Below are 144179 nucleotides of genomic sequence, written 5' to 3' on the forward strand. Positions count from 1 at the left end.
GGAAGAAGCTTCTGCTCCAAAACAGCCATAAAAAAGCCTGACTACGGTTTGCAACTGCACATGTGGACAAAGATTGTACTTTTTGGAGAAATGTCCTCTGGTCTGATGAAACAAAAATAGAACTGTTTGGCCATAATGACCATCGTTATGTTTGGAGGAAAAAGGGGGAGGCTTGCAAGGCGAAGAACACCATCCCAACCGTGAAGAATGGGGGTGGCAGCATCATGTTGTGGGGGTGCTTTGCTGCAGGAGGTACTGGTGCACTTCACAATATAGATGGCATCATTAGGGAGGAAAATCATGTGCATACTGTATATTGAAGCAACATCTCAAGACAACAGTCAGAAAGTTAAAGCTCGGTCGCAAATGGGTCTTCCAAATGGACAATGACCCCAAGCATACTTCCAAAGTTGTGGCAAAATGGCTTAAGGACAACAATGTCAAGGTATTGGAGTGGCCATCACAAAGCCCTGACCTCAATCCTATAGACAATGTGTGGGCAGAGCTGAAAAAGCGTGAGCGAGCAAGGAGGCCTACAAACCTGACTCACTTACACCAGCTCTGTCAGGAGGAATGGGCCAAAATTCACCCAAATTATTGTGGGAAGCTTGTGGAAGGCTACCTGAAAAGTATGACCCAATTAAAACAATTTAAAGGCAATGCTACAAAGTACTAATTGAGTGTATATAACTTCTGACCCACTGGGAATGTGATGAAAGAATAAAAGCTGAAATAAATCATCCTCTCTACTATTATTCTGACATGTCATATTCTTAAAATCCTAACTGACCAAAGACAGGGAATCTTTACTAGGATTAAATGTCAGGACTGTAAATAAACTGAATTGCAATGTATTTGGCTAAGGTGTATGTAAACTTCTGACTTCAACTGTACCTAACAAGATTCCTTGGGAAGATTATGATGTGTAAGGTGTACTTATTGAGTACTATGGGTTGTTGAAGGGCGAGGAGCTGGGATTTTATGAGGTAATTCAAACAGTCAGACAAATGTTCTGTTCTGAAATCAAATATATACTTGATGTTTTCAGGGTCCTACCATTACCTCAATGCCTTCTTTCTCCATAAACTAGTGTTTGTTTGTCAGAGTGTAACTCTTCTGTATATACTACTGTTATGGTAGGTAGGCATGAATAGTATTCACAGAACACTTCCTATTCATAGGAACACTTCCTATTCATCTATAACCTACACGTACACAGTCAATTACACATCTACTGTAAGCATGGCTTATTAGATTTTTCAGTTGGCAAACACGATGACAGTTGGAATATAACCCCTCACCCCTGAACAATTCCAATATAATGGAAGTTACCATCTCTGTGGGTATATGAAAGGTAAATGCTCTGGGTTGTTGAGTAAGTATTCAGAGTAAGATGTATTACTCTGTCCTGGTTAAAAGTATGCTAGCTCGTCCTCCACTGGCTGGCTGGAAATAGTCCCTCGTCTGTCAGGAGAGTGGAGATTAGCACCAGATAAACATCACAGTTCTACTGCGTCATTACTGTTTTCATTCATATGTATGCTTCAATTATATTTCTGATTTGTTCTTTGTGATCTTCTTTCTGGTCATAATGAGTGACTCTTTGTTTTATATGTTTTAGGACTAAAGCCATCTTTGAATGATCCTGTTACAGTAAATCCTATATTCACAGCTTTATACATGTTCACAAATCAGTCAATTTAACCTAGCGGAAATATTCTCTGAAATGGCAACATGCTGTAAATTTTCACCCAAACCAGCAGGTACATTATAGACCCAATATGAAAAATAAGAAATGTGCAAGGTGGCCTTGGCCGTCTTACAGAAGGTGTAGAGGTGGAATGCATTTAATTAAAGCTTCAAATATTCATTTGGCAAATATATCAAGGTTCCAAACACAGGCCCAGAAATGGCAAGCAGGGCTGGCAGGCGTTCACAATGGAGGATGTCAAATGACAGTAATCCATGAAAAAGAGCACACATTTATAGAATGTATTTTGAACCCTCCATTCCCCATCTCTGATGTATTTTGGTTTTATTTTTGGTAAGAGGTTCAATAGCCTTGTACATCCTCAAAAAAAATCACTCAAATGCCTTACTATGATTTTTAAACTTCACGTTCATTTCAGGTTCATTGCGCTGCTTTTTGGATAAAAATGCAAAGATTAACAAAAATATTTAAAAATACATATATTTCATATTTGCACTTTAAAGTGTTATATTAATTTATGAAATATATTTATTGTAATTAATATATATACTATTATTGCATTATACAATATGTTACTTTTGGAATAAACATGTGCACAATACTTTACTTATATACAGTGCCTTGCGAAAGTATTCGGCCCCCTTGAACTTTGCGACCTTTTGCCACATTTCAGGCTTCAAACATAAAGATATAAAACTGTATTTTTTTGTGAAGAATCAACAACAAGTGGGACACAATCATGAAGTGGAACGACATTTATTGGATATTTCAAACTTTTTTAACAAATCAAAAACTGAAAAATTGGGCGTGCAAAATTATTCAGCCCCTTTACTTTCAGTGCAGCAAACTCTCTCCAGAAGTTCAGTGAGGATCTCTGAATGATCCAATGTTGACCTAAATGACTAATGATGATAAAGACAATCCACCTGTGTGTAATCAAGTCTCCGTATAAATGCACATGCACTGTGATAGTCTCAGAGGTCCGTTAAAAGCGCAGAGAGCATCATGAAGAACAAGGAACACACCAAGCAGGTCCGAGATACTGTTGTGAAGAAGTTTAAAGCCGGATTTGGATACAAAAAGATTTCCCAAGCTTTAAACATCCCAAGGAGCACTGTGCAAGCGATAATATTGAAATGGAAGGAGTATCAGACCACTGCAAATCTACCAAGACCTGGCTGTCCCTCTAAACTTTCAGCTCATACAAGGAGAAGACTGATCAGAGATACAGCCAAGAGGCCCATGATCACTCTGGATGAACTGCAGAGATCTACAGCTGAGGTGGGAGACTCTGTCCATAGGACAACAATCAGTCGTATATTGCACAAATCTGGCCTTTATGGAAGAGTGGCAAGAAGAAAGCCATTTCTTAAAGATATCCATAAAAAGTGTTGTTTAAAGTTTGCCACAAGCCACCTGGGAGACACACCAAACATGTGGAAGAAGGTGCTCTGGTCAGATGAAACCAAAATTGAACTTTTTGGCAACAATGCAAAACGTTATGTTTGGCGTAAAAGCAACACAGCTGAACACACCATCCCCACTGTCAAACATGGTGGTGGCAGCATCATGGTTTGGGCCTGCTTTTCTTCAGCAGGGACAGGGGAGATGGTTAAAATTGATGGGAAGATGGATGGAGCCAAATACAGGACCATTCTGGAAGAAAACCTGATGGAGTCTGCAAAAGACCTGAGACTGGGACGGAGATTTGTCTTCCAACAAGACAATGATCCAAAACATAAAGCAAAATCTACAATGGAATGGTTCAAAAATAAACATATCCAGGTGTTAGAATGGCCAAGTCAAAGTCCAGACCTGAATCCAATCGAGAATCTGTGGAAAGAACTGAAAACTGCTGTTCACAAATGCTCTCCATCCAACCTCACTGAGCTCGAGCTGTTTTGCAAGGAGGAATGGCAAAAAATGTCAGTCTCTCGATGTGCAAAACTGATAGAGACATACCCCAAGCGACTTACAGCTGTAATCGCAGCAAAAGGTGGCGCTACAAAGTATTAACTTAAGGGGGCTGAATAATTTTGCACGCCCAATTTTTCAGTTTTTGATTTGTTAAAAAAGTTTGAAATATCCAATACATGTCGTTCCACTTCATGATTGTGTCCCACTTGTTGTTGATTCTTCACAACAAAATACAGTTTTATATCTTTATGTTTGAAGCCTGAAATGTGGCAAAAGGTCGCAAAGTTCAAGGGGGCCGAATACTTTCGCAAGGCACTGTATAAGAAAAGTGATTAGATATTAAGTGGAAAATCATCTATACACAACCATATGTATTTTCCGTTAGATGTTGAGGCCTCATATGACCATTCAAAAGGCAAACACGCTAGGACCCTTTTATGAAAGCTACCACATCCTGCACAAGAGCATCACAGTGATGTGCGCCTGACTAGTACTGTAGCCTACATCACTGAGCTCAGAGACAGAGACAGGTGAAGAAGGTGCACCGGTACACTTCCACTTCCTGTGACAACGAGGTGCTAAGGTGGCCTACTTTCTCTCTGTGTCACGTCTGCCAGTGCACTGTTGATGTAATCAGCAGATGGGGGGCAGAGCGCTTGTCTTGTCCCGAAACCGGGGGGGGGGGGGGGGGGGGTGTAGAAGCTCTCAGAAGACCACACCACACGGTGCCAACGCCTCCGACATGAGATTACATCAGACCTCCGCCACTCTCTCACCCACCTCACCCACTCACTCGCCCAACCGCTACCGTGTAGCTACTGCAGCCAGAGCTCAGAGCTGACAACACACACTAAACAGAGAGACAATAGGCAGGTATCAGTGCATTGGAGAAGCATGGGCGGTAATATCAAATGGAAGTAAAAACTAGGCAGAAGCAAACCATCACTATCCTATATTACGTGCACAAAAGCCACAGACGTCATTCTTCAGATTTTTATATGTATGCTAGGAAGCCTTGTGCATTTATAACAAATGTTGACATTCTGACAGTCAAATAAGTTGATTTACGTTAAAGAAAAAGGCCACAAATTTCACAGTGTGACTGACTTGAACCCGGGTCACCTGCATGACACAAGGCTGATGTAGCCCTCCGCGCTATAGCCTAGACATTCACGCGGCGAGCCAACCTCAGGTAAGGTTATTCATCACATGAGGTGTTACCTCCGTTACACATGACAGCTGTGCTGTAGTTAAATAACCCTCACGGAGAAAAGAAAATGAGGGCTTGTGCAAGGTGGCACACATTATAAACACATGCAGATTCATTCGGCATTACATTTCTCTAATCTGGCTGTCCATCATCAGTATCACCCTGGCAACCTACAGTAAGTGATCCATTATCTTCATGACACATCAGTCTGTCTTTAGGTCACAGAGACCCTTGTTTATGGAGCTGCAGCCTCCATTCTTCAGCTCTAATGATGGGGATGGGTCGTGTGTGTGGAGGTATGGGAGAGACTGGGGAGGGAAGGGGAGATTGTAGTGTGTGTGTCTGGGGGAGTGGGGGTTCTTATCATCCTGCTTGGGGAAAAGAGGGAGGGAGAGAAGGATGGAGATGGAGGAGGAGGGGAAATGGGGTGAGGGGGGCTGATAATGCCTGATCTGTGCCACGGGGCATTTATTGCTGGGAGAGAAGCCGGGATGGAGGGGGGGGACTGGTGGGAGGGGGCATTGTCTGCTGTGTCCGTGTGTTATAGGATTGAGCTCAAGTTTCTTTTGTGTTGGCATTTTGTTGAGGGATTATGTTCTTTGAGAGAGTTGTGCAAGCAGGCAGGCACACAGCGTGGAGGCGGAGAGAGCGCTGGGAGAGGGGGGAAGGACGTCTTTGTTCAGTGCAATGATCATGAACAAGACAGATAGCAGAGTGTGTGTGTGTGTGTGTGTGTGTGTGTGTGTGTGTGTGTGTGTGTGTGTGTGTGTGTGTGTGTGTGTGTGTGTGTGTGTGTGTGTGATATATATAGAGAGAGCGTGATAGAGAAAGAGAGAAAGAGAGAGAGAGAGAGAGAGAGAGGGGGAGAGAGAGAGAGAGAGACAGAGAGAGAGAGAGAGAGAGAGGGAGAGAGAGAGAGGGGGAGAGAGAGAGAGAGAGAGAGAGAGAGAGAGAGAGAGAGAGAGAGAGAGAGAGAGAGAGCAAAGCAAGATGTCAGGACATGTAACCAGCCATGTAACAATTTTAAATCAATTTGGCTCCTGAGAGGGAGTTGCTCTCCGCAAAGGAATTTCCCAAGAAGCAGTAAAGGACTTTTATTCTATCTAAATAGATATCAATTACATAATCGCTTTTTTCTCCCCTCAGTGCAGACTGCCACGGGGAAGTTAGTCACCCTGTGCAGAGTAATTGAGCTCATACATTATGTCGCAGGCCTACTATTGGTTGTGACATTTTCTTTCACATTGATCAAATATAGTATAATATTCATGGCCCCTTTATTTTCTCTAGCATGATCTCCCCTGATTGGCAATCAACAGTTTTAATGTTACTCAATGCCCAATTTAGCCCTCGAAAACAGAAAACTGTTTATATCCAACTGTTACGCTAGTTCGTCCATCTCTGAAAGTGATGTTACTTTTCTTATCGATCAGATACAATATGATACTGATGTGCACAGGTGATGTTTTAGAAGCTTCAATATAAGAGGCCTGATCTATCTCTTCAACATTCAGTTGACTGCTTTCTTGACAAGTATCTTTGGTAAATTCATCCTAAAACATACAGCACCTAGAATGTTCATTCAGAATAAAGAAATGCACTTTGGTGGAGTTACCTTTTTTGTTACTCCCTCTTGGTTTCCCTTCATATTTCCCAACTTGTTAAAGCACCACATGGTACATTTGCATAGGATAACCAACATATAGCAAATCATTTGCATGCCTGAAAGTATACTTGAGTAACCGTAATTACACGTGACACCAATTACTCTGTTACTTTGTATTAAATTATAATGGAAAATTCCACTAGAGAATTGGAGCCTAATTGCATCTTAATTTACATAATTTTGCATATTAATCACATCTCAGATGAATAATAAATTTCAGCGGATGTTTTAATTTATGCATAGATACAAAATCGAGTTGAAAAAATTATTTGTGATGGAAAAAAAAATCAGGAACTATTTCTTAGAGCATTGGCACTCACTTCGCTCATTAACCTGCACCAAAGTTAAGGAGACATCTTAGCTCAGAATCTTGATCAACAAGCTCTAAATTATTTTAAGATATATTTTGGGAAGGAAAAATAAAATAAATATATTTTTTCTTTCCCTGAATCAATGTTGTGCTTTCACTTCGAGCTTCTTCTTGCAGGTGACTGTCACTCCGAATTCAATTTTTAAACGTGGATTTTTCATTTCTCCTTGATCACCACCCCTTGGCCGAGGATTATGCAAGTGGTCACTTGCCAATAGACAGATAATACATGCCAAACCTGTAGTGTACATGGCATAAAAGTTATTGCAAGAAAGTTGTGTTAAACGGTAAAAGCAGGCTGTTCGGTTGTATAAGCAAAACCAGCGTCGGCGTGCTGCTAACAGTATAGGTTCCTCCACTGTCCCTGTCCCATGCCAGGCTCGAACTAGTGATCCTCTGCTCGCAAAAGCACATGAACACCCTCCTTGACGACGTACTAACAACAGCCACAGGTCTTGAGGAGAGGATGCACATTTAAGGGGAGAGGATGCACATTTAAGGGGAGAGGACGCACATTTAAGGGGAGAGGACGCACATTGAACACGCACTCAGAAGCCCTCATGTTTCGTTCAATCATTACAGTTAAGCCTAGGCCAGGGGTTTTCAAACCTCTCCTCGGGGACCGCAGCCATTCAATGTATTTGAACTATTCCACAGCTACAGTAGCACACCTAATTCCACTAGTCAACTAATCATTAAGCCCTTGAATGGGTGAATTCAGTGAGCTAGTTCAGGGCCACAACAAAAATGTGAAACGTCTGCAGGTCCAAGTATGCTCGGACAATTTGTAGAAGAAGTATGTTTTTCGATTGTTTATCCAAATCTTTAATAAAGACAGATAGCAGATATGTGTTTCAACAACAGTGATTTGTAGTTCACTATCAACCTATGGCACTCATCAAATCAAATCAAATCAAATGTATTTATATAGCCCTTCGTACATCAGCTGATATCTCAAAGTGCTGTACAGAAACCCAGCCTAAAACCCCAAATAGCAAGCAATGCAGGTGTAGAAGCACGGTGGTTAGGAAAAACTCCCTAGAAAGGCCAAAACCTAGGAAGAAACCTAGAGAGGAACCAGGCTATGTGGGGTGGCCAGTCCTCTTCTGGCTGTGCCGGGTGGAGATTATAACAGAACATGGCCAAGATGTTCAAATGTTCATAAATGACCAGCATGGTTGAATAATAATAAGGCAGAAGAGTTGAAACTGGAGCAGCAGCACGGTCAGGTGGAGTGGGGACAGCAAGGAGTCATGTCAGGTAGTCCTGAGGCATGGTCCTAGGGCTCAGGTCCTCTGAGAGAGAGAGAAAGAGAGAAAGAGAGAATTAGAGAGAGCATACTTAAATTCACACAGGACACCGAATAGGACAGGAGAAGTACTCCAGATATAACAAACTGACCCTAGCCTCCCGACACATAAACTACTGCAGCATAAATACTGGAGGCTGAGACAGGAGTTCATTTGTGGACAACAGTGCCTTTCAGTGGCATGACATGGAAAAGACTTGACTAACAAACAGAGTGCTGATGAGGCAGATAAGGCCTCAGCTTCTTATAACCACAATAGGATGATAATGACTGTCTTAAAGAGCAATTCTACCACTTGTCAACCTCGTTTTCATTATCTCCAGCACAATATTAGTGTCTATGAAAATAGCGCATTTCATTGTTTCAGGAGAAAAATTATAAAGTTAAAAAGTTCTACCCAATGACATCATTAAAAGTCTAAACATTTAAAAAAACAGTCATTTTCAAACACTATGAGATTCACTGTGATGTGGGGAGCAAGAAAGTACAAAACCTCATTGCAGGTTTTGAAAATCACTGTTTTTCTGACTTTGAATCCTACCCTGTGATGTCACAGACTTTTTTTGGGGGGTGGGATCTTTCTTCTTATCTTTTTAAGTACAGATCATAGAAACACGCTGATATCACATATGTAGACTGGTATGGTGCTCGAGATAATGAATATGAGGTTGAAAAGTGGCGGAATTGCCCTTTAAATTTGATCCATTGGATTTGCATCTAAAATGTGGATATTACATTGATCTTTCTTTCTTTCTTTATCTCTTTATTTATTTAATCCCCAGACGTAAAAAAAAACACATTCATTTTACATGAACATATGAAGTGTTTCAAAAACATGTTTTCATGCTATCACATGTGATTTTATGTGAAGTTAATGATAACACGTGATAACATGTAAAGCAACATGTGATAACATGAATCTGCACACTTACTAAAAAAGAGGTGCTATCTAGAACCTAAAAGGGTTCTTCCGCTGTCCCCATTGGAGAATCCTTTGTAGAACCCTTTTGGTTCCAAGTAGAAACGTGTTGGGTTACTTGTAGACCAAAAAGTACCTGGATCAAAAATGGTTATCCTATGGGGACAGTTGAAGAACACTTTTGGAACCCATTTTTCTAAGAGTGCACATGAGAAGTGTTCAAAAAACACTTTTTCACACGATTTCACGTGTGAAATTTCATGTGAAATAATGTGATTTTCCACATGTGAAATCATGTGGTTTTTCTGTAAGGGTTTATTTGAACTACCCATCTAGGCCTACAGGGAGTTCACCCGACCTCAATCACCCAACCTCAACCCAATTGAGATGGTTAAGGATGAGTTGGACTGCAGAGTGAAGGACGAGCAGCCAACAAGTGCTCAGCATACTCTTTCAAGACAGTTGGAAAAGCATTCCTCATTAAGCTTGTTGAAATAAAGCCAAGAGTGTGCAATGCCGTCATCAAGGCAAAGGGTGGCCACTTTGAAGAATCTCAAATATAAAATATATTTTGATTTGTTTAACACTTTTTTCTTACTACATGATTCCATATGTGTTATTTCATAGTTTTGATGTCTTAAATATTATTCTACAATGTAGAAAATAGTAAAAATAAAGAAAAATCTTTGAATGAGTAGGTGTGTCCAAACTTTTTAATGGTACTATATATATATATATATATATATGTACATTTTTATATAAAAAACAAGCATAACTTCTCAGGAAACTCTTGACCAAAATCCAAATACTTCTTTAAAAAAGCATGGTCAGAAAATGGCTGCTCTCACACAAATACACTGTAGACTAGTAGGGCCAACAGCAACGAAGCAGTAGCGCAATGACTACACACAGTACCTTCGGCACAAAAGCTCTCATCTGGACACTAAGAGACTAAGAGAGATTAAGACTAACTGGGCCTGATGGGACAGCTCAGAGTTTCTGCTCTTTTCTGTCCATATAGTTCTCTTGGATGGGAGAAAGACGTGAGGCAGGCAAGGATCAAGGAGGGAGGGCGAGGTTAGATCAAGGCATTTCTCTACTTTAACGTGGATTTCAATGTTTTAAATGTATTTTATTCGCTGGCCTGTTAATGGGGATGTTTTATTGACAAAGTTGCGGACAAAAGTGGCAAAAGAGATTATGGCTTTAACAAATACAATTCAATTCCAAACTGTTGCCTGCACATGAAGAGGCATCATTCTCATGTAGAAATAGTTTGGCAATTGTGTGTAATCAGAGCAGCAATAGATTTGATTATTTTTGCTCCATTCAACCCACAGATGTAAAAGCATTTTAAACTGACATGGATAATTACTATAATACTCTCAGAAAGGTTTCCATATCTGAACGCAATTTCAATAATCAAGTGCTGCGCTAGCAATTATTTATCAATAAAATGACTTGCAGAACTTAAAGGGGTGTGGACACACGCAGGCGTCGCTCCGCTTGTTTTCATGCGTGGGAATATTATCTCAAACTAGAATATATTATCCGATTAATTCGCCTGAATACTAAAAGGAAATTGAAATATCAAGCAAACACAAATGTTCGTGACCTGTAATCACCAAGAACAGCGGGAATTTAATTATGTTTTGGGTCTACTGATCAAATTTCAGCTTTTGAGACAATGATTTTGTGCACCTGTGCACAAACATCCGACTGAAAACAAAGCTATTTGAACACAGTTGTACGTTTACTCAACCGTTGCAGTGTTTTTTTCTCTCTCTCTTTCTCTCGCTCTCTCTCACACACACAATGTAGGCCTAAGCATTTGTGGGCCCCACAATTGTGCTCCTCCTGTACTCCCTGTTACCCATGACTGCGTGGCCACGCACGCCTCCAACTCAATCATCAACAGTGGTAGGCCAGATTTCCTGGTGCCAGGAAAATAACCTCTCCCTTAACATCAACAAAACGAAGGAGCTGATTGTGGACTTCAGGAGACAGCAGGGGGAGCACGCCTCCATCCACATCGATGGGGCCACAGTGGAGAAGGTGAAAAGCTTCAAGTTCCTCGGCATACATAGCACCAGTGATTTAAAATGGTCCTCCCACACAGACAGTGTGGTGAAGAAAACGCAACAGTGCATTTTCAACCTCAGGAGGCTGAAGAAATGTGGCTTGGCCCCTAAGACCCTCACAAACTTTTACAGATGCACCATTGAGAGCATCCTGTCAGGCTATGTCACAGCCTGGCATGGCAACCGCCCCGGTCAGCCTAACGCATCACCGGGAGCACACTGCCTGCCCTTCAGGATATCTACAGCACCTGGTGTCAAAGGAAGGTCAAGAAGATCAACAAGGACCTCAGCCACCTGAGCCACGGCTTGTTCACCCAGCTACCACCCAGAAGGCGAGGTCAGTACAGGTGCATCAAAGCTGGGACCGAGACACTGAAAAACAGATTCTATCTCAAGGCCATCAGACTGTTAAATAGCCATCACTAGCCGGCCTCCACCCAGTACCCTGCCCCTAACTTAGTCACTGTCACTAGCCGGCTACCACCCGGTTACTCATCCCTGAACCTTAGAGGCTGCTGCCCTATGTACATAGACATGGAACACTGGTCACTAATAATGTTTACATACTGTTTTACCCATTTCATATGTTTATACTGTATTCTAGTCAAGTCCAACCTATTCAACTATTGCTGTATATACACTATTCTATCCACATTTCCTGAATGCTCAAATTCTAATAGTTCACCTAATTTCAGTTTATGTAAAAACAAACAAGCAAGTATAATGTAGAGAAACATTGTACCACCGAAACCACTATGAAATATATTTTACATAACCAAAAATACTGTATTTTAAGATGTTTGAAGCTGGTGTACAAAACTGAAAGTAAAAGATGCAGAAACTAAACTTAACAATGGAAAGAATAAAAATAGCACATAGAACAGATCTACTGCTTCTTAGACATGCTTTCAATAAGGATGACAGATCTTTAACTCAAATGTCTATGTGCATTTGGTCGTCACCCAAAAAGTTACATATCGCAGCTTTAAAGGCATGGTTCTGGAATGCAACGTTTTAGAAATAAGACCTTACAGAACTTCTGCAATTCAAGGTTCCATGGGGAATATTTTACGCTCAGAAACTTGCATATTTTCTCCCGACAATTTTAGTTGTGAAACTATCCATGTACATGACTGAATTGTAGACATTTAGTTCCCTCTACTGGATATTGTAGGTACAGTAAATGTTGTGTATTTTCCATGGGGATTATGGGTACAGCATCGGACAGTTACATAAGTTTGCCGGAAGAACCACACAGGAGAATGCATATTGCTTTCTATCAAAATCCAGAATGAAAATTATACTATATCGTTTTGCTTTCGCAGGTGCGTTGGCATGATGCAGCGGTTTACATGTATCGCCACGTGCCGTGAGCTCCGCGGGTTAGTAAAGCGCTCATACGTGTCATCGCTGGCCTCCCCCTTGAATAGGACCTATTCCACGATGCCAAAACAGCCCCTATGCCGTTCATCGACGTCTATCTATACGTGCACCGCGGGTCCGCTTGGAGAACCGACCGCACGATGTAGCTTGCATAACTTGCGGCGACAAAGTGGGGTTTTCTCTCATGAGAAATCCAGACACTACTGCACAGAGAGCGAGAATGAACGGAAGCGCACTGGCGGCCATGGTCATCATGGCATCACAGTTGTCGGCATCCCTGATCCACTCACTTGGATTCGGAATAAAGTTCACATCTACCTGATAGAACTCTATTTTCAATTGGGCATTAACAATGTGGAATTTGACAATGGAGTCAAGCAGGTATGGTTTCTCAGGTGTTATATATAGGCTGCTCTTTGGTATATCATTGTATCCCTTATTTGATAAGGGTTATGACAGCTTTATGATAGGGTCATAACTCACTGTATTCATCATATCTCTGGTCTTTGCAATAGGCACTGGTCCATGTCTCCACCATGATGTCCAATGGCAACTTTGAGGAGCTGAGAGGGTTGGTATCAACAGAGGTAGCCTACTCATACCATCTCCAAAGTCCTATTTTATATTCATCTAAATGATTCTATTGTAAAGACAAAGTGTTGTGTCCTGTTTTAGATTCCTCTATCAGTTTTCTGACGAATCAATGGCCCCGATTATAGCCACGTCCCATAAGCTGTGTCTTATCTGGTTTCATTTCAGATGGTGGTCTATGCGCAACAGAGGTGTAGGGCTCTCTCAGAAACCCAAAGAAGACATCTAGCTATCTCATTGGACGATATTATATTTATTCTGCCAGAGGAAGTTTCCATAGTTTTTGATTCAAATGGTATTGCTGTGTGTGTATGTGTGTGTGTGTGTGTGTGTGTGTGTGTGTGTGTGTGTGTGTGTGTGTGTGTGTGCGTGTGCGTGCGTGCGTGCGTGTGTGTGTGAGTTAGTGTGATACATAGCTTTGTCCTACTTCACTGTTTCTGTATATTTGTCTTTAGTTAACTCTGTTTTCCTACTTGCTCTGTTATTCTTAGGTAGGAAGTTTTGCTTCATTGTGATGAGGTTCTGGCATATGTCCACTGCTGATGTTCCTGAGGACCCGGAGAGTACCAAGATATTCAAAATGGCCGCCACTGAAGAAGACGGCCCACAGAAGAAGATAGTGACAGCTGTCTATGAGTAAGCATGGCATCCAACTAATCAATATTAATTTCACGCATCCAAATGTTTGGATTATAATTATTAAGTCCCCCTAAATTTTACTTAAATATGTTTAAATATGAATGAAATACTTTTTAGTGCTGTGTCTCCACCAATTCTTAATCTCTTAATCTATCTTGATGGATAAACAAAGAGATTTGATATGCGAGAGTTTGTCAATATTTTCTTTACTTTCTCCATGTCTGTGAACCCACAATAAGTAATGGAAACATTTAACCAAGAGACTTAATTTTCTGCATCTCATAGAGAAAGGTTGGGGGCATACAAACCTCTACATGAGATAGTTAGTTATATTGTGTATAAAGAAAGCACATTGTAGTTGCTCTTGATTCTTTTATATTTTTTTTGTATTACGTCTCATAGTATTGTAGTGTGTTATGGCAGCCATGTTGACAGTGTAATGAATGTGTTATATCACTTCCTAAGTGCTATAAAAGTATGCCTATGGATAACCAATTGAAGAGAAATCTTCAGTGCTGCAACTTCTGATTTGGTCTGAATCACTTACGCGATTTGCTCCAAGCACAATGACAGGAATTAAATCCACCTCCGATCCACGGAGTAGGATCAAGCTTCTTCTCCCATTCCTGATCAGAAATCCCGTTAGGAATTGGACCACACGGTTTGGTTGTCATACCTAATACCCACCTATCTAGTTGGCCAGAATCTCACTCTCATTGTTTCAGGTCTTAAACTCTTTTCTAAAAGCCTGTCATACTTCCTATGTTTACCCTTTCATTGCTGAGACACAGTTTGGCAGGATAAGAGAGCTCTGTTAAGATGCTTCACCTTATGTTCAAGGTGATGGTGGGAAGATTAGTTTGGTTGTTTGTCAGCATTGGTTTCAATAGTCTTCCCTCAGCTGTTTGGAAACAACTTTTCTCATCTTCAAAAGTATACTCCATAAACAATATTTGTCGTCACACTCTCTTGCTCTCTCTCTGTCTCATTCACTCTACTTCTCTTGTCGCTTTGCAGAGGTGCTAAAACACCATAGAACAATCTAAAGCAATTCCTATTAAATCTAATTTTAATGTGTTTCTCTCCCTCTCCCCCCTTTCTCTCTCTCTCTCTCTCCCCTCAGATTCCACCGGGAGCTGACCAGGGGAGCTGAACCTGATTGGACAGTCACTAACATCTGGCACTGGCACTGGAAACAGATTGGGTGATTGGACAAGACCCATGAATACCTCTGTCACCAGGATACAGCATCAGACCAAGCATACACAGCACCGTTTACCTAATTCAGTTCCGACAACATTCAACTCAACAAAACATTATTAACCAACAGGACTTCAATCAGCAGGACCATTGTACTCAGCCAAGCGCACCCAAACTCAACTGAACCATTACAAGTCAACAGAAGAGTCACATTGAGTCCTAGCTGCTTTGTAGGGTGGACTGGATGGAACCAGAGCCATACACACTGAAATACAGATGTATTATTTCTCCCTAAGTTCTCCAATCTGAGGTTTGTTGGAAACAATAGACTTTATCTGAATCTCCTCAGCATGAACAATTAGTGCCTACAATATCCCTGCTGTTACAGTTTGTCCCAGAACCAAATAAACTGCTTCATGGTGATACTGTATGAGCTTTTGTCTCTTTGAAAGAGTGTCACAAGTTTAAACTGTTGTTCTGTATTGTCCAGAAACAACTTAGTTGTCTGATTATTCAGAATTAAAATTGATGCCACATAGCATCTATAAAGGTAGGACACAATGAATAAACACAACGATCCTCAGCAGAAGGGGGCGATAGTGTTACACAAATCACAATATGAATGAGTGTTTATTGAAAGCTGTTGGATAATAACTGGCAAGTCCCTTTATCCTCGTATAGGTGTTTATATGATACACATTTTACACGAGTGACCTCGGTTTAGTTTTGGAAAAAACATTGATAGGATAGTATACACATACCGGTCCCACTTTAAAGGAAGTACAACTTGTAAAGGCTTTATATAGCATAAATTCTTCACAAATAATCTATAAGCACATGTCATACAAAGTGTGTTATGTCACATTTGGCAATTCACCCTACAGTGGTAATGGCCATGTCACCTTTAATGCATCAGTTATAGAGTATGACAGATGCTTAGATGATTTGTGAAGCCTTTATGTAGTGCTAGGAAGCCTTTATGTAGTGCTAGGAAGCCTTTATGTAGTGCTAGGAAGCCTTTATGTAGTGCTAGGAAGCCTTTATGTATGCTATTTAAAGCCTTTTTAAGTTGTACTTTGTTTCAAGTGGGACCCAAATATCTGACATTATGATTAAATATCACAAAGGAATCACAGATGTCGGTGTACTGTAATGTATTATACCAGGGACAAAATCAAACATCCTCTATCAGGCCATCATTGTAAATAAGAATTTGTCCTTAACTGACTTGCCTAGTTAAATAAATGTTAAATAAAATACAATCTAAAAAAATAACACCGACAGGCTATTGAACGCTGTGTCATCCAATTCTGTCAACTCTTAAATCACACTATTAATGATGCATCAAATAGAGAGACAATTCCTTCATTAGCAAGCATTCATTCATGCATAATGAAATATGGGTGTGGATTATTATAATTTCCAGGCGTGGTAATATGGGCAGGTGCGTAGGGGGTTCTGGTTAGAGACGCTTCCTGGTTATTCCTAATGTGATTATGAGTGTGGATCGCTTTACTTATGTTAAAATGCTAGTGAATATGTTTATAGCATATTAGCCAATTCACCACGCCAGGGTGTCAGATTGTTAAATGGTCATTTACAGTAGTAGAATAATTCAAGTGATAAAACACAGACAAAAGCTAATGTGTTGTGTTTATTAACACATATTTCTGTGTTGTTGGGATTTGACATGGATTAGTGTATGCACACTGTACCTTTTATTCATCTGGTTATTCAAGTTGATATTGTTCTCCAAACAATTACTTCAATATGCCGTCAGTACAGTAGGTGGGTGTTTTCGCACGCCTGTGTGCATGTACGCACGCCTGTGTGTTTGTGTGTCTAAGGCTAGGATTGACAGATTGACATTATAACACTGACTAAAGTAAATGTGTGTGTAAATCTAATCAAAGAGTGCGACAGAATAAATAAGACTTCAAATGATAAGACTACGATGGCATGATGGTACTCATAATTCTCAATATTTACTTAGGTTTCAGGAGTAGATACTGTGTATTATCACATGCAGGAAGGGTAAGCATTCAGTTAGCAGTAGTTAGAAGCAGAAAAAAGGTATGACTTATTCGAGAGCTTATTGCTCTCTACATAAGAAAATACATTATAGTCCACAATCAAAAAATAATTTTAATGACAGTTAATATGACAATTAATAGTTATTCTCACAGGAAAAAAAGAAGAATAACACTTATGTAGTATATGTAATACTTGAAGTACTTTCTTTCACGGAATAGATACTGAGGTGGTAAAAGATACTATTCAGATTTAATTAGCTTGAATTTCCTTTAGAACGTCCCGGAAAATCTCCACACACACGTCCCCAGTGGGGTGTCTCATGGATGCCAGTTTCCACACCTCCTCAAATGTCTCCGCGGAAATACTCACGCCCACATTTCGGAATATGTCAGCAATCTGAAAAGGAAATTGAGGTGGAAATAAGAATCAGAAGATGTCTTTCACAAATGATTTGCTTATGCTCCGTCCTATTTCAATAACATTTTGTGTCAATCACTTCTCCAATGGCAGAATTGTTCATACCAATTATAATTTTTTAAAACAACATTTTTTTCCTACATTTTGAATGCTGTAACAAAATCCCACAAAACCTCCACATGGTACTGTGTGTCCCAGTGCTATTCTATAAAATCTACTAGACCATATCTTTCTTTCTCTCCCTTGATTCTTCAGTGGGTTCATTGGTATTCTGTACCTCCTCTTTGGTTCGGGGGCAGAAGAAGTGCTCCTTGTGGACTCCCCTTAGGGAGTGCAGCGTAGGATACAGGAGGTCAAAGGCCGTGGTCTGGTCACCGTAGTTAGTGCTGTCGCTGACGCGCTTGATCCGCGGGGCCGCCAGGTCAGTGCGCACTGTGGGAGTCCCGTACATACGATAGTCTAAGTGGAAAGATGTCATAATTAAACAGTGAGAATGTGATTCACACAATGTAGAGAAGCAGGGGGAAAAGGACTACCAGTCCATTGTAATGCAAAGATACAAATGTCAGAAATCGTGTGCTGAATCTCGGAGAAATGTCCGTCCCTCAATTTTTTTTGAGAAGTATGGGAATTACACTACCATTCAAACGTTTGGGGTCACTTAGAAATGTCCTTGTTTTTGAAAGAAAAGCAGATTTTTTTGTCCATTAAAATAACATCAAATTGATCAGAAATACAGTGTAGACATTGTTAATGTTACAAATGACTATTGTAGTTGGAAATGGCTGATTTTTATGGAATATCTACATAGGTGCACAGAGGCCAATTATCAGCAACCAACCCTCAAAACACCAGTCTCAACGTCAACAGTGAAGAGGCGACTTCGGGATGCTTGCCTTCTAGGCAGAGTTGCAAAGAAAAAGCCATATCTCAGACTGGCCAATAAAAAGAAAAGATTAAGATGGGCAAAAGAACAGACACTGGACAGAGGAACTCTGCCAAGAAGGCCAGCATCCCGGAGTCACCTCTTCACTGTTGACGTTGAGACTGGTGTTTTGCGGGTATTATTTAATGAAGCTGCCAGTTGAGGACTTGTGAGGCGTCTGTTTCTCAAACTAGACACTCTAATGTACTTGTCCTCTTGCTCAGTTGTGCACCGGGGCCTCCCACTCCTCTTTCTCTTCTGGTTAGAGCCAGTTTGCAATGTTCTGTGAAGGGAGTAGTACACAGCGTTGTACCAGATAGTCAGTTTCTTGGCATTTTCTTGCATGGAATAGCCTTCATTTCTCAGAACAAGAATAGACTAATGAGTTTCAGAAGAGAAGTCTTTGCTTCTGGCCATTTTGAGCCTGTAGTCAAATCCACAAATGCTGATGCTCCAGATACTCAACTAGTCTAAAGAAGGCCAGTTTTATTGCTTCTTTGAAATCAGCAAAACAGTTTTTGTCTGTGCTAACAATTGCAAAAGGGTTTTCTAATGATCAATTAGCGTTTTAAAATGATCAACTTGGATTAGCTAACACAACGTGCCATTGGACACTGTGTAGCTGTTTCCAGCTACACAAGTCATTTACAACATTAACAATGGCTACACTGTATTTCTGATCAATCTGATGTTATTTTCAAATGGACAAAAAAAAATGGCTTTTCTTTCAAAAACAGGAAATATCTTAGTGACACCAAACTTTTGAACGGTAGTGTATATCAAATTCTTCATGCATCTTTCACCTAAATATATATTTACTGTAGTTTGAGGTAAACCTGGACAGTGAAGTGTTACAAGACAACACAACCACAACTGACCAGTTGTAGGGAGACCACCCACGACAGCCCGGATGAGAGAGGAGGAGGTGACGAAGCGGTCCTGGATGGTCCTGGGTCTGTTGAGGGTCTTGGGGGTCTTCAGCATGCTGCCCACCTCTGCAGGCTCCAGGTCCTCCGGTCTGGCCAAAGCCTCTGAGGCTGCAGGTCTCACAGGGAGAGTCTCTCTCTGCATGTTATCTGGGGCTGTGCTGGTCTTACACTCTGAGGTAGAGTTGTCAATCAAAAGGGAATAGAATTACTGCCAGTCCACCAATCACAGAACGTTGACTTGAATGGGAATGAGCCTTCTAGTAATTATATTTCTATGCTTAGACACTGTAACTAACCACTGGTCAGAATGCGCTGCTCCACTTTACTGATGGGCATTTTGTCCTTCCAGTTGAGGAAGTTGGCAAACTCCAGAAAGTTGATGAGTCCGTCTTTGTCCACGTCACAGTACTCCATCAAGTCATCCAGCATCGGCCCACTCAGGTCCAGGTTAAACTGACGACACACGTCCCGCAGGTCCTCCTTGTCGATCACACCCTGACCCTTCTGTGGAGTCGCACACACACACACAAACGCAAGCACGTAGCACACACACAGACAGACTGAACAGAGGTTGTGTCTATCTCAAACCAACATAATATTATCAAAGACAGTACAGTATGAAGATATCTAGAAACTGATTCTCCAATAGAAATCCCAGATCATGCTTGTAGGCAATGTCATGGCGACGTTGGTTAGCTAAGCTCATGCGCAGAAACATCTCATCAGGTCTAATGGAAGTCTCACGCCAAACTGTGCATGTGCAGGCAATCAAATCAGAGGCACTCCTTCGATATTAAGTAGTTTTTTATGAAAATGCGTCAGCCACTTTCACAAAGTTGGAGTACTAACATGGTCAGCTACTTTCGACATTGGCTTGAATCTAGGTTGTTCCTTTAGATTCCAGGAAAACTAAGGAGTCAACAACTAAGGAATCATTTTTCACTTCTCCCATTGACTTGCAGACCCCAAACTTATGTCTGGTCGGTCGAGTCTGTTTCGCAAAGCTTTCCCAGAAGTATTGCGATGTTGTATTATCAAGTTGATACAGTATATACAATGCATTCAGACACCTTTGTTTTTCCCACATTGTTACGATACAGCCTTATTCTAAAATGTATTAAATAGTTTATTCCACCTCATCAATCTTCACAAAATACCCCATAATGACAAAGCAAAAACAGGTTTAGACATTTTTGCAAATGTATTAAAAAAAAAATTTAAATCTACATTTACATAAGTATTCAGACCCTTTACTCAGTCCTTTGTTGAAGCACATTTGGCAGGAATAGCAGCCTTGAGTCTTCTTGGGTATGATGCTACAAGCTTGGCACACCTGTATTTGGGGAGTTTCTGCCATTCTTCTCTGCAGATCCTCTCAAGCTCTGTCAGGTTGGGTGTGGAGCGTCTCAGCACAGCTATTTTCAGGTCTTTCCAGAGATGTTAGATCGGGTTCAAGTCTGGGCTCTGGCTGAGCAACTCAGGGACATTCAGAGACTTATCTCAAAGCCACTTCTGTGTTGTCTTGGCTGTGTGCTTAGGGTTATTGTCCTGTTGGAAGGTGAACCTTCGCCCCAGTCTGAGGTCCTCAGCGCTCTGGAGCAGGTTTTCATCAAGGATCGCTCTGTACTTTTCTCCATTCATCTTTCCCTCTATCCTGAATAGTCCCCCAGTCCCTGCCGCTGAAAAACATACCCACAGCACGATGCTGCCACCACCACCATAGGGATGATGCCAGGTGTTCTCCAGACGTGACACAACATTCAGGTCAAAGAGTTCAATCTTGGTTTCATCAGACCAAATAATCTTGTTTTTCATGGTCTGAGAGTCCTTTAGGTGCATTTTGGCAAACTCCAAGCGGGCTGTCATGTGCCTTTTACTGAAGAATGGCTTCCGCCTGGTTACTACCATAAAGGCCTGATTAGTGAAGTGCTGCAGAGATTGTTGTCCTTCTGGGAGGTTCTCCCATCTCCACAGAAGAACTCTGAAACTCTGTCAGAGTGACAATCAGGTTCTTGGTCACCTCCCTGGCTTAGACCCTTCTCCCCCAATTCCTCTGTTTGGCCAGGCGGCCAGCTCTAGGAAGAGTCTTGGCGGTACCAAACTTCTTCCATTTAAGAATGATGGAGGCCACTGTGTTCATGGGGATCTCCAATGCTGCAGACATTTTTTTGGTACCCTTCCCCAGATCTGTGCCTCGACACAATCCTGTCTTGGATCTCTACAGAAAATTCCTTCGACCTCATGGCTTGGTTTTTGCTCTGACATGCACTGTCAACTGTGGGACCTTATATAGGCAGGTGTGTGCCTTTACAAATCATGTCCAATTAATTAAATTTACCATAGGTGGACTCCAATCAAGTTGTAGACACATCTCAAGGATGATCAATGGAAACAGGATGCACCTGAGCTCAATTTCGAGTCTCATAGCAAAGGGTCTGGATACTTAAGTAAATAAGGTATTTGTTTTTTATTTGTAATAAATTTGTAAAGTTTTCTAAAAACACGTTTTTGCTTTGTCATTATGGGGTATTGTGTGTAGATTGATGAGGATTTATTTATTTATTTAATCCATTTTAGAATAAGGCTGTAACGTAACAAAATGTGGAAAAAGTCAAGGGGTACCTTCCGAATGCACTGTTTGTTACCTTGTCGTAGTGCCTGAAGGCCTGCAGCAGGGAGTTAAAGTGGTGGAAGTTGACCTTCTTGAGGTGCTGGCGTACAGCACTGACCAGGGTGCGCTGTCTGTCTGTGCCTTTCTGGTACTCTGCTGGAGGGGTTGAGTGGAGAAGGTCACCCGCACCTGTGGAGAAAGTTAAACCAAATTCTTCATCTTCAAACAATAACAAAAGGCTTACATTTTGGTCACCCCTCTAGACTACATTATAGCTTGACCCATTTTTACCAATTTCATTATGGCATTGTAATAGAAAACTCAATATGTGTCCTTTTATGAATATGTGTCCTTTTATTAATTCAAATTTGACTCACCAAAGTCATCTGGCCGCATCAAGATTCCAAATGTGTGACCTGCTGGCACTTTCAATGTGTCTGCTATGCTATAAAAGGCCGGGAACAGAGGAATTAAAGCTGCTGTAGTAGCTTGGCATGAGTTGTGCAATACACAGGTCTGGAACGTACACTGAACAGGCATTTAACTAGATCTGCATTAAAGAGTTAATGTGATAGACTTACGGGTCATGCACCTTGCCAATCTGTGGCTGTGTCCTTTCCCTGAAGTCATCACATCTCCGAGAAACAAACTTTGCACTGTTATGCCTATTGGAAAAATAGCAGTACACAAATCAACATTTGATGTCATGACTGTTGGCAATGCATTGTGTGACACTGAATGGTGATGAGCGATAAGAAGTCAAGTGTTTTGAATAAACATAAGGTAAGATAAGTGCTTACTTCTGAGTATCACACAACCAGTGGAGAGATTTGGAGACACTGCGTCCATCGTTGTGGTGGGGAGTAGGCACTCCGAACCTGCCGTCCTTTCCATAATGGCTCCACTTGTATTTCCTATCAACCTGTTCACCTGGGACACAACACAGTTATGATGGATTTACCCAGGCTAAAATCAAACAGAGAAATATCGACTTGTGTGTTTAACCACTGGCTATGGTGTTTTTTCAGAAATGTGTCTGAAAATTATGGGTGTTAAATCAATGTGTAAAACAACATATTGAATAGCATATAAATGACTTTCAAGACAAAATGAAGTCCCCATTTGAACACTGTCAGAACCAAAGAGAGACAAATGTCCACAATACTCACCGACAAAGTAGGCATTGTGGGAGCGGATATAAGACTGGTGTCCCTCCTGAGCCTCTGTCGCCACCTGCTCTGCACTTTTAGGTGGGTTGATAATCACACCTGCAGCTGCACCTGGATCAGAAGGAACACACTTGTACATGAAGGCTTGTGGATATGTCTTTCAGTCATAATATGAATGTTCATTGTGACACATTGTAGCTTCTAGGGTCTTTCTTTATTGTCTGACTCACTTTTGGGGGATTTCACACCAAATGTGGCGTTGCCAATGTCGAGACAATTTGGAAGCCCAGGGCTTTGATCATGTGACCTGCCCAGGGGGGCTTTTTGATTGGTGGAATACCCAGCTTCACTGAGCTGATGTAACCTCTGTTGATAGATGGTCTTAGGTGGTGGGTTGATCACTAATCCACCCTGTAGGAAATACAGGAACAAATGCAACCATATCAATTCCATGAATTAATGTGTGGATGATCTCTACCATGTTAAATGCATCTACAGATGTAGGATCTTCATTTTAGCCAGTTTGCTACAGCAGGAAAACAATCCTGCAACAGGAAATTTGAATTATTATGTGGACCCTAATTCATGGACATTTTCTGTAGCGTTTGATACATTTTTTGTTAGGGCAAATCAAGTCTGGAAATTAGAAACTTTAGAAGCATTTTTTAACCATGAAAACACTACAAGTTTGCATTTCCTGTCATGCAGTAAAAATTCTCAGCAACAAAATAGTGATCAAATTAAGATCCTACATCTGTAACATCTGTAAACCTGAGGCTAGTTAGCTTAAAACTCACTATACATGTCTGTTTATTTAGGCCTCTACTCACAGAAATAGAAGCTTGGCTGCTCACTCCATGAACTAGAGTACTGGCAATATCAGGGTCGTTGGCTTTCCCATGGAACACTCGGATAGCCCCTGCACCTGGGCGTGTTGTGTTGAGAAACTTCCTCACTACTGGTGGGGTTTGGGGCTTTAAAATGAAGGTGTGAGACAGTGAATATACACCCACACAAACAGACACATGCACTTGTGCACAATCCCCCCCTAAACATGCTGCTGAGGCAAAAAGGAGAATGACAAAGGACTGCACTGTATATCCCAGGCACGTCAGACCCTATTGTATATTGCCATTCAGGACAGTTTGGTAGTGATGTTAATTCAGTTAGTGTGTTGATCTAGCTATATCATATTTATGTTTATTATTTGGCAGCACGATCTCAACTTACCTTGGGTGATATTTCTTGTAAGCAAGCCTTAGCTCTGTCACCTACAGGAATAAGTTTCCCAGCCTAGGTGACATGGGGATATCATAGACATACAGTATGGTAACATGCATTTACAGTAGACCGCATCATATACGCACATCTTGCGAGATAAAATAGTTACCAGATGAATCAGTCAAACGCAAAGAAATAACTAGGCTACCAAGCCTATTTGCTTGTTACCCTTCGAATATTCGGTAAACTTTCGGTGTATTTCCAGGTGTTGGTTGCATTCCTTTCTATCATATTCATATCGTTAGCGTATCAACAAGTTGCTATAAAAAATATGTAGCCTACTCAACACGGGTTTACATGTCTAGTTGCTAGTTACAATGTTTCATTCTGAAGAGAGAAGCTTAAGATGGCTACTTTGTATCAAATTCCAGGACATTCTGATAGAATGTTTATCTCGAGTCACATGGCAACCGCCACTAGGAAACCGAGGCTTGATCTGATTGGTGCTATAATTATAGGCTTACTGTGCAAGAGTTCTAGAATAAAGACACCAAAATTATACCTTGTGATAATTACTATGGCAATATAAATAAATAAATAATAAATACAAATACATAAAAATGTTAAAAAAAAACATTTTTAAAATGTATTTTTTACTATGCGGGGAAAATATGACTCCAGCGTAAAGAGGTCAATCGAACTCGATCAAAACAATGGAATTGACATGGAAACGCGTGTGGAAAAGATCCGTGAGGGAAATATCCCAATCTTCTCATTACCTCTCAGCAAAATGTGCCTACATTTAGGCTATTGTTTGTGTATTTCACACTATGTTGAGGTAAAAATTGGAGTATAATGCTTGTATAGATGTCAACCCCAGCACATGTTCATGTCATTGTCACCAATCAACGACAGACTACCACTACTGATTTCTGCATGCTAGCTATGCTAACCAGTTTATCTGAAAGGGAGTTAGCATTTAGCAGACACTTATTCTAAACCTGAAAAGGGACAACTTCTAAAGCAAAAACAGCTAAATATATCAAAATCGGACTCAAGTAACCACATTGTAGGCCTTCTACAATGCATACATCATGACGGATTTGTTGGATGTGCGCCAACCTGGGCAATGTAAACTCTGCGTTCCATTTACCGCATCTATGCTGATTTATGTTATGGTGATTTAGAATGTATTGAATAATTAAAGTTTTTGTAAAAAAAAAAAATATATATAATGTAATGACTTGTCTTTGAAACTGATGAATGGAAACAATTTTTTCAGACCCAAACTAAGAAATGTTAAAGAAACAATGGTTAAATCCCAACCAACCCCAATTAAGAACCTGTATGATTATGAACATTTCAAATGCATGCCCATGTTTGCCTTTAGCCTACACTTTGGCAGTATGGCATGTTATGACATAAAGTTTGCTACGTCATATGTTACAAAGGTTTTTTGTGAATTAGTTAGCACACTTGTGTAACATTTCCTCTTTGCCTTATAAAACGATTAGTTTCCCTGATCCTTTCATTAAAGAGCCAATCTGCAGTTGCTACATCGATTTTTGGACTTGTAAATTAATTATATGTACCAATTATTTCTTTAAGAATATAACTTATAAATGCCTATTGAACTTAGTTCAACTGTCGGACCCCACCAGAACCCTAAATATACGTTTGTTTTACTCCAACAAAGTAAATGTAAACAAACGTTGTATAACCTCAAAACATAGTTAAAACTATAATGTTGATACCATGGATGGCCAGTCCGGTATCCATAGATCTGTCTATTAATTTGAGAGCTGTTACATTTCTCCAGTCCCATCCCTCAGATTTGACCGAAACAGTGGCGGGGTATGATGAACGCGTTGTTGTTTCAAGTGCAGATTGCCCCTTTAACACGTTCACAAATTGGAACATGTGTGTGTGATTGGTTTATTCTCAGTGCTACGTAGCCATTCGATCTATCATCATACACTGTGCCATGCAAAACAAACGGGAAGTTGGAAGAAGTGGGAAAGGGACAAGTTTTATGACATTTCTCGCCCTGTGAATATATTTGAGTGCCCGAAAATATTATTTTTTTGAAATCCATTCAGCTACCTAGCTAGTTAGTTAACTCGGATAGGGTAAGTAGATATCATTCTCGCTAGCTGATTTACCGGCAGAACTAGCTTGCTAGGCCGAAAGCTATGTTTTGTTAGCTAGCTCACATCAAATAATAAACCAACAGTTGACCCGTTCTTAATATACCGCTGTGAGTTGGTCATTGCAATGTGTATGTATATGTGTGGTTAGCTTCCTAGTTACTACGTATTTGCGTGTGTGAAGCAGGGTGAGGTGTGGTTCAACCTTATGTAGTTTACGAACAGTAAGACTGATAGCTTTCGTGTACGAGCTAGCTTAGCGAACTAGCTAAATTATTCAATATGTGTGTAGTTAGCTAGCTATAGTAAACTAGCTAGCAGCTAACAGTACACGTCATGCCACCTAATCTAAATAAAGCTAGTTATCTAGCTGTAACTGGCTGGCTATCTACCGTGAACTAGCTAGCTAGCTAACCAATTTGTCTAAAACAAGATTGAACCAATGGGTGGGACTGAGAAAGCTAATCATTATTTTTCGACGGACACAGTGCTTGTTGATAACAAGTTTGAGCCGCCATCCTAACTGACTAGCTAGCTAGTCAACACTGGTTATTAGTGGGCAAGACTTACGTAACACGAGTTCGAACCACATGTCTTCACTGCAATTATTTTTGGCTAGACATGGGCTTGTTATGTTTACTTGTTGGGTCAGTTAAGAAATAAGTGTAATATAGTCTTTGTAAACAAGTCTAACGTTACTAGCTAATAGCCAAGTGAAAGTCGTCGTCACATTTCCAAAGATTGTCTAGTTTTAAGTAGCTACATCCTGTGATTTAATGATATTACAATGATGATCAGAGACAAAGCTAATTGAATAATTTCTATCCAATTAAACGTCAAAGTTGATAATTATGTATTATTTTGTAGTTGCATTTGTTTTCCCCACACTACTTTATTCACTGTTGATCTGTTGACAATTTAAGTAATGTGACATCTCATTTTGGCAGTTCTAGGAGTGACCATACAAGCAGTACTTCTGCATCCAGAGAAAGAGACTGGGGTGTAAGGACATGGCAAGTAGGGGTGGTGCAACACGACCCAATGGGCCGAACACAGGCAACAAGATCTCCCAGTTCAAATTAGTACTCTTAGGGGAGTCCGCTGTGGGAAAGTCCAGTCTGGTACTTCGTTTTGTCAAGGGCCAGTTTCATGAATTCCAAGAGAGCACAATTGGAGGTAGGCTGATCTGACATCTTCTATTCATGTGTTAGTGGAATGGACCTAACCCAAAACCACTATATTTTTGTCCTGTGTTGATTCTCACTACATTCTGTAGGTTATGCAATCTCCCATGATATATATTAGTCCATTGTTGGAAACTGGACAGCCAGCTGTTTTTCTTATAGCCTACTGCAAACAAAATTCTAAATGCTGCAATGACTGTTATTCCCCTCCCAGCTGCCTTCCTGACTCAGACAGTATGTTTGGATGACACAACAGTCAAGTTTGAGATCTGGGACACAGCTGGTCAGGAGCGCTACCACAGCCTAGCACCTATGTACTACAGAGGTGCCCAGGCCGCCATCGTGGTCTACGACATAACTAACAAAGTGAGTCAGCAGCCAGGTTTATGCACTCTGTCACACATTATAAGAGACTTATAAATTAGGTACAGTGCATTTGGAAAGTATTCAGACCCTTTCCCTCAATCTACACACAATGTCCCATAATGACAAAGCGAAAACAGGGTTTTAGACATTAACATGTATTAAAAATAAAAAAACAGATACCATAATGACAAAGTGATTAAAAACAGAAATACCATATTTACATACGTTTGAAGTCGGGGGTTTACATACACCTTAGCCAAATACATTTAAACTCAGTTTTTCACAATTCCTGACATTTAATCCAAATAAAAATTCCCTGTCTTAGGTCAGTTAGGATCACCACTTTATTTTAAGAATGTGAAATGTCAGAATAATAGTAGAGAGAATGATTTATTTCAACTTTTATTTCTTTCATCACATTCCCATTGGGTCAGAAGTTTACATACACTCAATTAGTATTTGGTAGCATTGCCTTTAAATTGTTTAACTTGGGTCAAACGTTTCAGGTAGCCTTCCACAAGCTTCTCACAATAGTTTAGGTGAATTTTGGCCCATTCCTCCTGACATAGCTGGTGTAAATGAGTCAGGTTTGTAGGCCTCCTTGCTCACACACGCTTTTTCAGTTCTGCCCACACATTTTCTATTTGATTGAGGTCAGGGCTTTGTGATGGCCACTCCAATACCTTGACTCTGTTGTCCTTCTGCCATTTTGCCACAACTTTGGAAGTATGCTTGGGGTCATTGTCCATTTGGAAGACCCATTTGCGACCAAGCTTTAACTTCCTGACTGATGTCTTAAGATGTTGCTTCAATATATCCCCATATTTTTCCTCCCTCATGACGCCATCTATTTTGTGAATTGCACCAGTCCCTCCTGCAGCAAAGCACCCCCACAACATGATGCTGCCACCCACATGCTTCACGGTTGGGATGGTGTTGTTCGGCTTGCAAGCCTCACCCTTTTTCCTCCAAACATAATGATGGTCATTATGGCCAAACAGTTATATTTTTGTTTCATCAGACGAGAGGAAATGTATCCCAAAAGTACAATCTTTGTCCCCATGTGCAGTTGCAAACCTTAGTCTTGCTTTTCTATGGCTGTTTTGGAGCAGTGGCTTCTTCCTTGCTGAGCGGCCTTTCAGGTTATGTCGATATATGACTTGTTTTACTGTGGATATAGATACTTTTGTACCTGTTTCCTCCAGCATCTTCACAAGGTCCTTTGCTGCTGTTCTGGGATTGATTTGCACTTTTCGCACCAAAGTACATTCATCTCTAGGAGACAGAACGCGTCTCCTTCCTGAGCTGTATGACGGCTGCGTGGTCCCATGTTGATTATACTTGTGTACTATTGTTTGTACAGATGAACGTGGTACCTTCATGCGTTTGGAAATTGCTCCCAAGGATGAACCAGACTTGGAGGCCTACCATTTTGGGGTCTTGGCTGATTTCTTTTGATTTTCCCATGATGTCAAGCAAAGAGGCACTGAGTTTGAATGTAGGCCTTGAAGTGCATCCCCAATTGACTCAAATTATGTAAATTAGCATATCAGAAGCTTCTAAATCCATGACATAATTTCTGGAATTTTCCAAGCTATTTAAAGGCACAGTGGATTTGGGATACAGTGAATTATTAGTGAAATAATCTCTGTAAACAATTGTTGGAAAAATTACTTGTCATGCACAAAGTAGATGTTTTAACCGACTTGCCAACTTAACAAGACATTTGTGGAGTGGTTGAAAAACGGGTTTTAATGACTCCAACCTAATTATGTTAACTTCCGACTTCAACTGTAAGTATTTAGACCCTTTGCAATGAGACTCGAAATTGAGCTCCAATGCATCCTGTTTCCATTGATCATTGTTGAGATGTTTCTACAACTTGATTGGAGTCCACCTGTGGTAAATTAAATTGATTGAACATGATTTGGAAAGGCGCACACCTGTCTGTAAAAGGTCCCACAGTTGACAATGCATGTCAGAGAAAAAAACCAAGCCATGAGGTCGAATGAATTGTCCGTAGATATCCGAGACAGGATTGTGTCGAGGCACAGTTTTGGTCGAAAGGTACCAAAACACTTCTGTAGCATTGAAGGTGGCCTCATCAGTGGCCTCATCATTTTTAAATGGAAGAAGTTTGGAACCACCAAGACTCTTCCTAGAGCTGGCCGCCCGGCCAAACTGAGGAATCGGGGGAGAAGGGCCTAGGCCAGGGAGGTGACCAAGAACCTGATTGTCACTCTGTCAGAGCCTGAGTTCCTCTGTGGAGATGGGAGAACCTTCCAGAAGGACTAGTATCTCTGCAGCACACCACCAATTAGGCCTTGATGGTGGAGTGGCCAGATGGAAGCCCCTCTTCAGTAAACGGCACATGACAGCTCGCTAAAGGAATATCCGACCATGACAAACAAGATTCTCTGGTCTGATGAAACCAAGATTAAACTCTTTGGCCTGAAGGCCAAGTGTCACATCTTGAGGGAACCTGGCACTATCCCTATGGTTGTGGCAGCATCATGCTGTGGGGATGTTTTTCAGCTGCAGGGACTGGAAGATTAGTCATGATCGATGGAAATATGAACAGAGAAAAGTACAGTGAGATCATTGATGAAAACCTGCTCCAGGGGGCTCAGGACCTCAGACTGGGGTGAAGGTTCACCTTCCAACAGGACAATGATCCTAAGCACACATCCAAGAAAACACAGGAGTGGTTTTGGGACAAGTCTCTGGATGTCCTTGAGTGGCCCATTCAGAGCCCGGACTTGAACTCGATTGAACTTTTCTGGAGAGACCTGAAAATAGCTCCCCATCAAACCTGACAGAGCTTGACAGGGTTCAAGTCAAGTGTGCCAAGCTTGTAGCGTCATACCCAAGAACACTTGAGGCTGTAATCTTTGCCAATGGTGCTTCAACAAAGTACTGAGTAAAGGATCTGAGTACTTATGTAAATGGGATATTTTTTGTTCTTTAATAATAAAAAATAAAAAATTTGCAAAAATTTCTATGCCTGTTTTTGCTTTGTCATTATGGGGTATTGTGTGTAGATTTTATGAGGGGGAACAAACAATTGGATCCATATTAGTATAAGACTGTAACGTAACAATATGTGGAAACTGTCAAGGGCCGAATACTTTCCGAATGAACTGTATAGCATTAGGTACAGCTGAAGACATTTAGTGAAAATTTAGCTGGAGTTTGACGATTATGCCCTATATGAGAATAGTTGAGAATCTGAAGAAAAGATTGAGAAAAAGGCTAGCCTCGTTTTGCTGACATGTTTTCAAGCACTTTTCTGTAGTTCTTAGATTTGACAAGTCTAAAATATCCCTATTCATTTAATTTGGTCCTAACAAACCTGTCACATCTAGGGTACTTTTGTTTTAACAACTTAATTGAGGGGCTGTCAATGTTTTGACCCCTAGTTGCACCACACTTTCCCAAACCATCTTTCTGTTCAATGTGTAAATGTATATGTTATGTTGTAAATGTTTCTGATACCCTGTGCCGCTATTTTGGCCAGGTCTCTCTTGTAAAAGAGATTAACAAACCTGGTTAAAAAAATAAAAGAGCAACTCCAATGAGAAATTCTATTTTGATCCCCATGTCTGATTTTGCTCTATTTGCTGAGACGTTTGCTGAGAAGTTGTTAGAACATTGTATTCCATGGAAATAAGATGTCAAAAGAGCTTGGTTTTCTAACTCAAAGTTTTGTACACAAATCTTAAGCCAATGTTTGGAGCAGAGCATGACTTCAACTCAGCAATATGATACATCTCGTTGACGAACTCCCCATACATGTAAGCTGGGGAACATTATCTAATTGTCATATTTTATAGATGTTCTCCTTTAACGAGACCACGTCTTGGATATCCTGCAAAGTCAATCGCATAACCAGGGAATGAAGGGAGTGGTTGTGTTGTCATTCTTCTGCAAGGACCTTGTTATTTTCTGACTTAATCTCTCATCCTCTGCTGTTTGCCAGGAGTCCTTTGCACGAGCAAAGAACTGGGTTAAGGAGCTTCAGAGACAAGCCAGTCCAAATATTGTAATAGCGTTGGCTGGGAACAAAGCTGACCTTGCAAACAAACGAGCATTGGATTTTCAGGTTTGTGCCAGTGAATTTGCTATTGAACATTACACTGTGCTAGTTTTATTCTCATTGGAGTCATCATACAATTTGACCTATAAGGCAGTTAAACACAACCTTTGTTGCATATTGACTGATTTTGGTGGTTTTCTTCCAGGATGCCCAGTCATACGCAGATGATAACAGTTTACTGTTCATGGAAACATCAGCAAAGACCTCTATGAATGTTAATGAAATGTTCATGGCTATTGGTAAGTGTTTTATGTTCCATGTTCATTACACTTAGTTTGAAAATGTTAAAGATTCTATCAATCTGATAATAGATACATATGTCATACATTTTTTTCCCCTATTGCTTCACAGCAAAGAAATTACCCAAGAACGAGCCTCAAGCTGCCGGAGCGAACAGTGGACGGAACCGGGGAGTGGATCTTACGGAGACAGCTCAGCCAGCCAGCCGCTCCTGCTGCAGTACCTAAACCTGGCCCACTCTTCCTAACTCTGAATCACATCTGGACATGGTGTTCCCCTTCCTGACATCAGACCTTCCACCTCTCGTCCTTTCTCCTGGGAATAGCTGAAGACTCTGTATAGCTGCATTTCTAATACTTTGTTTGGTTTTACTTTTCATTTTAAAGTGTATATCAGTATAATGTATGCATGTATCACTACAAGGCCTAAAACATTTTTTTATTTTATTTTTTTACTTCAGTTGGAAGACTAGCCCCTACGAGAGAGAGTAAGCAGTGTGTGTGTGTGACTGATTCCCTGAAGAGAAAGTGTAACCTAGGTCATAGGGTTATTGGACTGGGGGTAAAAGTGAGTTGAGTGTCCTTCCAACCAGAACAAATCAAATTCCCCCATTGTGAAATGCCTGGAGGCTATGACAGTTTGTACTGGGTATAATACCATTATTGAAGCAGTGTCAGGTAAGGACTATCAAATCAAGCATTCCCCCTTGCACCTGCTGCCGAGATGATGACATCTCCGTCTGCAGAGAAGTTTGGCAAGAACATCCAACGCCATTACACCACTGGCCCACTGCAACCGGTTGAATAGGATAAAAGGGTGGTTTTGTGATTGGATGGCTGGTGACTCTGCAAGTGTGTCACATCTATGATGACTGCCTTGTGCATCATGGGAAGTCCTTCAAACCACAATATTCTCTGGTTGATACATTGATTTAAGGAAGAACACTGAGACAGTTGGACATGCTCAGACAAGTTTTGTAAAATGTCTTGCTAACATAACACCTAACATATGACTAGTCCTTTGTTTCCCCAAACTGTTATTGTTCAGTTATCAACTTGTCAGAATTAGTGGTGTTTAAAAGTAGGCCTCAAACCATGCACCAACATAAGTCTTGACTATTACCTATCATCAGTCTGTGGAATATTACTCTGTTATATAGGGTGTTGCAATGTTGTCTTCTACCAATACAGCTTGGAGGGCATAAGCTTGTCAGGAAAGTATCTAGAGATTCCGAACAATTTTACAGTACACCAATGTAGGTCTAGGTCTGCTATTGGTTTGTTACCTTGTCACAAACAAACTGGTTAAATGCTAATCAATGGTGTTCTTTTTAAATATGTAGTGTTATTAACAATTCAATTGTATCTCCTGTGTCTTGTTACTTTTCTCAATGGTCTGTTCATATTTGAGAGGACTATTGCATTGCACAATTGTTGGTTATAATTTTAATTAATGCTTGGCCATTACAATTTATAAAACTGATGCACTGTGTCGGACTTGCTAACCTATTGCCTCAAACAACCGGACGTGGTACTAACTGACTGGTAGTCTTTCTGAAGCCAGGTGGATTTAACAATGTCAAACATGACTAGTGAAGGACTGATCAGTTTGAGTGTGAGGGTACAAGTCAATAAATTAGGTATATTGTATGCCTTTATGTTTTTGATATCACAAGAAATGCAAGAGCTATTCATTCTCTGCAAAACTTGAAAAATTGGTCTGAAGTTATAATTGCGTGGTATTTGTTTGGTTTGTCAACTCCTTTGAGAGTATTTTCTCTGAGCACATCCAACCCCTGAATAAGTATGACCATGACTGAAATGTTTTCCTTTGAACCTGAGACCAACACTGTGTCCATTAGCTCTCTACAAATGTCAGCTGCAAGGCACTCGTAGTTCAAGGTGAGATTCTTCAGACTGTCAGCCATAGTTTCCTTCACATTGACCTCACTGCTGCAGGACTGAGGATTTATTGTCTCTCTGTTTCCTCTGCATTTGCATATCTCTAGCTACCCCCCATAGTCTCTGGCATGTCCAACTCTGGTGGATTGTCCTCATCCTTGACACTGGAAGGTTCTTCAGTATCAAAAGTAGATGACCCTGGACTTGACTGAATCTGAAACGGACGAATCCTCAACAGTTTGCATGAGGCACAGGGTCTTCAATATTAATTTCTGTTGAGTCAACTCAATGACAGTCAGCTCTCTCAGCCACTGCGTGATCATCCAATACTTCCCAGAGGTCACTGGACGCTAGGACCAGCAGCTGGTAGGATGGGTCCGTGGGCAGCGACACAGAGTAAGGCACAGGGATGACTGACTTCATCTTGCGATCGCCATAATGACTAAGCACTCGGGTGGCCTTGGTCAGCCCCTCCACCAGACCGTGCTGTTTGTTGATGCTGATTGTCTCTCCGGACCAGAGGATGTGTTTACGCTCCTTAGGGTTCAAATGTATTTATAAAGCCCTTCTTACATCAGCTGATATCTCAAAGTGCTGTACAGAAACCCAGCCTAAAACCCCAAACAGCAAGAAATGCAGGTGTAGAAGCACAGTGGCTAGGAAAAACTCACTAGAAAGGCCAGAACCTAGGAAGAAAACTAGAGAGGAGCCAGGCTATGAGAGGTGGCCAGTCCTCTTCGATTATAACAACATGGCCAAGATGTTCAAATGTTCATAGATGACCAGCAGGGTCAAATAAAAATAATCACAGTGGTTGTCGAGGGTGCAACAGGTCAGCACCCCAGGAGTAAATGTCAGTTGGCTTTTCATAGCCGATCATTCAGAGTATCTCTACCTCTCCTGCTGTCTCTAGTGAGTTGAAACAGCAGGTCTCGGACAGGTAGTGTGTCCGCTTAACAGGTCAGGGTTCCACAGCAGCAGGCAGAACAGTTGAAACTGGAGCAGCAGCACGGCCAGGTGGACTGGGGACAGCAGGAGTCATCAGGCCAGGTAGTCCTGAGGCATGGTCCTAGGGCTCAGGTCCTCCAAGAGAAAGAAAGAGAATTAGAGAGAGCATACTTAAATTCACACATGACACCGGATAAGACAGGATAAATACTCCAGATATAACAGACTGACCCTAGCCCCCCGACACATAAACTACTGCAACATAAATACTGGAAGCTGAGACAGGAGGGGTCAGGAGACACTGTGGCTTCATCCGACGATACCCCCGGAGAGAGTCAAACAGGCAGGATATAACCCCACCCACTTTGCCAACGCACAGCCCCCACACCACTAGAGGGATATCTTCAACCACCAACTTACCATCCTGAGACAAGGCTGAGTATAGCCCACAAAGATCTCCGCCACTGCGCCACTGGGGGGGGGAAGATCACGTCAGTGACTCAACCCACTCAAGTGACGCACCCCTCCTAGCGACGGCATGTAAGAGCACCAGTAAGCCAATGACTCAGCCCCTGTAATAGGGTTAGAGGCAGAGAATCCCAGGGGAGAGAGGGGAACCGACCAGGCAGAGACAGCAAGGGCGGTTCTTCACCTTCGCACTCCTGGAACAGACTACACTCAATCATAGGACCTACTGAAGAGATGAATCTTCAACAAATACTTGAAGGTTGAGACCGAGTCTGCGTCTCTCACATGGGTAGGCAGACCGTTCCATAAAAATGGAGCTCTATAGGAGAAAGCCCTGCCTCCAGCTGTTTGCTTAGAAATTCTAGGGACAGTTAGGAGGCCTGCGTCTTGTGACCGTAGCGTACGTGTAGGTATGTACGGCAGGACCCAATCGGAAAGATAGGTAGGAGCAAGCTCATGTAACGCTTTGTAGGTTGGCAGTAAAACCTTGAAATCAGCCCTTGCCTTAACAGGAAGCCAGTGTAGAGAGGCTAGCACTGGAGTAATATGATCAATTTTTTGGGTTCTGGTCAAGATTCTAGCAGGGCTGATTTTAGTGTTTAGCACTAACTGAAGTTTATTTAGTGCCTTAGCCGGGTAGCCGGAAAGTAGAGCAGTGCAGTAGTCTAACCTAGAAGTGAAAAAAGCAATTTTTCTGCATCATTTTTGGACAGAAAGTTTCAGATTTTTGCAATGTTACATAGATGGAAAAAAGCTGTCCTTGAAACAGTCTTGATATGCTCGTCAAAAGAGAGATCAGGGTCCAGAGTAACGCCGAGGTCCTTCACAGTTTTATTTGAGACGACTGTACAAAAAGTAAAAGTAGAAGTAAAAGTAAAGTAAAAGTAGAACATTTGCAGCCATCCACTTCCTCATGTCTAAAACACAGGCTTCCGGCGATGGCAATTTTCGGGCTTCGCCATGTTTCATCAAAATGTACAGCTGAGGGGCCTCCCAGGTGGCGCAGTGGTTAAGGGCACTGTACTGCAGCACCAGCTGTGCCATCAGAGACTCTGGGTTCGCGCCCAGGCTCTGTCGTAACCGGGTCCGTGGGGCAACGCACAATTGGCCTAGCATCATCCGGGTTAGGTAGGGCTTGGCCGGTAGGGATGTCCTTGTCTCATCACGCACCAGCGACTCCTGTGGCAGGCCGGGCGCAGTGCGCGCTAACCAAGGTTGCACTGTGTTTCCTCCGACACATTGGTGCTTCCGGGTTGGATGCGCGCTGTGTTAAGAAGCAGTGCGGCTTGGTTGGGTTGTGTATCGGAGGACGCATGACTCGTCTCTCCCGAGCCCGTACGGGAGTTGTAGCGATGAGACAAGATAGTAGCTACTAAAACAATTGGATACCACGAAATTGGGGAGAAAAAGGGGTAAAATTCAACAACAAAAAATGTACAGCTGTGTGTGTCACCCACATAGCAGTGAAAGTTAACATTATGTTTCCGGATGACATCACCAAGAAGTAAAATATATAGTGAAAACAATAGTGGTCCTAAAACGGAACCTTGAGGAACACCGAAATTTACAGTTGATTTGTCAGAGGACAAGCAGAGACAAACTGATATCTTTCCGACAGATAAGATCTAAACCAGGCCAGAACTTGTCCGTGTAGACCAATTTGGGTTTCCAATCTCTCCAAAAGAATGTGGTGACCGATGGTATCAAAAGCAGCACTAAGGTCTAGGAGCACGAGGACAGATTCAGAGCCTTGGTCTGATCCCATTAATAGGTATTTACCACCTTCACAAGTGCAGTCTCAGTGCTATGATGGGGTCTAAAACCGGACTGAAGCTTTTTGTATACATTGTTTGTCTTCAGGAAGGCAGTGAGTTGCTGTGCAACAGCTTTTTCAAAAATAATTGTGAGGAATGGGAGATTCGATATAGGCCGATAGTTTTTTATATTTTCTGGGTCTTTTTCAAGAGAGGCTTTATTACTGCCACTTTTAGTGAGTTTGGTACACATCCGGTGGATAGAGAACCTTTTATTATGTTCAACATAGTAGGGCCAAGCACAGGAAGCAGCTCTTTCAGTAGTTTAGTTGGAATAGGGTCCAGTATGCAGCTTGAAGGTTTAGAGGCCATGATTATTTCCATCATTGTGTCAAGATATATAGTACTAAAACACTTGAGTGTCTCCCTTGATCCTAGGTCCTGGCAGAGTTGTGCAGACTCGGGACAACTGAGCTTTGGAGGAATACGCAGATTTAAAGAGGAGTCTGTAATTTGCTTTGTAATGATCATGATCTTTTCCTCAAAGAAGTTCATGAATTTATCACTGGGTTGGAGGTGCTTTGTTCAGACGGAAGCCACTGCCTTGTTTGTACAGCAACGCATGGACTTTACCTGTGAAATCGGAATCAACAAGTGACGTTAATTGGAAATGTATAGTATTCAATGAATAAGACCTGTTCTGTATCATATTTGCAGTGTATTATCAGTATGCTAGTAAAATACTGACCACAGTCAGCAATGAGAATTCTTCCACCCTGTAACTCCTGTGAGGGCTTTGGTATATTACTCTCCTGTCCTGTACCCTGCTCCTTCTCGTCTGAGGAGGGCAGCCCACTGTCGATAAGGCAGAATAGCACTGTGCAGCCACTCCAGCGGATCTTGGAGGTCTCGTCCTTGCCAAGCCCCAGGAGCCGGTCCATCTTCCAGAAGGCTGTGGTGAAGGCTAGGTTCACCTGTTCCACTTTGGTCAGATTCTCCAGCTGCTTAGTGCCTAGGCCTAGTGCAATGTTCTGGGCTTGGCCTGGGTAAGGTCTGTTGTAGTATTCCTGGAACAGGGCCTCAAAGCGTGACAGTAGCTTCACCTGGTCCTTCTCCAAGGAGAGCAAGGGGTCCTGTTTGGAGAGTTGCTGCAGGACTAAAACAAGCATCTCCCTGGCTGCCGTAACTGCAGAAATTTGTCTGTGGAACCTGTCAAAGAACCTGAAAATGCTGGTCCCCTCTTTGCTTCCATACCCCTCATGGAAAACGGTCACACCCGCTGTTTTCTGTCATGCGCTGACAAAGTCCACACACTGGATCCTGACGCTGAAGCGGCTCTTACCTTTCTCCAGATTGGAAGATGGGATGCCATGTATATTGCTCCCACTGTGGTGGAGGGCATGGCGTAGGGAAGGATAGGGGCCTCCTGTGTCAGGACTGGAGTCAAAGGATTCCCCAGGGAGCTCCTCTATGGGAATACTGGAGTGAGAATTATTCAAAGAATGGGAATACAAACACAAACAAATCAGGGCTGAAATGTGTTGCCCTTTCATTTTCCATTTCACAAGTTTCATTATATTAGTAACAAAGAATTACTTATTTATCAAACTAGACTAGTGAATATTTCCAGATGTAATGTGAAGAGGTGTACCATGAGTCCATTTATGCTCGCCTCAAGTAATGGCAGTACTTTAGATTGGGTTCAGCTGTTTACTGGCCTTTCCACGGAAACAGTTTCCTTGGCAACTAAAGGCACTATGACAAAATTGTGCAGCTTGTGCAAGAGCCTTCCAAAGTTTTTTTTCCCCAGGGAATAAAATGAAGAAAGATGTTTGGTAGGCTTTTGGTCATTATGGACATTTAGAGTAAAGTAGGAGTCTTATTAATAGTGTTAAGGGGAAGGGGACAACAACAAAACAACAAAAATAGTACAGGCTTGTCAATTTACTTAAAGTACTTAAAGAGCTGGCTTTGTGCACCTGTATGCCCCTCTTTTATCCAACAGATGGCAGCAGTGGTACACTATTTCAAAGGGGACCATAAACCAATAAGAGTCAGTGTGAGCCAGCCTACCTTATAGGCTACTCTTGAAATGTTGACAAAATCTATAATTTCGTACTTGGAGTTTAATGAAATAATCCTTAAACAATTAGAATGAGAATTTCGCCTCCATACCATCGCTAAAGGCACCTTAAACACACTACATGACCAAAAGTATGTGGACACCTGCTCGTTGAACATCTTAATCCAAAATTATGGGCATTAATATAGATTTGGTCCCGCCTTAGGGGCTATCTTCCACTCTTCTGTGAAGGATTTCCACTAGATTGTGGAACATTGCGGTGGGGACTTGCTTCCATTCAGCCACAAGAGCATTAGTGAGGTCGGGCACTGATGTTGGGCAATTAGGCCTGGTTAACATTCGGCGTTCCAATTCATCCCAAAGGCGTTAGATGGGGTTGAGGTCAGGGCTCTGTGCAGGCCAGTCAAGTTCTTCCACACTGATCACGACAAACCATTTCTGTTCAGACCTCGCTTTGTGCACAGGGGGCAATGTCATGCTGAAACATGAAAGGGCCTTCCCCAAACTGTTGCCACAAAGTTGGAAGCACAGAATCATCTAGAATGTCATTGTATGCTGTAATGTTAAGATTTTCCTTCACTGGAACTAAGGGCCAGACCATTATTCCTCCTCCTCCACCAAACTTGACCGTTGACACTATGCATTGGGGCAGGTAGAGTTCTCCTAGGATCCGCCAAACCCAGATTTGTCTGTCAGACTGACAGATTGGGAAGCGTGATTCATCACTCCAGAGAATGCGTTTCCACTGCTCCAGAGTCCAATGGCGGCGAGCGTTACACCACTCCAGCCGTCGCTTGACATTGCGCATGGGGATCTTAGGTTTTTGTGGGCGTGCTCGGCCATAGAAAGCCATTTCATGAAGCTCCCGACGAGCAGTTCTTGTGCTGACGTTGCTTCCAGAGGCAGTTTGGAACTCGGTGGTCCGTCCGAGAACGGACGATTTTTACACGCTGCACGCTTCAGCACTTGGCGATCCCGTTCTGTGAGCTTGTGTGGCCAACCACTTCACGGTTGAGCCGTTGTTGCTCCTAGACATTTCCACTTCACAATAACAGCACTTACAGTTGACCTGGCGCACCTCTAGCAGGGCAGAAATGTTACAAACTGACTTGTTGGAAAGGTGGCATCCTATGACGGTGCCATGTTGAAAGTCACTTCAAAAAGGCCATTCTACTAACAATGTTTGTCTATGCAGATTGCATGGCTGTGTGCTTGATTATTAAACACCTGTCAGCAACGGGTGTGGCTGAAATAGCCGAATCCACTAATTTGAAGTGATGTCCACATACTTTTGTATTTATAGTGTACCTTACAGAACATTTGTGAAAATGTTGCTATAACACACTGCTGCAATGTACAGACATTACTGCATGACACAGACTCGATAGATCATTAGGGAAGCAGTGGGATGCAAGAATGTGTTCACTTCCTTCTTACCTTTAGGGGCTCCTGAGTGGCGCAGCGGTCTAAGGCACTGCATCTCAGTGCTAAAGGTGTCACTACAGACCCTGGTTTGATACCAGGCTGTATCACAACTGGCTGTTATTGGGAGTCCCATAGGGCAGTGCACAATTGGCCGGGATAGTCCATCATTGTAAATAACAATTTGTTCTTAACTGACTTGCCTAGTTAAATAAAATAAAACTGCAGTTGACATGAAACAAGGTGACACTTCCTGAAAGTCACAGCTGCTACCTGGCGTGATCTCCTTGTTTGGCGGCATGCATCACCTGTCCTAGATGTCATCACCATAGCCCTGAGATGTCACCTCCCTGACAGTTCTATTACCATGGTAACTCTCCTGGCCCTGCATACATTAGTGCTACATTTCTATGTCAGCGTTCAGGTGATGTGAATTTGACAGCAACACTGGAACTAACACAAATACCCAACGATCAGAATCAGGCAGTTGCCTGCAGAGATATGTCATCTATAGTAAGTTGTTTTTAAAAAAATGACTAAGCAAAATGTGTCATTGGTAAACAGTTTACATTATCTCCACTTTTAATAATAGCTTGAATATTTCCTGTCCACTAAATCTTAATAGGCACTTGACATTGATAGAGAACACTGAACACACACACACACACACACACACACACACACACACACACACACACACACACACACACACACACACACACACACACACACACACACTTATACAAGCTTTCTGCAGACCTTAAACAACCTTACACTCAGCCCAGGGGCACTTGAATTTTCTTAAGCACTCTATAAAGTGCATAACCTTGCCTTCTATATCATACCCAGCTTGGTTCTTTGGAAGTTGTGGGAACGTACATTTTTGGTTTCCCATTGGTTCTGGGAATTAAGGCATAAGTTTCCTGGCCGGTAAAACTAAACGTTTTTTAAACATTCTGAGAACAGAAGTGGGCAGCATACCACCCTGCATCCCACTGCTGGCTTGCCTCAGAAACTAACCAGGGTTGACCATGGTCAGTCCCTAGATTGGAGACCAGATGCTGCTGGAAGTGGTGTTGGAGGGCCAGTAGGAGGCACTCTTTCCTCTGGTCTGAAAAAAAGCAAATATCCCAGGGCAGTGATTGAGGATAGTCATGTATAGGGTGATGTCTTTCGGATGGGACGTTGTGGTCACTAAAGCTCCCATTGCACTTATGATAAGAGTAGGGGTGTTAATCTAAATTCAAAATCATAGACATGTAATTATCCCCAGCTTCCAATTGGCTCATTCATCCTCTCCTCTGTAACTATTCCCCAGGTTGTTGCTCTACATGAGAATTTGTTCTCAGTCAACGTAATGGTTAAAATAAAATGTTCCTGTTTACTCATAAAAAGTTTTACATTTTTGTCTATTCAAAAAGACCCCATTTCAAAGGAAACACGCACTCATTAATATCAGGTGTGGCCAATTAGTGGGCACATCTGAACACACTTAACAAGACAGAGGATAGAGAGAGTTTTGTTGACCCGGAGAACGGAATGTATATTCTTAATTCTGAGAACATGGCTTCAAATAGAACCACGAGGAAACCTGCAGAAAACGTTATGCTGAAGTACTGAAATTCCCACAGAAGAACGTTGTTTCTTAACGTTCTCAGAAAAATTTGAGTACATTATTTTGAATGGAACCATGAGGAAACCTTTAAGAAATGTTATGCTGAAGTACTGAAATTCCCTCCTAAGAAGCATATGGTTCTCAGAATATTTCGCTCTAGCTGGGTATCCTGCACCTTTCCTAGAATGTTGTATGCAAAATAATCATAAGACAACCACGCTCTCACCAAGCTCAAAGAAACATATGGTTCTCAGAACGTTATGTGCTAGCTGGGTAGTTACTGCACACCCAGTGCCCTTTTATAGGTAGGCTACTCCTCCCATATTGCCTCAGCCTTATTAATATGTTCTATTGGAACACTTATTTGGTTCCTAGAGGAGACATGGAGCAGTATAAGCATTTATAACCTCATACTGGCTGATATATCGGCCAGTCGCTGACATGGAACCCTTTTACTAGTTCTCTGTCCTTGTAATTTACAGCACCTCTCAGATCCGTTCAGTCCCGTCCAACACGTCCTCTGTGTGTTTATGTGCAGCAGGTTATTCATTAAGGTCACAGTCTCCGTCTCACTTGAGTGACATCTGTTTGAGCCAATAATGAATGGCTCAATAATTGATGTGGCCAAGGAGAGCAAGGCAAGGGCGGGTCAAATAACTGAATATACTAATTTAGTATGAGGGGTCAGCCAGTAGTAATCTGAGCTAACAGAGTAAGGGTTTCTGTATGCATGCAATGAATCCATGACAACATTAGTAATCATGTAGACTAGTATTATTTCTTTATTTGTATACTAATTGAGCCAATTTGATATTGGACACGACAAAGCCTCGGAAAGAAGGGGGATTTGGCGCCAATGGGAGACGTCAACAATAGCTATCCTGTACAATGTGGAGAGCAGAGAACTTAGGTGGACTATTCGTTTGCCTCGGTGTTGCTTGTAAATGCTTTCCTTAAATTATGTTTGGATCTCAGTTCCATTCAAACAAACTAATTCCAACACATTTGGAGAAACCTGTTTGTAATGTTGTTGTGTCTTGGTCAATCTGAACTGCATGGTAACCATAGCCGAAGCTTGTTGGCTTTGTTCTCATTTTTAAAACGTTATTGTCAAGGTCAAAGGTACTGTATAGCTCTTTAAGACAGGAAAACAAAAGGTAAACTGTACATTTTGTTCTGTGTTCTGACCTATGTTTGACATTAGGGTCGGGAGGTATACATTTGAATGGATTGCAATTGTTGTTTTGAGCACTCCAATATTTCTACCTTCTCACAAAAGTATTTGACTGGGACTTCTAATCAAATCCCTATCCTAACTTGAACCACGAAAGGCATGAAAGCAGTCTGCTGAAACATGAAGAGACTGTAAGAACCAACTGGCATGTGATGCAGGTGTTCAGTCTAAGATAACAGCAACAGGTTTCAAAACTGTATAAAACCTGATGGAAGAAATATATCAACGTTCTCATGGACGGGGAATGTTAATTGAGGCATTTATCATAATGTGGAATCCGAGGTGAACACGGACAGACACGCTGTCTGAATCTGCCCTTGTGTCCCAAGGGTATCCGACTTCAGATCCTGTTCCTACTCTGTTACTACACATCTCCCTGCCTGTACATTAGTCCTCCAGCACGGCATTGCTTTCTACAGCCTACAAGAGAGAAAGGGAAAACAACTCAATAGAAGCGATAGTGCAATGAACTTCTGTCTTTTTTTAAGATGACAGAAAACCACCAGCTATTCGTTCAGCAGTGTGTGCTACTGCATATAAACATGCCTGCGGTTATCAATCCACAGCCCACCAGATCAATTCTTCCCCTCTTTCAATCACAAAAGGAATGTTTTCTGTCGTCAGAGAAAAAGACAGGTTAACACCCCTCTAAATGAAGAGCAAAAGATATCTGAAGTTTGGTTGGCATCAAGTATGAAGCGATTCGTCAATCCAATCTGTGGTTTTCTCAGGAGATCTAGTAAAACGGGTGATAAATGTAAGGTGATAATATTTTGGAAATAAGTCCCTCTGTATGGTACTGTGTGGTACCAAGGAACCTCAATACCCATTTGTCACACACTCAATGGGCTCAGGCACATCAACTCACCTGTACCCCCTGCACACTGACTCGGTACCCGGTGCCCCCTGTATATAGCCTTCTTATTGTTATTCTTATTGTGTTACGTTTTATTTTAGTCTACTTGGTAAATACTTTCTTAACTCTTCTTGAACTGCACTGTTTGGTTAAGGGCTTGTAAGTAAGCATTTCATGGTAAAGTTTACACTTGTTGTATTCGGAGCATGTGACAAATCAAGTTTGATTTGATTTGAGTGGCGCGGCGGTCTAAGGCACTGCATCTCAGTGCAAGAAGCGACACTACAGTCTCTGGTTCGAATCCAGGCTGAATCACATCCGGCCGTGATTGGGAGTCCCATAGGGCGGGGCACAATTGACCCAGGGTCGTCCGGGTTTGACCGGGGTAGGCCGTCATTGTAAATGAGAATTTGTTCTTAACTGGCTTGCCTATTTAAATACATTTAAAAAAATGTCTCTCTGGTCATCAGGCAGCCTGCTGTATTGTTTTTGGAGCTGGATTAGGGTTGGAAGTAAGCTCTCTCTGGCTGGAGAGGGGAGTTGTGTATGTCAGGAATGTTGTCAGGAGTCATTTGGGCAGATATACTACAGACTGGGGATTGACGCACAGCCTTATGGGTTCATGGAAAGGACCACAGACAGACTGAACAACTGGCTACAATATGTACCTGATGACTTATAATGTTTTGGTGATATCAAATTGCTAGCGCCGAAACCTGTTTGACAACGATTTTAGGGGAAGCAAGCTGCAGGTTGACGTTTATTGTCATGAGTCTTGTCCTGGAAGCAGAACTGGATGATTTCCCCTTAGATAGTCCAGCCGCAATGTCCAAATTGTCTGTATTGTAAAAAAAAAAGCATGTTTTTTATTTTTATTTTTTTGTTGTTGCTTTTAGGTCTTCATTTAACGTTAGGGTTAGGTAAAACATCAGATTGTATTACTTTGTGGCTGTGCCAGCTAGTGATCACTCTGCAGAGCTGCCTCCAGAACAAGATTCATGACAAAAAACTCAGCAAGCAAGCTGAGAGCTTTCAATTGTGGTGTATGTCTCTATGACACTATGCCATGCAGGAGAGTGTGCATTTGACATTTGAGTCATTTAGCAGACGCCCTTATCCAGAGTGACTTACGGTAGTGCATACACTCTTCTACATGCATGTGCAACGGTACAGTCCCATTGGTGAATTGTAGGATCAAGAAAGTTAACAAAGTAAGACTCTTTTATTTGAAATGGTTCATCTTTTACACATTAACAGATATTATACACAAGCCTTAGTGGTCCCTTGAGCCCATGACGTGGTCATTCAGAATGGTTATTGGGTGTCAGCTGGGATGGCTTTAAGGTGGAGGGTAAGGTCACACACAAACACCCATATACACTCACACACATACGCACACACACAAAGAAACAAACACTTACACACTAACAGACACCTACACGTAATGCAAGAGGAACTACAACACATACTCTAGCCATCTAATGCACTGTAGACATCAACAGAGAGGGGACTTAAAGTGCAAACAGCAAAAGAGGAGATCCTTACCAGTCTTTTTTTACAAACATGAGTGATAGCTACCTCCACTGAAGCAATGATCTTAGTGCGCCACTATCTTTACAAATATGATATCCCTATAGCACAATTATAGCTCAAACGGTGCCTTGTATTAGACAGAAATGACACTGCATAGTTCACCGGTTTGTCTTATACATTATTGCAGTACAATATAAGTCCTGTTCTTGGGTATGATTCATGGGTAAGAGAATGGCACATGAACGTGGGTGGCTGTGTGGGTACTACTAAGTATTAGCTACTATAGGAGGGGATTGTGATGAGTCAATGACTCAGTGAAGATGGGCGAGTAGATTCGACAGGGTGGTCCTACAGTAATGATGAGACCGGCCTGTAGTCCAGTTAAACAGGAGATGCAGGGTTAATGCTGTAGAGGAGTAGTAATCCAAATGGAATAGAGTGGGCAGTAGTCCAGATGTAATGCTTCAGGTTGACTGTAGTCCACATCTTTTGGTGAAGATGGTAGTCTTCAGAGGATACACACCAGGACGAATATCAGAATATCGGCTATTATTTCCCCACGATTCTACATGTTGGATCGTTCACACCCAGCAGGTGATCGCTAACACACCGCGGCCATCTGTTTATTTTAGCCGTTATTCGTTCCGGTGTGGTTCTTCTCTGAATGTAGGGGGAACAGCAGAGGGAAGGGGGACGCTGATCAATTCTGGGCCATTGATGGGATCCTTGTGAAATCCATAACGGGAGGTCTGGCCAGCCCAGTAGGGTTTATCTGTCAGTATGGGTTAAACAATTCCTCTGTGCCTATTATCCCCATATTCTGGTGAAGGTGGCCTGTGGTCCAAATGTATAGAGGGACAAGCAGAGGGAAGGGGACTCTGGTTCATAATAACTTCCGTGGCATGTCCGTCATGGGAAGTCCATAGAGTCTATAGGGTGGGGTTGTGAGTCAGTAGGGGGCAAACAGTAACTGTGTATGGGAGGTCCTGACAGGCCCGGGGGCGGGGCGGAGCAGGGCAGCAGGGAGGGTCTGTGTCTGAAAAAGGGTGGGGCCACGGGAGGGAGCGTGGGTGGAGCGGAGGCCGGGGAAGGCCGAGCCCATAGCTGCTGCTGCTGATGCCAATGCTGCCAGGTGAGCGGGCATTATCTGGGTTATCTGAGGTTGGCACAACTCCTTCCCCACTGTCAGCTTCACCTGGAGAGTGAGAGTGAGAGAGATAGAGAAAGAGAGAGTGCGAGAGAGAGAGACAGAGAGAGAGAGGCAGAGAGAGAGAGCGAGAGCGAGAGAGACAGAGAGAGAGAGACAGAGAGTGAGTGAGAGGGAGAGCGAGAGAGAGAGAACAAAAACTAAATCAGTGTCTGAGAGTATGGGTTTGAAGGTCAGTGGAGCCCTTTGAAATCGTCTTCTGTATTAGCGATAGGGTAATGGAGCTTCCTCTGAACACCAAGATGGAAATTGTTATGTGCTGTCAATCAACTGACTCATGTATTCTAACCTACTGGGAGGAATCTTTGCTCTTTCCATATAAAAGTGTCTCCTCTGGGTTAATACAGTTGAAGATGGGATTTAGAGGAGTCATTTCCCACAGATTGTCAACCCCTGGGCCTGGTCGCAAGTTATCTCTGTCTGCCACTTTATGAGACCCATGATGGAAACTTGACTTTTCCCTCACTTTTTTCTGCCATTTGGCCCCAGATGAATCCCCAATACATTACACCTTTAGCATGCTGGTCTCAGACCTTCATTTTTACTAGGCCTGTAAAGTCACAAACCGTATCAACTTCATATCCAGGGGCTATTGAATAAACAAATCATGAAGAACACTGTTTTAGATGACAAAACAAGAGAAAGAGATACCCTCAATCGTGTCTCTCACATCTTGGTGACATAGATTTGTGTAGTAGAGACTTTCTGATTGTTTAGGTGATTCCTATGATTCTGTATTTTGTCAGTATTGAGACAAGGAGGGACTTACTGGTTGTGTGGCCTGGCCTTTCGGGAGTTTACTGTAGGGACTGTATTTGGGTTTGGCCGGTTTGCCTGCCGCTCGGTCTTTGTGACGTCTGCTGCTGATGTGCTGGAGGAGTGTTGGAGAGGACAGTAAGGTTATATAGTAAGAAAGAGAGTGACTTACAAGTGATTGTTCCTAGATTTATTTAAACCTCTACAGGATCGGTGGGTCCCCTGCTTGGACGGTTGAGCTAACGTAGGCTAATGTGATTAGCATTGGTTGTAAGTAACAAGAACATTTCACAGGACACAGACATATCTGATATTGTCACAAAGCTTAAATTATTATTAATCAAACTGCACTGTCCAATTTACAGTAGCTATTACAGTGAAAGAATACCATGCTGTTGTTTGAGGAAAGTGCACAGTTATGAACTTGAAAATGTATTAATAAACCAATTATGCCCATTTGGGCAGTCCTGATACAACATTTTGAACAGAAATGCAGACATATTCTCCTACATTAATTTAACATTTCCACAAACGTCAAAGTGTTTCCTTTCAAATGGTAGCAAGAATATGCATACCCTTGCTTCAGGTCCCGAGCTACAGGCAGGTAGATTTGGGTATGTAATTTTAGGGGAAATTTGAAAAAAAGGACCAGATCCTTAAGAGTTAAGGGGGCTCTAAACGACCAAGGAGGACAGAACACCACTAATTGATTTGGAAGGGTTGTCAGCCGTAGAGGTACAAGAAAATTGCCAGTAAATGCAATATGTCAAAATTGCGTGATCAATGCGGCACTCTAAAAGTCCAAATATATATATAAAAAAACTTGAAGACATGTTCCATTCATCCAGTTTTGAAAGCCTACCTACTAATTTGTTTCTATTCATTTAGTGTAATCATTGCTTGAAAACTGTTTTCTGTCATTTCAAGGTTATATTACGTAGGCTTTGTAATCATTTCCAATTAGACACTACTTCAACAAACTCAAGAGAGACAGATACAGCTATACCACTGATAAGAAACATGACATTTTAAATATAGTGAATTCAAACAATTTCCATGAACCAAATTCACAATGTTCACTCATGGAACTGTGGTAATATACCATGGCTAATGTTCATGTAACACCCTGGTGTATCCCACCTGTTTTAGCTGTGTCTCGGAGTTGACGTGCACATCGCAGATCTCACAGTGAAATGTTTTGTTCTGCAGGCCCGTGGCTGCCTTGGTGGGCGGAGCTAGCTTGCTCTTGACCCCTGGCCGGGGGAAGGACTTGATGGAGCCCACACCACTCCTGGCCTCTAGCATGGTCTTGTGCTTCGTACCTGGATGATAAAATAGGAAAAAGTGAGCCACAATAAGGTCTTTCAAGCATTTGCATCCACAGTCCTTTGCCAATATTATGAAACAGTATTGAGAGGCACTGACATTATTTGCCAATGAATAGACCCTACCAATCAATTGATGGACATGATTGGCTGTGTTATTCACATTTACAGAAGAGTGAACTCTATTTAAGAGCTGCTATACAGGGTTAGCGATCGAGCCCCTCAGGGACAGGAGACCCTGAGAGGTGGGCAGATCTCTCACCGCTGTTATGAGCCTCCAGTTGGGATGCCGAGTTGACGGCCATCTTGCAGAGCGAGCAGTAGAGCAGACGCCTGGCTTTCTCTTCCTCCGTCTCCGGGTCTGTCTCAGCCTCTTGCTCCTCCTCCATGTCTGGTTCTATAGGTGAGCTGGGTTTGGGCGAGGCCCGGTCGTCCCATCCTGTAGCTGAGGTAGTCTCTGTCCCTGTGGATGAGTTGGGACTCGATGCCAGCGTAGGTGCCAGGGGTGGTAACATTGATGTCATGGGTGCCAGGGATGATGCCAGGGATCCCAGGGTTGGAGCCAGTGTGAGCACAGGAGATAGTGGTAGCGGCGATGCACCTGGAAAGCCATCTGCAGAGGGCGATAGATATGCTTTTTCAGCAGGGAAGGTAAATTAACATGTTACAAGACGACTACTGCACCAAAAATAATTGTCTCATGTAGAGAGATCAAAGTCATCCATGGATCAATAAGATCTGATGAGAGAAACAACACAAGTCGTTATAAAAAAAATACAGTGAACTGGCTCCTCATTTACCAAAATGACATTTTAGTCTCGGCAGCATCCCCTGATCGATGTCAATTCCTCTCAGTTCTCTCTACTGCAATGACACAGAGTGAAGATCGGCAGCCAAGGGAGTGAATCAATAGTGAATTATGTCGTGCTATTTTAGCGAACCACTATGTATGGCTCTTATTTATCCCAGTAGACGTGTCAGAGAAGCACAATAATGATGGGAGTTACAACATCACTAGACACACATTTATCACAGTCCAAGAACAAGCAATTCATTCACTTTCTGCTATTAAGGTGATTTTGAGAGCAGCCGTTAGTTTTGGTATGTAATTACAAACACAAAAAATGCTTTCATTTATTAGTGTTGATGAACGTAAAAGAATGAATGTGATTTGTGACAATTTAATGTCGTTGAGTATTGATCAATCTTCCAGTGCATGAATTATAATTGCTTATTCCATAAGATCTCAATTGAATTATTCGAAGACTTTGCATGAAGTTTCACATGACCATTGCTGAATCTTTTAACCATACCACGTGGTTAAACTCTTAGACTATCGATACCGACAGAAGAAGAACAAGTCTTTGAGATTAATTACTAGTCTGCAGCTAGGAATTCAGTATCATTGAACACGAAGAACGACAACCGCCGAAACATTCATTCTATAACGAAACTAATGAATGTCACTCTGAACAATCCACTCTAACCACAACCGAGAGGGAGAGAGACAGACAATTCTACAAAATAAACTTTTCACCAGCGATCAAGACGACACACTGAGCGTAAATATATATATTGATTGCAATTGTTCCCGAATGAGTGAGCAAGGATTAGCATTTCAGTTGTTATAATTATCACTCTGTAGTCGACCCCCACTTCCCTTTTGTCTAACAAGCCGCAATGCCGGTTTAGCCCACTAGGGCACATTCTTCTATAATTTCTTGTAACCACATTTACCTTGTTTGTTTGTTTGTTTATGCATTTCTGTGAATTACTTAGTTAGTAATAAATAAATGATTTAAGACAATTGATGTATGGATGACTCATAGTGAAGACTGGGTTCGTGCAGATAACCACCAATTTATGACGTTTGGAATGAGACTAATGTGAGGTAAAGTAAATAATTATTGATCAGATCAAATATCTGAAAAGTTATTTTAGGAAATTATAACTTTGTAATCTGAATATTTTTCCTTGGTGCCCCGACTTCCTAGTTAATTACAGTTACATGATTAATCAGTTGATCGCGTAATACTAATTACAGAGAATCTTTGATAAAAACTAAAAGTCTTCAATTTAATGATAGTAAAGACACGACATCACCATAATTAGCATTTGGGTGAATCTTTAATTGGATAGTAATTGATGGTGGGCTTCACATTGTCACCGTTGAATACTGTTTATGCTAAGAGGAAAACAATAACAGTGCCCTCACCCCCTGCAATTATCATCCAGCTACTCCCAGACTTCTCTTGAGTGCCAGGTATCAAAACACCCCGCAGTCACACTAAGCCAATCACTCAATCAAAGCCAACTCACTAGAGACCAAGAGCTGTCGACCTACCTCCTTCTGCGGGCAGGTTTTCAGCACAAGATAATGATTTGATTTGTCCTTGAAAAGCAGGGTTAAATGTGTTTTTGTAGTTTGTCTGTCAACATACATGTATTGTGCTTGCATGCGCACATGTGTGTCTCTATACATGTGCTTTTGAGTATGTACTCTCTCTATGTACCCTGTGTTTTTGTGGTGAGTATACACAGTATGTTATATTTACAGAATGTGTGTGATTGTGTACTGTTCACACACAAGCACGGATGTGACTCTTCGTTGCTTCATCTTTTAAACAGGAAATCCCATTTCAGTGACACACCTCCATTTCAATCAAGGGCGGCCTGTTCAAAAGGCAATGTAGGCACATGCATGTGTCTGTTCTTGTATTGCAGTGCACTCATGTTCCATAGCGCCATTAAAAGCGCCATTTGCCTTTCGCGAGCAGGTGATTATAGTGTACTTGGCTGGCCTAAAACGCCCTCTACTCTGGGAAGGCTCCAGTAATCCATATCCCCACTCGCTGTGACCTAACTGGCTCTGTTAAGAACTCAATCACCTCTCATTAATGAAGGTAATGACTGTGATCAATCTAGAGAGGCGGCGGGTGGGGACTGACAGCTATGGGCTAAGAGAGGAGGGGGGGGGGGGGGGTAGTGAGGGAGAGAAAGAGAGAAAAGGGAAGATAAAGGGTAATAGAGTAAATAAGGAAAGGAGTAAGGAGACGGAACGAGAGTGTGAAGAGGGAAAGAGAGATTGGAGAGGAAGCAACAGTGAGAGAGAAGGAGGGAATGAAAAATACAGTATGTGAAAGAAAGGAAGAGGAGGGAGTGCAAGGGCCCTAGAAGGAAAGGGGGAGGAGAGGAGATCAAATCAAAAGAGGGACACAATTAAAGAGAGAGAGCGAGAGAGAGGGAAAGAGAGTGGATGCCACAAAGAAAGAGGGAATTCGATTGGGGAAAAGAGACAGCTATCATGACCCTCTTGGAGAGCTCCCCATCTTTTTCGTCATCTGTTTCTGTTTACCCCCCAATTTTGATCTTGTCTCATCGCTGCAACTCCCCAACGGGTTTGGGAGAAGCAAAGGTGGAGTCATGCGTCCTCCAAACATGACCCGCCTAACCGCGCTCCTTAACATCCGCACCAATGTGTCAGAGGAAACACCGTTCAACTGGCGACCGGGGTCAGCCTGCAGGCACTCGGCCCACCACAAGGAATCGCTAGGGCGCGATGAGCCAAGTAAGCCCCCTTGGCCAAACCCTCCCCTAACCTGGATGACGCTGTGCATCGTCCTATGTGACTCCTGGCCACGGCCAGTTGTGGAACAGCCCGGGAACTAACCAGGGTCTGTAGTAATGCCTTGCCTTAGACCAATGCGCCACTCGGGAGGCCCACGTCACCTGTTTCTATACCTCTATAGCTCTCAGTTTGCCAAGGGATTTCCTTTGGCGATAGAGCAGAAATGCTCTTCTCAAATCCTTACACTCTCGTTAGGCTTCCAGGCAATCACAGAGCGCCCCATGATATCTGATTACCTTTCTCAATGATGCTGGATTAAGCGCTTTAATTAAAATGATTGAGCCCCATTATATGCCACCATGATTTAAAGGACAGAAACCCCTCAAGGCCCTGCAGTTGTGAGGCATTCTTTCCTTTGATACAGAAGTGTATTTATAATGGTAGTGATTATCATTTGGATAACAGAGCAAAATTATCTTTGAGATATTTCACAGCAAGGGTCAAAGATCTTACGTTGACTCATTCAGCCCCTCCTTCCTCATTGGAATTCATTCTCCAGACAAAATCCTTTTGAAAAGTTTCTACAGCTTTAAACCTCCTCAGAACTTCTCATAAATGAGGGTATTTACAGTAAATCATAGTTCCACGCAAGTGAAAAGCAGGTTTCATGCACAGAGTCATCAGCTTTGCCACTTTGTGATGCATGTCTGTGTGTAAGGGCGTTTTCCAACTCAGTGCGTACAGATTTGGATCTTTGAATTCCTCGTTGGTTAGGAGACGTGCATGGGGAGCTTTAGTGGTTAACTGATGGCTGAACAAGCCTAAGCTAGCCCCCATGTCCCATGCCTTTTCTATTGTGCAGCTGCTGTCAGTGCAGGCATGGCTCCCCTGACAATCTGCTCCTTAATAGCTAATATCAGGGTACATTTCCTCAGGCACTGGACTGGAACAGAGAGATGGTGACTGCGTTATGGGCAACTCTTCTCTTTCTTAGCCACGTGCATGCACACACATGCACACATACGCAGACAGACACCCCCACACACAGCTTGACAAGCAGTGGCTAAGTCATTGGCTAATCTATACAATCTCACTGTGGTCAGCTGTCAATTCGAAGCCACACACAAGTTCACAAGTCTAAAACACACACACACACACACACACACACACACACACACACACACACATCCTCAAAATGCATACAGAAAATACATGAACTCACATGTACACAGAATGTGTGTTATAATGGCTCTTTGGCAGAAGTGTTGCATCAACACTGAGAGCCCACTATCAAGAGAGACTGCAGTTCCTCTCCCCATTCCTCATATCTGCTCTCCGTAGCCATTTCTCTTCCCTGACCTCTGCTTTTCATTAGAGGAGCTCAAGGGCACTGATATACCGCTAAATACTTCAGCCCTAAAGATAATGTGGCGTTTACCCGCCTCGCCAATTAATTTCCCTGACATCTGAGCACATTAATATTCATTACCCAACGCCACTTTTGACAAACGGATGCTCCCACGCTTTGTAGACACGACAGTGAGGTGGAGGAGAAATCTGCTTGTTTTGTTTTGGGAGGTCAGTGATGAAAATGATTTATGGCTATTTGTTCCTTTCCCGGTACAGTGTTTAATGGTCTGTCTTTGAGACCTTTCAGGGTCTTATTTTTAAACATTATTTTGTGAACAATATTTTCCACATAGTGAGATGTGGGCTTGCTCTTGAAACACACCTATGAGTGAGCTCTGGACTGCATTTCTTTAACAAATGCAAAAATATTAAAAGATATACTGGCTGAATAAACTAAAGCTTGTTTTGGAATTCACTAGGTGTGTACCAGACTGAAGGGTGATATCACTATCGCTCTCGCTAAAGGGGGTTTCAATGAAGAAAACATGAGGAGGACCAACACATACATTGACGAAATCCCCCATTGTGGAGCAAACGTTATATTAAAAAGTTACCTGGTATACTCTACCTTCACAACTCCAATCAAACTTTATTTGTCACATGCGCCGAATACAACCGGTGCAGACCTTACTGTGAAATGCTTACCTACAAGCCCTTAACCAACAATACAGTTCAAGAAAGAGTTAAGAAAATATTTACCAAATAAGCTAAAGTAAAAAATGATAAAAAGTAACACAATGAGGAATTACGTGACCCTTGAACGAGAAGGCCGCATGAACTAAGAGCTCAGCACAAATAGATTCCAATTCCTAATCTTACCTCCACTTCCTGTTTAAACTCATTTAGCTTTAGTCAAAAAGTCATGGCGGCTACAAAAGGCAACATTACAGGTAACATTTTAACCCGGACTCGAGTATTAGCGGCGGAAAAAGCCTCCAAGAAGCAGCTAGCTTCAGAAAAAGCTAGCGCCATTAGCCAGGAGCAAGAGGACCCTTTCCCCCTCGAGGCCCAACGAATGCCAACCTCGCACTCTGTCGAAGACATCCTTTCTGAGTTGGGATCCCAACGTACAGAACTCAACATTAAATTAGATGCCATTAACTCTCAGCTCAGTGCAATAGGAGGCAAGGTGACAATCCTGGAAAATGCTTTGCCTGACATCAACAACAAGATAACCATAAACGTGGGGCGCCTGGACGAGGCAGAGAGGCGAATCCTATCCATGGAAAACTTATTGACCGACGCCATGGAAACAATAGCATATGCTAAAAAGAAAATAGAGCATCTGGAAGAGAAAACAGAGGACCTGGAAAACAGGGGGCGAAGGAATAATTGTGTTCTATTAAATCTGGGCGAAAAAGAAGAGGGAAACATGCCACTGATCCGCTACCTGCAAGACAAACTTCCCGAGTGGCTCCAGCTGTCCACTGACAGGCCCATAGAACTCAAGAGAGCTCACCGAGCACTGAGGCCCCCACCAGCAACCAGACAACCACCGCGCCCAATCACCATACGTTTCCTGAGATTCACCGACAAGGAACGAGCCCTACAGGCAGCGAAAATCAACACCATTACAGTGGGAAAAGCCAAACTCACTTTACACCAGGACCTGTCAGCTGGAATACGCCGGAAGTGCTGAGAGTTTGACGAGTTGAAGAAATACTCCATTGACTGAGGCATCTTTAGGAGATTCAAATACCCAAACGAGCTCAGGATTCTTCAGCAAGGAGCCCTGCGACACCATACATGCCGAACATGCCAAACTCCGCAGAGCTTGGGTGGGACAGGTGTATTTCTCATATTTCATATCAAACAGTAGAGGTACAGCCATACTTATCCATAAGAATGTTCAATTCATAATTGACAAAACATATCTGATCCGGAGGGGAGATTTATTTTGATAACTGGGTCACTGTATGGACAACCAATTACTATCTTAAACATATACGCCCCTAACACAGATACTCCTGCTTTAATGCCAAAAAATGATAACCCTCTTCAAAGAGTATTGTGTTTCCTTTGGCGTGGTGGCCGGAGATTTTAATTGTATCCTTAACCCAACCCTAGACAAATCATCTCAAGTCCCCACCACAAATCCTAGATCTGCAAAGATGTTGAACTCTCTTACTAAAGAGATGGGACTGATAGATATCTGGAGAGAGAATAATAGCTCATCTATGGACTATACATACTACTCTAATGTCCATAACACCTACTCCCGTATAGATTACATTTTTATCCCAAACAGTATCATATATTCAGCCACGTGTACAATCGGACCCATAGCACTTTCAGATCACGCCTTAGTCCACCTCCGCTTTGACCTCTGCAAAAACATCCCGAGATCAAAGAGCTGGAAATTCAACACCTCCATGTTATCAAACGAAGCGTTCCATACATTGGTAACTACATGGATAGACGACTACACACAAGACAACAAAGATTGTCCTGTTTCTCCGGCCACAATGTGGGATGCTGCCAAAGCCACACTAAGAGGTAATCTAATAGCATATGCTTCTTCTAAGAAAAAAGCAATGGAAGCACACAGGCTAGATCTTGAGAGGGAGCTAGAATGCTGTGAAAGAGTACATAAACAATCCCCAGACAGCATCTCCTGGAGTCAACTTAAAGCAGCCAAAGCCAAACTGAATTTGGACTATACTTGGGAGATTTAAAATAAGTTTTCTTTACTAAACAGAAATACCATGAGTATAGCAATAGGCCGAGTAGATTGCTTGCTTACCGATTTAAAAAAGGGCAGTCAGAGCGTACAATCACGGCTATCCGAGGGCGAGGTCACATATGACCCAAAAAATATCAATTTAACTTTTCATGATTTTTACTGCAAACTATACACCTCTTAGAGAAAACACACAGAGGCAGAACTCCACTTCTTCCTAGAGGGACTCTCGCTACCTAAACTATCAGATACCGACCAAGAAGATCTCAACTCCCCCTTCACTCCTGAGGAGATCCTGGAGGCAATTACCTCCATGCCACCTAACAAATCCCCAGGCCCAGAGAGTTCTGCAAAGCTTTTTGGCCCCAGCTCAGCCCTATTTTCATGCCAATGCTGGATGATTTTTGCAAAAACTGAGTTCTCCCAGACTCAATGCACACAGCTCGCATTACAGTGTTGCTCAAAAAAGACAAGGACCCTCTATCCTGCTCGTCCTTCTGGCCCATAAGCGTGTTGGATTTCGACTACAAAATAATTACCAAATTGCTCGCAAAAGACTAAACACTCTTCTTAACAAAATAATAAAAGCATACCAAACTGGATTTATTAGAGACAGATACTCTTCTGATAACATTTGCCATCTTTTTGATATTACTGATCAAGTAAATGCACAGAAGACCCTGTCCTGCTGGCTTCACTGGATGCTGAGAAGGAGTTCGACAGGATGGAGTGGAGCTTTCTGTTCTCACTCTTAGAAAAGTTCAATATGGGCCCAAACTTTATTAAATGGATCAAATCACTATACTCTCATCTAAATGCCATGGTGACTAATAACGGACTGAATTCTGACAGATTCCCTTTGGAACAGGGCACAAGACAAGGGTGCTCGCTGTCCCCCCTGCTATACTTGTTGGGGGAGGAGCCGCTAGCAGAGTTGATAAGGAGCAATTCAAGTATTACGGGTGTTTCTACAGGCGGCCTGCAGCACAAGATTTCGCTTTACGCGGATGATGTCTTGCTCTACATATTCAACCCTGAGAAATCCCTCCCTCCCATTTTAGACACAATTGCTCAGTATGGCAAGTTTTCAGGTTATAAGATACATTTTAACAAATCCACTGTCTGCCCTCTCAATATTACACTCACCAGCTCTATGAAGACACTATGTCCTTTCCAATGTAAAACACAGCGGTTTCAATACCTCAGGATCTTCATAACACCAGATCTGAATAGCCGTTTCAAGGAAAACTATCTTCCACTCCTGGACCGAATCAAGAACGATCTCCAAACCTGGATCTCCCCCCCCAATTAGCTTAGTAGGAAGAATTAATGTCATCCGTATGAACATCCTCCCTAGACTGAACTATTTATTTCAGATGCTCCCATGCTATCTCCCAGTTTCCTTTTTCAAAACAACTAACCAAAGCATCACCAAATTTATATGGGGCAATAAAAAACCTAGGATCAAGTTCTCCACTCTATCGAAACCTGAATCTAAGGGTGGTCTTGCCCTGCCCTCCCTTCAATTGTACTACTGGTCTGCCCAAATCCGCAACATGCTAACATGGATCACAAACAGACAAGAGTCAGCGTGGATTCAGATAGAAGCCCAATCCTGTGGTTCATTGCCACTAAGCTCAATTATGTTCATGAATAACTTTAGTGAAGTGGGCAATATAGCCAAAACCTTTGTGATTTACAGCACCCTACTAGCGTGGAGGGACTGTAAGAAATACCTGGGCATTTCCTCCCAAATATGTTCACTCGCCCATAGTAGGCAACCCACACTTGCCAAAAAGTCCTGAAGGATGCCAACTTTAATCTTTGGCATACTCTAGGAATCCGGACCTTTTCAGACCTATTTCATCAGAAGACCACCACACTGAAATCTTTTCAAGAGCTCTGCAGTGAATTCAATGTGCCAAGATCCCATTTTGTTTTAAAATATCTTCAAATTAGACATGTCATTTCCTCATTTACTTCCAAGAGGAGGTTTAGAACTTGAATTAAGTTGAATGAAGTTGAAACCCTTCTTGTCACAGCACAATCCATTAAATGAAAAATCTCTTATATCTATAGACTCCTTTCTGAGAAAGGAGGCTCCTCCTTTACTCCTTTGAAAATAATCTGGGAAAAGGACCTTGGTCTGACTATCAGTGATGAGTTATGGGCGGAGGTTTGCGACAGGGCATACTGCTCCTCTACTAATGTAAAAATGAAAGAATCTAATTTAATGTAATGTACACATTTTTGTACAAATTTTATTACATAGAATGAAAACGGACATCTCTCCTAACTGTTAAAAATGTACCTCTGAAAGTGGAACCTATATGCATGTATTTTGGAACTGTAGAGAGATTGCCAGATTTTGGCAATCTATACATACTGCTGCACAGAAAATACTAGATGTACAGTTTGAAATGACCCCGTGTATCTATCTTAATGCCCAGCAGGACTTTGTTATTGATCCTGACAGAGAAAATTTGCTTATGACTATTACATACTTTGCTAAGAAATTTATTATTCTATTGTGGGCCTCTAATACCCCTCCTACATTTAAAATGTGGAATGACCAGATTGTTGACCAGTTTGTTGACTAACGAGGCTATATACAGGGTGTACCGGTACAGAGTCAATGTATGGGGGTACAGGTTAGTCGATGTAATTCGTACATGTAGGTAGGGGTAAAGTAACTACAATGTGTGGACAAAACATTGTCCCATTGGAATAAATATCTGATGACTTTTGAAATATGTTGATACCCTCTCTGTAAATTGTGAATGATCCTATTCTGCAGGTGTGAGCATGTGGGACCAGAGGGTTCACAATGCAGTGCCTTACAGAGTGTAAAGAGGAATCGCAGAACCTGAGCTCAATTATGGGGCGGCAGGTAGCCTAGTGGTTAGAGCGTCGGACTAGTAACCGAAAGATCGAATCCCTGAGCTAACAAGGTAAAAATCTGTCGTACTGCCCCTGAACAAGGCAGTTAACCCACTGTTCCTAGGCCATCATTGAAAATAAGATTTTGTTCTTAACTGACTTGCCTAGTTAAATAAAGGTAAAATAAAATAAAAAAATATGGATGCTTGTATGTGCTCCAGAAATGTGCTCCTGGTTTAAAATCGTTTACTCATGGAACATTGGATTGTAGGCCCTATACTGAGGCACTCAGACCTAATCCTGGAGAGCCATGGTCCAAGGTTTCATTGGTGCTGTTTTATTAGGCAATTAAAGATGGATACAGGAAGACTTCACTAGTGGACAGAGGTTACCCAGAGAGTACTCTGGTTCTCCAGGTCCAATGGGTTTAGCTGTAAGACTAATGGAATTGACAGAAGGTCACCCTCCACGGACTACATTTTAGAAAGATTAAAAGACAGTGAAGCTTATCTGGTCCTGGTGCCTGTCTCCTGTAGTAAATATACATCATCAAGATGTCTCCTGTATCTACTTCCTCCTGCTCCCAACTTCCTCTATTGTGACACCATGATCAGATATACAACATGTACAGTAATGTTATCCAGGTGAAAACAAATGGATGTGGAGAAAGAGAACTATCAGCACACTGTTTCTGTACTGTTTTCATTTGCAACCTTTACACCAAAGGGACCTGGTCAGGTATTTCGGCAGACTCGGCACCTTTTGAAATTTGTTGGATGGATGTGACAAAGGAAAGAGTGACAGACAGAGAGAGTGGATGGGGATTGGAAGGAAAGTAAAGGAAATTGACCAACCTTTCCTGTCAGTGCCGTAGCACATTGCTGGAGGGTTGATGCTCTTAGGGGTTTCATGGTTGGTGGTTTCCTTGGTGACCACTGAACCTCTGAGCTTACATTTGGTAGCGTCCAGAGATTTCAGCTTCTTGGCGTGTTTTGTTCCTTTGTAGTGGGCTAAGGCTTGGCTCTGTGAGAAGAACAAATAGCAGGCTCGATTTAAACCTGGCCAAACTGTGACCAAAAACTAACTCAAATCAGTGGCTCATGAAATATACATAACACAGTGAGCAGGTATTACAAAGCTTTGCCTTTTATAGTGCTGAGTAGACACAAACTTTAAAGGGGTTCAGCATCAAAAAAACATTAATGACATTAACAAGGACAATGCGCTGCAGAGTTTGTCCCAGTTTAATTTACAATGTTATCCATGCTCCTTTGCCTGTTATGTGATTTTTTGTCTCACATGTCAGTATAGTATCAGGGGCCATGTGATGGTGAATATGTGATAGTCTGATGTTTCATTAATGTAGCTGTTTGAGTTTAGAGTCCAGACACGATTCTTCCAAGATTCACCTTCACAACGGATTTACCCAGACGCATGGACTGGGCCACATGCAAGAACTTTCAGTCGTCCTTGTTTACCTCCATCTACTTTCTGGCTGACTTTGCCCGTGACAAGAATTCTTACTTGCTGTTTGCAATTTTTAGGAGAAAATTTCTCCATGCCATTACAGCAAATCAACAAAATGGAAATTTCCAGAATAAAAACCTTTTCTCTACACTCAACGTAAATTGATTTAGTCTGTGGAGGACATAGACAATAATTGGCATTGGAAAATGCATTAAATACTAAATCCTCTAATGCAAGGAACCAAAATAAAAGCCAAGCATGGCACTAGCTAGGTTTCCATCCAATTGGCAACAGATTTTCATGCAAATATTCTGAAATCAGAAGAAATGATGCGTTACATAGCGAATTTCTGGCCTTGGCACGTGCCTTCTAACCAACATCTCGCAGATACAGTGCGGGTAGGCTACCTACATGACAAGAGCAAGATCATTTAGATTTTTCCGAATGGCAGCCAAGCCTCGATAATCATGTCATCAGAATAAGACCCTAGATATTTTTTGGAAAGGAGTATCAAGCTCATCAACTTGCACTTTCACCACCCTGTGAAGTTCATCATAACTTATTTCATCTGTAGCTTAATATACGAGTCGTAGTGGAAGGGCCACACAATATCATCGCGTGACTTCAAATTTACTTCGATATGATGATGGTCATTCTATCAATATTTGCGCATAAAGGCATTTCCACCGCCCTTTCTTGCATCATTCATTTTACAGAGACAAAAAGATCCCACCTTGTCTAGCGTATTTTGTTTGGTTGAAATTTGGAACGTTTTCTGACAGATTTGCTGTTTCCATCAGGCCTGTCACGCCATTTTTTATCCCACATATTCTTTACACCCATAAAAAGGTTGGATGGAAACCTGGTTAATGTCTATGTTATCTTTCCTCCAATATATTGCTTCCTTATGTCATGCTCCAGTTATCCAAGCCATCAGTGGATCTTTGCCAGAAGACAAGTGATATGGATGAGTGTTTAGTGTAATCAAGACCATAATTCATCTTTCATTAGAGCAATGATGTGGAAGAATTGCCTTAACGATACTTGAGATTTGACACAGACCAGATTAAGGTGGGGAAGGAGGCAATCCGTTTTTGGATGGTCTATAAGTGAGAAAGACATCTTATCAAATAAGACTGTCAATTAGCCATTTAGTCAGTCAATCATCGCACAGAAAGATTTAAGTGGATTCCCACGTGTGATATTTCATGTTCTGTGCATTCTTTAAGTCATTCTTAAAATATACTCTAAACATATAGATCAGCCAAACCGGGGACATTTTTTGGTTGGGTTATAGTCACTATTCAGTATATGGGTGGCTGTATGGAAATATATTGCTGGCGGTGTAATTAGATCAATAAAACCACATGTCTGTTTCTTGAACTCTGTGAAGCATTTATTTGGGCTGCAATTTCTGAGGCTGGTAACTCTATTGAACTTATCCTCTGCAGCAGAGGTAACTCTGGGTCTTCCTTTCCTGTGGCGGTCCTCAGAGCCAGTTTCATCACAGCGCTTGATGGTTTTTGCGACTGCACTTCAAGAAACTTTTCAACTTTAACTTCAGGATTGACTAACGTTCATGTCTTAAAGTAATGATGGACTGTGGTTTCTCTTTGCTTATGGTAGCTGTTCTTGCCATAATATGGACTTTATCTTTTACCAAATAGGGATATCTTCTGTATACCACCCCTACCTTGTAACAATAGCTCCAACACAACCCAGGAAGCCAAATACCATGATGACTCCAATGACCAAGTGCAGGTTTAGAGCTGGGACTGCTTCATCTGCAATACTGCTTCCATCCAAATACACTTTGGTAGATGGAGACACCCATAAGGATGCATCCATCGATCCAGGGCAGCAAGTTGAAGAAAGAAGCAGATACTTCAGACCCTTTTTATAGACTGACATTGTCTGTCAACAGCCAAGCAAGAGATGGTAAGAATCAGTGTGAAGTTCTCCACAGTGTGAGACTGGTTTGGTGGTAGTGAGTGTGTTTGTGGCTTGTGTTTTACCGGTCACCAATCAGAACATCAGTAGTTCTCTCCTCAGGTTGAAATGTGAGGAGACGTCCTCCTCTACAGAATGACTCAAGGTAAAAAAAATTGTTCTACTGTTTCAGCAAGATATTTGAGAGCGGTGTCAGCTTATTGAGGCATTCTTTACTTAGCGCAGAGGAAAACTGGGTGGGAATATCCCAATTATATGGTACAATGGAAAGATCGCTTTAATTCAATCATATTATATGTATTTTAGTTGTTTTTCACCACTCAAATTTTCAGGTATTCCGTTCGTCACCAAAGTCAGCTAAGCTACACGCACCATCCACCACCCAAACAACCTCCAAGTCCCCCAGGTTTCTCCATCCAATTTAAACTCCTATATAGTCAATCTGCAAAGATGATAAAGTATTTTTGATGCCCAAGTGACATCAAACTGAAATGTATTCTCCCTATCTCGGCACCACGGAGATTTGATAGGTAAACACCATCTTTATCGGTTTGCTCAGGAGTTGTGATTGATGGCTGGGATGGATGATGATTATCCTGAGCTAGACCTCAATGCTGAAGAAATAATAACCGTCGCATTGAGTAATCACTAGCACATTGGGGCCCTGAATAGATAGCTAGCTTCCTTAGAGGAGGAAGTACAACGATGCCATTTTGTAATGCTACTGAATTAACTACCCTTGGCGCAAAAAATGTGTTTTCAATTGTAGGAAAATGCGTATTGATGGTAAGAATAAGGAAATTGTACATTCAGCTTCTATGCATTTTAGTAATGGGGGTTATACCAGAACTACTTTGTTTATTATTAAACAACTGCTGTAATGTACTGCAAGATAACAGTTGCTTACTCCAACTTTAAAGCCGTTACAAGAAAGTTGCCCTAGATTACAGAGATGGCATGTTGTGCTGGATATATTATTCAGGACACATCCTCATTTGAGATGAGTGACATCATGTGCTATTCCACAACTGACTTAAGGATGCAATGTGTCCTCTTTTATAACAAATTACATATACTTTCCAAGATTCATGAGCCCATTATGTCTTATGTTTCAAGCAAGACGTTGCTTGAAGTATGACCTCATCACCATCTTCTGCGATCCTGTAAATATGGGTCGAACATGTAGGAGTGGACCGTCGTGCTTTGTTATTCAGGTCAGTACGACTCAACACAACGCAGGATTCATCGAGGGCATTTGGTACCCCGTGTGATCTCCAGAAGCTCACTCACCTGTGAGTTGAATCTCAGTTGGCACACGCTGCACGAGACGTGTCTTCTCTTGGTCAAGGGAGGAACTCCAAACGTGTGATGCATAACAGCCTTCTGAACTGGGTCCATCTGGGGGGGGGGGGGGAGAAGAGTATAGAATCTAAGTGAGATACAGTGTTAGAGCGGACCTCTAAATCAACCCACCTTACATCCCTTGGTGTGGTGGAAAGAGAAAATGATTTGCTTTAGAGCAGGGTTCCCTAACTTGCAACAGGCGATTTATTTGTATTATTATTTATTATTCTATTGCTGGACACAAAAGACTGTAAAAACACCAGCAAATCAGCTACAAGTGATTTTACTTTTGGAAATCTGTTCCATAGTAGAGAGATATATGTGATCGTATACAAAGCAAGGTTTGAAATGATTATGTTTTAGTCAAATATTATATATGTTTGGGCTTCTTGCGGTCAATTTGCAGTCTACAAATTATTTGTAATTATGTTCCCGGCCCCCTGACCATCCGCTCAAGAAAAGATTGGCCCGCGGCTGAATATAGTTGATGAGCCCTGCTTTAGAGCTTCTTCGGGGGTTAGACGTTTAATATTAGCTACAGCAGCTGTCTTCCAACTCAGACACAGACATATTGCACATTAATCTTAGTCAGTAGACACAATAAAATGTAATTGTTCACTCTCTCTTTGGTCTTTCATTGTTCAAATCAAGTTGAATAGTCATCAGCCAACAATGCATGATCATTTCAAAACAACGTCGTGCTGTACCCCAAAACAAAAGTCTATAGATCAAATTCTATAAGTTTAGGGCAGGAAGAAGGTGTAAAAGATACTTCTGTTGAAGCATTTACTTCCTTTCTCATGTGTTGCTGCACCCTCTTTCTCTCCGTTTGATATTGTTTGCACCTCAATCTGTCTAATGACCGAGTTTAAAGGAGTGAACAGCCATCTAACAGAGAAAAGTTCCATTGTTAGAGCTGGATTAGGGGAGCTACCTGCTGTTGGCTTTCTATACCAAATACATAAAACACTTCATACATATTTTTTTTAATGTGCATTAGATCAGTAAACTCAAATTAATTGGGTAAAATTGGATTGAAACCTTGAATTTTGAATTAAAATGACAGTAATCAGGCGGGGTAGCAATGGCTTTGAATATGTCAGTGTAAAAAAAGAGGTCAGATATACACTACCGTTCACAAGTTTGGGGTCACTTAGAAATGTCCTTGTTTTTGGAAGAAAAGCAGTTTTTTTTGTCCATTAAAATAACATCAAATTGATCAAAAATACAGTGTAGACATTGTTAATGTTGGCTAATTGATCATTAGAAAACCCTTTTGCAATTATGTTAGCACAGCTGAAAACTGTTGTTCTGATTAAAGAAGCAATAAAACTGGCCTTCTTTAGACTAGTTGAGTATCTGGAGCATCAGCATTTGTGGGTTCGATTACAGGCTCAAAATGGCCAGAAACAAAGAACTTTCTTCTGAAACTCGTCAATCGAGGAATTGCCAAGAAACTAAAGATCTCGTACAACGCTGTGTACTACTCCCTTCACAGAACAGAGCAAAATGGCTCTAACCAGAATAGAAAAAGGAGTGGGAGGCCCCGGTGCACAACTGAGCAAGAGCACAAGTACATTAGAGTGTCTAGTTTGAGAAACAGACGCCTCACAAGTCCTCAACTGGCAGCTTCATTAAATAGTACCCGCAAAACACCAGTCTCAATGTCAACAGTGAAGAGGCGACTCCGGGATGCTGGCCTTCTATGCAGAGTTGCAAAGAAAAAGCCATCTCTCAGACTGGCCAATAAATAGAAAATATTAAGATGGGCAAAAGAACACAGACACTGGACAGAGGAACTAAATTTGGATTAGCTAACAGAATGTGCCATTGGATCACAGGAGTGATGATTGCTGATAATGGGCCTCTGTACGCCAATGTTGATATCGTTTCCAGCTACAATAGTCATTTACAACATTTTTTTTTTTTTTAATTTTTTTATTTATTTTTTTTTTTTACCTTTATTTAACCAGGCAAGTCAGTTAAGAACAAATTCTTATTTTCAATGACGGCCTGGGAACAGTGGGTTAACTGCCTGTTCAGGGGCAGAACGACAGATTTGTACCTTGTCAGCTCGGGGGTTTGAACTCACAACCTTCCGGTTACTAGTCCAACGCTCTAACATTAACAATGTCTACACTGTATTTCTGATCAATTTGATGCTATTTTAAATGCTTTTCTTTCAAAAACAAGCACATTTCTCAGTGACCTCAAACTTTTGAACAGTAGTGTATATAGACGGGTTAGATGACAATGTCACAAAACGATGCACGAGCGTCCACAGCAGAAGTCTGTGTGTTGTTTTGATTCCGGACCGTCAAATCGCTATAGCAACAATGACAAGAAGCTGCCATGTGGGGAATCATAGGTGGATCGTTTCAGCTTGTTGCATCTTGTTATTGATAACTTGGTTTTGAGGTGTTTTTGACTCTTGCCACGTCTATGCTAATGTGACAAACATTTGCTAGCTAGCTAACCAACTACAGTAACAATGTATTTGAGAGACAATAAGTGCTCATTGTGCTAATGTATTTATGTTTCCAATAAAGATTTGGAGAAGAAATATCGTTGACATGTCAACAATCCTTTGATTTTAAGCCAACCCTGCCTGTTGTGCTCCACAGTTACGCACGCATCGGTTCATTGCTAAATAACCCACCTGTCCATAGATCTAGATCTACAGGGCTATAACTATACTGTTAAAAGAGAACATTCTACAAGAACATAACTGGATTAACACAATCATAAAATGTCGACACAAGTTCGTGAGTAGTGCTATACTGTGGGCGAATTGACAAAACGTGTGTTACGCAACATTCTTCCGTTGTAAATCTCACCCAGGTTTTGGAGAGAAGATGACATGAATCTGGCACAGGTCCCTGGCAGGGAGAGCTTCAGTACCGATACATTAGCTACAGCCTGCTGGGAAATAGGCTAATATGGAGGGCTGGAAACATATCGAGTGTGAGAAACATCTGTGCCACGGAAAAAAGGATGACCTTCGACTTAAAACACGCACTGGGCTCGAGTGTCAGAAATACCATCACAATCAGTGTCAAATTAATGTTGGGACAGGGCTATGTAGACTTAGAATAATAAACACACGATACACCAAAGTTACTAGGGAAGCACTTCACACAAGTAACCTTGGTGTGTTTCGGTGTATATTCAGTGTGTGTTCACATAGCCTCATCACATAACGTTCACAGAACTCTCTTCTAGATCTACTGTATAAAATCTGTCCATTACACAGTCCTCCACCACTCAGCTGCGGTCTAAGGCCCCGTACACACTCCGGTTGTACAACTGATGTACAACGTATTTGACACGATGGTGATACAACCTGATAGAGCTTGTCTGCAAAACATTTTTTTTTGCGGTATCTCTACAGCACTTGTGTAATTATTTTGGAAAAGCTCTGTTGTATCACAACCGTTTAAACAAATGTGTTGTAAATCAGTTCACACTTGAGTGTGAACAGGGCCTTAGCCAGCACAGCTGCATTCCAAGCGACACATTATTCCTCCACCATACTCTCCCATCAGCCACCCACTGCGCCACATACTCCACAGAGAACCTCCTGCTGGGAGCCGGCTTCAATTGAGATATCTCCCCATCCACACTCACATCTTTATGCTAAGTCACACGCCTGTTATCAAAGCCCACGTACATGTAGTTTTCCCTATTTTATTCTCTCTGTCCGTGCGAGTGTCTCCTTTCATTCATGTGTCCTCTGTGATTCATGCTGATGTGCTGGGGAGATGTCAGGGGACCATCGCCCCTGACGATAGAGAAATAATCAGGCCGTTTAATGGATACTATCCGACAGCCGACAGCAGCCTGTCTGTCGGACAGCTCAGCACGTCTGCCGTGAGACCGGTTCACTCAGAGCAGGAGATAATGCAACAAGACTAGACAGTGATGAGACGCAGTGGCAGTGTGTGTGTGGGTGACGTTCCCTTCCTAACTGTGATAAACTGGACAAACAAAACACTGAGCACTATGTTTGTTAATTTATCAACATTATATTTTCTATATGCCCATATCTCACTGAATAAAACATTAGGTCAAATTAATCCATAGATCAGCCTTTTTGCATATTGTCATAATTATTTTCAAAGTAATAGTATTTTGTGTTCTTATACATTTAGTAAAATACTGTGGCCAGCAGCTCAAATGCTGCCCAATAACATACTTATGCTTTATGTGTCCTCGTAGTCTACTGTTTAGGATTCCACCACTGCAGTAATGTGACGGCATCAGAGAGAGAGAGAGAGAATGAGAATGAGAGAGAGAGGGAGAATGACTGGTCAACAAACTGAGCCAGCCCCAACCGTGAGGTCTGAATGTTCCATTCACGGCCGCCAGGCACGCTTACCATTAACTAAAGTGGGATGAATGACCTGTCAAAAGTAATCCTCCGTCCTATGCGTTTCCCAATTACCTCGCTGCCTAGGCCAGTCAGTTAGTTATCATCAGCCATGCCGCTATAGATTGTTGCCACACCAAAACATTTGCAAGTCAAATGCGGGGGACGCTCATAACTTATGAGAAACAACAAGCTTCCCAGGTGTTAATAAAAACGCACACCCTTATCACATGAGAGGAACTTGAGAGGGGAAGAGAGGAAGCAATGAGGTCTGGGGGGTGAAGAGAAGAGAGTCTGCTGTAAACTGAGCGCACAGACTAGTGGATTTATCCCCTGAAGATGCTGAAAGACAGAGGTAGAGAAAGATCAATCCATTTTCCCCCACTGTCTTAGTACAACTGTTAAACTTTGAGTACTTTTTCGTAATCATGTACTGTGAGAAGTTAATATGTTTGGTGTAGTATGGATTTGTTTGCAACAGGAGGAGAGATAGGGAGAATGAGGGAGAAGAGAGAGAGAGAGAGACGAGAAGGAATTTCCCCATAGTGTACTTGAGTGGGTCACGGGATAGGAACATTCACAGTGACCGTGAGTAGAATGAAACTCATAGAATCTTGATTCAATTTAATATTCTAATAGCAATATTATTCCGTTAGTGCAGATCAATTTGATCTTCTTCAAAGTGTTAACTTGGCTCAAAAAGCCCCAGGGAACAGTCTGTTTTCTTTCTATTGTTGCACTTGTTTATCTCTCCTCCTTAGGGTTGAAGCATCTCAAATTGAAAATGATTCAAGTGTGTTTCTTCATCATGTGTAGAGGAAAATAGGTCTAGTGGATCTCAGTGGAATTTGTGTGTATGTGTCTATCATTACTATGCAAAGGGGCAGTGGCACTGTTGAGCTCTTCAATTGGGCTTCTTATTCAATATGCCGCACAGAAGGCTGGGGTGGGGGTTCATTATGCATATTGCTCCTGTGCATATTACTGCTTTTTAAGGGGTTTTAAGAGGTTTTGGATTCCATAAAAGGATGTACGTTTTATGCTGTTGTTCCCCTTGATACAGGCACTTACTGTCAGTAACGCTAAATAAGAGTGTTATATGATTCAAATGTAAGTAGAGAGCGAGAGAAAGAGAGAGTGAGAGAACCTGAATGGACTACTTTTGATGAATACAGAGCAAGCATAATGATAATTCTCTCTCTCCCTCTCTATTTCTCCAATCTCTCCTTATAACCCATTCTTTCTCCCGCCCTCTCTCTCTGCTCTTTTTCTCCATTGCGCCTCTCGTTCCACGTATCTATACCTCGGCTTTCTGGTTCTTGTCTCAGATTGTATTTTCTCCAGAAGGAGCGGTACTTTAGCACTTTCCCATCGGTCTTCACCGCTGACCCCTCTCACCGCCATCAAGATCGCTCAGGATGAAATATTCAACTAGGGTGTCTCCTCTGCTCCCCAGAGTCACCTGGCTGCCTCACACTATCCCTCGACCTGCTCAGATGAAAATGTAACACCTTAACCCCTTAACCCCTGCCCCACCCACCCCTTGCCTCAGAACAAAGCACATCTGAGCTCCATCAAATTGTCTTTATCCATAGACCTGTCACGCATTACATGATATAAAAACCCTAACTAACACCTAAAAAAAGTAGCCTTGAACATTATGAAACAAAGCTTAAAAAGGGTATTTAACTGCACCCCCCCCCCCCCCCCCCCCCCCCCCCCCGCAACAAATCAACTTAATTGAATGCATCTACAGCAATACAATATCTTCCCAGGTCTTGAGCCAAACTCACCACAATAAAAAAGTGATTTCATCTTTCACATATACATCACAATTCATTGGTGTACCATAGATCAAGTTGATGTGGTTCGGTAGTGTTTTGCTAATTTCCTTCATAACCCAATTTCTATTCTATCAATCTATCAAACCTCTCTGGCAACACCCCACTGGATCGAGGGGAGTTATTCTCTCGTGACATGGCTCAATGAAATCTAAGATGAAACAATTTATCTTCTCATAATATTCTCCATGAATATCAAACAAGGCCAATATTCATGATGAAAGAAATGTAATGAAAGAAAAACCTACATTGCTATTGAATCCCTCTTTTCCAAATCAATGCCTTGAAATAGAGAAATGCATGGCTTACCTGCAAATACACTTTAATATCAATGAATTCAAGGGTTTTACACACATGCCTACACTGCTTGAACCAGGGCCAGCCCTTGGTATACTGTAAGCTACGTAGGTGGTCACCTAAGCAATTGTTTTCCAAACTTGGTCCTGGGGCCCCTCTGGATGCACGTTTTGGTTTTTGCCCTAGTAAGTTTGCTGACGACACAACAGTGGTAGGCCTGATCACCAACAATGAGGAAACGGCCTATAGGGAGGAGGTCAGAGAACTGGCCATGTGGTGCCAGGACAACAACCTCTCCCTCAATGTGAGCAAGACTAAGGAGCTGATCATGGATTACATTGACGGGGCTGTAGTGGAGCGTGTCGATAGTTTCAAGTTCCTTGGGGTCCACATCACCAACGAACTATCATGGTCCAAACATATCAAGACAGTCGGGAAAGAGAGCACAACAAAACCTTTTCCCCCTCAGGAGACTGAAAAGATTTGGCATGGGTCCCCAGATCCTCAAACGGTTCTACAGCTGCACCATCGAGAGCATCCTGATTAGTTGCATCGCCGCCTGGTATGGCAACTGCTCGGCATCTGACCGTAAGGCGCTACAGAGGGTAGTGTGTAAGGCCCAGTACATCACTGGGGCCAAGCTTCCTGCCATCCAGTGTCAGAGGAAAGCCCATAAAATTGTCAGAGACTCCAGCCACCCAAGTTATAGATTGTTTTCTCTGCTACCGCACGACAAGCGGTACCGGAGCGCCAAGTCTAGGACCAAAAGGCTCCTCAACAGCTTCTACCCCCAAGCCAAAAGTCTCCCTCTTTTGTACATTGCTGCTACTCGCTGTTGTTTGTTACCTATGCATAATCACTTCGCCCCCACCTACATGTACAGATTACCTCAACTAGCCTGTACCCCCTGCACACTGACTCGGTACTGGTGCCCCCTGTATATAGCCTTGTTATTGTTATTCTTATTGTGTGTCTTTTTATTTTAGCCTACTTGGTAAATATAGTCTTATTCTTGAACTGCACTGTTGGTTAAGGGCTTGTAAGTAAGCATTTCACGGTAAAGTCTACACTTGTTGTATTCGGCGCATGTGACAAATAAAGTTTGACTTGACTAGTACTATACATCTAATTCAAATAATCCAAGCTTGATGATGAGTTGGTTATTTTAATCAGCTGTATAGAGCTAGGACAAAAACCTAAATGTGCACCCAGAGGGGGCCCCAGGACCGATTTTGGAAAACTCTTTCCTAGGCCCCGACCAACATTTTCTAAATGTTTTTTTGTGAACTTACTGTTGAGAATAGTAGAATACACCATTTCTACATTTGGTGGTGCAGCAGCAGTTTTCCCTTTTCTTACTGACAGTCAAATCAAATGTATTGGTTACATACACATGGTTAGCAGATGTTGTAGTGAATGTAGCGAAATGCTTGTGCTTCTAGTTCTGACAGTGCAGCAATATCTAACAAGTAATATCTAACAATTCCACAACAAAAACCTAATACACACACATCTAAGTAAGGAATGGAATAAGAATGTATAAATATATGGATGAGCAATGTCAGAGCGACACAGGTTAAGATGCAATAGATAGTATAGAATACAGTATATACATATATGAGATGAGTAATGCAAGATATGTAAACATTATTAAAGTGGCATTATGAAAAGTGACTAGTGTTCCATTTATTAAAGTGGCCAATGATTTCAATTCTGTATACTGTATAAGCATCAGCCTCTCTGTGCTAGTGATGGCTGTTTAACAGTCTGATGGCCTTGAGACAGAAGCTGTTTTCAGTCTCTCGGTCCCAGCTTTGATGCACCTGTACTTGCCTTTTGGATAATAACGGGGTGAACAATCAGTGGCTCGGGTGGTTGTTGTCCTTGATGATCTTTTTGGCCTTCCTGTGACATCGGGTGCTATAGGTGTCCTGGAGGGCAGGTAGTTTGCCCCCGGTGATGCGTTATGCAGACCGCACAACCCTCTGGAGAGCCCTGTGGTTGTGGGTGGTACAGTTGCCGTACCAGGCGGTGATACAGCCCGACAGGACGGTCTCAATTCTGCATAAAAAGTTTGTGGGTTTTTAGGCGACAAGCCACATTTCTTCAGCCTTCTGAGGTTGAAGAGGCATTGTGGACCGTTTCAGTTTGTTAGTGATGTGTATGCAGAGGAACTTAAAACGTTTCACTTTCTCCACTGCTGTTGATAGGGGGTGCTCCCTCTGCTGTTTCCTGAAGTCAACGATCATCTCCTTTGTTTTGTTGACGTTGAGTGAGAGGTCATTTTCCTGACACCACACTCTCCGAGAGCCCTCATCTCCTCCCTGTAGGCTGTCTCATCGTTGTTGGTAATCAAGCCTACTACTGTTGTGTCGTCTGCAAACTTGATGATTGAGTTGTGCATGGCCACACAGTCATGGGTGAACAGGGAGTACAGGAGGGGGCTGAGCACGCACCTTTGTGGGCCATGCACAACTCAATGTAGAGTGACAGGTAGAGTGACAGGTAAGGTGGAGATACTATGTTCCTTGACTAGTCTCTCAAAGAATTTCATGTTGACAGAAGTGAGTGCTACGGGGCGATAGTCATTTAGTTCAGTTACCCCTTTGCATTCTTGGGTACAGGAATAAACATGGCCATCTTGAAGCATGTGGGGACAGCAGACTGGGATAGGGAGAGATTTAATATGTCCGTAAACACACCAGCCAGCTGGTCTGTGCATGCTCTGAGAATGTGACTAGGGATGCCGTCTGGGCCGGCAGCCTTGCGAGGGTTAACACGTTTAAATGTTTTACTCACATCAGCCACGGAGAAGGAGAGCCCACATTCCTTGGTAGCTGGCCGCATCGGTGGCACTGAGTTGTCCTCAAAGCGGGCAAAGAACGTGTTTAGCTTGTCTGGCAGCAAGACGTCGGTGTCCGCGACATGGCTGGTTTTCCTTTTGTAGTCCGTGATTGTCTGTAGACCCTGCCACTTACGTCTTGTGTCTGAGCCGTTGAATTGCGACTCCACTTTATCTCGATATTGACATTTTGCCTGTTTGATTGCCTTGCGGAGGGAACGACTACTCTGTTTGTATTCTGCGATATTCCCCTACACCTTGCCATGGTTAAATACAGTGTTTCGTGCTTTCAGTTTTATGCGAATGCTGCAATCTATCCACAGTTTCTGGTTAGGGTAGGTTTGAATAGTCACAGTGGGTACAATATCTCCTATCCACTTCTTGATAAACTCAGTGACCGTTTTGTTTGCCCATGTCAGCTAATGTTTTTTAGATTGGTAAATTAGCTGGGAAGACTATCTAAATTTATAGTAATCCTGGCCAAGTTACCAATTAATTTTTCAAACCAAGCAAAATACCATGAAGGCACCACTGATCTTGACAAGAGAAGCACGTTTTGTAGGGGGCAGAGAAATTCACAAATTCATAATTCAGAGTAATGTTAAGCAGTTTACTTCTGTTAGATAACCATTTTTCAACAATCATGCTCCGTCTAGCTAGTTGGTCATCTACTGTACATGTTGCTAGCAATACATGTAGTTAGTTATATGTCTGTCATATTGAGGTATCTAGCTATAATTAACCCGGATCAATCAAATAGATAGGTGTGAGCAATTATGATAATTCCAACTGCACTTAACTATGTGTCTTTGCTAGACAGACATATACAGTACATACAGACAGACAGACAGACAGAGGGGGGGGGGGGCATTTTAAAGAAAGGATGAAAGTGAGAGAGGGAAAGAGTGGAAGACAGAGAGAGAGAGATGGAGAGAGAAACAGAGAAAGACAGCACTGCAAATTGACTTAGACATCACTATTTCAACAACTCTTCTCTTCCAACTTGTTAGGCAATTACATGTACCTACGAGGGAAGAATGGCCAGCCACACAGGAGGGTTCTTTTTTATTAAGGAGGCTGTGCTGACCGAAAGCATTTGGCCAATTCAGAATGAAGCGCATGATTGCCAAAATAAACCTACGCTTCTTCTGGCGTGGGCTTGTCAAGGATGTGGACAGCTTGGAAAGTGAAATAACCTTTTGTTTATCAATCACATTCTATTATATCTGAAATGATTGTGATTTCAACGAATGTCATATCAGAGAGCACACGGTGTTTCAATGTGACTTTGTGCTAAAAGGTCAGTACTTGTCTAGCCTGCCAGAAGTTAAGTTTGAGAGGGTGAAGACTGTGGCGCCAGAGTTGAAGCCCATCAAAGTTGTTTCACCATGATCGGTAAGTGTAACAATACCATTTTTGCCCTGATAAGTTGTTTTGTAATGGTTGCTTTATTTATTTTAGAATGTGTCTGTGTGTGTGTATGTGTGTGTGTGTGTGTGCATGTGTGTTAGTATCCTTACAAATATGAAAATCTGCATACTGCATGACACAGATACGGGTAAGAATAAAATAATCTTCTCTCTAACACTTTAAAATGTTAGGGGTGGACTTCATCGGACCCTTCACTAAATCCAGGAATGGCAACCGCTAGTGTCTGTCACTTTACCAAGTGGGTGGAAGCAATATCCATTGAGGTCAGTAAAGGAAGAGAATGTGCTTTAAATTCTAAATTTTCTTCTGTAACCTATTAAAAAGGGAGCTTGGAACCTAAAATTGATTTTTGTTTTGTATGATGCCAATCAAGGACAAGACTGGCGAGGCCACCTCCCAAGGTGATGGACATCTTCAACACCCACAGTTCTCCTGAGGCCATCTTGAGTGAAACAAGGTACGGATGTAATTGGTTTTATTCTGTTTTTTTATTTATTTTATTTTATGGTACATAAGACATATTTCAATATTTTACATTGTCAATAGATGTCCTTTTCCTACCCCCTCCTTCAGGTTATGGATGAACGGACCAACCAGACCCTCAAGACTGCCATGGGCAAGTCCCTTGACGGGTACCAGGAACGGTGAGAGGACAACCTGAAGGTCATTCTCTTTGCACACAACAGCAGCGTCCAGGCCTCCACAGAGTACTCGCCAATCGCCTGATATGCGGACGGGAGCTGCAGCAGACTGAAGTAAACAATGCAATTGTACTGTATATCCAATAATTGCATATACTGTAGTCTTTCAAATGTGTGATTGACTTAGTGTTGTTTGTCTATTGATATGTTTGTATAACGTCCTTTCAGATCACAGAAACCCCACCTGATGTGGTGAAAGTTGTCGAACCAGTTCAGAAAGCTTTCGAGGACCACCTTCAGGCACGGGCTGAGAAGGATGTGGTGGTTTTTGACCAGGTAAAAATTATTGTCCGCTGTTCATTTATTTTCTGGCCCTCCAAAAGATATGTAAGAAATTTATTTGAAATAATATGAAACATAATTGCATTTATTTATATTATCAATCAAGGTCAGACTGTACATCGACAAAGTGCAGGAGAAACAGAAGGAGAGCAACTGGAGGAGATTCAGGAAGGGGACCAAGTGCTTCGACATCCGGGTAAATGACTTGGTTTGGTAGAAGGACGAAAGGACTGGCGAGACCTGGGAAACCTCGCTGCTCTTTCGCTCCTAGCTGGGGTCACCATCTGTTAAGGTGAATATAAACATCTCAGATAATAACTAGTTGCATTTGCACACAAAACAACCTGAAGTTGTAGTTTCCCCAACACGGATTATTTTGTCTTCGTCTTCCTAGGGTTAACTCGGCGGAAGCCAGCAATCTTCTCCAGTTGGAGTGGATGGACGGTCGACCACTGAAAGCCCTGACGCCCTACACTTCGGGCGAAGCCCATGAGACAAAATATGTTAAGCTTTGCTTGACATTTGAGAAAGCTTATAAAAATGTCACTCCTTAATTTACCTCTCCAAATGACTTTAGGGCAATCGATTATCAATACCCAGGAGGTATCTCAACCAACAGAGCCATTTAGTTTGTATCAGTCTGATTCTCTGTGCTCTGAGCAGGCGGGGAACCAGCTTGAGGTAGAACATACCTTCAAAAAGGGTTAAAGATTACATATCTTCCATTTGTAACACTACACTAATCCATCACATTAAATGTAACCTGTGTGTTTGCTTGTTTATGTCTCTGTCTCCTCTGTTCCTTTTACTCTGCTCCTGTTCTCCAGGACCTAGGGGTTCTGCCTAACGCCCAGACGTGGATCCAGCTGATGTCCTTCATTACCAACCACCCTACAACTTTTCATTACATCTACAGCTACCGTTGTCATTACCTGCTAAGAAAGTTTTCTTGCTCCATCATACTGGGCACATAATATGTGAGATACACAGATGAACTCAAAACACTAGCACTGCAAACACTCAGTGCCTGGACTTTGTAGTCTCCCTTTTCAAGTCCCCCTTCTGAGACTGGATGCCTGTTGAGAACAAGTGACAGGCAGAACCTCCCACCCACACAGCACCCACCTCCTCTCTATTCCACACACCAGAATTCACTATTTCAGTCTATGACTGCCATGTGAGTGTTCCAAAAAATGTGGTGAAAATAAATGAATGACAGCTGTACCCAAAAAATATCAGCATTTTTATATTTAAATCTTAAAAATGGCCAGGTTGGTTTTCGCAGCTGTTTCACAAGGTGTTTGTTGTTATAAATTGTAAGGTATCCCTTGATGGTATTTATTTGTTCTACATTATTCATTGTTGTATCCTAGGACCTACAATAGCTACATATATATATTCAACCACAAGGGTGTACTATTGAACTATGTGAGATAGATATATATCTATATTTTATCATAATAGAGGACTACTGAAATAATATTAATATAATGTTAACAAGGTACACAAAAGTAGCTAGAAGTAATGTTTACATCTTATTGGCTAAACAAAACAAGTTTAAACGGCGATTGTCTTGTGGAAATCAACTTTGTTTGTATAGCGTGCCGAAAATAACGCCATTTAGGCGGTAATGATCTTAAAAAAAATGAAGCATTAGGTCATCATACCATTGATATAGCAACGGACGCTCATAGTTTATCGAATCCCATTGTGATGCAGGGGACGACGACACTTTTTTGTCTGGGGGACATTGTTTAGCGTGACAGGCCCCAATTGATTTTGTTAGTCACTCTCACTCAGATATCATATCAACATGGCATAAGTCATGGTAAAATATGTAGAACTGCAGGAAATGATCTGTAAAACTGCACATTTGTCCCTCCACCTGATGGCAAAACGAGTAGAATTGCATGAAATGTGCTATAATTGCAAAATCTTCTCTCAGCTCCATGGCAAAGGCCCCCAAAAGGTTAGGGCCGGCCCTGGCCCGAAGTGATATGACACAAAAATGTGAATGCAAGGAATTATATCTTTTGAAGTTTGTAATACTACTGGGCTCTAGAAATTGTAGTTTGTGTACAAATCAGAGGATGTTTCAGGAGTCTCAGGTGGACAAGCGTGGAGGAAGACTTATATACATATCATAAACCTTTCACAAGCACAGCGGAAGGGAAGTAGAAATGTTCACAGAATCCCAGCTCAAAGTAGGGTGTGGCAAAACACCACAAAAGATCTTCTACGGTAGGAACGTTCAGCCCTCTAGCCGCTCTAGGCTAACAATCTAAACAATGATGTAGTCTTGAAAGTTTGTCAGTCTTGTAAATCCACTGAGTCAACCTTGTCTCGGTGCGAAGATCTTTCTTCCACTAAATCTTTCCCCGGGGACCGTACATGGCAAGTGTGCTTTTCATTAGGGAACAATCGGTGCTGCAGGTGCAAACTGCTAGGTTGACTCGCCAGCTGTTTCTGGTTTAGCAGTGAAACATGGAACCGTGCAGACCTGAACCTCACGCACACATCCCCACAATGGACAGATGCCTCTACCAGGGGTGTGAGAAAGAGCAGTTGAGTAATATACAGAAAACAGGCGAACGTCTTAAAATTGCCAGATGAACAGTTTAAGGTTAATACATTGTCACTTTTTCTTATTAATCTTGGCCCACTTTGAGAGCAACTAATAATGCAACAGAATCATGTTTCCTTCTTATGAAAGATTTTAAACTCAAGGGTTCATTGGTTGATCCAGTATAAATCAATCTGTATATCATAGACTTTGGGGCTACATAGACCCTTGAATGCACTGTAACATATCTAGTACAGTATGATTTATTGTCAACTTTTCACACAACATTTTACAACATATATAACTGTCCCATCTAAATCAATTTTGTAAATATTCTACTTTGGAGAGGGCTTACTGCAAATCTTGAGATGAGAGAAAGCACTACAAAATATACGTGCACAAGTATTGACAATACTTTGCCAGGCAAGCTGCTGGCACATAGCATCCCCATAAAAAAATGGCTTTAGCTCCACAGTTTATCTCTGCATTCCTACTGAGAGAGCTTTGCAGGCCGCTACCCAGGAGAGTGAAATGTTATCGTGGGAGAAACCATTAAGAGAGTGCCGGCCACGTAAAGCAACTGTTAGGGGAAGAGTTTAAAAAGTACAGAGTGCTAACTGATAGCAACCATTGCATTAATCAGATAGTCTCTATTGCGTTTTTACGTCAGGTGTAATTTGCAAGGGCGCACCACAAGGGTGGTCCATATCCCCACTGTGTTCTCCTCTTTGGTGGTTCAGCTGCTATCCTTCTGGGAAGACAATTTGTAGAATCCATTAGCTGTTACGAGACTTGCGTAAATCAAATAAAAAATCTGCAAATAGTCTCTGGCCCTTTGTTCTTTTTTTCAAATCACGCAGCGCTCCTCCGCTATCATTTATCATCCAAAGAAAAAACAGACAAAGCTGTATGCTTATACGCAAGTGCATTCGAAACCTACATTTCCATTACGGGTATTGATAGAATAACTGACTTTTAGAGGGGGGGTTGAAATGGGTTGTGATGCTTGAGGGACTCCGGGCTGAAACCCATGTGTCATTCTCAGTCCGGAACTACAAAGCAATTTTCCATCGTACAAACCGGTGAGAAGGAATCAATAACTCACATTCCTGATTACTCTACAGAGGAAATAGAGTTTGTATTGTTTCTTGAAGACAAATGTAGGCCCCTAGAAAGATAAATGGTATTTTCAGGGGAGAAGAAAGCCCCCTTAACTGAAAACGACTTTTCCCATTCACTCCTTTCATTACACCCCCAAACCAACACCTGCCTGTGCTGAGTGTTGAGCTCTCATTCTTTTTATTTGGTTTGTTTCTGTTCTTTCACTCTGGTCATCTCAATATCACTACTGCAGAGTTGCTGTAATCTAAAGTTCTACACCTATTTCACGGTTGGTTTCACCTTAGCCGCGAACGGCCTTCCTGCACTGTTGTTCCTTTGTCTACAAAAACTTTCTTTCTCATCCTGACAAATAAACCTAATGTTTTCTAAGAAATGTGAAGAGGAGATTCTACAAACCAATTCCTTCTAACATGAAATACTGCAGCATAATGCCCAGAATGTAATATGCAAAGAATTGAACGGGGGGGGGGGAGGGGGGTTGCACAGCTTTTATAGAGCAAATTAGTAAAAAAACATGTTTATTACATTATATATTATATATACACATTACATAATGACACATTTCTATTTTATAAGAAGTATCGCACCCCAGGAAGAAGGAATAGCAACCAAGGGGGAGTACAACAAAACATTGAGAAAAGTTCCCTGCTATCCTTTCTGGCAAGACATATCCAGTCACATTCTGTATTACAAAACATCATTGGCTGAGAGCTGCAAGGAGACTTGGAATCTATCTCATCAGATGCAGGTGTGGTCATGCAAGTGACTCCCCGGCTCTGGAAAGAAGGTGGGAAACGTGTCTGCTGAATATCACGCCAGAACTCTGACACTTTATTACACCGGAGTAGATTAACGGAAAACTGTAGTCATCATCGTAGTCTATATAATTATTTTGTATATTGCGAATCAGAGTGCATAAATGTTTATTGTGCCTTAGAGGCGCATTAGCAAAACTGACCTCATATCTGATAGAACAGCGACCTTTCCAATAGCTCATAATGGTAAGAAGCTTTAGCTAAACCTTGTATAGTACATTTAATAATACCTAATGCCTCTGTATCTACACTGGAAAATAACGCAGGATTACCACACATGTTATTGACCCACTTCATCAATCATTTGATGGAATTGATCCCTTCTTTCTGATGAAGGGCATTGACGGTTGAAACGTCACGATTTGAACTCAAATTAAATCAACAAGGCATTGAGTTTCCAATTGAGTTTGAGTGTTTGAATTCAAAACATTGAATTGATCCCACTCACAACAATGCTGTGAAACCTCTTCACACACAACTAACCATGGATCCTTTCAAATGGACACACACACATAAAAAAAGAGCTCCATCCCACATGCAAGAAACAGACATCACCACTTTGTTATGTCCCTGAAACCAAACCAATACAATGATACGCAAGTGTAAGCAGCATAACCAAACATGGAACAATAACTCGCGCATAAACACTTTTATAGCACTGTTGATCGTTCCAACGCTAGCTTTTACAATCACCTTATTCATTCTGCCAGTGATTAAACGTCAAGGGCACAGAGAAAGGAGAGAGAGAGAGAGAGAGAGAGAGAGAGAGAGAGAGAGAGCATGTGAGAGAGAGAGATGGAGAGAGAGAGAAAATAGCCTATGGGAGAGGTAATTACCCCATGTTAATCCAGTATCAGCTTCCCGTGATTTGGAGGCTTCCCAAATCACGGAAAGTGAACTCATTATTTGCCGAAAGGTCTGTTAAATGCAGATTAGAAGGTGAGAAGAGGAATGGAGGCAAGACTTGAACTTTCTCTTGAAATCCATTCCTGATACTATCTGGCTTTCAACTGGACTATCCAAGCCTTGTTCCGTGATGATGTCCCCACTTGTCTCCTCTGTTTTCCTGCAGCTGTGCTCCATATTTATGGTTCTGTTTGAAGCAGGCTTTAAATTGAGCTATCCCCTGTAATTCAAAGGCAAAAAGCTCAAGCCGTAGACTTTTTATCTGTCACATTTGCTGAATTCAAACCTGATGAGGCCACATACAGTATTTGCCTATCATTTATATCTGCGTACAAAGAAAACAGTGCAAGAGAATACAGTCAACTTCTACAATAAGTGCACATTGGATATGTGGGAAGTCTGTTCACATGCAACGTATTTAACTAGTCCCAATCCCAATATATTCTTTTAAATGACCCCGGTTGACTGCCTGCTCTGGTTTAGTGCACACATTTACGACTGTCCTAAATCATTGTTTACATCAGCAGCTGAAAGTATTGGAAATGTATGGTCAAATGTTTGAAAGTGGCTCACACTTCAACAGACAAATCACATGCCCTCTGACATGACTGTCATCATACTAAATCGAAACCATTACACCAACGATATCAGATACCATACTTTATGACCTTAGCCAGACCTAACCAGGATTGTAATGCCCTGAGCTGACCCTTATCACATGACCCGGGACTTACCGTGCCGAAGCCGGGGAAAAGGCTGACTGCTGAGGCCGTATCCAGGGGAAACGGGAGCTGGAACTGCTTCATGCCCAGAGACTGCTGGATGGTGGGCAGAGCAGGACGTATCAGCGTCGGCAGGAGGCCATTTTGACATGCATTACCTGTAGAGGAGAAGAAAGAGAATATGCCATGTTAGATGGTCTGTGCTGTGGTGGTTCTCGGTTAAAAAGGATTATGATATTATGAGCAAACTGTAAAACGTCTCAAAGACCAAACCACCCCAAAAATTCAGATTCAAATAAGATGAAATATGAGGGCACTTGTATCTGGGGGGCTCCCGAGTGTATTTTGGCCCAGCGGTCTAAGGCACTGCATCTTAGTGCAAGAGGCGTCACTACAGTCCCTGGTTCGAATCCAGGCTGTATCACATCTGGCCGTAATTGGGAGTCCCACAGGGTGCTGCACAGTTGTCAGGGGTTTGGCTGGGGTAAGCCGTCATTTTAAATAAGAATTTGTTCTTAACTGACTTGGCTAGTTATATAAAGGTTTAAAAAATCTGATATTGTTCTGCCTTCCCTGACTATGATGACCTCTCTGCTAATGAAAACAAGACCTCTAGACTGAGTCTGAACAAGTTGTAGATAAATTGAGACAATTGAGACATAGCCTACAGAGACAAATACAGTATGATGTTAATTGGATCATGGGAATGCCATGTCAGTGGTACCCAGTTCTATTTGACTATATAATAATCCTTCTCATAAGCACTGTTTAAAGCTGCAATCAATATGTGTAACTTTTTGGGTGACCCGACCAAATTCACATAGAAGTGTATGTTATAAATCTGTCATTCTTATTGAAACCAAGCCTAAAAAGCGGCAGATATGTTCTGTGTGCTATTTCTATGATTTCTAAGATTTGTTTTTGCATCTTCTACTTCAGTTTTGTACACCAGCTTCAAACAGATGAAAATACTATATTTTGGGGTATTGAAACTATATTTCACAGCGGTTAAGATGGTACAATACTTCTCTCCACTATAGTTCCTTGTTTGTCAGATAAACTGAAATTAGGCAAACTTTTTGAATTTTAGCAACCAGGAAATAGTGGAGAGATTTCTGCATAGTCCTAATGTCCTAATGCTGAAACCATCCTTTAAATTACAAATGTGAAATGAGTGAACCATGCCAGACAGATCCATAACTAAGAAGATTCAATAGCAAGGGGTGCAAAACTCCCTGGAAAAACCGATGTAAATAATTGTATTGTCATCTACATAAAACAAGCCAGAGCGGGCTTTATAAGCCAACAATTACAACCAGCAGAGCCTTTCTTCAACACCGGAGGATTAGATAGCAGCTTTCCAAAACATTAGGAATTAAAGAAAGCCATTCCGTACCCATTAATTAGAACCAGGGATGACTTTTAACACAGCACATTTAACAACATGACGAACTCGGAGCCAGCATGACTAAAAGCGCAGATACCATATCAAAACACCGGTTTGAGGCAAATAAAAACTATGTTTGCCACATCAAGTCCCCAGGCGATGGTAAGGCTGAATAAAAAGAAGCAGTTGTAAAAAAGAAAGAGGGAGAGAGAGAGGGAGGGAAACCAAACGTATTTTTTTCCCTCCGCTCAGAGGAGCGCTGCCATCTGTTGGAAAGCAGCAAATGCCGATGCTCATGCGGAGACGCGTCCCAGTTCTCCTTTAACAAAGCATGTCCTTCTGCAGCCATCATCCCTGCAGGATCCTCCACTGACATGTTGCCTGACGTCACCCTGGAAACACGCTGCCGACAAGCCAGATTGCCGACCAGAAATGTAACGTGCAGTCAAAACAGCCAATTCAAACAACCAGAACTGTACTCTGGTTGAGGAGTGAGCAGTGAGCTACAGTATCCATTGGGTGGTTTTTCAAATATAAACGTGTCCATAGAAAAAAAGAGGGAATGTATCTGGTTGTGATGGAATTGTTATACAGTACATGTTTGCACTTACCAGAATGCACATAGGAGTCCAGCATCTCAGCTCTACTGAATGACAAAAAGCGAACAAAATACATACAGTTGAAGTCGGAAGTTTACATACACTTAGGTTGGAGTCATTAAAACTCGTTTTTCAACCACTCCACAAATTTCTTGTTAACAAACTAGAGTTTTGGGAAGTCAGTTAGGACATCTTCTTTGTGCTTGAATCAAGTAATTTTTCCAACAATTGTTTACAGACAGATTATTTCACTTATAATTCACTGTATCACAATTCCAGTGGGTCAGAAGTTTACTGTGAAGTTGACTGTGCCTTTAAACAGCTTGGAAAATTCCAGATGTTGGGCGTTAGAAGCTTCTGGTAGGCTAATTCACATCATTTGAGTCAATTGCAGGTGTACCTGTGGATGTATTTCAAGGCCTACCTTCAAAAGAAGTTCCTCTTTGCTTGACATCATAGGAAAATAAAAATAAATCAGCCAAGAACTCAGAAAAAAACATTGTAGACCTCCACAAGTCTGGTTCATCCTTGGGAGCAATTTCCAAACGACTGAAGGTACCATGTTCATCTGTACAAACAATAGTACGCAAGTATAAACACCATGGAACCACGCAGCCATCATACCGCTCAGGAAGGAGACGCATTCTGTCTTCTAGAGTTTATCTTACTTTGGTGCGAAAAGGGCAAATCTATCTCAGGACAACAGCAAAGAACCTTGTGAAGATGCTGGAGGAAACAGGTACAAAAGTTTCTATATCCACAGTAAAACGAGTCATATATCAACATAACCTGAAAGGCCGCTCAGCAAGGAAGAAGCCACTGCTCCAAAACTGCCATAAAAAAGCCAGACTACAGTTTGCAACTGCACATGGGGACAAATGATCGTACTTTTTGGATAAATGTCCTCTGGTCTGATGAAACAAAAATAGAACTGTTTGGCCATAATGACCATCATTATGTTTGGAGGAAAAAGGGGGAGGCTTGCAAGGCGAACAACACCATCCCAACCGTGAAGCATGGGGGTGTTGTGGGGCGCTTTGCTGCAGGAGGGACTGGTGTACTTCACAAAATAGATCATGAGCGAGGAAAATTATGTGGATATATTGAAGCAACATCTCAAGACATCAGTCAGGAAGTTAAAGCTTGGTCGCAAATTGGTCTTCCAAATGGACAATGACCCCAAGCATACTTCCAAAGTTGTAGCAAAATGGCTTAAGGACAACAATGTCAAGGTATTGGAGTGGCCATCACAAAGTCTGACCTCAATCCTATAGAACATTTGTGGGTAGAACTGAAAAAGCATGTGTGAGCAAGGAGGCCTACAAACCTGACTCATTTACACCATACACCTTATTGTGGGAAGCTTATGGAAGGCTACCCAAAACGTTTGACCCAAGTTAAGCAATTTAAAGGCAATGCTACCAAATACTAATTAATTGTATGTAAACTTCTGACCAACTGGGAATGTGATGAAATAAATAAAAGCTGAAAGAAATCATTCTCTCTACTAATATTCTGAAATTTCACATTCTTAAAATAAAGTGGTGATCCTACTGACCTAAGACATGGAATTTTTACTAGGCTTAAATGTCAGGAATTGTGAAAAACTGAGTTCAAATGTATTTGGGTAAGCTGTATGTAAAACCTCAGAATTCAACTGTAGGTCAATATTTTAGCCAATCTTTTAGTCTCCGCTAACAGAGTGCAGTAACTCAAAAAACAATTTCCCCATTTCAGGATGGAGTACTGAGACAAGACTCTTTAATCTCATGCGTTCATTTTCACATTTTCCTTCGTTCCGAAGGATAACAAAGCAACACTGATCTCCCAACATGCACGAACACACAAGGAGACTTTCCATCTTTTAACATTGCCTCGTGTAAGGCTAGTGTTTCAAGTCCCTGACCTGAACGTTAAATTGGCTCATGGCTCATTGTAGTATTAAGAGTGGAGCTTGTAGACTTGAGTAAGTCCTGTCTCTAGGTATGAGACTCTCTAGCTGTGGATAGTGCACTTTTAGAAAAAAGGGTTCTACAGCTGTCATCATTGGAGAACCCTTTTTGGTTCCAGGTAGAACCCTTTTTGATTCCAGGTAGAACTCTTTCTGAAAAGGGTCCTACATTTAACCCCAAAATTATTTGCTACCTGGAACCAAAGGGTTCTCCTATGGGGAGTGTGCAAGGGTGTTCTTTGAAACACATGTAAAATAGACGTGTGCTGCTCGTAAATGCATGTAAACGTGTCCTCGTAAGTTTGTTTAATGTGTACCTGTCAATGTCTTGTGCGTCACGCGTCTTTTCATGCATGTCTGTGCGTGTGGGCGCCTTGCACATCGGCCCTCTTAAAAATGTCTTTATCTGGGACTAAAATCCTGCGGCAGTGTGTCGAGTGAGAGTTAAGATGTCTGAAGGACACAGACTAACGTGAATAATTAATCGTCTTCCACTGCTCTCTCCCACCTCCGCCTCTCCTGGTCTTGATCCCGACTGCTCTCCGATAAGATCTGTCCAATTGGCCCGAGATTCCACACAGCCATAAAACTGCTGTCATGGAATATAGAATCTACGAAGCAACAGTCTACTATTTCACGGAGCAAATATAAATCCAATTATTGGGAAATATGAGTTCAACTGCGTGTGAAAAACATTCATATCCCGTGATGTCTATTCAGATGTGTTTCACAGCATTGTGTTCTCATGGGCTGTATGACTGTATTCCATGACCCTAAAACGACACTCAGGATCAATCACTGTAATTAAGATGCAGAGGTTACAGTGGTTTCACCCCATTTACAAAAACAACAAAGCACGTAGAAACATACAAATCTCTTATTAATCAATAACATTTGAAGATTGATCAGTTAGAAAACAGATTTATGCCAATGTACCCCTAGGCTACATGTTTGTATCCATTTCACTATGCTCTCCGCATTTAGCTCCGGGCTCAGACTCGAGTAGCCTGGCTAACACCAGAACCCCACCCTCCCAGCGTAACCCACTCTGTTGTCATGACTGTCGCGGTGTAACCTCTAATAAACACAGCTGTCTCACAGAGTTTGATCCAACAATTACTTCCCCTGTGCTCTGTAATCTGAGGTTAACCAATGAGACGTTGACGTGCTCTTAAACTCCAACCGCCAGGCCAGACACACCAGATACGTCCAATTCAACACTAATCCCTCGTATGATTACAGCTCACACATTACTCCTGCTGAGTTACTGTCCTTCCTCTGGCCTTCTTCATCCATTTGGTTCATGAGGAGGGTTATTTGTGTAGGGGACAGGGGTATTTTCCCCCTTGATTTTTGTTTATTTTTTTCCCCATCGGAAATTGTAAGGGATCAAATTCATAGGAATTTGTAGAAGTACTATGTGACATGAGAATTTATATTATTCAAAATGCGTATTTAAAAAAGTTTTAAAGCAAAAACGTCTTTGAGGAAAACCACAAACTCCAAGTATTCTATCACTGACACAACAAGCTAATTTATCTTCTTTAGAGTCTAACATATTATGCAAACTATATTAATATCTTCATCCACAAATGCTTAAGAAACGCACGTTCTCCACAACCAAAACCTAACAAGATTCCTTCCTCCCATTTCCTCCATTATGCGATGACGGCATTAGACATTGGTACAAAAACAAAATAATCCCATTATTTTATTCACAATGCACTTCTCGTACATTTGACAAAAGTGACAAAATAGAGTTTCACCACCTTATCATCACTAGGGCTACCCGTCACCAGGTGGGTCTGTGTGTTGGCTAAAGCTGATGAGTCATGAGGCTGAGCCAGAACCAGGAAGGTGACTCCACAAACCAACGACACCAGACCAGTCACGTCCCCACTACATCAACACTCCTTGCCCTTCAATGTACACAGAGGGCTAATGTCAACAGTATTCATATCAGTACAGAAGAGATTGACTGCATCAATTCTTGTTTTTGTGAAATATTATTGTGTAGAAAATTCCAAATGGTCAGTATAATCAACTTACATACAGATCTGACAGAAATACTTACCCCTCCAGACATGCCACCAGGGGTCTCTTCACAGTCCCCAAATCCAGAATGAATTCAAGGCAACACACAGTATTACATAGAGCCATAAACTCCCTTCAATCAAATTATTCAAGCAAGCAAATAAAACAACACGCACAACACTTAGGCTTTTAGGCATATGTATATGTACTGATGTGTGTGTAACTGTCAGTAATGTGGGTAACTGCAAGTAATGTGGGTACCTGTCAGTAATGTGTGTACCTGTCAGTAATGTGTGTAACTGACAGTAATGTGTGTAACTGTCAGTAATGTGGGTAATTGTCAGTAATGTGTGTACCTGTCAGTAATGTGGGTACCTGTCAGTAATGTGTGTAACTGTCAGTAATGTGTGTAACTGTCAGTAATGTGGGTACCTGTCAGTAATGTGGGTAACTGTCAGTAATGTGTGTAACTGTCAGTAATGTGGGTACCTGTCAGTAATGTGGGTAACTGTCAGTAATGTGTGTAACTGTCAGTAATGTGTGTAACTGACAGTAATGTGTGTAACTGTCAGTAATGTGGGTAATTGTCAGTAATGTGTGTAACTGTCAGTAATGTGGGTACCTGTCAGTAATGTGTGTAACTGTCAGTAATGTGTGTAACTGTCAGTAATGTGGGTACCTGTCAGTAATGTGGGTAACTGTCAGTAATGTGTGTAACTGTCAGTAATGTGGGTACCTGTCAGTAATGTGGGTAACTGTCAGTAATGTGTGTAACTGTCAGTAATGTGGGTAACTGTCAGTAATGTGGGTAACTGTCAGTAATGTGTGTAACTGTCAGTAATGTGGGTACCTGTCAGTAATGTGTGTAACTGTCAGTAATGTGGGTAACTGCGAGTAATGTGGGTACCTGTCAGTAATGTGTGTAACTGTCAGTAATGTGGGTAACTGTCAGTAATGTGGGTAACTGTCAGTAATGTGTGTAACTGTCAGTAATGTGGGTACCTGTCAGTAATGTGTGTAACTGTCAGTAATGTGGGTAACTGTCAGTAATGTGGGTAACTGTCAGTAATGTGTGTAACTGTCAGTAATGTGGGTAACTGTCAGTAATGTGTGTAACTGTCAGTAATGTGGGTAACTGTCAGTAATGTGGATAACTGTCAGTAATGTGGGTAACTGTCAGTAATGTGTGTAACTGTCAGTAATGTGGGTAACTGCCAGTAATGTGGATAACTGTCAGTAATGTGGGTAACTGCCAGTAATGTGGATAACTGTCAGTAATGTGGGTAACTGTCAGTAATGTGTGTAACTGTCAGTAATGTGGGTAACTGTCAGTAATGTGTGTAACTGTCAGTAGGACCTTTCTTTGGGTCTATTCTTTTCCTTATCAAAGTGTGTAGCTCAGTTCTTGAGCTATTCTTTTCTATTGATATTCTGTTATATGTCAGGTTTCATGTTTTGTGTGGACCCCAGCAAGAGTAGCTGCTGCTTTCAGCAACAGATCTGAATAAAATACAACAACAAAAATAGTCCTGTGGATGAACATCTGCCAGGCAACCAACAGTCACAGGTCCCTGAGAGCTAATACATGAACATCTGCCAGGCAACCAACAGTCACAGGTCTCTGAGAGCTAATACATGAACACCTGCCAGGCAACCAACAGTCACAGGTCTCTGAGAGCTAATACATGAACATCTGCCAGGCAACCAACAGTCACAGGTCTCTGAGAGCTAATACATGAACACCTGCCAGGCAACCAACAGTCACAGGTCCCTGAGAGCTAATACATGAACACCTGCCAGGCAACCAACAGTCACAGGTCCCTGAGAGCTAATACATGGACACCTGCCAGGCAACCAACAGTCACAGGTCTCTGAGAGCTAATACATGGACACCTGCCAGGCAACCAACAGTCACAGGTCTCTGAGAGCTAATACATGGACACCTGCCAGGCAACCAACAGTCACAGGTCTCTGAGAGCTAATACATGGACACCTGCCAGGCAACCAACAGTCACAGGTCTCTGAGAGCTAATACATGAACACCTGCCAGGCAACCAACAGTCACAGGTCCCTGAGAGCTAATACATGAACACCTGCCAGGCAACCAACAGTCACAGGTCTCTGAGAGCTAATACATGAACATCTGCCAGGCAACCAACAGTCACAGGTCTCTGAGAGCTAATACATGAACACCTGCCAGGCAACCAACAGTCACAGGTCTCTGAGAGCTAATACATGAACACCTGCCAGGCAACCAACAGTCACAGGTCTCTGAGAGGTAATACATGAACACCTGCCAGGCAACCAACAGTCACAGGTTTTTGAGAGCTAATACATGAACACCTGCCAGGCAACCAACAGTCACAGGTCTTGAGAGCTAGTATATCACACCTGACACGCATCCTACATCATAACCTCTTTCCTAAAGGACACATTAACAGTCTACTCACAATGTCACCTGGCTCCAAAACAAAAACTCTCTGTGACACTTTACTTAAAGCCTGCAGGTGTAATGCATTATAATGCAGTTATAATGCATTACAAGTCTTGTCATGAGCATGACCTATAATGAACACCGTATAATGTCAGAATCTCACTCTATAAGGCTGCAGTGTAATTTGAGATGATTTTAATCCCACAAAAAAGACAGGGCCCTTTTCCGAAGCTTTGCTGCGGAAGAATCTGTGTAATTAACGTGAGAATGTAAGCCAGCGATGTGAAGAGCACTTGAAAGGAAAGCACTCCTGCTTTAAGTCTGTCTAAGCCTCTCATCAAACACAAATCTAATGGAACAAGTCAAAATCTTTCATTTCTCGAACTATTCTACACAGCATATCAAGTGGCTCTCAAAGCCGACAGTGAGCTAATTTTGTCCTTCTTTGAATTCCTTCGCTATAAACACATCGGAGAGACTCTATAAAACATGTGAGATGAAATCCGAACCTTGGACTTTCAACCCCACACATGGATCTAGTCTGGCAGGATGGATAATGGCTAGGGGGGATAGACATAGTGCCTAGGGCTTATGTGAACCTCACACTTTCCTTCCTTTTACGTTAACCAAACCATCCGCTCCATCTCTGACGATGATGTATGTACTGCTAATACCACACAAACACACAAACACACGCACACACATCAACTCACCGAAAAACATGCTGCTCTCCATGACTCCTTAGACATAGGGGTCTGTATGTCCTCTCGGATGCCCTGCCAGGTTGTGTGTGTGTGTGTCCATGGGCAGCAGCCTGGGCATGTCTCACACACTCTTTACGCGTGTTTGTGTGTGTGTGTGCAGCGCTGGAGTCCGTCTCTCTGTCTGCGTGTCTTGTCTGCAGCCGTTACCGTTCACAGCCGGCACCCTCCTTTAACAGTGGTCTGTGTCCCCCTCCTTCGTCTCTCACTCTCTTTCTCTCTACACACTGCTCTCTCTCTCTTTCTCTCCACACACGTCTCTCTCTCTCTCTCTCTCTCTCTGTCTCTCTCTCTCTCTCTCTCTCTCTCCCTCTCTCTACACACTTTGCTCTCTCCCACTCTCTCTTGCTCCCTCTCTCTTGACACACTGCTCTCTCTACACACTGTTCTCTCTCTCTCTTTCTCTCCACACACCACACTCTCTCTCTCCACACACTTCTCTCTCTCTCCCTCCCTCCTTGCTGGTTCTGCCGGTCTCTCCTCCCCTCTTTTCTCCTCCCCTCCTCCTGTACACTCTCCTCTCTACTCTACTTGAGTGCTGGTCCCTCTGCGTGCTTCTCTTCTCTCCAAGGTGTCAATCTACATTTTCCAGCTACAGCTTCTCTTCTGATCTTTTGCTCCTCTCTCTCTCTCTCTCTCTCTCTGGGTTTCTTCTCTGTCCGTCTCTTCTTTGTTAAATGTGTAAAACTCTCCCCGTCGCCTCACACTTTCTATATATCTTTCCCTCCCTTCCCCCTTTCCCTTTCCCTTTTTCTCTCCTTTGAATATCTTTCATTCTTTACTTCTTTCTTTAACTACCTATCTTCCTCTGTTCTCTCTTTCTCTGTCTGTTTTCTTACTCCCTTTATTCTTCCCTTGTTACTCGCTTTTAATCTGCCTCTCCTACCTCTCTCGCCATGCTCTCTCTACCTCTCTCTCCATGCTCTCTCTACCGCTCTCTCATGCTCTCTCTACCTCTCTCTCCATGCTCTCTCTACCGCTCTCTCATGCTCTCTCTACCTCTCTCGCCATGCTCTCTCTACCTCTCTCTCATGCTCTCTCTACATCTCTCTCATGCTCTCTTTACCTCTCTCTCATGCTCTCTCTAATGCTCGCTCTCATGCTCTCTCTACCTCTCTCTCATGCTCTCTCTACTTCTCTCGCCATGCTCTCTCTACCTCTCTCATGCTCTCTCTACCTCTCTCTCATGCTCTCTCTACCTCTCTCATCATGCTCTCTCTACCTCTCTCTCATGCTCTCTCTACATCTCTCTCATGCTCTCTCTACCTCTCTCGCCATGCTCTCTCTACCTCTCTCTCATGCTCTCTCTACCTCTCTCACTCAATCTCTCGCTACCTCTCTCTCCATCTCTCTCTACCTCTCTCTCCATCTCTCTCTACCTCTCTCTCCATCTCTCTCTACCTCTCTCTCCATCTCTCTCTACCTCTCTCCATCTCTCTCTACCTCTCTCTCTCTCTCTCTACCTCTCTCTCTATCTACCTCTCTCTCCATCTCTCTCTACATCTCTCTCATGCTCTCTCTCCCTCTCACTCCATCTCTCTCTCTCTCCATCTCTCTCTACCTCTCACTCCATCTCTCTCCATCTCTCTCTCTCATGCTCTCTCTCATGCTCTCACTTCATCTCTCTCCATCTCTCTCTCTCTCATGCTCTCTTTACCTCTCACTCCATCTCTCTCCATCTCTCTCTACCTCTCTCTCATGCTCTCTTTACCTCTCACTCCATCTCTCTCCATCTCTCTCCATCTCTCTCTACCTCTCTCTCCATCTTTCTCTCCATGCTCTCTCTCCCTCTCTATTTCTCTCTCTCTCACTGTCTGTAATCTGACTCCTGGAGCTGGGCTGATATCAGTGCTGTGCTGTTGGTGTGAGCGCCACTGCTCTTCTCTGTCTCTTTCTGGTGGCTCCTCAGGCACAACACACCACAACACAACACAACACAACACACCACATCACAACACACCACAACACAACACAAAACACCACAACACAACACAACACACCACAACACAACACCATGTACAAGGGACAGCCACCGGCCACACAGAGACGGCTGGTCGCTGTTACCCATAAATATCAACTATCTTTTGTGATGCACAACAATGGTTCGCCTGTATATATATATATATATATATATATATATATATATATATATATATATATATATATATATATATATATATACACATATATATATATATATATATATATATGTGTGTGTGTGTGTGTGTGTGTGTGTCAGCATCCACCCACTTAACCTCCACCGCCCTTGGCTCTGTTTTCACACAATCACTTTGATTGGTTCACTGTAATGCCTCTGAAGGTCAGACAGCAGCATTGACCACTCCAAAGCCTGGCCACAGCTATCGACTACAAATGAGACAGTCCTGATTAGAGTGATGTCTGTCCACACACACCCCGAGATAGCCAGCCCAGCAGTTAGTGACATCATAACTGTCTCCTTAAGACCCAAAAAGAAATCAATGTTCTGAAGTGTTGTGATTCCTCTCCTCCTATCCCCTCAGGCTCAGCTATGGCGGCCATCTCGCGCCGCACAGATGTTTTCAATTAATCCTGAATTCCCATTCTGTCTCGCCCAACCCCCGAGCCCACTTCCAGTAAAGACGTTTATTCCATATCTGAAACGGCAGCCTCTCCTTCTCTCCCTCCTCTCTTGGTCATTCTCTCTCTCTCTCTCTCTCTCTCTCTCTCTCTCTCTCTCTCTCTCTCTCTCTCTCTCTCTCTTTCACTGGCAGTGGCTGTGGTGGCTGGGCGAATGTGTTTTTAACCTTGACTCGCAGGTGTCAGTGGCGGGATGGTGTATTATTTGTCACCATGAATAGCGGTTAAAGCAGCGATGCAGCCCGTAGGAGCACCACTGCACCACATGCAAGTGCAGCCTGGGCTACTTCATTAATCTGGCTGTCACTTTCATGACGCTTTCCATTAGTTATATGGCTATCTGATCAACAGGCAGACTCCCCGGCTTTTCAAAGCCTGTCTGGGAAAGAGCCAGGAGAGAGAGAGAGAGAGACGCACATGAACAAATACTACAGTTTACTATAGAATACTACAGCACTTACTATAGAATTCTATAGTAAACTGTAGTAAGTATACTGTAGAATACTATACTTCACACTGTAGTATCCCTCAATCCTGTGTAGTACTTACTATAGAATGTTGTAGTACACAGTAGAAACCTACAGTAATGTCTGCAAAAACACTACAGTCCACAGAAACACTACACTTTAACCATAGTATATACTAAAGTTTTTCATTTGCATATACCCTGCCCATTCTTCTCCTACATGCCAAGTATACAACATTGTTGTGTTCCCTACAAGTTATAGACAGAGCAGAAGCTCTGAACTATCGATTCAGACCCCAGTCCTACCTACCTACAGGTTATAGAAAAGAGCATAAGCTCTGAACTATCCATTCAGACCCCAGTCCTACCTACCTACAAGTTATAGACAGAGCAGAAGCTCTGAACTATCCATTCAGACCCCAGTCCTACCTACCTACAGGTTATAGAAAATGAGCTCTCTTAGTATTTCTCCACTGGTTTCCTGAAGGAGAAAGCCTCCACTTCTATGTCAAAGATAATAAAGCAAAAACACCATAGTAAATACTACAGTAATGTCCGCAAGAACACTACAGTAAATACTACTGTAAAGTACAGTCCGCAAGAACACTACAGTAAATACTACTGTAAAGTACAGTCCGCAAAAACACTATAGTACATAAAAAAAAAAGTAATTTAGCAGACACTCTAATTCAGAGCGATTTACAGGAGTGAATACGTGCCTTGCTCAAGGGCACATCAACAGTTTTTTTCTGCAAAAACACTGCAGTGAATGCTATAGTATTTATACCATATTATAAACTGGGTGGGTTGAGCTCTGAATTGGCTGAAAGCCGTGGTATATCAGACCATATACCACGGGTATGGCAAAAACATATTTTTTACTGGTCTAATTACGTTGGTAACCAATTTATAATAGCAATAAAGTATCTTGGGTGTTTGTGATTTATGGCCAATATACCACACCTTCTCGGGGCTTATTGCTTAAGTACACTATTGTGGATGTTCTCTTGATAAGTGTGTGAATTAGACCATTTTCCTGTCCTGCTAAGCGTTCAAAATGTAATGAGTACTTTTGGGTGTCAGGGAAAATGATTTTCTTTAAGAATGTAGTGAAGTAAAAGTCATCAAAAATACAAATAGTAAAGTACAGATACCCCCCCAAAAAAATATTCAAGTAGTACTGTAAAGTATTTTTACTTAAGTACTTTACTGTCACTCTGTTTCACCTGTTCCTGTGATTGTCTCCATCCCCTCCAGGTGTCGCTTATTTCCCCCAGTGTATCTCTGTGTTTCCTGTCTTTCTGTGTCAGTTCATCTTGTATGTTGCCAAGTCAACCATTGTTTTTCCCGTTCTCCTGCTTTTTGGATTCTCCTTTATCTAGTCCTCCCGGTTTTGACCCTTGCCTGTTTCTGGACTTTGTACCCCTCTGCCTGACCATTCTGCCTGCCTTGACCATGAGCCTGTCTGCCACTCTGAACCTCCAGGACTCTGATCTGGTATTGACCTTTTTGCCTGTCCACAACCATTCTCTTGCCCACCCCTTTGGATTAATAAACATTGTAAGACTCCAACCATCTGCCTCCTGTGTCTGCATCTGGGTCTCACCTTGTGCCTTGATACTTTACGCCACTGCATTTTGATAAACAAATTGAATAAGTGAATAAACCCACCAGAGAGAAATGACCTTCAGGCATGTCATTCTGGTTCTGTCCTTTATTAGGCCATACTGTTTGGTACTCAAGCCCTAGTCTCAGCGTTAGTCAAACCCCCAAAATTCTCTGAAAACAATGTATGCAAGGCATTGTGTGAATATTCATAGATGTTGTCTATACTGACAAACTTGGTGCAATGCAAGATTTTGTAATATACTGTTGGAACTGTGTTGTGGGTACAGAGTCGAACTGTCATGACAACCGCAGAAGACGTAGAAACAGTACTAGGTCAAACTCTTTCAAGAACATGAGTCATTTAAAGACAGAAAATATCACAACCACAGCACTGGAAACTTAACATTGGCCATGTTAACTTAACCTCAAGCTCAGTAGGTAAACTGCATATTACGCTGATGATAGTTGACAGTTACAGATAATTTATGAAATGAAACATCACATGCAAACAGGACCATAAGTTGTGTGTAATCCCTCCATGTGTGAGGACGGCAATTTGGCCCACTTCCCTCCTGCAGTGCCTTCTGGGAGTAAAACTTGGGTTCCCACCATTTCCTCAGCATGTGTTTTACATCATCAGGTCAATAGTGTACAGCAGGGAGATACCATTCATATACCTAGAGGGTAGAATGCTCGCAAAGTAGCATTTCAAACCACCTACAAAAATATGCAGAAACACCTTTTACATGATAGAGATGGTTTGGGCCCTATATGCTCTATATTTTCTATTTGAGTCTCAGCCAAGCCCAACAGCAGTAGGAGGCCATTTAAACAAAACTGGCGCACAATATATTTCAACAATTTTTCTAATCATATTTTAGCAATCTGCTTCAGTTATCAATCAATGATGTTATCATCCAGTAATTTATTTTCTCAGCAGTGAAGAACAAAGAAACCACATCACGGTCCCATCATCTGCACCACGTGTGTGCACTATAGCTCTGTACCCAGTTGGGTGATTTGAAGCACATCACTTTGCTGGGATAAAGTACCCCGATGGACATAGTTAGATAGAGTTTGGGGAAAGTTCCCTCATCCACCCACTCTTCACTTTATCACTGAACATCACAGAGCCAACAGAATACAGGCAAGACAGGCTCCGGCATTCAAAACAATTCCATATTCTTTAATGTACTTGTTCTCTCTCCCTATCTCCATCCCCCTCTTTTTCTCTCTCTTTTTCCTTTCTTCTCTCCTTTATCTGCTTTTACCGCTTGTAAGAGGAGCAGTTGGAAGGAAAGGAGGGAAGTATTGATCTCCAGAGGACAGAGAATTACTGCAGTCTAACACACATTGGTGTCAAGAGCTTATCACGCCACTAAAAACAACATCCCCTCAGACAAATGTTTCCCACTACAAATAGATCTGACTGGTTTGAATCAAAGGAAAACTTGATAAATAGAGAGAGAAATGAATAGATGGTGGGGGTGATGTTGTCAAGGGAATACTCCAAGGGGAAAGGCATGATTATGTGTGCAGAAAAGAATAAGACGCAGTGCAGTTGGAAAGTATTCCCCTTTTCCAGATTTTGTTGCGTTACAGCTTTGTTATAAATGGATTAAATAAAAACATTTTCACAATCTACACACAATACCCCATAATGACAAAGTGAAAACAGGTTTTCAGAAATGTTTGCAAATTAATTCAAGTATTCAGCCCCTTTGCTATGAGCCTTGAAATTGAACTCAGGTGCATCTTGTTTCCATTGATCATCCTAGAGATGATTGGAGTCCACCTGTGGTACATTCAATTGATTGGACATGATTTGGAAATACACACACCTGTCTATATAAGGTCCTACAGTTGACAGTGCACGCCAGAGCAAAAACCAAGCCATGAGGTCAATGAAATTGTCTGTAGAGCTCCGAGACAGGATTGTGTCGAGGCTCAGAATATTTCTGCAGCATGGAAGGTCCCCAAGAACACAGTGGCCTCCATCATTCTTAAATAGAAGAAGGTTGGAACCACAAAAACTATTCTTAAAGCTGGCCGCCCGGGCCAAACCAAGCAATTGGGGGAGAAAGGCATTGGCCAGGGAGGTGACCAAGACCTGATGGTCACTTTGACAGAATTCCACTGGGGAGATGGCAGAACCTTCCAGAAGGACAACCATCTCTGCAGCACTCCACCAATCAGGCCTTTAAGGTGGAGTGGCCAGACAGAAGCCACTCCTCAGTAAAAAGCACATGACAACTTGGAGTTTGTCAAAAGGCTCCTAAAGGACTCTCAGACCATGAGAAACAAGATTCTCAACATTAAAGTCTTTAGCCTCAATGCCAAGCGTCATTTCTGGAGGAAACCTGGCACCATCTCTACGGTTTAGCATGGTGGTGGCAGCATCATTTTGTGGGAATGTTTTTCAGCGGCAGGGACTGGAAGACTAGTCAGGATTGAGGGTAAGATGAACGGAGCAAAGTACAGAGAGATCCTTGATGAAAACCTGCTCCAGAGCGTTCAGGACCTCGGACTGGGGTGAAGGTTCACCTTCTAACAGGACAAAGACCCTAAGCACACACCCAAGATAACGCAGGAGTGGCTCTGAATGTCCTTGGGTGGCCCAGCCAGAGCCCGGACCTGAACCTGACATAACATTTCTGGAGAGACCTGAAAATAGATATGCAGCGATGCTCCCCATACAACCTGACAGAGCTTGAGAGGATATGCAGAGAAGAATGGGAGAAACTCCCCAATTACAGGTGTGCCAAGCTTGTAGCGTCATTCCCAAGACGACTCGAGGCTGTAACCACTGCCAAAGGTGCTTCAACAAAGTACTGAGTAAAGGGTCTGAATACTTATGTCAATGTGATATTTCAGTTGTTTCTTTATATACATTTGAAAAAATGTCTAAAAGCCTGTTTTTACTTCATCATTATGGGGTATTGTGTGTAGACTGATGAGGGAAAAACATTTTAAAATCCATTTTAGAATAAAGGCTGTAGCGTAACTAAATGTGTGAAAAGTCAAGGGGTCTGAATACTTTCCGAATGCACTGTATGTTCAAATGGCTATGGCTAAATCTATTATACATATGTAGCCTTAGACCATTTTGTGTATTGCTCTATTCAAATACCTGCGATTGCATATACTGTACATACAGTGTCGTGAAAAAGTATTCGCCCCCTTTCTAATTTTCTCTACTTTTGCATATTTTTGATACTGAATGTTATCAGATCTTCTACCAAAACCTAATATTAGATAAAGAGAATCCGAGTGAACAAATAACACCACCACCACATACTTATTTCCTTTATTTCATAAACCAAGTTATGCAACACCCAATGCCCCACAGTGAACAAGTATTGCCCCTTACACTCAATAACTGGTTGTGCCACCTTAAGCTGCAAGGACTCCAACCAAACGCTTCCTGTAGTTGTTGATCAGTCTCTCGCGTCGCTGTAGAGGAATCGTGTCCTACTCCTGCATACAGAACTGCTGTAACTCAGCGACATTTGTGGGATTTCAAGCATGAACTGCTCGTTTGGACGACACGGTTCCATTATGCCTGGCGAAAACTAAACACTGCATTCCACAGTGAGAACCTTATGCCAACGGTCAAGCATGGTGGTGGTAGTGTGATGGTTTGGGGATGCTTTGCTGCCTCAGGACCTGGATGACTTGCCTTGATTGAAGGAACCATGAATTCTGCTCTGTATCAGAGATTTCGACAGGAGAATGTCAGGCCATCCGTCTGTGAGCTAAAGCGCAACTGGGTCATATAGCAAGACAATGATCCTCAACACACAATCAAGTCTACATGAAAATGTAGAAAAGGGAACAAATTTGAAGTTTTGGAAAGGCCTAGTTAAATTCCAGACATAATCCCAATTGAGATGTTGTGGCAGGACTAGAAATGAGCAGTTCATGTTTGAAAACCCACAAATGTCGCTGAGTTACAACTCAGCATCCTCCATAGCAAATGGAAAGCATTTGGTTGCAGTCATTGTGGCTAAAGGTGGCACAACCAGTTATTGAGTGTAAGGGGGCAATTACTTTCTCACCCAGGGGAATCGGGTGTTGCATAACTTTGTTAATCAAATAAATATAAGTTAAACAAATGGTTTGTTATTGTAAACTCATGTTCCCTTTATCTAATATTAGGTTTCGGTTGAAGATCTGATAACATTCAGTATCAAAAATATGCAAAAATGTGAAAATCAGACAGAGGGCAAATACTATTTCACAGCACTGTACAACACTATACAGAGTTATGAAGTCACTCCATAGCAGGAGAAATATGGCAAAAGAATGCATCTTACATATTATTGTTCCCTTGTAACATGGGAATTAAACATCCAGAGGTTTGGGGATGATGTGATCTCTGAAAACAGGCGTTTCAAACAAATGTAATCTCGTTTGAGCTTTGTCTGCCAACTCTTTTACTGCTGGACTAACAGGGGAATGTTCTTCTCCTCTTGACATTGGACGAGAAAAAGCAACGGCTCTGAACTTTTAGCCGAGCCAAACTCGACGGGAGAGGTTCCAAGCTTTAACAGCTTCTAATTGGATACTGATGTGGACCGGTACTGATTCCAACCGGTTGTGAGCTCTTGTTAGAAACTCACGCAAATCTAGGGCCGAGAGAACGGCCTAAAAGACAAAGTACATGCTGTGGAAGATGGCTTTGCTATTTAAACATCGACTTTATGAGGACCAGAAAATGTAAACTGGGCTAAACTGGGTGGAAGTTAGCAACGTTGGGTAGAAACAGAAACCAAACAAAAAACACACACGTTTATTATATTACTCAGGACAAGTACCGCAAATAGGATAAATTGGTTGGATGGGTCCTGTGTGTGGTTGCCCATGATGAATTATGATTGGCTAGGGATGTAGCCAATCACCTGATCATGGTTATCAGTTGCGTACTGCTGCAATGGAGAACAGTGCCACGTCATTTGTCACACACACTGATTACAGTTTTATGGCTGCTCATAGCATAAGCTATGTCATTCTCATGACAGTGTCAAATGACACAGCTTCATGAAGGACATTTCAGGGAAAGTGTCTTACAAGAAAAATCTCCCTCCTTAACTGATTGGATCTTATCTCAACATCTATTTTTCTCTATTACAGTTGGCACAGCCAGAGCTTAATTGCTGCTGACATGAGTGGGGAGTTTTAGCTGCTATGAATCACAGAGGTAGTGGGGTGACGGACAGATGGCGTCTCGGTGCTAAAGCCGATCTGAGCTGTGGGGGTTATCGATTGGCAGCCTCCTCAGCTCACCAAGCCTTCAGGACGCCGGGTCAATATGGATTTGATTTGCGCCACACAGAAATGAGTTGGATCTTAGCTGAAATGTGCAGACGTATTCTGAGGAGGTTGCTGAGTGTGCAGGCAAGTAATTAAAGAGACATTGTGGATTTGATCAGCAGAACCTAACCAAGCCTCAGTTATCTAGCTTCTCCTGCAGGGAACACTTCCTTCAACTTTTACTCCCATCAGAAACCAGAGCCAACTGTATTAGAATCAAATCGTCGATTCCAGTTTTGCTTACTCATGAAAAACTGATGTGAGTAGGACTTTGAACAATCGATCTCCATCTTGGATCCCCCACTGTTAGTATTTTTCCATAACACCGCTTGGCTGAGGGAAGTACAAAACGAAGGTATTCAGTCTCTCCAGTCAAGCACGTCATCGACGACACCCAATATTGTTAGCCCAATACAAACTTTCCAGGCAGGTCCGTAAAGGTTGCTATTGTAAAATATGTGAGACAATGGTTGTTGTGCTTATTTAATCCATTTGAATCATTCCTGGATTTGAGTACTACAAGAGGAAATTCTCCAATGTAGAACTAATGCAACCCCCCAATATTATACCCTATTTGGCTAACTTGATCACACTAGTGCAACATTCAATCATGAGGTCATTAATATCCTTACAAAGGATGAGTTCTGCAGATATCTCATTATCGCTATAGTCACATCCCATAGCTGCACGGCTCATCACTAAATGTGTTATACCGTTAATATTTTATTCATAGATAGCGTGAACATACATTAGTTATTTCGATCCAGTGTGAGTGCACATAATTTAACTCAAAACGAATTTGTTCTGACACGTCCAGGTACTGCCATGAATTGATTCATAACATTATGATACATGATGCAGGCCAAACAAGAACCACTCCTGGAAAACAGATATTTTTCTACACATCCTTATACATTCCATTGGGTATTGTAGTTGTATCGTTTTCTCTGTGGGCCTCGTCCCAATCGTAAATTCGACAATGTTTAACTCAATAAAATACATAACCTCGAGGTTATTAACTGTTTTCGAACCGCTATCATCCAACCCATAATGAACGGAAAGAATGTGTACCTTGTCATCGAGTGACACGTAAATCCTAATAAATGCCCTGGCCCGCCAAGGAGCTGCAAGATAAATGGACGCATCCTCCATCCTCCCCCTGCCTCTGTCAAGATTAGCGAGGAAAGATGCACTTTATTGGATATTCAAACCTATTTTCCATTGCCAACTCGATCACCAAGATATATGTGGAAACATCCTGTGGAAACATCCTGATGTGTCTTCCCTGGCAGGGTGAAGGAGGATAGCACCTGGCAGGAGAATCATGGAATCAGGGAGGGTGCGTGAACGGCGGTGAACCGGGACCGACAGTTGAGCAATGGCAGCGGACAGGGTGGGCTGCCCGGTCGCCCTTGAGCTGGCCAATCATGAGCGGTGGGCTGTTTGTTAGGCGGACACACAGATCACAATGCTGTACTTACCAGTCAGGGAAGTAACTGAATGGAGGAGAGCTTGTAGTCGACACTGACTCGACTGTCGTTGAGTAATGGCAAAGGGTTGGAAACAGTGCTGACACCTTGGCTTTGAGGTGAGCCCGTGTCCTAGACTGTAATACCGACATCAGGCAAGCAAATACATTCCACATCAGATGGAGAGCGGAGGAGGAAAACATTAGTCTACAGCGCTGAAGAAGAAGAAAAAGGCTAACTGCAATATCCAAGACATGTACACCAACCACACTAGAAAAAAAATGACTCTTTGGGTCAAAAAAAATAATAATGTGTCAACTGTACAAGCAAATAAGTTAGGATTTCTCCATTTAAAAAAAAAATACATTTGTTTAAACCAATGTGATTCAATGCCAACTGTTATATTTGATTAATAACAAACCTATATTTCAAATTGAAACCTACTTCTTCAACACTCAACTTACTTTTCCCTTCCCCATCCTAAAACTAAAATGGAAACTAATGTTAAAATGTCTGCACCATTTGACTCAGCACAGTAGAGAAAGCAACTAGGACTAACTGTATAGTTACAAAGATTCCTTGATGCCCTTCCAGACTCCCTCTGCCTACCCAAGGACGTCAGAGGACAAAAATCAGTTAACCACCTAACTGAGGAACTCAATTTAACCTTGCGCAATACCCTAGATGCAGTTGCACCCCTAAAAACTAGAAACATTTCTCATAAGAAACGGAAGTCTCCCGACTAGCTTGGAAAGACAGTACTGTGCAGTATCGAAGAGCACTTACTGCTGCTCGATCATCCTATTTTTCCAACTTAATTGAGGAAAATAAGAACAATCCGACATTTATTTTTGATACTGTCGCAACGCTAACTAAAAAGCATTATTCCCCAAGTGAGGATGGCTTTCACTTCAGCAGTAATAAATTCATGAGGAAAAGATTATGATTATTAGAAAGCAAATTACGGACTCCATTTTAAATCTGCGTATTCCTTCAAAGCTCAGTTGTCCTGAGTCTGCACAACTCTGCCAGAACCGAGAATCAAGAGAGACACTCAAGTGTTTTAGTACTATATCTCTTGACACAATTATGAAAATAATCATGGCCTCTAAACCTTCAAGCTGCATACTGGACTCTACTCCAACTAAACTACTGAAAGAGCTGCTTCCTGTGCTTGGCCCTCCTATGTTGAACATAATAAACAGCTCTCTATCCACCTGATGTGTACCAAACTCACCAAAAGTGGCAGTAATAAAGCCTCTCTTGAAAAAGCCAAACTTTGACCCAGAAAATATTAAAAACTATCGGGCTATATCGAATCTTCCATTCCTCTAAATTTTTTTAGAAAAGGCTGTTTTTGATACCATTGATCACCACATTCTTTTGGAGAGATTGGAAACCCAAATTGGTCTACATGGACAAGTTCTGGCCTGGTTTAGATCTTATCTGTCGGAAAGATATCAGTTTGTCTCTGTGAATGACTTGTCCTCTGACAAATCAACTGTAAATTTTGGTGTTCCTCAAGGTTCCATTTTAGGACCACTACTGTTTTCACTATATATTTTACCTCTTGGTGATGTCATCCGGAAACATAATGTTAACTTTCACTGCTATGCGGATGACACACAGCTGTATATTTCAATGAAACATGGTGAAGCCCCAAAATTGCCCTCGCTAGAAGCCTGTGTTTCAGACATAAGGAAGTGGATGTGGCTGCAAATGTTCTACTTTTAAACTCGGACAAAACAGAGATGCTTGTTCTAGGTCCCAAGAAACAAAGTGATCTTCTGTTGAATCTGACAATTAATCTTAATGGTTGTACAGTCGTCTCAAATAAAACTGTGAAGGACCTCGGCGTTACTCTGGACCCTGATCTCTCTTTTGACGAACATATCAAGACTGTTTCAAGGACAGCTTTTTTCCATCTACGTAACATTGCAAAAATCAGAAACTTTCTGTCCAAAAATGATGCAGAAAAATTAATCCATGCTTTTGTTACTTCTAGGTTAGACTACTGCAATGCTACTTTCCGGCTACCCGGATAAAGCACTAAATAAACTTCGGTTAGTGCTAAATACCGCTGCTAGAATCCTGACTAGAACCCCAAAATTTGATCATATTACTCCAGTGCTAGCCTCCCTACACTGGCTTCCTGTCAAGGCTAGGGCTGATTTCAAGGTTTTACTGCTAACCCACAAAGCATTACATGGGCTTGCTCCTACCTATCTCTCTGATTTGGTCCTGCCGTACATACCTACACGTACGCTGCATACCTACACGTACGGTCACAAGACAAAGGCCTCCTAATTGTCCATAGAATTTCTAAGCAAACAGCTGGAGACAGGGCTTTCTCCTATAGAGCTCAATTTTTATGGAATGGTCTGCCTACCCATATGAAAGATGCAAATTCGGTCTCAACCTTTAAGTCTTTACTGAAGACTCATCTCTTCAGTGGGTCATATGATTGAGTGTAGTCTGGCCCAGGAGTGTGAAGGTGAACGGAATGGCTCTGGAGCAACGAACCGGACCTTGCTGTCTCTGCCTGGCCGGTTCCCCTCTTTCCACTGGGATTCTCTGCCTCTAACCCTATTACAGGGGCTGAGTCACTGGCTTACTGGTGCTCTTTCATGCCGTCCCTAGGAGGGGTGCGTCACTTGAGTGGGTTGAGTCACTGATGTGATTTTCCTGTCTGGGTTGGCGCCCCCCCCCCCCCCCCCTTGGGTTGTGCCGTGGCGGAGATCTTTGTGGGCTATACTCAGCCTTGTCTCAGGATGGTAAGTTGGTGGTTGAAGATATCCTTCTACTGGTGTGTGGGATGTGCTTTGGCAAAGTGGGTGGGGTTATATCCTTCCTGTTTGGCCCTGTCCGGGGGTATCATTGGATGGGGCCACAGTGTCTTCTGACCCCTCCTGTCTCAGCCTCCAGTATTTATGCTGCAGTAGTTTATGTGTCAGGGGGCTAGGGTCTGTTTGTTATATCTGGAGTACTTCTCCTGTCTTATCCGGTGTCCTGTGTGAATTTAAGTATGCTCTCTCTAATTCTCTCTTTCTCTCTTTCTTTCTCTCTCTCGGAGGACCTGAGCCCTAGGACCATGCCTCAGGACTACCTGGCACGATGACTCCTTTCTGTCCCCAGTCCACCTGGCCGTGCTGCTGCTCCAGTTTCAACTGTTCTGCCTGCGGCTATGGAATCCTGACCTGTTCACCGGACGTGCTACCTGTCCCAGACCTATTATTTGACCATGCTGGTCATTTATGAACATTTGAACATCTTGGCCATGTTCTGTTATAATCGCCACCCGGCACAGCCAGAAGAGGACTGGCCACCCCTCATAGCCTGGTTCCTCTCTAGGTTTCTTCCTAGGTTTTGGCCTTTCTAGGGAGTTTTTCCTAGCCAACGTGCTTCAACACCTGCATTGCTTGCTGTTTGGGGTTTTAGGCTTGGTTTCTGTACAGCACTTTGAGATATCAGCTGATGTACGAAGGGCTATATAAATCAATTTGATTTGATTTTGATTTGATAGTGAGATCTATTCTACGAGACACCAGGACTGTGTCAATGTATGAAACGCTTGTGTGAACAATAGACAGTTGCTACTTCCCTGTATCACTGTCACACTAGCAGAAGACAACAGGTCGAAGAAGAAAAGAGAAAGAGAGAGAAAAAGAAGCCAGGCAGACAGAGGAGAAAGCTAAAGGAGGAATGCGAAGAAGATGGAAGGAGAGAGGATTGGAAGAGTGGAAGGCAAATGGAGTGAGCGAGAGAGAGAGAGAGAGAGAGAGAGAGAGAGAGAGAGAGAGAGAGAGAGAGATTAACACAGTGATGAGAGGGGGAGGGTCTTGCTGTAGATAGTGAAAGCTCTCAGAACACTGATCTTTCTGCTTTGATGAGATCTGCACTGGCCAATGAGACATCTAATTTCATCCACTTCAATGTGATGAACCCCGCATTTCATTGAGCCCTTATTTAACACAGTGACATACACTAAACAGTGAGGCTCAACTTCAGTATCTTCAAACATCCAACCAGCATCCAGAACTCAATATGATGTCTGTCTCCCAGTTGATTGCCTCTATGGTTCCCTCAACTTCCCTGACTACACGAAGCAGTGCATAACAACACCATCACTACTTCAATGTTGACTCTGTGACATCCATCCAATGAATATGCAAACAGAAACCTGATATACACCTAAGTAATGCTTGCATATGAATAATGGAGAACTTAAAATGCATTCCACTTTTACATATGTATCGGTTGCCGTGCTCATTCCACACCTAACAAATGGGAACTGACACCAGCTGTGAGAATCAAAGTTAAAACGTGGTTATTTTTCTATTGGACAAAAGACTGACAACCATATTGAGTTAAATAAAAAATAACTTTAAAAGTGGAAGTGACAGCATTTTAGCAACATGAAATCTTATTGAAGTCTGTTCATATACAGTGCATTCGGAAAGTAGACCCCTTGACTTTTCCCACATGTTGTTATTCTAAAATTGATTAAATTGTTTTTTCCCCCTCACCAATCTACATAATGACAAAGCATAAAACAGGTTTTGATTTTTTTAGCAAATCTATTACAAATAAAAACGGAAATATCACATTTACATAAGTATTCAGACCCATACTTTGTTGAAGCACATTTGGCAGCGATTACAGCCACGAGTCTTCTTGGGTATTTGGGAAAGTTTCTCTCATTCTTCTCTGTAGATTCTCTGGTGCTCTGTCAAGTTGGTTGGGGAGCGTTGCTGCACAGCTATTTTCAGAACTCTTTTTAACACCCTTTTCTATCCAATTGTTTTAGTAGCTACTATCTTGTCTCATCGCTACAACTCCCGTACGGGCTCAGGAGAGACGAAGGTTGAAAGTCATGCGTCCTGCGCCTGCGCCATGCGTCCTCAGATACACAACCCAACCAAGCCGCACTGCTTCTTAACACAGCGCCATCCAACCCGGAAGCCAGCCACACCAATGTGTCGGAGGAAACACCGTGCACCCTGGCAACCTTGGTTAGCGCGCACTGCGCCCGGCCCGCCACAGGAGACGCTGGTGCGCAATGAGACAAGGATTTCCATACCGGCCAAACCCTCCCCAACGACACTAGGCCAATTGTGCGTCGCCCCACGGACCTCCCGGCCGGTTACGACAGAGCCTGGGCGCGAACCCAGCATCTCTGGTGGCACAGCTGGCGCTGCAGTACAGCGCCCTTAACCACTGTGCCACCCGGGAGGCTCTCCAGAGATGTTCTATCAAGTCTGGGCTTTGGCTGGGCCACTCATAGACATTCAGAGACTTATCCCAATGCTACTCCTGCGTTGTCTTGACTGTGTGCTTAGGGTCGTTGTCCTGTTGGAAGGTAAGCCCCAGTCTGAGGTCCTTAGCGCTCTGGAGCAGGTTTTCATCAAGGATCTCTATGTACTTTTCCCTGTTCATATTTCCCTCTATCCTGACTAGTCTCCCAGTCCCTTCTGCTGAAAACATCCCCTCAGCATGATGCTGCCACTACCATGCTTCACCATAGGGATGGTGCCAGGTTTCCTCCAGACGTGACACTTGGCATTCAGGCCAAAGGTTTAATCGGACCAGATAATCTGGTTTCTCATAGGGATGGTGCCAGGTTTCCTCCAGACGTGACACTTGGCATTCAGGCCAAAGGTTTAATCGGACCAGATAATCTGGTTTCTCATGTTCTGAGAGTCCTTCTGGTGCTTTTTGGCAAACTCCAAGCTGGCTGTCATGTGCCTTTTACTGAGGAGTGGCTTCCGTCTGGCCACTCTACCATAAAGGACTGATTGGTAGAGTGCTGCAGAGATGGTTATCCTCCACAGAGGAACTCTGAAGATCTGTCAGAGTGACCTTCTCCCCCGATTGCTCAGTTTGGCCGGATGGCCAGCTCTAGGAAGAGTCTTGGTGGTTCCAAACTTCTTCAATTCAATTTAAGAATGATGGAGGCCACTGTGTTCTTGGGGACCTTCAACGCTGCAGACATTTCTTGGTACCCTTCGACCAGATCTGTGTCTCATCACAATCCTGTCTCGGAGCTCTAGGAGAATTCCTTCGACCTCATGGCTTGGTTTTTGCTCTGACATGCACTGTCAACTGTGGGACCATATACTGTATAGACAGGTGTGTGCTTTTCCAAATCATCTCCAATCAATTACGGTTCCGTATTTCACTGAAAGACTAAACGGCTTGTTTTTGAGATGATCGTTTTTGGATTTCACCATATTAATGACCTAAGGCTCATATTTCTGTGTGTTATTATGTTATAATTAAGTCTATGATTTGATAGAGCAGTCTGACTGAGTGATGGTAGGCACCAGCAGGCTCGTAAGCATTCATTCAAACAGCACTTTCGTGCGTTTTGCCAGCAGCTGTGCTGTTAATAACTTCAAGCCTATCAACTCCCGAGATTAGGCTGGTGTAACCGAAGTGAAATTGATAGCTAGTTAGCGGGGTGCGCGCTAATAGCGTTTCAATCGTCACTGGCTCTGAGACTTGGAGTAGTTATTCCCCTTGCTCTGCATGGGTAACGCTGCTTCGAGGGTGACTGTTGTCAATGTGTTCCTGGTTCGAGCCCAGGAGCGAGGAGAGGGACGGAAGCTATACTGTTACACTGGCAATACTAAAGTGCCTATAAGAACGTCCAATAGGCAAAGGTTAATGAAATACAAATGGTATAGAGAGAAATAGTCCTATAATTCCTATAATAACTACAACCAAAACTTCTTACCTGGGAATATTGAAGACTCATGTTAAAAGGAACCACCAGCTTTCATATGTTCTCATGTTCTGAGCAAGGATCTTAAACGTTAGCTTTCTTACATTTCTTATAATTGTCATTATTACAAATAAATAAAAAGAAATCTGCCAATTAATCGGTTTCGGCTTTTTTTGGTCCTCCAATAATTGGTATCGGTATCGGCGTTGAAAAACCAAGTTAAAGCTTGGTCGCAAATTGGTCTTCCAAATGGACAATGACCCCAAGCATACTTTCAAAGTTGTAGCAAAATGGCTTAAGGACAACAATGTCAAGGTATTGAAGTGGCCATCACAAAGCCCTGACCTCAATCCTATAGAGAATTTGTGGGCAGAACAGAAAAAGTGTGTGCGAGCAAGGAGGCCTACAAACCTGACTCAGCTACTGACTCAGCTCTGTCAGGAGGAATGGGCCAAAATTCACCCAACTTATTGTGGGAAGCTTGTGGAAGGCTACCCAAAACGTTTGACCAAATTGTGCGTCGCCCCACAGACCTCCCGGTCGCGGCCGGTTACGACAGAGCCTGGGCGCGAACCCAGGGACTCTGATGGCACAGCTGGCGCTGCAGTACAGGAATTGTGAAAAACTGAGTTTAAATGTATTTGGCTAAGGTGTATGAAAATGTCCGACTTCAACTGTAGCTAGCTTGATGTTGCTAGCTAATTTGTCCTGGGATATAAACATTGGGTCCTTTTCTCTGGATCTTTATAGAATTTCAACTCATTTTGAGTCACACAAAATCTTGTGTCCTCTACTTTGACAATGAATCCATAGATAAAAGGGGAAACCTAGTTAGTTTCTAGTAATCTCTCCTCCTTCAGTCTTCTTCTGTGAACTTTATATGGCGGTTGGCAACCAACTTTAAGGGGCATTACCACCACCGACTGGAGTGTGGATCTTAGTTCGTCTTTCAAATCACCCACATTGGTATTCTCCTAAAAACCAATGAGGAGATGGGAGAGGCGGGACTTGCAGCTTACGAAGCATCAAAAATAGAACCAAGATCTATTTTTGTAACTGGCTACACAGAGGCTTGTTGACGCATGCGAGCAGTTTGGATGAAATGATTGAATAACATGTAATTGTACATTTATTTTGCAACGCTCGCGCATGCAACGTGGGCTGTGTGTTCAGCATGTAAGGCATTGTTGGCAGAATAGATGGATGCAGTTCGATGCATGAATAATATAGCTAATTCAACAATACTTTTCTTGGTAGTCCAACAAATATTGCTATTAGAGGTTGTAAATCACAGCTGGCCTGGTACATCCAGCCGTTCGGGATGCAATGTTTCAGTTTCAATGACTCAATGTTTCGAACAAAAATGGATGACTAAGGCTAGGAGTGTCAATACAATCAAACTAGCAAGGGCAATGACCACAAGAAAGTCATAGCGTGGCAAATAGGCTATCTATTTATGCAGCTATTTATTTAGCATGCTAAAAACATGGAGCCTAACGTTAACTAGCTAGCTGCTGGAAGCATGTCATTGGACGAGTGGCCCTCTTTTTCCCCCATATCGTTTGTTTTCCGGTGGCAGGTGTCATTTGGTTAGATATCACTTTGCTAGTTAGCTATGCTGAACTTGAACAACTGTTATCCACAGTTAGCAAATCTCTTAGTTGCCAATCAAATGCATTTGGCATCAAGCAAATGGGAGGGCAGGTAGGCAAGTTTCCATTCAGTTGTCAAAACATGGGTTGGACAAACATGTATTGGCAGGAAAGCTGCAGAGGGGCGAGCAGGGTACTATTCCCCATTGTTTATCTGCGCAATTTTGACGGCCAACTACAAGCTAAACAATTTTGACAGGGTTTATCTACTGTTCCCTCAATAGATTTTAGCTCATCTTGCTCTGGGTAACATTAGTTGTTGATCTTGTTGTTATTGATGTGCATAAGCAACTCAGGGAGAGAGGACCTACCTTTTCATGGATGTTTGATTAATAGGACTGTAAAGTTCCCAAATTTAAGAGGAATCCTGTGGTATTTAAATATTTACAGAAATCCATTCAGGTTTATTTTGTGGCTTTTGGAAAATGCTTTCTAATGATCTAAAGTTCCGCTGTTGCTACTGCCTGTAAACACACAGTCCAGTTCAAAGTGAATGATGGCAGGCCCATGTGGCAAATTCCTTATTTGCATATAGGCCTACTGTGGCTCTGATTGGCTATGGTGCACCAGTAGGTGTAGAGTCCAGTCCTGGACAAGGCTGACACATTTTTTTAAATTAAGTTTTATTTAGAGGTCTACCGATTATGATTTTTCAGCGCCGATACCAATGCCGATTATTGGAGGACCAAAAATAAACCGATGCCGATTAATCAGCCGATTTATATATATATATTTGTAATAATGACAAATACAACAATACTGAATGAACACTTTTATTTTAACTGAAAATAATACATACAGTAAAGAAAATCTATTTCGTCTCAAATCAATAATGAAGCATGTTCAATTTAGTTTAAATAATGCAAAAACACAGTGTTGGAGAAGAAAGTAAAAGTGCAATATGTGCCATGTAAAAAAGCTAACAGCTAACAAGTTCCTTGCTCAGAACATGAGAACATATGAATGCTGGTGGTTCCTTTTAACATGAGTCTTCAATATTCCCAGTTAAGAAGTTTTAGGTTGTAGTTATTATAGGAATTTTAGGACTATTTCTCTCTATACCATTTGTATTTCATTAACCTTTGACTATTGGATGTTCTTATAGGCACTTTAGTATTGCCAGCCTAATCTCGGGAGTTGATAGGCTTGAATTCATAAACAGCGCTGCGCTTCAAGCATTGGAAAGACCTGCTGGTGAACGCAGGAAAGTGCTGTTTGAATGAATGCGTACGAGCCTGCTGTTGCCTACCACCACCCAGTCAGACTTCTCTATCAAATATCAAATCATAGACTTAATTATAATATAATAACACACATAAATAAGAGCCTTAGGTCATTAATATGGTCAAATCCGGAAACTATCATTTCGAAAATGAAACGTTTATTTATTCAGTGAAATACTGAACCATATTTCACTAAATATTGCTGTTACATTGCACAACCTTCAATGTTATGTCATAATTACGTAAAATTCTGGCAAATTAATTACTGTCTTTGTTAGGAAGAAACGGTCTTCACACAGTTCGCAACGAGCCACCAAACAGCTGCATAAACCCTGACTCTGCTTGCACAGAACGCAAAAGAAGTTACACAATTTCCACAATTTCCCTAATTTCCCTAATTTCCCTAGTTATTATCGCCGATTATTGCATTGTGTTGTTAACTTCTTCGATATAGGGGGCGCTCTTTTAATTTTTGGATAAAAAAACTTTCCCGTTTGTCACGAAAAGATGCTCGACTATGCATATAATTGACAGCTTTGGAAAGAAAACACTCTGACGTTTCCAAAACTGCAAAGATATTATCTGTGAGTGCCACAGAACTGATGCTACAGGCGAAACCAAGATGAAATTTCAAACAGGAAATGCCCCAGATTTTGAAGGCGCTGTGTTCCAATGTCTCCTTATATGGCTGTGAATGCGCAAGGAATGAGCCTACACTTTCTGTTGTTTCCCCAAGGTGTCTGCAGCATTGTGACATATTTGTATGCATGTCATTGGAAGATTGACCATAAGAGACTACATTTACCAGGTGCTCGCTTGGTGTACTCCGTTGCAATTATTGCGTAATCTCCAGCTGCGTGCATTTTTCCATTTGCTTCAGAGGAGAAACCCAACTGCCACGAATGACTTATCATCGAATAGATATGTGAAAAACACCTTGAGGATTGATTCTAAACAACGTTTGCCATGTTTCTGTCAATATTATGGTGTTTATTTGGAAAAAGATTTCTCCTACACAAATAATCTTTTTGGATTTGCTATCTAACTGAGAGTCTCCTCATTGAAAACATCCGAAATTCTTCAAAGGTAAATTATTTTATTTGAATGCTTTTCTTGTTTTTGTGAAAATGTTGCCTGCTGAATGCTAGGCTTAATGCTATGCTAGCTATCAATACTCTTACACAAATGCTTGTGTAGCTATGGTTGAAAAGCATATTTTGAAAATCTGAGATGACAGTGTTGTTAACAAAAGGCTAAGCTTGTGAGCCAATATATTTATTTCATTTCATTTGCGATTTTCATGAATAGTTAACGTTGCGTTATGCTAATGAGCTTGAGGCTATGATTACGCTACCGGATACGGGATTGCTCGACGCAAGAAGTTAAACTAGTAATATCATCAACCCTGTGTAGTTAACTAGTGATTATGTTAAGGTTGATTGTTTTTATAAGGTAAGTTTAATGCTAGCTAGAAACTTACCTTGAATCCTTGCTGCACTCATGTAACAGGTAGTCAGCCTGCGACGAAGTCTCCTCCTCATTACCTCACTGCTGAAGGGGGGGCCGGTGCGTTTGCGGTGGTCGGCGGAGGCGGACAGAGCTTTAGGTCATCTGAAGGCATTGTTTACCGATGCTCCCGTATTGGCGCATCCGGACCCCTCTTTAGTATTCATAGTGGAGGTGGACGCATCCGAGGCTGGTGTTGAAGCCGTGCTATCACAGCGCTCGGGCACGCCCCCGAAGCTTCGCCCCTGCGCTTTCTTTTCGAGGAAGCTCAGTCCGGCGGAGCGAAACTATGATGTGGGGGATCGGGAGTTGCTGGCTGTGGTAAAAGCTCTAAAAGTGTGTAGACATTGGCTTGAGGCGGTGAAACACTCTTTTCTCATCTGGACTAACCACCGTAATCTGGAGTACATCCGGGCGGCGAGGAGACTGAATCCTCATCAGGCAAGATGGGCGATGTTCTTTACCCGATTTCACTTCATTATCGCTTACAGACCAGGGTCCCATAATGCGAAGACCGACACACTGTCCCGTCTCTATGATACCGAGGAGTGGCCCACAGGCTACCCTCCTCTGGTAATCCAGGGATCGAGAGGACAGTGCAGGCTCTTAGGGGAAAGTACTGGTGGCCCACCTTGGCTAAGGATGTGAGGGTTTACGTTTCCTCCTGTTCGGTGTGCGCTCAGTGTAAGGCTCCTAGACACCTGCCTAGAGGGAAGTTACTGCCCCTCCCCGTTCCACAGCGGCCTTGGTCACACCTGTCTGTGGACTTTCTTACCAATCTTTCTCCGCCACAGGGGAACACTACGATCCTGGTCGTTGTGGATCAGTTTTCTAAGTCCTGCCATCTCCTCCCTTGGCCCGGTCTCCCCACGGCCCTAAAGACTACGGAGGCCCTGTTTACACACGTTTTCCGGCACTACGGGGTGCCTGAGGATATGGTTTCTGATCAGGGACCCCAGTTCACTTCCCGGGTTTGGAAGGCGTTCATGGAGCGTCTGGGGGTCTCGATCAGCCTGACCTCTGGTTTTCACCCCGAGAGCAATGGGCAGGTGGAGAGAGTGAATCAGGAGGTGGGCAGGTTTCTGCGGTCATATTGCCAGGACCGGCCTGGAGAGTGGGCGAGGTTCGTCCCATGGGCCGAGATGGCCCAGAATTCACTTCGCCACTCCTCCACGGACCTGTTGCCGTTTCAGTGCATGTTGGGCTATCAGCCGGTCCTGGTACCGTGGCATCAGTCAGACCGAGGCTCCTGCGGTGGAGGATTGGGTGCAGCCCTCAAAAGAGACCTGGAGAGCCGTCCACTACAGGACGTTGAGGTGCGGGTGGTCCCTCCGCCCCCCCTGGACATCGAGGGGGTCCAGTGTACACTGTACAGTCCATCCTGGACTCTAGACATCGGGTGGGGGGGCCTGCAGTACCTCGTAGATTGGGAGGGGTACGATCCGGAGGAGAGGTGCTGGGTGCCGGTGGGGGACATCTTGTGAGTTCCACCGCCTCCATCCTGATCGCCCTGCGCCTCGCCCTGTTCGGGTGGCGCTCGGCGGTCGTTGTCGCCGGTCTACTAGATGCCACCCATCCCTTTTCCTTTTTTTTTTGCTAATGTCCGTTTTGTGTTTCACCTGGCACCATTTTGGTTAATTAGGGGGGGTATTTAATCTCGCCATTTGCTTTGGGTTTTTGTGCGGGATTGTTTTTGTTTGGCTGTCAGTGAGTTTTGGGTTGGTTTTTCCCTGGACTGTGTCTGAGTGGGGTTTTGTGGCTACTGTTGTAGTCCGGTGTCCTGTTATTTTGAACTTGTTAAAATAAACGCCCTTTTCCTTCGGAACTTGTTTCTCCTGCACTTGACTCTACACCCACGTCTCCTTGGGGAGATCTGACAGGGAGTGACATATATAGGGCAGGTAATCAAGGAGGTGATGGAGTCCAGGTGAGTATCATAACGCGCTGATGCGCATAACAATGGGGACAGGTGTGCGCCATAACAAGCAGCCTGGTGACCTAGAGGCCGGAGAGGGAGCACACATGAAATTCCTAAATTAAAGGGTCTGCCCTGTGTCTGAGGAACATGGGCTTTAAATAATCACTTGACATAATATTAACTTAAGCCAACATCTGACATTAGATAGATAGATATTCATAACTGGTTGGTGGTTATTCATTTTACATGTATCTGGATTGCAAACCCCCCCAAAATGAAACCTACCAAAAAAAATCACACAAACTGTCACGTCCTGACCTTAGTTCCTTTTTTATGTCTCTATTTTAGTTTGGTCAGGGTGTGAGCTGTCAATTGTTGTCTCTGATTGAGAACCATACTAAGGCAGCCTGTTTTCCCACTATGGTTTGTGGGTAGTTGTTTTCTGTCTTTGTATTAGTTACCAGACGGAACTGTTTCGGTTGTTCTTTTTGTATTGTAGTGTTTAGTTCAGTTTAATAAAATGACGAACACTTACAACGCTGCATATTGGTCCGATCCTTCCTTCTCCTCCTCAGAAGAGAAGGAAAACCGTTACAGAACTACCCACCAAGAAAGGACCAAGCAGCGTGGTAACGAGAGGCAGCGATATCTGGAGAAATGGACATGGGAGGAGATATTGGACGGCAAGGGACCCTGGGCACAGGCTGGGAAATATCGCTGCCCCAACGAAGAATTGGAGGCAGCGAAAGCTGAGAGGCGGCGATATGAGGTAAGGCAGCGCAACAGGCACGAGAGGCAGCCCCACAAAAAATTTTTTAGGGGGGCACACGGGGAGATTGACGGAGTCAGGCGATAGACCTGAGCCAACTCCCCGTGCTTACCGGAAGAAGCGTGTTTGGTCTCCGGTACTCCGTTTCGGCCCAGGGTATCCTGCGCCGGCTCTGCGTGCTGTGTCTCTGGGGCGCGGGGAGGGTGCATGCGCCCTATGCCTGCGCTCCGCCCGTGCCGGGCGAAGGGAGAGGTGCGAGTGGTATGCACCAGATTTCCAGTGCTCACCCACAGCCCGGTTCAACCTGTGCCTGCACTTTGGAGGGTCCGGGCTAAAGTGTTCATCCAGCCTGGAGGAGTGGTGCCAAGGCTGCGCTCCAGTGCTCCCCCACAGCCCGGTCCATCCAGTGCCTCCTCCTTTCACCAGGCCTCCTGGAGGTCTCCCCAGCCTGGTGGGTCCTGTGGCAGCCCCACGCACCAGGCTGTCTCTCCGTCTCCTCCCTCCAGGTTCTCCCGCCTGTCCGGCGCTTCCAGAGTCTCCCTCCTGTCCGGAGCTGCCAGAGCCATCCTTCACTCCGGCGCTGCCAGTGTCTCCCTTCACTCCTGCGCTGCCAGAGTCTCCCACCTGTCCGGCGCTGCCAGAGTCTCCCGCCTGTCCGGCGCTGCCAGAGTCTCCCATCTGTCCCACCTGTCCGGCGCTGCCAGAGTCTCCCGCCTGTCTGGCACTGCCAGAGTCTCCCGCCTGTCCGGCGCTGCCAGAGTCTCCCGCCTGTCCGTCGCTGCCAGAGTTTCACGCTTAATCGGGGCCTGCTGTAAGGGCCCCCAGTCCGGGTTCGGCGGCGAGGGTCGCCGCTCCAAAGGCGCCACTTAAGTGGGCCAAGACGATGGTGGAGTGTGCTCCACGTCCCGTGCCAGAGCCGCCACCACGGACAGATGCCCACCCAGACCCTCCCCTATGGGTTTAGGTTTTGCGGCCGGAGTCCGCAACTTTAGGGGGGGGGGGGGTACTATCACGTCCTGACCTTAGTTCCTTTTTTATGTCTCTATTTTAGTTTGGTCAGTGCGTGAGTTGGGGTGGGCATTCTGTTTTTTTCTTTGTCTTGTATTTCTAGTTTTGGCCTGGTATGGTTCCCAATCAGAGGCAGCTGTCAATTGTTGTATCTGATTGAGAGCCATACTTAGGCAGCATGTTTTCCCACTATGGTTTGTGGGTAGTTGTTTTCTGTCTTTGTATTAGTTACCAGACGGAACTGTTTCGGTTGTTCTTTTTGTATTATAGTGTTCAGTTCAGTTTAATAAAATGACGAACACTTACCACGCTGCATATTGGTCCGATCCTTCCTACTCCTCCTCAGAAGAGCAGGAAAACCGTTACACAAACAACAATGTGTTTTCAACCAACTTGCCTTCCCCTTACTGCTATGTTGTTTTGGGTCAGCATATTGAAGCAACTTGGACAACTTTGGCTTTATCCAATTTTAAAGAAAAAACTGAGGGAGGAAAGAAACAACAGGCTACTTTCACTGGGCTAACGGCAACTTTGGAGTAGAAGGGCTGTATTGCCCCAGCTGAGGCGGATATTGAAAGCCCAATACAATAGCAGACAGCACAATCCATTACAGGGCTTCTAGAATGTAATTTGCCTCAGATACAGTGGAACACACAGAGATTCAATAAACCATGTTCTTTCCTAGGGTGGAAACTGTTTGGCCAGCATTCATTAGTTCTCCTTCACCGCAGAAATTATGTTTTAGCACCTTAACAGCTCTCTGTGTGCTTTCAACTTTATTCCCAATTACACCAAACTAAGCATGGCTATCCAGTAAACATGACTATGGCTATCCAGTAACACAAGTGGTATATTTGAATTTCAAATTCATAACCAATATCAAGTATCTTTACTCCAGTAAATCAGTGAGGATTTAGTCCTGAATATCTCTCAGGAAAAGTCATTACTTTGCCCTTGTGATTGTACATTCCAGACATGTATGATTGCTGTATCATGAGTCATGGCAACAGTCTCTCGTTGATGACATCAGCAAGATAAGGGTACATTTTTCAAAAACCCAGTCATTGTGTGACTGAGACCACTCACATAATCCCTCATCCAAAGTGCACTGCACTACTGATAACAACAAGCCTGCTCAGCCAGTCAGCACAAACCTATTAAAGTTGTTTTGTTATCTAAAAAGCCAATTACTGTAACATAGAGTACTAGCCACCACTGTAAATCAATGGACTGGAGGAAGGTATTACTTCTCAGGTAACTCAATGCAGGTTCCTCGCTCATTTCCCCTACCAGACGGCTTTATTTTATATAGACTAACTTGAGATCCCCCAGGGACCGTTTTGTAATGCTACTCTTCTCTTTCCTGTGGTGTGTTTTAGAATGGGGTTGGTACTGGGGTACAGTGGCAAGAAAAGGTATGTGAACCCTTTGGAGCTACTTGGATTTCTGCATAAATTGGTCATAAAATTTGATCTGACCTTCATCTAAGTCACAACAATAGACACACACAGTGTGCTTAAACTAATAACACACAAATTATTTTATTTTTCTTGTCTGAATACATCATTTAAAAATTCAGTGTAGGATGGAAATAGTATGTTAACCCCAAGACTAATGACTTTGAGTCAGGAGTCAGCTAACCTGGAGTCCAATCAATGAGATGAGATTGGAGATGTTTGTTAGAGTTGCCCTGCCCTATACAAAACACTCACAAAATTTGAGTTTAATATTCACAAGAAGCATTGCCTGATGTGAACCATGCCTTGAACAAAAGAGATCTCAGAAGACCTAAGATTAAGAATTGTTGACTTGCATAAAGCTGGAAAGGGTTACAAAATTATCTCTAAAAGCCTTGATGTTCATCAGTCCACGGCAAAATAAATTGTCTATAAATGGAGAAAGTTCAGCACTGTTGCTACGCTCCCTAGGACTGGCCGCCCTGCAAAGATGACTGCAAGAGCACAGTGCAGAATGCTTAATGAGGCAAAGATTGCTTAAAGAAGAATCCTAGTGTCAGCTAAAGACTTGCAGAAATCTCTGGAACATGATAACATCTCTGTTGACAAGTCTACGATATGTAAAACACTAACCAAGAATGTTGTTCATGGGAGAACACCACGGAAGAAGCCACTGCTGTCCAAAACAAAAAACGTTCACAAAAGAGCACCTGGATGTTCCACAGTGCTACAGGCAAGATATTCTGTGGACAGATTAAACTAAGGTTGAGTTGTTTGGAAGGAACACACAACATCATGTGTGGAGAAAAAAAGGCACAGGACACCAACATCAAAACCTCATCCCAACTGTAAAGTATGGTGGCGGGAGCATCATGGTTTAGGTCTGCTTTGCTGCCTCAGGGCCTGGACAGCTTGCTATCATCAATGGAAAAATGAATTCCCAAGTTTATCAATATGTTTTGCAGGAGAATGTAAGGCTATCTGATGAAGCAAATTGAAGCTCAACAGAAGTTGGGTGATGCAACAGGACAACGACCCAAAACACAGAAGTAAATCAACAACAGAATGGTTTCAACAGAAGAAAATGCGCCTTCTGGGGCAGAGTCCTGACCTCAACCCGATTGAGATGCAGTGGCATGACCTCAAGAGAGTGGTTCACACCAGACTTCACAAGAATATTGCTGAACTGAAACAGTTTTGTATAGAGGAATGGTCCGAAATTCCTCCTGATCGTTGTGCAGGTCTGATCAACTACAGAAAACGTTTGGTTGAGGTTATTGCTGCAAAGGAGGGTCAACCAGTTATTACATTTAAGGGTTAACATACTTTCCCCACCCTGCACTGTGAATGTTTACGCGGTGTGTTCAGTGAAGACATGAAAACGTATAATTGTTTGTGTGTTATTAGTTTAAGCACAGATGAAGGTGAAGGTCAGATCAAATTTGATGACAATTTTATGCAGAAATCCAGGTAATTCCAAAGGGTTCACATACTTTCTCTTGCCACTGTATGTCTTCTATCACCATACTAACATCTGGAAAGATTGAAGAAGATTACTTTGGCTATTTTTTAAACCTGTAACAATATTAATATACCGTAGCTTAATGTGATTTCCGGTCGAACCCCTTGAAACAATTTGACAACGGTTTCGCAATCCTTTGTATGGGTGATTTTTAAGCACTGGGCACAGTTAGTTACATGAACAGGACAGGAAGAAAAATATACTGTGTTAGCTCAGTACTTGAATTATCTTACAATAATGTCAAAGGTACAGTAGATGATCAGGTGCAATCCTTTTAAATTGTGTTTGCGCTTCAGACGGCTATATCGATCCGCTAATACAGAACTATTAAAGGCCAAGTATACTACTTCTGTGGAAAAAAATATAGATATATTACGATTCTTCAGGGGTGCTGCAGCATCCTCAGCACCCCTACTTCCTGCGACTATGACTCAAGATACCACTCGCCAGTGAAAACAGATGTCAAACAAAAAGGATTGCCTTTTGTCACATTATTGGCAATCCTCTTTCATTTAGTCTTGATCTCTATTCCTGGTCTAAGAACAGCCTATAAATACACAATAAAGCCTCTCATTAAGTCGGCCTGGTGTTGATAGAGGAAGTGTGTAAACAATTGGGACTATACTGTGGCTGAGCTGGGAATTCTCCCAATGCTGGAGGAGATGTTCGGAATGAGAGGAAAGACGAGTGATTTTATTTCCTGTTTTTGTAACCCGCACTCTCATTTCACCAAAGCTTGCCTAACGTGACAGTTCCGTTGACAGCGCTGGTGAAACATTGAACTGGACATTGAAAACACATCACGACAAGAGCTGAAAGAAACTCTCCTTTCTCTGCTGTCGTTTGTTGATGACATTGAAATGCTGTGATGGCAAAATAAAAAGTTGTAAAACAGTACTGTATTAGTACAGCTCGAGGAGATCGCAATTGTTTAAAAGATAGTATTGGCAAGGTCCATCTGCTCCTTATTTTGTGGATACAAATGATGCTAAAACGTTGCAGGAAAAAAGCCGGAGAAGGGAAACTCAAATAGATGGATGCAATCCCCATCCCCCTTTTATCTCTCTCTCTCCTTCTCTTTCCCTATCCCTCGGGTTAGACTGTCTACCAGTTGGATTCCAGCAGACTTGGTACAGGGGTTATTTGTCATCCCTCATTTCTCCTTTGATCCCGCTGCAAATATCTGCTCTCCAAAGCTCCTCTATTCAACCATTCCCATCAGCCTTTTGTAATTAAGACCAGGCTTCTTTCTGGGGATTTTCCTCTTTCCCCCCCCTTTTTTTAAAAAACTATCCAGCTGTCTCTGCAAGTCCCAACATAATCTTTTTTGGACCCTAGTGTAAGTGAACAAAATACCCTTAATTTCAGTTCCCTCATCTGTGAAAAAAACAAACCGCCCCTAGCATGTTTGTCCCAATGGGCAGTGCGGTTGTTTTGTCCATTAACGGGCCCACCTTGGGCTTCCAGTTATGTCATTTCCTATTAAAATAAAAGCTAATGATAAAGAGCAGAGGACTTAATATCTGTATCCAAAAATATGAAAGTCATTTGAGACTAAATCATTATTGATGAAATACACAGGAGGTTCTGATTTGCTTGGGGGGGGGGGGGGGGGGCTGTTCACTTATCCCTTTAGGTTGTAAAGGCTTAATCATTCCAGGGGATCTAATTCAAAGAAGACTGAACATAAAGACTCGTGCTGAGCCCGACTTGCCTGGGAAGCTTTCCAGACAGAATTATGACTCCAGAGTACTGTGCGCAGCATGTTGTTTACCATTAGTTTGCCCATGCCTCCAACTAGTCTTTTGATTTATTTCAAATATTACCCAATAAACGTGTTTTCCGACTGTACAGTATTTACATGATGTATCTGCATTGCCCCCCCCCCCCCCCTCCCCACACTAACTATTTTGACTCATCACATACACTGCTGCTACTGTTTATCTATCCTGTTGCCTAGTCACTTTATCCCTACCTATATGGGGGCTACCGAGTGGCACAGCGATCTAAGGCACTGTATCTCAGTGATAGAGGCATCATTACAGATCCTGGTTCAATCCCGGGCTGTATTACAACTGGCCGTGATTGGGAGTCCCATAGGGCAGCGCACAATTGGCCAAGCCTTGTCCGGGTTAGGGTTTGTCCTTGTCCGGGGTATGCTGTCATTGTAAAATGAGAATTTGTTCTTAACTGACTTGTCTAGTTAAATAAAAGGTTAAATAAAAATAAATATGCACATACAGTATCTACCTCAATTACCTCGTACCCCTGTACATTGACTCGGTACTGGTACCCTGTGTATATAGCGATGTTATCATTACTCATTGTGTATTTATTCCTTGTGTTATTATGTTTCTGTAATTGTTCTTTGTTTCTCTCTGCATTGTTGGGAAAGCCCTGTAAGTGAGCACATATATAAGATGATTGGATTTTACCAGTTGCTGCTAAGTGATATACAGTGGTTATGAATATGTTTTATGTTGGCATAATACATGTCAGCAAGACAGATTCCTCTCCATTATGCGTTATCTCTCTGCTGTGTCACCCTATTTCATTTCCCCCTTGCCACTGACCTTCATTGAACAATATGGGCCTGGTGACTGAAAGGTTCCCTGTCCTTTCTGCATGGATGATGGACGCTCCCACAATGATCTACCTGGCCTCTGTCACCTTGTGTGTGAGTGCTGCAGTGAGACTGATATCTTTTGAGAGTGGGTACCTAGTTCGTTAATGACTCATACAGGAAGTAGTAAAACCGAATGCACCTGTCCTTTTTGCCCTACATTTGTCTTATATTTGAATGATGATTCATCCATTATTCAAACCTCTTAGTAACATCTCCACGGGTTTATTTGCACATCACTTGCTCCTGGCCAATGATGATCAACTACAGTGCCTTGCAAAAGTATTCACCACCCTTGGCATTTTTCCTATTTTGTTGCATTACAACCTATAATTTAAATGGATTTCTATTTGTATTTCATGTAATGCACATACACAAAATAGTCCAAATTGGTGAAGTGAAATGAAAAAAATGACTTGTTTCAAAAAATTCTAAAAAATAAAAAACTGAAAAGTGGTGCCTGCATATGTATTCACCCCCTTTACTATGAAGCCCCTAAATAAGATCTGGTGCAACCAATTACCTTCAGAAGTCACATAATTTGTTAAATAAAGTCCACCTGTGTGCAATCTAAGTGTTACACGATCTGTCACATGATCTCAGTATATTGTTCTGAAAGTCCCCAGAGTCTGCAACACCACTAAGCAAGGGGCACCACCAAGCAAGCGATACCATGAAGACCAAGGAGCTCTCCAAACAGGTTAGGGACAAAGTTGTGGAGAAGTACGGATCAGGGTTGTGTTATAAAAAAATATCAGAAACTTTGAACATCCCACGGAGCACTATTATATCCACTGTTAAAACATTGTTAAATGTTGTTAAAACAAACAAGAATATAGTATCACAACAAACCTGCCAAGAGAGGGCCGCCCACCAAAACTCACAGACCAGGCAAGGAAGGCATTAATCAGAGAGGCAACAAAGAGACCAAAGATAACCCTGAAGGAGCTGCAAAGCTCCACAGCTGAGATTGGAGTATCTGTCCATAGGACCACTTTAAGCCGTACACTCCACAGAGCTGGGCTTTATGGAAGAGTTTCCAGAAAAAAAGCCATCTAGGAAAAGCTATGTCTAGCGCAAACCCAACACCTCTCATCACCCCGAGAATACCATCCCCACATGAGGATGGCGGTTGCAGCATCATACTGTGGGGATGTTTTTAATCGGCAGGGACTGGGAAACTGGTCAGAATTGAAGGAATGATGGATGGCGCTAAATACAGGAAAATGCTTGAGGGAAACCTGTTTCAGTCTTCCAGAGATTTGAGACTGGGGACGGAGGTTCACCTTCCAGCAGGACAATGACCCTAAGCATACTGCTAAAGCAACACTGGAGTGGTTTAAGGGGAAACATTTAAATGTGTTGGAATGGCCTAGTTAATGCCCAGACCTCAATCCAATTGAGAATCTGTGGTATGACTTAAAGATTGCTGAACACCAGCGGAACCCTTCCAACTTGAAGGAGCTGGAGCAGTTTTGCCTTGAAGAATGGGCAGAAATCCCAGTGGCTAGATGTGCCAAGCTTATAGAGACATACCCCAACAGACTTGCAGCTGTAATTGCTGCATAAAGGTGGCTCTACAAAGTATTGACTTTGGGGGGGTGAATAGTTATGCATGCTCAAGTTTTCAGTTTTTTTGCCTTATTATTATTATAAAAAAATACTTTGCATATCCAAAGGATATGTTGTCTAAATCAAATGATACAAACCCCCAAAGTCACTGTATCGGGAATCACCACTCTGGAACATGAGCAATATCTCATTCTCAAGGTTGGGTCCTCAAATATTTGCATTTGTTTGGTCATAAATAATGTGATCACAGGTTAGTGTAAGCAGTAATATCTGTGCTCAACATCCTCCTAATGTACAGATATTTTCACAATAAAAATTATTTTGCATCTTCAAAGTGGTAGGCATGTTGTGTAAATCAAATGATACAAATCCCCCAAAAATCTATTTGAATTCCAGGTTGTAAGGCAACAAAATAGGAAAAAATGCCAAGGGGGTGAGTACTTTCGCAAGCCACTGTACATTGAAGGAGTCGTTGGAGGGTGGCAGTATTTCTTGAGATTACAATCTTGCAAGTACAGATAATCTGCAGATGAGTTAGAAGAGGGCGATGTGGAGAAATGCTGAGATTTTAAATGAAATGTTAAGCAATTCTGAAACCAAGTCATTTCATGTTACGAACTCTGCAGCAAAGGCAAGATAATGAGACATAGAAAGACAGATGAGGATAACCATTTATGGTAAGGATACAGATATAGATGTTATCATACATACAGTATATATACATCAATCAACATACTAGATGTATGATTACGGAACTCATATATAAAGATATGGAAGCCGATGGTCCTCAGCTCTTATCAGAGAATTATTCATAAACATTTGAAAGCATTAACAAATGAAAATGAAAGCCATTCTTCAATATGACAGACAAGAAAGGGCGTGCTTTCCTTTTTGCCCTGCTTGGAAAGAATGTTGACAAGAAAGAGTAATGCCTTTTGTCTCATCAGAGACAAAACATTCCAAACCTGTCAGTGTATTAGTGTATTTTGGGGCGGCAGGTAGCCTATTGGTTAGAGCGTTGGGCCAGTAACCGAAAGGTTGCTGGATCGGCTCCCCGAGCTGACACGGTAAAAATATGTTGTTCTGCCCCTGAACAAGGCAGTTAACTCACTGTTCCCTGGTAGGCCGTCATTGTAAATAAGAATTTGTTCTTAACTGACTTGCCTAGTTAAATAACGGTTACATTTTTAAAAATCAAACACGCACACAAAAAAATGCTTGGAGATATACAGAGGCAGACATTGATCCCTTTGTTTGTTTGTCTCGAAACCGTTCCTATTTCCTTTTCACACAATCCGAAACACATTTACTGTGTCACGTGTGGAGATGAGTAAAATCTCATTACTCAAAATTGCTTCAAGAAGATAATAAACTGTTTATAACTATAATAGCTTTCTTGATCTCTCTAATGCTAGTACTGTACCCATTAAAGTCTATGTCAATTCTTCAAAAACAACGGTGGTATCAATCACCGAAAATGAGATACAGACCGTATAGTTGTGACATCATAACTCGTAAGGTAACATATGGATTCTTTAAAGGAGTGGGAAAAAAAACTGTCTCCAACATTTCCCAGAAGCCAGAGCTGGTATCAATTAGCATCTGTTAGAGAAGATAGCTCTCTTTGATAATAGCAGTGCCCAGCGAGAACGCCACAGAAATCCTTCCCACCACATCAGTAATCTCTGACAACCTTCTGGTCTTTATAATGCTTACATAACTCACCATCGTTAGTCATGTTCCATGAGCCATGTGTTCAACTAATTGACAATAATGGCAACAATAAGGATAAATTGCAAAAGCTGTGGAAAGCAACACACATCCCAGATGTTTGTGTTCTCTGCGTTCATCGAACCTTTTCCAAAAACAGGTACTGTATCTCAATTTTTGCTCGTTTTTCTTTTTGGTCAAAGAAAATTATGAGCTATAATATTTCCAGCAGATGGAATTCCTGCTCTCCTTGTGTGTGTGTGTGTGTGTGTGTGTGTGTGTGTGTGTGTGTGTGTATGTGTGTGTGTGTGTGTGTGTGTGTGTGTGTGTGAGTGAGATGTTTTTGCCTCTGTAACCAATGCTACTCAGCAAAGTCTCATAACACATATCCGCTTGCAGATCTGTATACCCAGCAGGAATGTAAACAACAAGGAATTCATTCCTATTATTCTTGACCCGTCCAATCAAAATCACCCCAGCATCCATCCATGCATGTTTGGATGTTTCATAGATTGAATCCAGTTAGCATTGTATCTATTTTGATCGTTCTTGACGGTTCTACTGATCACAGATCACATGTTTGGATCAATCCTCCTATACACACTATTTTCCTTCCTTCCACATTTTCTCCCATATGCAGCAGTTTGCCAGATGATGGCATCAGTCGCCTGATGAATGGGAAGGACCTTTGGCCCCGGCTGCAACTAAGTGGAGGGAAGAGAAAAGAACATACGCTGCAGGCGACAACAAGCATCGAACAATTCATCACAAAACCAATCTCCTCAGAACAGGTAACACCTCGACGTCGAACTGTGACCTGTCAGCCTTAAAACCTACAGCCACATCTTTCTTTAACGTATCAACATATTTCCTGAGATGGTATAAAGTTCCTGATTGGGTGAAATTTCAAAATCACCACTACATACAGGCATTCCATTAAGACAGCTACAGAGGGACAGTCAGACAGCTTCCCAGATGACACATTCCCTATTTAGTGCACTACTTTTGACTAGAGCCCTATCAAAAGTAGGGCACAGTGTAGGGAATAGGGGGCCATTTGGGAAGCAGACTCTCCCTCTGTAGCTTTGGTAATAGAATGCCTGTATGTAGTGGTGATTTTGAAATTTCACCCAATCAGGACTTTTTTACCGTCTCAGGAAATATGTTGATACGTAAAATGAAGTTTGGCTGTAATCCATATGGAATCCATATACAGTGAGAGTTGCTTTGCCTGCCATAAAAGGGTTAACACTAGCCAGAAGTACAACTGTGTGCCTTTAAGAGTACAGATTAATAAGCAGAATGTGTGTCACAAAGCATAATGTACGTATATTTGTAGCATTGAGGTGTGCCGGCACTACTAAATGTTTTCTAGGAATCGGTGTGCTTATCTAGATATACAGTGCATTCGGAAATGATTCAGACCCCTTGACTTTTTCCATATTTTGTAACATTACAGCCTTATTCTAAAATGGATTAAAGAAATACAAATATTTGTCCATCTACACACCATACCCCATAATGACAAAGCAAAAACAGGTTTTTAGAAATGTATTAAAATAAAAAACAGAAATATCTTTTTACATAAGTATTCAGACCGTTTGCTATGAGATTTGAAATTGAGCTCGGGTGCATCCTGTTTCCATTGATCATCCTTGATGTTTCTACCAAAGGGTACCAAAAAGGGTCCCCAAGAACACAGTGGCCTCCATCATTCTTAAATGGAAGATGTTTGGAACCACAAAGACTCTTCCTAGAGCAAAGACTCTCCCAGCCAAACTGAGCAATCGGGGGAGAAGGGCCTTGGTCAGGGAGGTGACCAAGTACCCAATGGTCACTCTGACAGAGCTCCATAGTTCCTCTGTGGAAATGGGAGAAACTTCCAGAAGGACAACCATCTCTGTAGCACTCCACCAATCAGGCCTTTATGGTAGAGTCGCCAGACGGAAGACACTCCTCAGTAAAAAGCACAGGACAGCATGCTTGGAGTTTGCCAAAAGGCACCTAAAGGACTCTCAGAACATGAGAAACAAGATTCTCTGATCTGATGAAACTAACATTGAACTCTTTGGCCTAAATGCCAAGTGTCACCTGGCACCATCCCTATGGTGAAGCATGGTGGTGGCAGCATCATGCTGGGGGATGTCAGGATCAAAAGGAAAGCTGAATGGAGCAAAGTACAGAGAGATCCTTTGTGGAAACCTGCTCCAGAACTCAGGACCTCAGACTGTGGCGAAAGTTCACCTTCCAACACGACAACGACCCTAAGCACACAGCAAAGACAACGCGGGTGAGGCTTCGGGAACAGTCTCTGAATGTCCTTGAGTGGCCCAGCCAGAGCCCGGACTTGAACTCGATCGAACATCTCCGGAGAGACCTGAGAATAGCTGTGCAGTGACGCTCCCCATCCAACCTGACAAAGCTTTTTTTCTGTTTCCATCCTGCCGCGTGTAGCCAACAGTCTTACTCTGTCATTGTCATAAAGATTGATCTGAGGATGTCATCCAGTCTCCATTACATATCATATTTCCCCTAAATTTCACAGAATTACATCAACTGTGTTCAAATGAGCTAATTAGATGTAGACACATTGACCTTTCACAAGCATCATGTATCATAGGTCAGACATAACAAAAGAATTATGCGCACAGAATATCACACTGTATCCCATTGTCATGGAGTGAATGAGATGATCACACTTCCTTGTAGCCTATGCGTCAGTGTTCAAACGTTGTCATCAGTGCAGAACGTAGGGACTAGTGTACTGTACTCCCTGGAGTGTGTGTGGTCTGATAACTTCAAGTGATTAGGAGGGATGTACTGGGATGTGCGTGATGGGAATGGCCCTGTACAGGATCTGCTGTAGCAGAGTGAGGGATGAAGGAGAACGAGGGGGGAGTGGGGGTGATGGTAACGTTCATTACACGCTCTGCTGCTCACATACAACGCCGTTTCAGACACAGAGCCATCACTCACACACACGTCCCCACAGGGGGAGCAGGGACACAGACGATCACTTCCACACGTAGGCTACACACACATGCACTCACATACACACACACACACACACACACACACACACACACACACACACACACACACACACACACACACACACACACACACACACACACACGTCAGTACATACACACACAGACACACACACACACACGGCACACACTGGGACCTTCAAGAGGCTCCAGTTCTCACTTTCTCTACTCCTAAGGGATACATCATATATTTCAAGCAAATCAAATGTTCTTTATTGCATTTCATAGCTCAATTATCTCAACGGCTAGAAGTATAAGATTATTAAGATTATTCAGAGTAGTTCTACATATTATAAAACAGATAATTATTCTGTTTGGATCTATCAAAAGTATTCCATTGATTACAGTAAATAGTTAATAAACATGAATATGAAACCATCAATATCTCTTACCAACTCATAAACACTTAATGAATCCCACTGACCATTTCAGAACTATTGACTGGGGTGCAGAGAATTTGGTCCCCTTCCATCACTGTGTGACTCCATCCCATTACCCCAGATTCAGTTCAAGGGACAACAAACGAGTGTCCATGTCTCCGTGACTCTCTGAACCAATCACAGAGGCCACTCAGATGCAATCACGGGCAGCTAATATTGCACCTAGACTCATCATCATTAATTACCGGCCCTCTATCAATAACTAATTATTCTAGCTGTCTTAGTGCATGATGGGAAACGGAGGATAAATCCCATGCAATAAGACTATGTATTACAATCATGAAACTATAGTGGCATAACCTATAGTACGTTGGTGCCCTGTTGTTACAGTTGAAGTCGGAAGTTTACATACACCTTAGTCAAATACATTTAAACTCAGTTTTTCATAATTCCTGACATTTAGTAAAAATTCCCTTAGGATCACCACTTTATTTTAAGAATGTAAAATGTCAGAATAATACTAGAGAGAATGATTTATTTCAGCTTTAAGTTCTTTCATTACATTCCCAGTGGGCCAGAAGTTTACATACACTTAATTAGTATTTGGTAGCATTGCCTTTAAATTGTTTAACTTGGGTCAAACATTTTGGGTAGCCTTCCACAAGCTTCCCACAATAAGTTGGGTGAATTTTGGCCATTCTTCCTGACATAGCTGGTGTAACTGAGTCAGGTTTGTAGGCCTCCTTGCTCGCACACACTTTTTCAGTTCTGCCCACAAATTCTCTATAGGATTGAGGTCAGGGCTTTGTGATGGCCACTCCAATACCTTAACATTGTTGTCCTTAAGCCATTTTGCCACAACTTTGGAAATATGTTCGGGGTCATTGTCCATTTGGAAGACCCATTTGCGACCAAGCTTTAACTTCCTGACTAATGTCTTGAGGTATTGCTTCAATATAGCCACATCATTTTCCTCCCTCATGTTGCCATCAATTTTGTGAAGTGCACCAGTCCCTCCTGCAGCAAAGCACCCCCACAACATGATGCTGTTACCCCCACAACATGATGCTGTTACCCCCATGCTTCATGGTTGGGATGGTGTTCTTTGGCTTGCAAGCCTTCCCTTTTTCCTCCAAACATAACGATGGTCATTATGGCCAAACAGATCTATTTTTGTTTCATCAGACCAGAGGACATTTCTCCAAAAAGTACAATCTTTATCGCCATGTGCAGTTGCAAACCGTAGTCTGGCTTTATTATGGCGGTTTTGGAGCAGTGGCTTCTTCCTTGTGAGTGGCCTTTCAGGTTATGTCAATATAGGACTCGTTTTACTGTGGATATAGATACTTTTGTACATGTTTCCTCCAGCATCTTCACAAGGTCCTTTGCTGTTGTTCTGGGATTGATTTGCACTTTTCGCACCAAAGTACATTCATCTCTAGGAGACAGGTTGCGTCTCCTTCCTGAGCGGTATGACAGCTGCGTGGTCCCATAGTGTTTATACCTTCAGATGTTTGGAAATTGCTCCCAAGGATGAACCAGACTTGTGGAGATCTGCAATGTTTTTTCTGAGGTCTTGGCTAATTTATTTTTATTTTCCTATGATGTCAAGCAAAGAGGCACTGTGTTTGAAGGTAGACCTTGAAATACATCCACAGGTACACCTCCAATTGACTCAAATTATGTGAATTAGCCTATCAGAAGCTTCTAAAGCCATGACATTATTTTCTGGAATTTTCCAAGACGTTTAAAGGCACAGTCAACTTAGTGTATGTATACTTCTGACTCACTGGAATTGTGATACAGTGAATTATAAATGAAATAATCTGTCTGTAAACAATTGTTGGAAAAATTACTTGTGTCATGCACAAAGGAGATGTCCTAACCGACTTGCCAAAACTATAGTTTGTTAACAATAAATTTGTGGATTAGTTGAATAATTTGTTTTAATGACTCCAACCAGAGTGTATGTTATCTTCCGGTTTATGGTGCAATTGAAGCCATTTAAGATTATTTCACCATAGTTAATCTGGTCTAGCCAGTATTTAATAATCTGTTTGCCACATTGCTTAACACTAAAGCATGCTTGCAGTCCACATAGCACTCTACTGTATTAGCACTACAGTATGTGTTTGTACTAGAGGTCGACCGTTTATGATTTTTCAACGCCGATACCAATACCGATGATTGGAGGACCAAAAAAAGCAGACACCGATGAATCGGCCAATTACAACAATACTGAAGGAACACTTATTTGAACTTAATATAATACATCAATAAAATCAATTTAGCCTCAAAAAAATAATGAAACATGTTCAATTTGGTTTAAATAATGCAAAAACAAAGTGTTGGAGAACAAAGTAAAAGTGCAATATGTGCCATATAAAAAAGCTAACGTTTAAGTTCCTTGCTCAGAACATGAGAACATATGAAAGCTGGTGGTTCCTTTAAACATGAGTCTTCAATATTCCCAAGTAAGAAGTTTTTGGTTGTAGTTATCATAGGAATTGTAGGACTATTTCTCTCTATACGATTTGTATTTCATATACCTTTGACTATTGGATGTTCTTATTGGCACTTTAGTATTGCCAGTGTAACAGTATAGCTTCCATCCCTCTCCTCGCTCCTACCTGGGCTCGAACCAGGAACACATCGACAACAGCCACCCTCGAAGCAGCGTTACAAATGCAGAGCAAGGGGAACAACTACTCCAAGTCTCAGAGCGAGTGACGTTTGAAACGCTATTAGTGCACACCCCGCTAACTAGCTAGCCATTTCACATTGGTTACACCAGCCTAATCTCAGGAGTTGATATGCTTGAAGCATTGCGAAGAGCTGCTGGCAAAACGCACGAAAGTGCTGTTTGAATGAATGTTTACGAGCCTGCTGGTGCCTACCATCGCTCAGTCAGACTCCTCTATCAATTCATAGACTTAATTATAACATAATAACACACAGAAATACGAGCCTTAGGTCATTAACATGGTCGAATCCAGAAACTATCATCTCGAAAACAAAACGTTTATTCTTTCAGTGAAATATGGAACCATTCCGTATTTTATCTAATGTGTGGCATCCATAAGTCTAAATATTCCTGTTACATTGCACAACCTTCAATGTTATGTCATAATTACGTAAAATTCTGGCAAATTAGTTCGCAAAGAGCCAGGGGGCCCAAACTGTTGCATATACCCTGACTCTACGTGCAATGAACGCAGGAGAAGTGACACAATTTCACCTGGCTAATATTGCCTGCTAACCTAGATTTATTTTAGCTAAATATGCAGGTTTAAAAATATGTACTTCTGTGTATTGATTTTAAGAAAGCCATTGATGTTTATGGTTAGGTACACGTTGGAGCAACGACAGTCCTTTTTCGCGAATGCGTACCGCATCGATTATATGCAACGCAGGACACGCTAGATAAACTAGTAATATCATCAACCATGTAACTGGTGTTATGATTGATTGATTGATTGTTTTTTATAAGATAAGTTTAATGCTAGCTAGAAACTTACCTTGGCTTCTTACTGCATTCGCGTAACAGGCAGGCTCCTCGTGAGGCAGGTGGTTAGAGCGTTGGACTAGTTAACTGTAAGGTTGCAAGATTGAATCCCCGAGCTGACAAGGTAAAAATCTGTCATTCTGCCCCTGAACAAGGCAGTTAACCCACTGTTCCTAGGCAGTCATTGAAAATAAGAATGTGTTCTTAACTGACCTGCCTAGTTAAATGAAGGCGTAAAAAAATATTTAAAAAAATAAATAAAATAAAAGCTGCAAAATCGGCGTCCCAAAATACCGATTTCCAATAGTTATGAAAACTTGAAATCGGCCCTAATTAATCCTCCATTCCAATTAATCGGTCGACCACTAGTTTGTACACAGTTCATGCATTAGCTCCAGTAGCCAGCCTCGTCTATGGCCTGTGGTTTGGCAGAGAGATCATCACTGCATTAAGGTGTTTCCCATGAGAGGATACAGCTGTCCTTGAGTAAGGCACTTAACCACTACTGCCTCAGAGAAACTCTCAGCTATGCAAAGGCTAATAACTAAAGTGTCCCTCGTGGTTTAGCCTAACAAAAAGGTGTAATTTAGGCAATAAAATAATATCAGTGTTTCAATACATGTCATATAGCATATAGAATTTGTTTTAGAAAGAAGATTGCTAAGAATGTGAAAAGAAGTAGGGTAGAGTTGAGAAGAACCAATATGGCAAGTGAAGAGATAAGAGTAGTTCTATTGTATAACAAAAACACTAGTCAGAGATAACATCCATTCTTAGGTTCTCTCTATAAATCATAGACAAAAACATACAAAATAAAGCTATTTCTTCATTATGGAAGAATTTAATGTAATATAATGATGAAGAAATAGCTCTATCTTGTATGTTTTGATTCTCTATGATTCATAGAGAAAATCAAAAAATTCATGTTATCTCTGACTAGTGTTTTTGTTATACAATAGAACTACTCATACTGACATTAAATGAACTCAGCAAAAAAAGAAATGTCCCTTTTTCAGGACCCTGTCTTTCAAAGATAATTCGTAATAATCCAAATAACTTCACAGATCTTCATTGTAAAGATCTTCATTGTCCCTGTTCCCAAGAAAGCTAAGGTAACTGAGCTAAACGACTACCGCCCCGTAGCATTCATTTCCGTCATCATGAAGTGCTTTGAGAGACTAGTCAAGGACCATATCACCTCCACCCTACCTGACACCCTAGACCCACTCCAATTTGCTTACCGCCCAAATAGGTCCACAGACGACGCAATCGCAACCACACTGCCCTAACCCACCTGGACAAGAGAAATACCTATGTGAGAATGCTGTTCATCGACTACAGCTCAGCATTTAACACCATAGTACCCTCCAAACTCGTCATCTAGCTCGAGACCCTGGGTCTCGACCCCGCCCTGTGCAACTGGGTACTGGACTTCCTGACGGGCCGCCCCCAGGTGATGAGGGTAGGTAACAACATCTCCACCCTGCTGATCTTCAACACTGGGGCCCCACAAGGGTGCGTTCTGCGCCCTCTCCTGTACTCCCTGTTCACCCACGACTGCATGGCCATGCACGCCTCCAACTCAATCATCAAGTTTGCGGACGACACTACAGTGGTAGGCTTGATTACCAACAACGACAATACGGCCTACAGGGAGGAGGTGAGGGCCCTCGGAGTGTGATGTCAGGAAAATAACCTCACACTCAACGTCAACAAAACAGATGAGATGATTGTGGACTTCAGGAAACAGCAGAGGGCGCACCCCCCTATCCACATCGATGGGACAGTAGTGGAGATGGTAGTAAGTTTTAAGTACCTTGGCGTACACATCACGGACAAACTGAATTGGTCCACCCACACAGACAGCGTCGTAAAGAAGGCGCAACCTCTTCAACGCTGAAGAAATTCGTCTTGTCACCAAAAGCACTCACAAACTTCTACAGATGCACAATTGAGAGCATCCTGTCGGGCTGTATCATCGCCTGGTACGGCAACTGCTCCGCCCATAACCGTACGGCTCTCCAGAGGGTAGTGAGGTCTGCACAACGCATCACCGGGGGCAAACTACCTGCCCTCCAGGACACCTACACCACCCGATGTCACAGGAAGGCCATAAAGATCATCAAGGACAACAACCACCCGAGCCACTGCCTGTTCACCCCGCTATCATCCAGAAGGCGAGGTCAGTACAGGTGCATCAAAGCAGGGACCGAGAGACTGAAAAACAGCTTCTATCTCAAGGCCATCAGACTGTTAAACAGCCACCACTAACATTGAGTGGCTGCTGCCAACACACTGACTCAACTCCAACCACTTTAATAATGGAAATTTATGGAAATTGATGTAAAAATATATCACTAGCCACTTTAAACAATGCTACTTAATGTAATGTTTACATGCCCTACATTACTCATCTCATATGTATATGTATATACTGTACTCTATATCATCTACTGCATCTTTATGTAATACATGTATCACTAGCCACTTTAAACTATGCCACTTTGTTTACATACCCAACATTTCTCATCTCATATATATATACTGTACTCGATACCATCTACTGCATCTTGCCTATGCCGTTCTGTACCATCACTCATTCATATATCTTTATGTACATATTCTTTATCCCTTTACGCTTGTGTGTATAAGGTAGTAGTTTTGGAATTGTTAGGTTAGATTACTTGTTGGTTATTACTGCATTACTGCACTGTTGATTTGATTTGATTTAAAGAGTTTATACACTGTTTGCCATGCTTGTTCAATGAACCATAAACAATTAATGAACATGCACCTGTGGAACGGTCGTTAAGACACTAACAGCTTACAGATGGTAGGCAATTAAGGTCACAGTTATGAAAACTTAGGAAATTAAAGAGGCCTTTCTACTGACTCTGAAAAACACCAAAAGAAAGATGCCCAGGGTCCCTGCTCATCTGCGTGAACATGACTTAGGCATGCTGCAAGGAGGCATGAGGACTGCAGATGTGGCCAGGGCAATAAATTGCAATGTCCGTACTGTGAGACGCCTAAGGGAGACAGGATGGACAGCTGAGCGCCCTTGCAGTGGCAGACTTGAAACAACACCTGCACAGGATCGGTACATCCGAACATCACACCTGCAGGACAGGTACAGGATGGCAACAACAACTGCCCGAGTTACACCAGGAACGCACAATCCCTCCATCAGTGCTCAGACTGTCCTCAATAGGCTGAGAGAGGCTGGACTGAGGGCTTGTAGGCCTGTTGTAAGGCAGGTCCTCACCAGACATCACCGGCAACAAACCCACCGTCGCTGGACAAGAAAGGACTGGCAAAAAGTGCTCTTCACTGACAAGTCGCGGTTTTGTCTCACCAGGGGTGATGGTCGGATTCGCGTTTATCATCAAAGGAATGAGCGTTACACCGAGGCCTGTACTCTCGAGAGGGTTTCGATTTAGAGGTGGACGGTCCGTCATGGTCTGGGGCGGTGTGTCACAGCATCATCAGACTGAGCTTGTTGTCATTGCAGGCAATCTCAATGCTGTGCATTACAGGGAAGACATCCTCCTCCCTCATCTGGTACCCTGCCTGCAGGCTCATCCTGACATGTCCCTCCAGCATGACAATGCCACCAGCCATACTGCTCGTTCTGTGCGTGATTTCCTGCAAGACAGGAATGTCAGTGTTCTGCCATGGCCAGCAAAAAGCCCGAATCTCAATCCCATTGAGCACGTCTGGGACCTGTTGGATCGGAGGGTGAGGGCTAGGGCCATTCCCCCCAGAAATGTCCAGGAACTTGCAGGTGCCTTGGTGGAAGAGTGGGGTAACATCTCACAGCAAGAACTGGCAAATCTGGTGCAGTCCATGAGGAGGAGTAGCACTGCAGTACGTAATGCAGCTGGTGGCCACACCAGATACTGACTGTTACTTTTGATTTTGACCCCGCCCCCCCCCCTTTGTTCAGGGACACATTATTCCATTTCTGTTAGTCACATGTCTGTGGAACTTGTTCAGTTTATGTCTCAGTTGTTGAATCTTGTTATGTTCATACAAATATTTACACATGTTAAGTTTGCTGAAAATAAACGCAGTTGACAGTGAGAGGACGTTTCTTTTTTTGCTGAGTTAAGATTCCGTTAAAGATTTGTCTGTGGTGAACGGTCAAAAACTGAACAAAATCCGAGATAAATGAGATCATATTCCAAAAGGAGCCGTAATAGCCCTCCATCACTCTGAGACATTGGCCACTGCCTGTAAAAGAACACTTTGGAAACGTTGAGGTCAATTACCCGCAGTAAGTCCCAGCACCTCAGAGCACAGATTATTTCACAGACAACTTCTGGGAAAGATAATCAATGTTCCTAGCTGTCAACCTGAGCAACCTCGATCGCAGGCTTTGAGGACCAGAATAACCTCCGTTTTAGAGACCTGCTGCACACCCCTGAAACTGTTATCATTTGATTATTTAACCTAATCTGGCCAGTTTTATCATATCAATGTATATTAAGCAAGTATTATCCGGAGACATGGAAATCGTCATGTCTCTTACTGAGATCACACAAAGACAAGGGAAAGCTCACATCTACACATTAAAGTGAATCTATGAAAGTGAAGACATTGACTTCAATTGAAATCCATGTTGAAATGATACTTTGTCCCTATTGCCTAATCCCAGTCAGATAACACAGAAAAAATTATATAGTGTACGTTTTGTTGTTAGCAAACGAATACAAAACTGTGCACCAAGACGTTATTTCCGTTTCGATGAAATCCAGATAAATTGAGGGCTGTGAAAGAAGACGATAAGCTGACCTCACAGCTGTGAACATCGGATAAACAAAATCAAGTCTCCAAGGACTTGGGGGAAACCTCGTTGGCGTGCAACAGTGTGTCTTAATTCCCTTTAAATCCTCTACATCCGCACTCAACCCGTAATCAATGCCACAGAAAAGTAAGTATCCAAATGACAGTGGGAGTGTAGAGACGGAGAGGTACTAGAACTATAGCCATAGGCAAGGGAAGAGAGGATTAAAGCTATTGTATTACACTCAGAAATATGAGAAATATGTGCAAAATGTGAAGCCACAGGATTTGGAAGCCTAGTATGTTGGAGCTTAATCTCACCTCGTGTTGTATATGGTAACGAGTGACAACGCTCCACTAGATACTTGACCTTACAATACCTTTACATTGACAATCCATGCTGCAGTATAAAACCAGCATCACACTGTCGTCACCTAAAATCCAAATGATACTGTCTGCCCATGGCTGCATTGCTGAGCATTTCAGACAAATGTTGATGTTATTAATATGACAGTGTAACACTGCATATCGAAAGCGTCTTTCTTCCTGAAATATCCTTTCATATAGGCCCAAAGCTAATAAAAAGTATAATAACACATAATGTCATATAATGTCTATATTTCATCAGGGAGTTAGCAAGAAAAAGTGTCATCTCCGCTCTCTCATCATACCCCACACAGCCATTACAATCCATTTAGCCTCTCCTCACTATCAGTAATGGCTTTTACTATCACAGTTCAGCCTTTTATTGCTCTGAATTTATTTCTCCGATTTAAAAAAAACAACAAAAAACATGGCCTAGCTACTACTCTGGTAATTCAGAGTACAATTTTCTTTGGCCAGTGAAGCAAACCCCTATGGTAAATCGACTATTAGACACAAATATATGGCCCAAGGTGGGTATCGTAAGACTTCCATGCAAACAACCTCTGGACGCTCAACTCAACACTCAACGTCCCCCGAGACAACAGCCTTAAAGGACAGAGCTGGAAGACACATCATGCCCACTGCATTAATTATTCACTGCATGAAGGTCTTGTCGGGAGCAGATAAATGTGTCTTTTAAAATTCCCCTGTGCTCTCCACTGCAATTTGGTTGGGGAAAAGAGCACTGTTGCCTGAGAGTTATCATCCACTTTATCTCCCAAATGCCTGTCCCCAAAAACAAGCGCAATCCACTAAATTGAATGTGGAAAATGCAGGGTTTGCACTGAGGGTGATCACATTAGTTTGAATAGAAGCCAACAGAGAGTGCTTGAAAAGTGTGTGTGCGTGTGAGCGCGTGTGTGTGTGAACATCAAAGCATCTCTTCCACATCACAAGCTCTCATGTTAAATGCAATGTCTACACCATTTACGGTCCCCCATAGATTACAGAGCACTACAAAGAAATGCAGTTTACTAGAACTGACAACAATGACATTATTACAGCTAGTTGGTGATAAGCAACATTGCGATATCCTCGGTGACCCCCATGGTTTCTTTCCCCTGGTAATCAGGAGTAGTGGCAGACCATTGCGATTTCCTTGGTGACCCCCATGGCTTCTTTCCCCTGGTAATCAGGAGTAGTGACAGAGCTGAGCCAGTGGGCAACTCTAGGCCTTTTCCTCATCATGCCTGGGAACAAAACAAACATCTCTCCCTGATCCTGTCCTCTACATAATAGACTTCACTCACGTCTCTCCCACTTCATTTCACCTCCCCTCCAAAACACAGAACCCCCTTGATGTCCCCCATTAGTAGCATGTCCTTTACAGAGGTTGTAAATGCTGCTCCACTGTATCAAGCAGACACTACCATTACACATGCTAACAGCAATTGGCACTGGTGTGTACGAGGCTAAATCTCTTGTCGTCGACATCACTTTGTTGATTATGATTAGCATTTTGCAGCAGACATCCATTGTCAGATTCTCTAGCTATTAGCCTTGAGGTAATGCTCTGTGAATTCTTTCTCAGACTGGTGCACTGCCATACGGAGTACTTTGAAGTCATATAAAGTGGCTTTATGAGAGGTCCTCTACTTCCAAGACAGACCAATAAAATCCAGCCAAAATGAGTGATGTATATAGCCCTCTGGTTTTCTAGGACTGTGACTGGCATTTAATTGGACGTCCTGCAAAGCTCTCTGCTATAGTTTGAACAGCTGTATGTCAGCCCATTGTTTATTAAAGTGATCCAACCCCCTTGGAAAGTGTGGAGTAAATCTCGAAGTATAGTGTCTGTACAGGCGCCTTCTCTTGTACTACCCTGTCCGTCTATATGTGTTGAGGTTTAATGGCAGGAACAATAAATCAAAATCACATTTTATTCGTCACATGCCTCATCAACGACTGGTGTGGACTAACAGTGAAATGTTCACTGGGCCTTCCCAACAATGCAGAATGAAAGAAAGTAGAGAAATCATAGAAAAGTAAAACACGTAATAATACAAGTAATAATAGACACACAATGAGTAACGATAACTTGTTGTACTAGTTGTGCAGGGGTACGAGGTCATTGAGGTAGATATGAACATATAACTAGTAATAAAGTGACAGATGATGAACAGTAGCAGCAGCGTATGTAATGAGAAAAAAAAGTTTGTGCGGAAAAAGGTCGATGCAAAAAAGTGCATCTACAGAAACACTCACCTAATCTGTCCCAAATGTGTTGTTTTTCTGTCATGCTACAGTACTTTCCTGTGTCTAACTAATTAACACAGTGACTCCCTCACACGCAGCATGATGACGTCCAGCAGTTCAATGTGAGAGTAGTTTTTAAGTCTTTATAAACCTGTCATGAAAATTGTGTATAAATAAAAGAAAACACTATGTCACAGTTTGAAACACTGAAGTGAAAAGTCAGCAAAGCCATTTCCTTCTCTTAGTGGACATTTGTTACAAAGTGTTGGGAGTGAGGTAAAAACTGTGAAAAATGCTCCAATTGGCCCGCTCAGCATTTCAACCCACACTGAGACATTATTGGAATTGTACAGGACTGTGAAATAAATGTCCCCACTTTGAACCAAATGAGAAAAAAAAATCTAATCCATTTTTCACTTGAGTGCAGATCTGCTCATAGCTTCCTTTTTGGAGATGGACTGCTCCTCAAGAAAAAAAATACCACTGTTTAAAGGTAAGGGGACATATTGCACTGAGAATAAGTAGGTATGTGTGAAACCTTCATTTTGGTAGTGAGTGAACATGAATCAAATACAAATTGTTATGATAGAATGCAGTGCAGGTAAGGGAAGTCTTCTGAGCTTCCTTTTAATTAACCACAAAAAGGTTAAACAAATTCAGGAGAATTTCAGGAGAGATTAAAAAAACGTTTGATTCAATTAGAGCAAATGCACTTCCTGATACATTATCAGTGTTTTTGCTCACTGAGGGTATGGTATTTCAGAGCATGTTTCAGATTATGCAACAGTGCCTAGCAGTATACTGGTCTATAGCCAAGTAAAACTCTACTCCACAATGTACTTCACATCCACGGAGTTGAGCGGTGACTAGTGTGGGTTGACTAAAGCTCCGACATCGTCCCTAGTCTGTGGTTGCTGAAACGGATTTATTTTTGATAAAAAACTACATGTTATGTGATGCCGGAGCGCCAGTTCCCCCACGCCGGTTACCTCAACTCCGTTGATGTGAAGTACATCGTGGAGTTAAGTTTTACTTGGCTAATTGGCCTACCGTTATGTGACGCGCATGCTGCTGCTGTCATCTGCAGGTCACATTTGGAACTGCACAAACTGTCCTCTCCTCCCTTGTGTAATGATGTTTACAGTGAACTATAAATTATGTCCCTATAAAGCAGGATTTCCTAAACGGGTCCTCAGGACCCCAAGGGGTGCACGTTGGGATTGGGGGGGGGGGGGGGGGGGTTGTATTGGCAGATTCATTCAAGTAGATTTTGTATGGTTAAATAGTAAGGTGTATAAGGTACAGTGTGAGGTAATATATAATAATGTTTTAATTTAACCTGCTAGTCATTTCTGGGCTACCAGTCTGCTAGACATTGCCACTGACACATTGTTTTCTATTTTTAAAAGATTATAAAGACGTTGAGGGAATTATAGATGAAAATGTATCATTTTGAAGAGAGTTGTGCAATAACTAATGGGACTTCAATTAAAGAAGACTGCACAATCCATATCACTTCACTGGCCACACTTTAGTCACATGAAACTTCTAAGGACTCTTAGGGGCGGTTTTGCACTTTTAAACTGGACTAACTGAAATTGCATTTCTCAGACATGGTTTAAAATAGTCTCAGATTTGCCCTTGTCTTGATTTAAAAAGTCTGATTTTGAGAAGGACGATTAGAGTTCATCTAGATCTACACTGAATATAAATATAAACGTAACATGTTTCATGAGCTGAAATAAAATATCCCAGGAATTTTAAATACACACAAAAAGCTTATTTCTCTCAAATGTTGTGCTCAAATTAGTTTACATCCCTTTTAGTGAGCATTTCTTCTTTGCCAAAATAATCCATCCACCTGACAGGTGTGGCATATCAAGAAGTTGACAATAAAGGGCCACTCTAAAATGTGCACTTTTGTCACACAACACAATGCCACAGATGTTTCAAGTTGAGGGAGCATGCAATTGACATGCTGTCTACAAAATGTCCACCAGAGCTGTTGCCAGAGTATTGAATGTTAATTTCTCTGCCATAAGCCAATGTCGTTTTAGAGAATTTGGCAGTACCAACCGGCCTGACAACCGCAGACCACATGTATGGCATCGCGTGGGGGCGAGCAGTTTGTTGATGTCAACATTGTGAACAGAGTGCCCCATGGTGGCGGTGAGGTTATGGTATGGGCAGGCATAAGCTACAGACAATGAACACAATTGCATTTTATCGATGGCAATTTGAATTCACAGAGATACTGTGACGAGATCCTAAGGCCCATTGTTGTGCCATTCTTCCGCCGCCATCACCTCATGTTTCAGCATTATAATGCACGGCCCCATGTGGCAAGAATCCATACACTATTTCTGGAAGCTAAAAATGGACCAGTTCTTCCATGGCCTGCATACTCACCAGACATGTCACCAATTGAGCATGTTTGGGATGCTCTGAACCGACGTGTACAACAGCGTGTTCCAGTTCCCACCAAGATCCAGCAACATCACACAGCCGTTGAAGAGTGGGAGAACATTCCACAGGCCACAATCAACAGCCTGATCAACCCTATGCGAAGGAGATGTGTTATGATGCATGAGGTAAATGGTGGTCACACCAGATACGGACTGGTTTTCTGACACACGCCCCTACTTTTCTTTTTAAAGGTATCTGTGACCAGCAGATGCATATCTGTGTTCCCAGTCGTGAAATCTTAGAAATTGTTGCCTGTTGCGTTTATATTTTTGTTCAGTATAAGTGAAGGCTTAAATTGAACTTGGCCAGAGGCAGGTTTAACTTCAGATGAATGGATGTTGACCCCCAGGTTGACCTTGGCAATGGAGGACAATTGATTACCTGGACTATTTCAATGATGATCAAAGAGCACCACCAAG

General features: G+C 42.4%; 4 protein-coding genes across 5 annotated transcripts; 2 read left to right on the forward strand and 2 right to left on the reverse strand.

The window, feature by feature from the left end:
• The first annotated feature begins 12323 nt into the window (after window positions 1-12323).
• Window positions 12324-15426, forward strand: si:dkey-82o10.4 (m-AAA protease-interacting protein 1, mitochondrial). The gene is made up of 5 exons (XM_021594415.3): window positions 12324-12947; window positions 13082-13153; window positions 13326-13452; window positions 13649-13793; window positions 14920-15426. The coding sequence occupies exons 1-5, from the start codon at window positions 12519-12521 to the stop codon at window positions 15002-15004; spliced, it is 858 nt and encodes a 285-aa protein (XP_021450090.3). The 5' UTR covers window positions 12324-12518; the 3' UTR covers window positions 15005-15426.
• A 1533-nt stretch (window positions 15427-16959) lies between these two features.
• efhb (EF-hand domain family, member B) lies at window positions 16960-24780 on the reverse strand. 2 transcript variants are annotated; one of them, XM_021594403.3, is made up of 13 exons: window positions 24531-24780; window positions 24312-24374; window positions 23912-24055; window positions 23312-23492; window positions 23082-23192; window positions 22713-22842; window positions 22494-22577; window positions 22290-22357; window positions 21947-22101; window positions 19598-19805; window positions 19251-19472; window positions 17725-17906; window positions 16960-17426 (listed from the first exon to the last, which is right to left on the reverse strand). In XM_021594403.3, the coding sequence occupies exons 1-13, from the start codon at window positions 24597-24599 to the stop codon at window positions 17280-17282; spliced, it is 1764 nt and encodes a 587-aa protein (XP_021450078.3). In that variant the 5' UTR covers window positions 24600-24780; the 3' UTR covers window positions 16960-17279. The 2 variants fall into 2 exon arrangements, with proteins under 2 accessions (XP_021450078.3, XP_090086829.1); XM_090230703.1 differs by having other exon boundaries at window positions 24472-24763.
• A 1428-nt stretch (window positions 24781-26208) lies between these two features.
• rab5ab (RAB5A, member RAS oncogene family, b) lies at window positions 26209-33984 on the forward strand. Its single transcript, XM_021594422.3, has 6 exons — window positions 26209-26431; window positions 27397-27625; window positions 27848-27999; window positions 31979-32101; window positions 32241-32334; window positions 32447-33984. The coding sequence occupies exons 2-6, from the start codon at window positions 27460-27462 to the stop codon at window positions 32560-32562; spliced, it is 651 nt and encodes a 216-aa protein (XP_021450097.2). The 5' UTR covers window positions 26209-26431; window positions 27397-27459; the 3' UTR covers window positions 32563-33984.
• Window positions 33985-45819: 11835 nt separating this feature from the next.
• znf385d (zinc finger protein 385D) lies at window positions 45820-92790 on the reverse strand. The gene is made up of 8 exons (XM_036973300.2): window positions 91746-92790; window positions 82640-82785; window positions 64683-64790; window positions 60830-60998; window positions 49700-50050; window positions 49253-49434; window positions 48126-48227; window positions 45820-47344 (listed from the first exon to the last, which is right to left on the reverse strand). Exons 1-8 carry the CDS (start codon window positions 91765-91767, stop codon window positions 47099-47101), a joined length of 1326 nt encoding a protein of 441 aa, XP_036829195.1. The 5' UTR covers window positions 91768-92790; the 3' UTR covers window positions 45820-47098.
• Window positions 92791-144179: the final 51389 nt, after the last annotated feature.

Source organism: Oncorhynchus mykiss, chromosome 3 (genome assembly GCF_057628025.1).
Source record: "Oncorhynchus mykiss isolate SJ-2025 chromosome 3, ASM5762802v1, whole genome shotgun sequence".
Classification (NCBI taxonomy): Eukaryota; Metazoa; Chordata; class Actinopteri; order Salmoniformes; family Salmonidae; genus Oncorhynchus; species Oncorhynchus mykiss.

Coding starts and splice junctions, on each gene's coding strand:
- efhb (XM_021594403.3), bottom strand. CDS start 24,599: ATGAATATGATAGAAAGGAATGCAACCAACACCTGGAAATACACCGAA. Junction 19,806..21,946: donor CCTTCAGGCACTACGACAAG/GTAACAAACAGT, acceptor GCGACTCCACAG/AAGGGTCAGGGTGTGATCGA. Junction 17,427..17,724: donor GCCCCCGAACCAAAGAGGAG/GTACAGAATACC, acceptor TTTCCTTTTCAG/ATTGCTGACATATTCCGAAA.
- rab5ab (XM_021594422.3), top strand. CDS start 27,460: ATGGCAAGTAGGGGTGGTGCAACACGACCCAATGGGCCGAACACAGGC. Junction 27,626..27,847: donor CCAAGAGAGCACAATTGGAG/GTAGGCTGATCT, acceptor TTCCCCTCCCAG/CTGCCTTCCTGACTCAGACA. Junction 28,000..31,978: donor TCTACGACATAACTAACAAA/GTGAGTCAGCAG, acceptor GCTGTTTGCCAG/GAGTCCTTTGCACGAGCAAA.
- si:dkey-82o10.4 (XM_021594415.3), top strand. CDS start 12,519: ATGATGCAGCGGTTTACATGTATCGCCACGTGCCGTGAGCTCCGCGGG. Junction 12,948..13,081: donor TTGACAATGGAGTCAAGCAG/GTATGGTTTCTC, acceptor TCTTTGCAATAG/GCACTGGTCCATGTCTCCAC. Junction 13,453..13,648: donor CATAGTTTTTGATTCAAATG/GTATTGCTGTGT, acceptor TGTTATTCTTAG/GTAGGAAGTTTTGCTTCATT.
- znf385d (XM_036973300.2), bottom strand. CDS start 91,767: ATGGAGAGCAGCATGTTTTTCG. Junction 48,228..49,252: donor CCGAGACACAGCTAAAACAG/GTGGGATACACC, acceptor ACACTCCTCCAG/CACATCAGCAGCAGACGTCA. Junction 47,345..48,125: donor AAGGCCAGGCCACACAACCA/GTAAGTCCCTCC, acceptor CTCACTCTCCAG/GTGAAGCTGACAGTGGGGAA.